At 39.1% G+C, this 144,179-nt stretch overlaps 1 protein-coding gene and 1 pseudogene across 2 annotated transcripts; both read right to left on the bottom strand.

The window, feature by feature from the left end:
• Positions 1–13,560: 13,560 nt before the first annotated feature.
• LOC104682231 (heterogeneous nuclear ribonucleoprotein H-like) lies at positions 13,561–15,048 on the bottom strand. The gene is given in 2 exon segments (XM_030925717.1): positions 13,561–14,362; positions 14,364–15,048. Coding segments are annotated over 2 exon segments (1,287 nt in total). The 5' UTR covers positions 14,990–15,048; the 3' UTR covers positions 13,561–13,701.
• A 15,682-nt stretch (positions 15,049–30,730) lies between these two features.
• Positions 30,731–143,580, bottom strand: LOC104682232 (annotated as a pseudogene). The gene is made up of 5 exons (XR_004055707.1): positions 143,476–143,580; positions 132,231–133,692; positions 117,695–117,847; positions 60,569–60,623; positions 30,731–30,830 (listed from the first exon to the last, which is right to left on the bottom strand). The product of XR_004055707.1 is annotated as an aspartate aminotransferase, mitochondrial-like (transcript).
• Positions 143,581–144,179: the final 599 nt, after the last annotated feature.

The following is a 144,179-nucleotide window of genomic DNA, read 5'->3' as shown; positions in this document are numbered from 1 at the left end:
GGGAGGAGGGAGCTGTCGGCCTTCCAGCCCTCTGCCATTCTCCCTGAGTTTCCACAGGGTTTAGAAGTTGCCTGAGGCCTCCGGGCACAATATTAGGTCAGAGGAGAATTCACATGTTTACTTTTATCCCCACTGACATCAAATATAAAGGAAAAGTCAAAGAGCTGCAGCAATAGACTATGAGCTAAAACTGCAAAAAAATAAATGAATAAAATAAAAATAAAAAGTACGTTTGCACCACAGGAAGAAAGATTTGCATTAGGTACTCGGGAGGCTGAGGCGGGAGAATGGCCTAAACCCGGGAGGCGGAGCTTGCAGTGAGCTGAGATCCGGCCACTACTGCACTCCAGCCTGGGCGACAGAGCGAGACTCCGTCTCAAAAAAAAAAAAAAAAAGAAGAAGAAAAAAATGCTCGAGTGAACCAACACCAAAGAAGGTTGTGGGGGCTCCATTATAGAGCGATTTTAAGGAAGAAGAAGTTGAGACTGCAATCAGTCTCAATTTAGGCACTTAAAAGCAGGGGGCTAGTCTGGATGACTTTTGACATCTCCTCTCCTTAGTATTCTATTTTTAGGAGCCATCAGTCAATGCCTCACAGAAAAACATGAAACGCTCATATCTAGAGTCCTCACAGTTCACCGTAAAATTTGTCTAAGTTGTCAAAAATACATCATGGAGTGTGTTGAAACTAATGCTTTAAACCGGCAAAATAGTAGTTTGTATTTACGGCAACAATGTTTCTATCAATATAAAATTCTTACACTCTAGCCCCTACATATGCCAGTTATAATCATGGAAACATAGATTGCCTTTAAAGTAAAAAATGTAAATATATTTCTGTATTTGATATATACACATGTATATATACTTTCCATATTATCTCATATATACATAAAAATATATACATATATAGTATATTATAAAATATAGACATATATTACTTAAAAACATATACAAATATATACTTTCCATATATTATATTTCATTAATTGTCAACCAGAGATCACAGTAGAAAATAAAAGGAGGCATGGTTGCAAAGCATCCCTCATTCCATAATCTTCACAACAGTTCCTGAAAGGTGCCGTTTTAGCAAAGCAGCTGTTACAGTCCTGCTGCTCCAGCCCTCTGAATATCCACCACTGGGTCCTGTTACAGAGTCTTGGGGTGATTCCAAGAGTTTGTATTTCGAGTGAATATAGAGTTTATGGCACACCAAAGAGGGGTATTTCTCCCTCTCCTTGTAGATGAAGGGGTGCCCAAACTATCCCCACTGTGTAAGCAACAGATCATTTGCTTCTTGCCTGAAAATTGTGAGTCACAGAACTGGCAGAGCACATGCTCCAATCTAGATGCATCGGGGAGAGAGGGCAGGGTTCGGGGAAGTTGGAGAGCAGAGAGCAAATGCTAAGAGAGTGCTTAATTTAGGCAAAGAAAACCTAGAAAAGGCAGAGAGGCTCAAAGTCCTCAAAAGTAGCTCCCAAGAGAGCTGAATAATCTAAGACCCCAGGAGCAAGGGGCTTGGCCTCTCAGTGTTAGAAAAGTAAACCCCACCCAGGAGAGAGGAGACAAACATCTCATCACCAGTGAAACTGGGCTGATCACACAGAGGCAGAGCAAATGTAGCCAGCCCAGAAGAGAACAGGCACTCACTGTACTGAGGCACAAATACATTTATTTTTGTTTTTCTCCCCTCTTCATCCCAATCAAATGGCTGTGACAAAGAAGAGAATTCCACATCACCGCCTTCCAACAGCTGTCAGCAGGATCCACAAATCTGACCTCTGCAGAGAAAGGATGAAAGCTTTGAGTTTAAAGTTTTTAAAGGAATGAATGTAAATGTTCATGGCCAAGATACACTGTATTTATTTATTTATTTTTACTTAATTGTTTTGAGACGTAGTTCACTCTTGTCGCCAGGTTGGAGTGCAGTGGTGCAATCATGGCTCACTGCAACCTCCTCTTCCCGGGTTCAAGCAATTCTCATGCCTCAGCCTCCCGAGTAGCTGGGATTACAGGCGCCCACCACCATGACTGGCTAATTTTTGTATTTTCAGTAGAGATGGGTTTTTGCCATGTTGGCCAGCCTGGTTTCGAACTCCTGACCTGAGGTGATCCATCCACCTTGGCCTCCCAAAGTGCCAGGATTACAGGTGTGAGCCACCGTGCCGGGCCTATACACTGTTTTTATAACTAAGAGTGACTGAAAAGTCAAGAAACTACACAGGGATATCTGAGAAGCACATTATCAAAGGCAAAAAGGGTTTCAACATAATGTGAGCAGATACGATGACCTCAACTGAGCAACCCCCAACCCTCTCCCCATCCATGATGAACAAGAAGAAGCATCATTAAAGAATGACTGTTTTCACCACCATTTATTCCTGACAGCAAGAGAAAGCCTGGGCCCTGGCCACCTAATTCAATAGATTAGCCTATTGTGCTTACTTTAACAGGTGGTATGGACTGAATGTGTGTGTCTTTCCAAAAGGCCTGTGTTGAAGCTCTCCCCTCAATGTGATTTGGAAGTGGGGCCTTCGGAAAGGAATTCATTTCAGATGAGCTCATAGGGTGGGGCCACCATGATGGGATTAATGTTCATGTAAGAAGAAGAAAAAACTAGAGTTTGCTCTCTCTGCCTCACATGAGGACACAGTGAGAATGTGGCCGGTCATCTAAAGCCACAAAGAGTGCCCTCACCAAAAACTGACCATGTTGGTGCCTTGATCTCCGACTTCCCAGTCTCTAAAACTTGTGAGAAATCAATTTCTGCGGGTTAAGCCACCCAGCCTGTGGCTATTTTGTTAAAACAGCCTGAACTCACTAAGACAACAGGTCAACAGTTATTTACTTTTGCGAAGCGCGTGCTACATAAATCAACAATTTGTTCCTCCCATTAACCCAGCCGTTGAACTCCTACCTGGGAACTCAAGGTGCCAGGTAAATAAGATAAACAGAGTCTAGCGCTGCAAGCACACTTTTTCTGCTTTCCTTCCCTCCTCAGTACTAGCTAAATCTTTTGTTAGTAGACTTTCTCCATGAGCTTCTATCAATTGTTTTTCCTTTTTTTCTCCTCACAATTAGGCAAGTAACTGCTCCTTAGAATCACAAAGCACTACAGATTTACAGCTTCCTCTATGATGAAGGTCAGAAGGATCTCTGCGTCTGACACCCAGTAAGCTGAACTTTCTGCACAGGCTTCAATCCTTGGCCACTGCAAGATCCTTTTCTACAGGTTCTTTAGACGTTGTTCTCAGTTTGGTTTATGTTTATAGGAACTTGTCTTGCCTTTGTTTATACATTTAACATTTTTACTTTCCTCAAACTTCCTCAAGTCTTCCAGAGTCTCCTTACCTCTATAGGTTACCTTCCCCATTGTTTCCTGTAGATTCCAACACTTGCTTTTTTGTTTTCTTTGGAGCTGAAATTTTGAGTGAATTATACTTGACATTTAACGTATGCACACAGTGAATATTCAGATTTCAAAGAATGCCTAGGAACAGACTACTCTGCCGTCTATTGTTTAGACAGGCACACATTCCCCATTATCTTCATTTCTCGTAGTCAGCTGACTTGTCACTGGGTCACGGAATGAGTGCTTCTTTGCTGGGGCAAAGGGAGGCTCACCAACCCATTTATCTATTCAAATTGGCACTCAATCACAACATGGTCTTTGTTCTCTAGGAAAATATAAGCTAAATTCAGCCTCTCTAAAGGCTGGAAGTAATGAGATTGGGCTGCTTCACATTATTTTACAAAGAAAGTCAGGTGAGGGATGAACTCATAAATCCATGGACCCTTGGAGACGAGTTTGGCAGGATGTAGAGCATGTTCCTAAGGGAAACCGAAGGTGCACTAAGCGAGAAGGGCAGGAGGGTGGTAAGCCGAGAGGAAAACAAAACCACTCCCAGGGAAAGGAGAAACTAAAGTTATATCCCTTCCTCACAAAACCAACAGGTATTTAGGGAAGCAGATCAAGAACTCAAATTAAATGGATGACTATCGGCCAATACGGCCTTAATAGACCTTCACGTTGAATAAATTTTAGACAGGTTTCTCCCTGACTATGGGACCTAACCCTTCTTTTTCTTAGATAATTTACTTTAGGAAACTTATAATTGCAAATTCTTTCTCTGTCTCTGAAATCTTCTCCCAGTCTCGTGTCAGAACGTCTTTCTCAAGGACCTGGGAAAGAGCCTTTTGAAATGTAAACATCAAGAAAGATAGCTTCCCTATCTCTACTATTAGCCTACTCTAGTTTTAGTTCAATGGCACGACATGAAATCAATCAAAAAGACAGAAAAAAGCAGGAGAAGGAAAAGAGGGGGAAAAGCAGGTTCCATGAGGACTGGGTCTTTGTCTTATGACCAATGACAATGTGATCACTGACAAAGGCTAGAAAGATACTTGGAACACACTAGGTACACCCAAATAATGAAAGAAATAAAGTGAAGAAGAAAGGAAAAGAAAGAAAGGCAGAGAGGAGGAAGGAGAAAAGAGTGAAAGGGAGAGAGAAGGACGGAGAGGCAAAGGGAGGGAGGGTGTGGGGGAGGGATAGAGGGACTGAGAAAATAAGGGAAGAACAAAAAGAATCAGAGACTGTTTAGAGACCAGTTTCCCAAAGTTGGGGATTACACTGTATTTCTTGAAAGGCTTTTGAACAGGTTATGACATTTACCCCATAAGTATGCTGTCAGGTTTTCTAGCATCTCTATCACTTTATCCCAAGAGGTGGGAATGAAAAGCCATATTTACACTGAATTTGTATTGCAAACGTCATCACCTTTGCTTCCTCTTAGCACATTAAATTCTTTATCTTTAAAGCTTAACAATTGTTCCTTCTTCATGCTAAAGACAGAGTGAGTGCTGGTCTTTCTGTTGCATAGCTTTTGACAGGTCAGTCCAGGGTAAATCCAAGTAGCATAAACAAGGGTGTCTATGGAAATACTTATCAAGTCAAGAAAATACGAGATAAAATTGCCTGTGCAAGTACTGGGCATCTGAATAAACATGAGTCTTGACTATCCTTCTGAGATGTATGCAAGGATCATTTTAGATGTTGCTACTTGACTGGCTACCAAAGCGGTGATTCATAGTGTGATACGAGTCCGTGAGCCTTAAAGCACCTTTCTGTTAGTGTAGTGAAGAAAAGATGGTTCTAGAATTCAGGATGATTTCAAAGGCCTGAAAGCAAGTTTGCATGATATCCATAAAGCATAGCAGGAGGTTCCCCAGGGAATATCAGTTGGTATGACTTTTCAGAGTCAGTGCACAACTGAATTCTGCGTGGAAGCGTGTTGCTGTGAGCATAGAATCAGATGTACGTTGATGTGAAGTGCAAAGTATCAGCTCACCCACCAAAAGACCTAGTTACCACCCCACTTATTCAGCACAGTTGTAGCTTATGCAAAAATCTTACAAAGTCATCCAAGCATGTTTACCCTCCAAAATAGGCCTGACAGCAAAGTCAAAGGTTAAAATGATGGGAAGGATGTGGATTTCAATGCACTGAGATAATATAATTTTTTAAAAAATGACCTGTGCACAGGAGTAGACATACTTTTTAGGTGGCACTCAACTATGGAAGTAGTATTCAACTTGGAAGTAGTTTCCCTTAGGCAAACACAATGTGATCTACATAATTCTACCTATTCTTATTTCAGAAAACAGAGGGACCTCAGGGCAAGGAGCCACCAAAAATGAAGACACTCCCTAGGTATCTGAGAGCTGGCAATCAAAAGCTGATGGAGAATGCTTCAGTATTTCAACTATACACAAGAACTGATGAAGACACCATAAAGCGCAACTTGGAGCAACTGCAGACCATGAAATCAAATATTTTCTACAAATAACAATAAAGAAATGAAATATAGCATGCAGAAGGGGTAGGAACATAAAACTGCATGTACAGAGAATCCATGGATCATGCAGAAACAATATCAGAGACAAAAGTGGAACTCCTGCAGTCCCAGCTACTCAGAAGGCTGACGCAGGAGGATCGCTTTAGCCCAGAAGTTTGAGCCTGCAGCGAGCTATGTTCATACCACTGCACTCCAGCCTGGGTGACAGAGTAAAACTCTGTCTCTAAAAAAGAAAAAAAAGTAGAACCCATAGGAAGCAGGACAAAGGAATAAAGGAATTCCCATATTATTATTTGTTGTTGTTGTTAAAAATATATTGAGTGAATGAAAGCAGACACACAGAAGCGTATACTGATTGATTCCATTTATATGAATTTCATAAATCAACAAAGTCAATCTATGGTTATAGAACTGAGAAAGTGTTTAGGTGTGGGAAGTGGCAGGAAGTGGCAGGAAAAGGGCATAAGACAGCTTATATGGTGATAAATTCTCTCCCTGTCTTCACTGGATGTGGTTTCTTGGGTGCATATATGCATGTAAAAACCATAGAGCTGTACACTTAAGATCTATGCCTTTGTAAAGAAATGGGGATACCTGATTTTGGTGGATCCTATGACCACTATCAGCCTTTGGTTAGGCTCAAATGTCCTTATAGAATAATGTCTGCTGAGACATGTTCCTAACCAGTGACGCATACATTTCACTCCTGCTTCCTAGGAATTAAACAAAATGAAGTCATCCTTGAACATTTACTCTTGTCAGCCTCATTTGGTACTTAACACATTGTGAGTCTCCATAAATATTAAACAGGCACTCCCAGCTATAGCATTAAGTTAGATTCAAAAGCACATCAGGGAATGAAGAGTGCTCGCTAGGCACTGGTATTAGAATACCACTGGTATGTTAAACAAAGCTTATATTTAAGACATGTTTTGCAAAGTACTTTGGAAAATAGAGAGTCAATTTTCTGCTCAGCTGTTTAAACACATCAAACTACACACAAACACACAGGAAGAGCCACCATTTCTAAAGCTTATTAGTACACGATCATCTCTCAATAACTCTGGCCTCTGGGTACTGTTCATAAATCTCAGGGGATAGAAAAAGAATTCCAGCTTTCCAGTTTCATAGGCTTTAATTCTCCATCTGTTGCTTGATTAATGGAGTAGGTTTGGCACCACTCTGCCCTGCAGTCAAAGGTAAAGCACACTAATGATGACCAATAGGTAGAGGAGGAAAATTCAGAAGAGGAGAGTTCAGGATACTTAGATGAAGAGCTGAACATCATCCATCTCTTTTAACTCAAAGTAAGACTGCAGAGAGAAAAAAGATTTTGATTTCTCTCTCTGTTCACAGCTGAGAACTCATAGAAACTTTCTGGCTTTGATCCTTCATCTCGTACATTTGAGGAAAGAAAAATGAGACTTTGGAACGTGTATATCATGTAGGAATGTGGGGCACGTGTGTATGTGTATGTATGCAAGCAGGCATGTGTGTGGGTCTAGGGGAGCTGGGGAAATACTCCCCTGTGTGTGTGTGGCTGGTTCTGAGCTATCCAGGGACTTTCACTGCTGCTCTCCTTCTCTGCTTCATTCATTCTTAGTTGCTTGCTTTTGAGCTAACATCCTCAGTGACTACAATAAAAATAACCCAAAGTGACAGCTCGAGACCAGCAAGAAAGCTGGTCTGTGCCCATAAAAACAATTTATATTTCAGGCAAACTTGTCCCAGGGTACTTTTTGTCAGTTTTCTTTGTTCAAATCCCTGTTATTTTTGCTTGCAACCACTCATGTCGTAACCATATTTTAAAAATGAAATCTAAGATGAAATGTGTTTGGTGGGGGTGGGAAGAAGGAAAAGGATGTTAGGAGTAAAAGGAGCTTGACAAATGAAGCTTGAATTTTTTTTTCAGTCTGTCAGAGCTTGCCCCTGCTGCTGATGTGGAGTATAATGTGTTGGCTGGTGGCTCTGTCTATTTTACCTATGTAAGTCTCTTAGATTGAATATCCGATGACCAACACATGGTGAGCAAGCTGAGTCTACACTGGGTTGTAGCTTTTCTTGCTGTGGCTGTAGCCAGGAAAATTTTATCTCCATGGTATAGAGAACCTTTCTCTAGGGTTGTTCCAAGAAAGATGGCCAGTAAGCAGCAATCCTACTGATATATTTAGAATTAGTGCACCATTAAGGAGACGCACCTTCACTAAGCTTGGGGCAAGACCATTTCCAGGGCCGCCACATCCTAATTCACATGTAGTGTAACTGCCCAGTGGGTTCACCCTACCTGCTGCCTAGGCAGAGCTAATTTCTCAAGCTAGGGGAATTGCAATAGAGAAAGAATAATTCACACAGAGCAGACTGTGTGGGAGACCAAAGTTTTATTAGTACTCAAATTATTTGAGTAATTATTTCGTTGTTACTCAAATTATTTGAGTAATTATTTCGTTGTTACTCAAATTATTTGAGTAATTATTTCGTTGTTACTCAAATTATTACCCGAGCATTTGGGGATCAGAGCTTTTAAGGACAACTTGGTGTGTAGGGGAAGCCAGTGAGCCTGCTGGGCTGATTGGTCAAGTCCGAGATGAAATCATAGAAAGGTGAAGCTGTCTTCTTCTGCTGAGTCAGTTCCTGGGTGGGAGCCACAAGATCAGATGAGCCAGTTTATCAATCTGGGTGGTGCCAGCTGATCCATCAAGTTCAGGGTCTGCAAAATATCTCAAGCACTGATCTTAGCAGCAGTTTCAGGAGGGTTAGAATCTTGTAGCCTCCAGCTACATGACTCCTAAACCATAATTTCTAATCTTGTGGCTAATTTGTCAATCTTACAAAGGCATGCTGGTCTCCAGGCAAGGTTTGTTTTGGCAAAGGGTTATCTTTTTTTTAAACTATAAACTAAGTTCCTCCTAAAGTTAGTTCACCCTACACCCAAGAATGAACAAGAACAGTTTGGAGGTTATAAGCAAGATGGCCGGGTGCGGTGGCTCATGCCTGTAATCCCAGCACTTTGGGAGACCAAGGCGGGTGGATCACTTGAGGTCAGGAGTTCAAGACCAGCCTGGCCAACATGATGAAACCCCCTCTCTACTAATAATACAAAAATTAGCTGGGCGTGGTGTCGCATGCCTGTAATCCCAGCTACTCGGTAGGCTGAGGCAAGAGAATCACTGGAACCTGGGAGGCGGAGTTTGCAGTGAGCCGAGATAGAGCCACAGCACTCCAGCCTGGGCGACAGAGGAAGACTCTGTATAAAAACAAAAACAAAAACAAAAACAAAAAAATAAAACAGAAGCAAGATGGAGCTGGTTAGATCAGATCTCTTTCACCGTCTCAGTTATAATTTGCAATGGTGGTTTCCGTAGCTTGATGACAAAGAAGATGAGGAAGGGAAATTATGTTAGTTTAGGTGCCAAATGGAGACGTGAAGCCATCCCAATGGACACTGATGTATTTATCTTTAGAAAATGAAGGGCAACAATGCACTAAGGAGATGAAATCCTAGCAAGCCATCCTGCTTCCAGTGAAATAAGTGTTTGTTTTTCCCCTTTGCCCTGGAGCAAAATGTGTATCAGTTCAGTTTGAATGGGCTATTTAACATTCACCTGTCTCTCCACCACAAATGTTAAGGACAGCATGTGAAAGGGGGATGGGAAGAGGAAGCAGTGGCATCCAGATATATTTAAGCCTACATAAAGTCAGTTTTCTAATCAGTAGTATTCTTCAAATTATCTATAATTGAGAAAGTTATTCCTTGCAAATCTTTTTTTATTGGTACAAATATGCTATGGATTAAAAAATATTTCCTAAGATCTAACTCCATATACAAAAAAGATAAATATGAAGGTATTAACTTATATTAGCTTGATTAGCATTTTCCTTTTCCCTCAAAATGGAATTTTTTTAAAAAGTCGTGGTTTAGGTTGTGTGTGGGGGCTCATGCCTATAATCCCAGCACTTTGGGAGGCTGAGGTAGGCAGATCACTTGAGGTCAGGAGTTCCAGACCAGTCCCTGGTCAATATGGTGAAACCCTGTCTCTACTAAAAATACAAAACTTAGCCCAGCATGGTGGCAGGCACCTGTAATTCCAGCTACTCAGGAGGCTGAAGCAGGAGAATCCCTGGAACTCCAGAGACAGAGGTTTTAGTGAGCTGAGATTGAGCCACTGCACTCCAGCTTGGGCAACAGAGAGAGATTCCATCTCAAAAAAATAAAATAAAATAATAAATAAATAAAACTTCATGGTTTAAAATAGTTTTACCTTTAAGAGTAATCCCCTAACTTACTTAGGCAAGCTCTGTGCTAAGAGCTGTGTGAAGAAAACTTGATAGATCCACCTCTTTAGGAACATGTAATTTTACAAAGACACATTGAGTCCGATATAAAAATGATAAAAACAAAAGCACAAACTTTAAAGGTATAGGTGTATCGGGTCATTTAGTGAACAGGCAACAGGCCTACACACCTAAACAGAAGGCATCAGCATATTGTACAGTAATAAAATAACTGATATCCAAAAGGTCAATTTTGACTCTTCAAGGAAATACTGAATTATTATGTTCAGGATATTTTGTTTAAGAAAGTAGAGACACGCATCATCATTTACAATAGAAAAATTTCATCACTGCAGAAAATGCTTCACCTAAGACTTTAATTTTTCAATGTTATAACATACATGTAAAAAACTGATTATATGCAGGAAAAATGTACATGTATATTTAATTGCTTAAGTTTGGTGGGCCAGTGAGATGATTATAGCCATTAGGTATATCTCAAATCCACTGCTGACACCCTGTAGGCCTAACAAGTAAATGATCACCTGATTCTAATGCTTTGATGACTCCCTGCAGAGGAGGAAAACTACACAGATATAATAGTTAAGGTTTGATTTGCAAGTCTGAGAACTAAAAAGATGTCATTATCAACTGCTTTGAGTAATAGCAGTTGATAAGATTAATAGAGGCAAACAGAATATATTTAATAGGACATAGTCAGTATTCAGAAATAAGGGATGGCGGGGGGAGAGGGATCTCCTAGGCTTCTCTCTGGAGCAATCACGTGCATTTACTGGTAAGTAGCACCTTGAGGGAGGGAGAGCAGATTCCTGGCCAGGGCATGCTGGGGCACACAGTGGTGGGAGGGCATATGTTTCTTTTCAGATTTACTCAGTTTGTAATATTCTAGGAGTTATTAAGAAATTATTTTAGGCAGATAAAGAGGCAAAGGAGTCCTTGGGAAGTTTTTGTTTCTTTTAAAGCAGCCCCAGAAACGATTCTTGTGTAGAGGAAAGCCCAGGCTCTTAGAGCAGGGCAGGCAACCTTTGATATGCAAATACAAGCCATTAGAAACTGGCTCCACCCAAACATGGCGATTCCAGCCTTCTTCCTTGCCCACACATGTGCCTGGCAACATGGCTTCCCCCACATGTCTCCGCCTGTGTAGAACATCGTGGCGCCCTGTATTTGCATATTAAAAGGCTAGGGTGGGAGGGCCAGTTTTTTCATGGGCTACCTAAAGGATACGCCTGGGACACCACCTCCTCCAGCCTCCTCATATAAGCAGCCACTTTTCTTCTGAACATGGGGTTTCCTCTCTAGGCTTTAGAGCCCCCCTCACACTGTCTCTGTATGGGGAACTTCTTCCTTCTTTCTCGCCTATTAAACTCTGCTCCTTAAAACCACTCCACATGTGCCCCTGTGGTTGTACCCAGTTCGACACAAGACTATGGACCCAGGTGTTCCTCGACTCATCGGAGACAGGATGTGTCATTTATGCAGACTTCACACATCCAGGGTGAGGTGTAAAGTCAGGAGCATCAGGAACTCAGAAGATAGATCTTGGCTGAAGATATACATTGAAGGATAATTATCACAGTATTGGCAGGGTAAGGGTAGACAGAAAGGAGAGGGAGTCCAGAAAGAAGACAGAGCATCATCATTTAAAGGTCCAACAGAGGATGCCAGTTATTTTGCCAAACAGTAAGAAGGAAGAGTAAAAAATAAATTTAGTATTTTGTCTCTGCTGATAAGATTTATACTATTCAATAACTAAAAAACATTCCCACTCTACCGCTTTAGAAGGAAATGCAATGTAATGCAAATTTGAGTACAAAATACTAGAAAACATGAAGATACAGTAATCTGAGAAGATTTGGGAGAAAGCTAAAATTTGACGTATGTGATGCAAGTGACTTAATGGAGGAAAAGTGGAGGAAAATCTAGAAGAGCAGAATGCCATGGCAAAGATCCAGTTCAACATCTTCATTTTAAAAACTTTTCTAACTCCCTATATTGTTCACCACAGGACTCTATATAAAATTCCCTAAAATACTTATCACATTTATTAAACTTGTTGATATGTCTGTCTCTCTTACTTTATGTGAGTTCCGTAGGCCATGAATCTTCTCTTGTACAACTCTAGGTCCTTCATTTAAAAGACAGTAAATCGCAGATGGTCAAGGCTCATGTATAGCCAGTATTCAGTAAATGTCAGCAGAGCAAAGATTGTATAAGTTAGCCTACATACTGGATTAATTACAGCTGAGCATCTGACAAACAAATAATTGCTATGAGAAGGTGGTCGATCAGCTGAGGGGTTTAAATGAGAGTGCTTTTATGTGTTTTGGCATACACAAACACAAGTTTCAGTGTTAGGCAGGGCAAGAATTACTCCTAGTTTATAGATAAAGAAACAGATGTGGATGTGGATGCTACCAAATCCACAAGTGAGTAAGTAGTAGAATCAGGCAGAACATTATCCAAGCTCTTCTGACTTTGAATTGGATCAAGCTAAGGATAGCAGGCTTTGTGAACATTGATAAGAGGTCCCAGAACTGGAAACATTCACAGTTGTCAACGCATGAAAAAAAGATAGAGAAAAAGAAAAAAAAAACCTCCTGCAGTATTAGGTATGAGAAGAAGGGCTTACACTGAAAAATGTGCAGTGTACATTGCTTGGTATGGACAAAGAGAGAACAGCTGAAACTCTCTCCTGGACTATATAATCACCAAGGAAATACAACATATTTGTTTGCTTCCCTAATTATTATTATTTTTTTTTTTGCAGTTTTTAAAAGGATTTATTTGACGAATTTCACTTAGCGCAATATACCTAAAAGGAAATCACAATACAATGAAAGATTTAAATCAAGGCCTCAGAATTTCATACAAACAACCAAGACCAAAATCCTGAAGTACTGGTATTGCGTCGCAAAATTTTCCCATTAACTTAAAAAAAAGAAAAGAAAAGAAAAAAAAGCTTAAACTTACGTGCCTTACAGGTTATTAAATGAAACTAGAATTAACGAACATGCCAAAATGTTTCACTTTTAATTGTAGACACAGGTCCTATATTGAGTTTTACAAAAAAATAAAGGCATGTCTTTCAACATGCATCCAGTGTTCAATGTAACGTGGCAAAGGGCAACATTTAACATAATTCAACTGCTTTTACCTAAATACGCTTACTGCTTAAGTACATCCTATAACTAACTTGAGAAAAGCTGGAACTTAAGTTTAACAGTTATAGTTTACTCAGCTTCACTGTTACATCCTAGATTGAGTATTGTATTCAAAAATACTGAGCCTTAAGTCTTCATAACAATCCTGATTTCCACTTAGAGTAAGCATAAATCACAAGCTTGTATTGCAGAAACTGTTAAACTGAAGTTTTTTTTCTTAAAAAAAAAAAAAAAGTTGACCAGGAGTCAGTGATCAGGCTAGATCAATTGCATTCCCCATCCACCACTCATACTGGACATGCTAGACATCCCTCCCATTCCGTTCACGCCCATAGATGCACGGCTTCCACTACTGTAGTAGCTGCTGTTCATTGCTCCTTGGTTACCTATGCAATGTTTGATTGAAAATCACTGGAGTTTTCCTGTAAAACTTGGTCATATCCACTCATGCTGCTCAGGCCACCATAGCCGCCTCCATAACCACCACTCAGCTGCTGGCTGGCTGGGCCACCGTAACTGGACTGGTTTGACAAGCCCATGCCTCCCATCATTTGGCTACCATAAGCACCACTGCTTGCTCCTGCTGTAGCATTCAAGAAGAGTTCTACATATCTGTGTTGCATATTTGCTTTGTCTTTTGACATAGCTGCCACGGCATCTTCATGAGTTGTAAACTCGACATCTGCTTCACCAGTTACTCTGCCATCAGGACCAATTTCAGTGTGTACTCTCACAGGATTGAGTGGTGAAAAAAAATTATAAATATCATTTTCAGTAGCTCTGTAAGGTAATCCACGCATGTGTACACAGTGTCCTGTTGTGCTCTGGAAAGTAGAGCCACCATCCCCGTATCTGTGATCAGACATTCCTGAAAAACAGTAATGGAGGTCTCTTCCAAATCTATCTGACCCAAATCCATAGCCATCATTATAGCCATTGTAATTGTCACAGCCTCCATAGCCTCCACCATAAGCACCGCGCCTCATCCTCTCAAAGCCAGCTCCTCTGCCAATGCTGTTACACCCTCTGCCAGCCCCAGGTCTGTCAGGGACCTGGCCGCTGCATGGTCATAAGCTTTCGTGGTGGATCATAATGAGTTCTAACTTCAGCTCTACTGCTCTTAAAGATCTCAATATACCCGTGCCCTATTCTTTCCTTGTGTTTCTTTAGAGCCTTTTCAGCTATTTCCTGTGAAGCAAACTGCACGAAGGCCTCCCCTGTACTCCTCCCCTGTAAGTCCACCAGCAATGTTATCCCATTTGGCACGATTTCCAACCCTGAGAAGAACTGAACAATTTCTTCCTTGCTACATCCAAAGGGAAGTCCTCTAAGCCGTACAAAGCCATCATTGGCCGTGTCAGGACTATTTGGACCAGTATGCTTCAACACCCAATCCATTTCAACGTTGTTTGACTTGAATACTTCAACATATCTGTGTCCCATAGTTTCTCTGTCTTTTTTCAGGGTCAATTTGACTTCATCTTCTGTTTCAAGTTCAACAAAAGCCTCGCCACTTGGTCTGCCTTCTCTGGTGTAGATGAAATGAACACCTTGAGCCCCATTTTGAATTTTGCAGTCAGAAAAAAACCTCTGCACTTCATCGGCCGAGCAAGACCAGGGCAAGCCCCGGACCTTCACCACGAATCCCTCTCCACCTTGGGTGCCCAACATCATCGTCTCTTACGCGGTCTGGCGTGGAAACATACCAGAAACCCGACTTCTGCGTGGCTAAGATGAAATCTGCTTCCCTAATTATTATATGGAGATATTCCCATGCAGCCCAACTTTCCTTGAGAAGTACATGCAGGCATACCTCATCTTATTGTGCTTCACTTTACTTCACTTCTCAGATATTGTGCTTTTTACAATTAAATTGAATTGACAGTTTGTGGCAACACTGTGTTGGGCAAGTCCATCAGCGCCGTTTTCCCAACAGCATGTACTCGCTTTGAGTCTCTGTGTCACACTTCATTAATTCTCACGACATTTCAGACTTGGTCATTATTATTATGTCTGTGACCAATGATCTTTGATGTTACTGTTTGGGTGAGGGAGAAGGGACAAGATGGAGGAAGGTGAACAAGAAGGCACAATCCATGTTGCTTCCGGGTTCTTCCTCACCAACTCCCCCCCCCCCCCCCCCCCCCCCCCGCGGGAAAATGCAGCCCGCGCCCGGGAAGATGCAGATCAACTGAGCAGGCGCCCTGTGACCTCAATCTGAGGAAACCGAAACTTACCCGGTCACGCCTACGGAGACGCCCCTATCACGCCCTTATCCCACCCACTGCCCTCCCGCTTCCAGTACCAATGCATAAAAGTCCGCTGCCGGGCAGGAGCCGGGGTGACTTCTTTGGCCCCAGCATTGGTGGACTGGGGAACCTCACCCGAGAGCGCCGGCGCGACTTCCCTGGCCCCCCACACCTGAGGACCAGAGAATCTGCCCGAGTGTGTGCATATTTGCAATAAAGGGCTGCTGCTTTCTTATGTACTTTGGCCTCATGTTTAATTACTTAGCTCTCCTAAATTAAGTTACCTTAAATTAAATTAAGACAGTTACTATTATAATTGTTTTGGAATGTCACAAACCTTGTCCATACAAGATGGTAAACTTAATCAATAAGTGTGTGTGTTCTGACTGCTCTGCCGACCAGCCATTTCCTCATTTCTCTCCTCCTCCTTGGACCTCCCTATTCCCTGAGACACAATCATATTAAAACTAGGCCAATTAGTAGGCCTACAATGGCAAAACAGCCTGATTGCCATATGGAGAATGCTTTAGTGGTCTGGATAGACAATAAAACAAGCCACAACATCCTTTTAAATTGAAGCCCAATCTAGAGCAATGTTCTCAATATCTTCAGTTCTATAAAGGCTGAAAGGGGTGAGGAAGCTGCCAGAAAATAATGCGAAGCTAACAAAGGTTGTTTTATGAGGATGAAGGAGAGAAGTCATCTTTATAACATAAAAGTACAAGGTGAAGCAGCAAGTGCTGATGTAAAAGATGCAGCAAGTTATCCCCAGAAGATCTAACTGAGATCACCGATTAAGGTGACTATACTTAACAGATTTTCAGGGTAGGCAAAACAACCTTATATTGGAAGAAGATGCCATCTAGAACTTTCACAGCTAAAGAGAAATCAATGCCTGGTTTCTAAATTTCAAAGGACAGGCTGACTAGTTAGGGGATAATGTGGCTGGTGACTTTAATTTGAAGCCAGTGCTCTCTTAACATTTCAAAAATTCTAAGGTTCTTAAGAATGATGCTAAATCTACTTTGCCTATGCTTTATAAAGGGAACAACTACGTCTAGATGACAACACATCTGTTTACACAATGATTTACTGAAAATTTTATGCCCACTATTGAGATCTACTATTTAGAAGAAAAGATTCCTTTCAAAACATTACTACTCATTAACAATGTAACTGGCCAGGAGCTCTGATGGAGATGTATAGGGAGATTAATGTTGTATTCATGCCTGCTAACACAACATCTATTCTTCAGCCATTTGATCAAGGAGTGATTTCAACTTTCAAGTTTTATTGATTAAGAAACACATTTTGTAAGACTATAGCTGCCATAGGGAGTAATTCCTCTGATGGATATGGGCAAAGTAAATAGAAAACCATCTGGAGAGGATTTACCATTTTACATTCCATTAAGAACATTCACGATTCATAGGAGGAGGTAGCAGTATCTTAAGATGGGAATGCCTCCTAATGAAGACGCTATGAACATTGTTAAGATAACTAATTATTTTCAAATATTGCATAAATTAAGTTAATAAAGCAGTGGCAGGGTTGAGAGTATTGACTCCAATTTTGAAAGAGGTTCTACTATGGGCAAGATGTATCAAACAGCATCACATGCTGTTTTCTGTAGAAGATTTTCTATGGAAAATAAGAGTCAAGCAATGTGGCAAACTTCACTGTTGTCTTATTTTAAGAAATTGCCACAGCAACGCCAAACTTTAGCAACTACCGCCAATCAGTCAGCAGCCATCAACGTCTTGCCATTGAGGTGGCAAGATCTTCCACCAACAGAAAGATTACAACTAGCTGAAGGCTCAGATGATTATTAGCATTTTTTAGCAATAACATATTTTTTAATTGAGGTACATATATCGTATGTGGACACTTAATAAAGTATCATGTAAACATAACTTTTATATGTAATAGGAAACCAAAAATGTGTGACTCACTTTATTGCAATATTCACTTTATTGCAATGGTCTGGAACTGAATGTGCAATGTCTCCAAAGTATATCTACATTGAGATCTTACTGTGAATATGATGCTATGATTCTTACCACAAAAAAGAGAGGACACAGCTCTGATGAACAGTAGTTATATCAAAACACATACACATAACTATGTTGCAAAGTAAAATAGAGTAAATTCTTAAAAAAATAGAAAAGTACCATAGGATTTTGAAGAAAAGAGAGCATACCAAGTTGTAGAGAATGAAAAATGGTTTCATATAGGTAGGTGACAGTTAAAAGAAACTTTTAGAAATTATCTCTTAACTGTATATGATGTGTGATATATTTTCTAAGGTACTTTTTTTTTTCACTTAGTTTGTCTATTAACTAATAGAGAATAAGGGCCATAGTAGAAATGGGATAAGAATAAGTTAACTCATGAAGGGAAAAGGCACAGGCATGATGATGCAAGTTGTCCAGCTTCTTGGAATGCCGAGGGCATATAGAACAGTATTGGTAACTAAGACTACAACCTTAAAGTGCAATCCACAGTATTATAAGCTTTGACTGTCAACGTGAAGAACTGGTAGGTGACTGCAAATTATGGAAGTCATTCAAGTAGGAAAATGATGTTTTCAATTATTTTGTTGCATTGAATTGACTCCAGGATTTTTCAACTTAAAGAAACTGGAAGTTCAATGATAGCAAATAGAATGTTCTTTGAATTTGGAAATTAAGTTTTTTGTATAGGGAAAATGATATAAATGTAGACTATACATGGGGGTACCAATGACAATTTCTGGATTGGCAACTGGAGATGATTTCTAGGCATCCACCATAAGTAGATAATAAAACTGAGCAAATCCATCCCTATGGAGTAAAGGAGAAAGCAGGAAGTGTGTAAATAATCACAAGACACATGTTGCCACTGAGTTTTATACTTTACAAAATATCTCATATATTTTATAGTGTTGGACCCTCACAATTGTGAGGCAGACAGGAAAAACAGTCTTATTCCTATTTCAGAGATAAGAAATAGGATTAACATAGGTGGCCTCTTCAATGTAACAAAAATAAATGCAATACAGTTAATTTTAAAAAAAAAAAAGGTCATCTGGATTCAAATTCAAGACACCCAATAGAAAAATATAATGTTCAATTAATAGATGAAAAGTATATACTCAATAAATATTTTTGAAATAATGAATGAAGGAAGGAATAATAAGAGTTATAATGAAGTAACAAAGCAAGCCGGATTAAAAGGAATTAGGGAGGGAATAACGATCACTACTATTAATAGATAACATCACTGAGTGCTTATTCTATGCTAAACCCTGTTTTAGAAGCTTTACATGTAAGTTGTTTTTGTTTTTGTTTTTACCTTCACAACAACCCTATGAGCTCAGCTATGGTTATTTTCCCTTTTCACAGCTAAAGAGACTGAGGTACACAAAGTAATTTATGGAAGGTGTCCTGCTAGTAAGTGGTGAGGCTGTTACACAGGCATCCTGTCCACAAAACTTAATAACCCTGCAGCTGGCTTTTATTTGCATGAAAACATGTGTAGACAGATAAAAAACATGTTAAAGATAGAGAAATACATGGATAAATGGGTAGATGATGTGATGGTTAATTTCATGTGTCAATAGACTGTGCTACGGAGTGTCCAGATTAAACATCATTTCTGGGTGTGTCTGTGAGGGTGTTCCTGGTTGAGATCAGCATTTTAATTGGTGACATTCTTAATGTAGGTGGTCATCACCCAATTCACTGAGAACCTGAATAGAATAAAAAGCTGAAGAAGGAAGGATTTGTGTTCTTTCTGCCTGACTGCCTGAGTGGGGACATCTGTTTCTCCTGCCCTCGAACTGGCATTTACACCATCAGCTCTCCTGGTTCTCAGGCCTTCAGATTCTGACTGAAACAACACCACCAGCTTTCCTGGGTCTCCAGCTTGCAGAGGACAGGTCATGAGACTTCTCAGCCTCTATAATCATGGGAATAAATTCTTCACAATAAATTAATATATCTGTCTGTCTCTCTCTCTCTCTCTCTCTCTCTCTCTCTCTCTCTCTCTCTCTCTCTCTCTCTCTTATTGGTTTGGTTTCTCTAGAGAATCTTGCTTAATACTGATGGGTGGATGGATGAATGGATGGATGAATGGATGGACAAAGGAATAAATGAATGAATAAATAGTAGATGGGTGGATGAATAGATGGATAGATCAATGGATGGAAGGATTGATAAAAGGAGAAACAGAGGGATTATGAGACAGCAAGAGAGAGGGGCAGATAGTAGAGTGCCTGGTACTGAAAACTGTGATGCAGTGCTCTTGTCTGTTGCACAGAATCCTTCATATGTATTTTTCAAAGCACGGTATCATAGGCACTTGAATTAATTCTAATTCTTCATTACATACCATTTAATTTGTTTCTGATTCATACTAATACTCTCCACATCCTATTTCTCATTTAAAATATAGGTTTTTTTATTTGAGGAATATTAAATTTCTTTCAAAAAGAGAAATTTTAATTGAAAAGAAAGGGAAAAATTGATGAGGTTTTATGAAACATCAATTCAGGCTTTTATTTCTAAAATCTCTACAGATTTAGTAAAATCTTGACTAAAAGCTGTTAAATGTAGTCTTGTCAAAGGCTACTAAAATGACTTTATGTCTCACTTTATAACTTTTTTTTTCTAACAGTGATGTGGTACAAAACATTTAGCTTCATAGATCAAGATCTGAGAGTTACAATCACCTCCCTTTAAGTGTAACCAAAATAGTTCAGAATGGAAACGTGTTCATCTAAGAGAGGAAGTCAAATGACATTTCAAATACACACACACACACACACACACACAGTCCAGTTTCCAAAGCAACTTAATGTTATATCGCTATTTCTCTCAGGGTGCATTTGATCAATCATTTGCATCTATTCTAGATGAAAAGGGACAGTTAGGAGGCAACATAATACATTGGGTTAAAAATAATCAAATTCCCTTGTACTTACATAACCTGCTGATTCCAAGGAGCTTTAAGTACCTTATAGATATTATCTCATTAATCCCTACAACATCAGTATGAGATGGATGGCAAATAGTATGCTCTACTAGGTGCAGAAGAGATAGAGACAATGATTACGATAATACATTGTGTTTGTAGAACATCTTGTCCTGAGATGTTCAGAACATTTCAGATGCTATCAAATGAATTGCTTGATCTTCCTAAGGGACTGATACTGGGCAAATATCAGCTTCTTTCATATTAATGTGGAAAACTAAAGTATACACAGTGACATTCAATTTTACTGGTGGTGACACTGTTCAAAGGACATTTTTTCTTCTAACTATCTACTTGATGTTCTGAAAACTTGACCATTATTGTTTTTGCTTGATATTGAAAGTAGACAGTTGATTGATAGACAAAAGAGAGATGGTAGGTAGGTAAGTAGGGTAAGAGAGAAAGAGAGAGATGATAGACAGATAGCAAACTTCAAATTTCAGTCCTGGCCTAAACATGGTGATAGTTATCATCTCATAGTGCCATGCCTACAGACTCAGAGCTGCTAATGAAAGAAAAGACAGAGTCCCTACATTTAACACATTTTCTGAAATTCTAATGGACTTAATTTATAAAACCTAATCCAAAACCATTTTGAAGTAGGCGTAGGAGATGATAGAAATAGCAATGAATTTAAACTTTCAAATAATGTTCCTATCATAAAATAAATTTTTGAATACTAAAAAGGCCTAAGGCTCAAAGTACTGCAATGATTTTATTTAAGGGGACATATAATTTTTTGAATGACTGCATGGGCTTCCTGGTGTAATAATTAAAGTTGGATTAAAAGCAACCTTTTACCACAACCTGTTGGATTTTGCTGTTAACTCTACACTGCTTTCACCAAATGAAGCTGATAAAAAGTAACTGTTGTCCTATAGCACAAAGAGACCTTGATAAGTAAGAGTTTGGTGCTTTGATGAAACATACAGCTGACCCCGTGACTGAGTAGAGAGGAGTAAAATCAGATGAGAGTAGTGGGACCTCTCAGGAACCAGGTTATAAAGGGCTTTGGAGGCCTTGAAAGGAAATGTATATATTTTTAAGTACAATGGAAACAATTGGAGGGCTTTGCGTAGAGCTTTGATGTGATCTGATTTGCATTTAAAAATCACTCCTAATGCTTTGAGGACTTGAATTGCAGGAACTCAAGACTGGCAACAGGGAGACCAGTCCAGAGGCTGTTGCAGTAGTCAGAAATGAGAGAACCTCTAGAAGATTTTAACCTGGAGATTAAAGAGAATTTAAAATTTTATGCAACTGCCTGATTTTATTAACCTGGAGATCTCATTCTCTAACTATGGTAGACCCCAGTGGTCATAAATTAAATGACATAACATTTAATTTGCTACAATTGCAAATATTTTTAAGAAGCCACAAGAAAAAGTTGTAAACATCAACTTTGTTATAATGGCTAGAGAAATAAAAAAAGTTGAGTTTCTTCCTTTCTTATTATTTCCGTTCTTTGCTGAAACAGTTGAAACCTGCTTCAGTGTGATTTGCTTCGTGCACAACACAAAATCAATCATAACCAAAAACTTGCAACAGTAGCTGATTTATCTTAACTTCCCTGGACCATAACAAAAGCAAAAACACATCAAAAATAGATAAATGACAAGAAAGAAATAGGCAATACCCAATTATAAGTTATTTCCTTGCTTTATCAAATAAAGATAGAACCATTGAGCCTGTTGTTTTAGTGTTCACATCATTTATTGTGCTTTTCTCATTAGCTATTGGTTAATTTTAGAATTTGAATTTGAGAATGAAAAGCATTTCTGCTTTATGCTCACTATTCTTTACCAATAGAGGTATACACAAGAAATCAGAAAGCTATTGTTATATTTTTGACACTGAAGCCAGCTTTCTAGCCTAGACCAAGTTATCTGTTAGCCTGTACACGGTTCATACCACACCCCCAACCCTCAACTTAACTAACCTTTAAAGCAACTAAGTTATCTCTAGTAGAACATGTTGTAACCATAAGTGTGTTGAAATGTATGTAATAGCCTGTACACGGTTCATACCACAGCCCCAACCCTCAACTTAATTAACCTTTAAAGCAACTAAGTTATCTCCAGTAGAACATGTTGTACATAAGTGTGTTGAAATGCATGTAATTAATGTCATTATTTCATTATAGTATTATTTTCCATTTTATTACAGACAGTAGTTAGTATATTTAAAGCAAAATTAAGAAGAATGTCTTAGTCTTCTTAGAAGTTAGAAATTCTAATGATCTAAAGTTAGAAAAGTTAAAACATGACTAAATAAAATAGAAAAGTTCTGTTATAGTACAAGTGTCAAAGTAAAGTTTGCTAAAATAAATAAATAACATGGCTTAAAATCTGTAGTATCAATTGCAACATCCCGCATAGCATCAGATTTGCGAAGTACAAGTTTAATATTTAAAGTATCATATATTAAAATAAAGCCACATTTATTTGATTATCAAAAAGGTAATCCAAAGTACTTTAATTTAAAGAAAGGAGTGCTCCTATTTTCAAATACATTTCTGTGCACCATTAATTTTCTAACTGTATAACCCTAGTGTATCACAGATGTAATCCCTCAAGACAGAGCAGGTCCTTTCCTAGAACTGCAGAGGAAGAGTTTACAATGCTCTGTATTAAAAGCTACAGAATAATGCAAGGGAAGAGGGAGGGGTTTTTAAAAAAACACATGAACATCACCCTTCTTTCCTTAATGTATTTTCCCGTGCTGCTGAACAATCTATTACTCAGCATTAGGAAGGCTTTGCCTCAGCAGGAGGTGTCAAGTGGTTTATGGATTTGAATGTCGAGGCAATCTGTAAGCAGTTAGGGGAAAAAAAACTACAACTCTAGATTGGTTAATGCTTTCTCTCTGGCTTGCCAAATATGCATTTTATTTACAATCTAATGAATTATTTACTTTGGTTGAAATAATCCATTCTTATTAAGGCACATCTGGTGATAATTATGAAATGTGTAAACAATGAAAACATGTATTTTCCAACCAGTAAGCAGAAATTCATCAATATTGGTAGCAGCCAAGTTGAAACTGCATCCCCTCTCTTTATCCATAATTGGAATACCTAAAACACATCTTATTATCATGACACACAATTAATATACAGAAGAAAGGGTCTCTTAATAGTCATATTTAACTCACCATTCTTATTAAAATCTAATTAAAGCTTCCCCAATGGAGAACTGTCTGGATTTAGTGAGTAGGTTTATATAACCATTGAACTCTCATTATTACTAATGGGCTAAACAAAATATTTTGGAGATATCAGATGATTTAAGCTTATATCTAGACACCAATTATATATTATGTATAAAATTTCTTTAAAAGGAAAAAGTGACAAATAGTTTTACAGAGAAAAGTATAATTATTTCCTATACAAAGCTTTTATTATTTTGGTAATATATTTTTTCCATTGGTCTTGAGTATAATTTTTTAAGCTACGAGAGACTAGCACTGAGACATTGAAGGAATAGCAGGAGCAAAACATCTATTTTCCCCTAAAGAGTAAAATAAAAAAATTTAAGTGGATCTTATATTTTTTGTTATAGCCTGATGTTGATTTATACCAGGAACAAATTTAAGTTTTTTAATCAACCATCAGAGCATAAATCAGTTGTCCTTTTTATGTTCCCATGGGACCTACACTTATTAATGCTAGCAGCAAATGTTAATATTGTATGCTTACTATGTGCCTTGCCCTGTGCCAGGAGCTAAAAACCAAAACAGCAAAACCAGATGAGGGTTCTGTCCTGCTGCAACTGAGGGTCTAAAGGCATTGCTGTTACTAATCCCTAGTAGGTATTCTGAGGGTTTCAGCTACCTGCTTACAATAGTATGGGGGTTACCTCATACCAGAAGACTTTGCTGGGTAGTCAGTATGACTATGTCCCCTCCTTGGCACACCTTGCTTTATTCATCCTTGTTTCTGAAGCTCAAACAAAATGCAGAGCTTGTCGTGGAGGAATGAACCTAGTTGGGTTCAAACGTGGTCTTCACTATGTCAGTTTCCTCAGTACAGGAGCCAGTGGTGACCACCACTTACCCCTTGGTGTGCTCAAGCCCTCTGCTCAGAGTTCTATTAGAGCACTGGTCCAACTGTGCTGCAATCATCAGGTCATATCAATATTTAATTCTTAAGGAGGTGTGAGGTCACATGCCCCAAGAGTGATAAACCAGAAACCCTGAAGTTCTGCATTGTGAGAGATTTGTGTTAGTTTGGTTTGTTTTCAAAAGAAAGCATGACTTTTCAAAGTTGGAAAATCATTGATATATATAGAGAGAAGAATATACACAGAGGAACATATATATATAGAGAGAGAGAGAGCAGAGAGAGAGGAATATATAAATACATATATATATATGGAATTACATGTAGGAATATATACCTATAGGAAAATATATATATATTCTTTATATATATAATACATATATGTGTGTATATATATGTCTTCTTTTCTCCTTTCACTAGTTGGTTTATGAATACCTCTCAGCCCCCTAGCCAGCATCTTCTTCAACTCCTCTTCTCCAGACCTAGCATCTTGCCTCACACATCAACTGGCTCTGTACATCCATCCATCTGCCTCTCTGCCTATCTTTACTCTTCTAAGTCATAACGTTTCACAGGAATGTGGCAGGAACCCTACTGCTAACTGTTCAGACTCCTTGTCTCTCATCTCAGTGGAGATCATAAGGCTTATTTCAATGTATCTCTAGCAATTGTCTACCCAACAGCAATTTCTCTGCATTTCTAAAATGTAAAAGATGTCCGTACTGCTACTACTGATGCAGTATTCCAGGAGAATGTGGACTTTTGCAGACATAAGGTACCCTTACTATCTACCACATATTTGATTATTTTTTCCTTTCTCTTGGGAAAAAATGATTAAAATTATATTGTTCTCAAGTGACACTACGATGTTTATGAATCTTTGCAGAACAACAAATTTCATTCTATCATGACATCATACAAACATGGAAATTTGAGAAGTTCCCCCAAAGTCTGATAAAGTTTTGTCAACCTTTTTTTTTTTTTTTTTTCTGAGACAAGGTCTCGCTCTGTTGTCCAGGCTGGAGTACAGTGGCCCAGTCTCACTGCCTCACTGTAACCTCTGCCTCATGGGGTCAAGCTATTCTTGTGCCTCCCACTGCCAAGTATCTGGAATTACAGGTACACGCAACACACCCGGATAATTTTTTGTATTTTTAGTAGAGAGAGGGTTTCGCCATGTTGGCCAGACTTTCTATCAACCTTTTGTTTAATGTTATAACCAGCAAACAAGGGCCTATAAGCCTGGTGGCAATGAAGTGATGGAGTTATGATTTGACATATTCAGGCTAATCATTTCAGTCCAGAGACTGCATAATAAATGGGTTGAAATTGATTTATTCTTTGGAACAGATGCTACTTTTTGAAATACCATATTTATCACTGAAAAAGCTGTGAGGTGAGAGTCTCCAAAAATTTTATTTTATAAAGCAAGGGCTAAAACTATGTAAACAAAAAGCAGAGTCCACCATGGTGCTATCTGGTTTTTTGTTTGTTTGTTTGTTTGTTTCTTGGCACAATACTGCTTTTAAGTAGAGATGAAGGCAGTAATGTAACCTTCGACTTGTCTTCAGGGCTTGGTTATGCTGAAACTTCTGCATTGTTTTTATTTTAAAATAATTTAAAATTAGGCCTGACTCAGGGAAAGAAGTCCCTCTAAATTGAGCAATCATTTTTCCATAAGTTTCTTTGGTCAAATTTCAAGAACAGTGGGAAGAGAATTAAATGCCTGTAAACTCAATATTTTTCCCACTTGTTCTATTCCTAGGGTTCATTACTTATTTCAATCATTTAACAAATATTTAGGCATTAACTAATCCTGTGTGCATCTAGAGATTCAAGGATCAATAGGACACGCACTCTTCCTGCCTCATGGAACTTAGAGTCCAGTGGAGCAAACAGAAAAAGTGGCAAGAAATAACAAAAAGAGGTTGAGAAATGTCATACTTAGTGCAACTTCAGTTCTTAATTCAGAAAAGTAAACCAGGTTTCTTTAACAAGTCTTCATTTTCACCAGTTTAGTTGACTGGGTCATTTTCTCCCAGGAATACAATATCCCATTAATTCTTCAAAAATACCTTCATTGATGCTTTAAAAAAGAGGACTGAGAAATGTAAAAACTTTGAAAAGTCATTTATGCGTTATATTGTGGGGAGTGGAGATTGAGGGGAGCAGTGGTCAGGAGAAAACCTCCGGGGAGCTCTTGAAACGGTTGCAGTTAATGTGAAACTATAAAGACACCTCTAATAGGATTCCCGACCCCAAGGACTGACAGGGTAGCTCACCTGAATACTTAGGGCTCTCTTTCCCTCTATTTAATGCAGGAGAATTCAGGGTAAGCACATTTCTGAGGGACGAATGGAGATTAGTTATTCTGTACCCTCCCCAGCAATTTTCCTTCTAGCCAAGTAAGTTTCTAGCTAAAGGGAAGAATCCTGCATTTGGTTTCCCAAAAGACTTTTGTGACAAATGACAGCTATATTAACCTGGTGGATAGGTGTGCTGAAATAGAGAATTATTGCATCTACATTGCATTGGATTCTGATTTCATTCACCCTGGGTAACTCCAGGGCTGCTTTCTTTGAAATTTTTGTGAGTAAATTGCATCAGGAGAAGACTTTTTTTCCCCCTGATTAAGTAGTCTATGGCTAGTCTTGATTAACTGCTATGGTAGATGCCTTCTTTCCAAATTATAGGGAGAGAATGAGCTAAATTGTATTTCAAGGTAAAGAAGACATATTAAAAATAACCCTTCCCTACAGAAAATACAGCACGGATCACAGGAATCCTCCCATCAAAGAAGCATTTGCCTAAGAAACTTTCAGGTCATGCACATTTTCTCCACTAGTGTCCATAATGATATTCAATCTAGCACATTCAGAGATTTCTGAGAATCCTTGCTTTCAGTATCTACGTGATTATGTATAAATTAATTGATGGAATTGCTTTGTTATAAGCTGTCAGTCTTTATAAAATATAGTATGTCTGATCAATATTAGATTTCTATTGATAGAATGATGTTAACTTTAGGAAGGTATATCCTCTACCTCTCCTCCAGGAGTTTTCAAAGTTATTTCGACTGCTTCAAAGTCATCAGATATGTAGTTCAGTGTCACACCATTGCTTAAGACTGATGTGCCTTTCTTCATACTCAGATCTGCAAATGCACCACGCTACAAATGGCAGCGTGGGACATACGTGTTTATATCATACTATTGTATTTTGTTCCAATTATAAAATAAATATAAATATTGTCAAATATTTATAATTTATAAACATGTATTAAAATAATCCAGCCAGGCACGGGGGCTCACACCTGTAATCCCAGCACTTTGGGAGGCCGAGACGGGTGGATCACGAGGTCAGGAGATCGAGACCATCCTGGCTAACATGGTGAAACACCATCTCTACTAAAAATACAAAAATTAGCCAGGCGCGGTGGCGGGCACCTGTAGTCCCAGCTACATAGGAGGCTGAGGCAGGAGAATAGCGTGAACCCGGGAGGCAGAGCTTGCAGTGAGTAGAGATCGCGCCACTGCACTCAAGCCTGGGTGACAGAGACTCCATCTTAAAAAAAAAAATCATCATCATCATCATCCAGCCAATATCAATGCTTTAAGTTAACTCTATAATCTTCAGATATCAAAATAGAATCTTTGTGCTGTCTATCCCAAATAATTGTTCCAACTTTTTATTCTCTCTGTAAAACCATAGCTAGAAGAACATGGCTCAACTATTAAGTGGAACAGGAAAGAGGGAAAGAACATGGGCATGGTTTGGCATGCTTGACGGACTGAGATATGTATTCTTATAGGCCAGTGGTTTATGGACAAAAATACTTTTGAAATAATTTTGGAGTAGGATGGGAAATTTGCATTCTTCTGACAGCAAGATCTCAGGTAACTTTGGGTGTTCATCCAGAGTTAAGCATGTGAAATACCTTGTAGAGATGCATCAAGTAAAACCTAGATATTTCATTCAGGTTGCCTATAAATAAGCTGGTCAGAGCTAGCACAAAGTTTTAGTAGCCATTGACCTACCTTTTTCACGAAACTTCAGCACTTGACTCCTAAAAATGTTAAAAGCCCATCTAATTATATAATACTGGTGTATCTGGTATCACATATATATTTTTATAGTTCTGTTTGGAAACAACTGGAATGTGATTTCTCATCAGAAGAAACTTTATAGGGGTGAATTGCAGGCTGTTCCTTAACTGCACACTTTAGAAGGGGCCAACAATTCTGCCTACCTAAGGAGTAACTCCAACACTATTCCTTACTATTGATATTGTTAGGCTTTGTGTCCCCACCCAAATCTCATCATGAATTATTATCCCCATAATCCCCACGTGTCTAGGGAGAGACCTGGTGGGAGGTGATTGAATCATGGGGTGGTTTCCTCCATGCTATTCTTACGATAGTGAGTTCTCATAAGATCGATGGTTTTATAAGAGGCTACTGCCCCTTTGCCCCTCACTCTCCTCTCTCCTGCCACCATATGAAGAAGGTTATTGTTTCCCCTTTGCCCTCCGCCATATTGTAAGTTTCCTGAGGCCTTCCCCAGTCATGTGGAACTGTGAGCCAATTAAAGCACTTTCCTTTATAAATGACCCAGTCTCAGGTATTTCTTTATAGCAGTGTGCACAGACTAATACAATTATAAAGAAACAAAGCCATAGTTCTCCAGTTTCTTATATTCTAAACAAAATATATTTTAAAAATGTATCATGTTACTATAAAGCACCTGTATTTCCTCACTTTATCTTTTGAAATCAAAACATTAGTGCTATGTAGGAGAAAAGCAACTTGTAAAGCTGCAAAATAATGCAAAAATGTTTTGTTACTTGCCTGATTTACATACAATTTAGGCAATTTACCCAAGTGATTAAAATGATTGTTTTCGACTCTAGGGGAAATATTGGTACCTTAAACCAAAATATAGAAACTTTATCATTAAATTAACCGTTTCATATCAGGATTGCATTTAATTTAAAATTAGTGGTCAACAGTATTCAGACCATCTTTGCAACAAATTTTCTAGCACCTAATCTATATTTGATTTATTCTATTTCTTTTAGTTCTATTTCATTTCAAAAGCCCATCCAATTCACCTACACACAAAACACCTAAAATTAACCACCAAGGGAAGCTCTCTTTCTATAATATCTTTAATTCCCTCTTTGCTCCTAAAAAACAAACAGTATGGGAGAAAAAAACTGAACTAAATCATATAACAAAACTATAAATGCTTGTCTCTTGAAGGCACTGCCTCGGCGCCTGATTCTCAAAAAATAAAAAATAAATAAATACTTATGCAGCCGTGATGGGAGTTTCCAGGGTATCTTTTATGCATGAGAAGAAATGTTCAGTGCACTAGGCTCAAAAACAAAAGATAAATTGAGGATTCATAGGAAAGTATAACCATTTAAAATCTAGGATAGGGAGTGAGAGGAGAGATGGGGGCTGCATGAAAGAGGAGTGAAAATTACACCTGGCAGTCAAAAATGCATTATCCTGAAACAGAGTGCATGAACTCTGTGTTGTAATGTCCTGTGTCCCTCTCTGCCCTGCTGGCGCCTACATCTCTGGCATGTGGACACAGTAAGCTACATTTATCACCCAGGAGAGCAAAAGGCACGAGCCTCAACTCTTCATCCATCAGACCCAGAACAGAGTGCATATTGGGAGATGGGTCAGGTCTCTCACAAATGAGCCAGTGAAATCAAGATTCTGGTGCTACCATAAAAGAAGTATTGGAAGTGAGGCAGAAGATCTTTATTTCTTCTAAAGGCACCATAATGGGAGCTATAGCAAATCTCTTTCAAGTAATGAGTTCCACGGCCAAGAAATAGCTTGTCAAGGCCAGAGATGAACTGTGGCCACTGCAGACCAGAGCCTTGAGTTCTGAGATCAGGATTTTTTCAATTTGGAAGCCATATGCAGGATTGTTCATTCCATCATCCAGAAATGTGAGGAAGTTTTAGGATTGATTACAATCCAGGTAGAACAGGACAAATATTGAAACACTGAGTGTGAGAACTGAAGGGGCCGTTAAAGTACCTCTTTATTTTTCAAATCGAATAACTCCATTGAAGCCCAGATAAGTAGTGACTTGTTGTGCATCCATTCAGCACCAGAAATGTGGCACAGCCAGTGGAGGTCATCAGAAAGCTGTGAGGTCACTTGAACAGGAGCTGTCAGTAAAGAGAATAGGGTCCTTTTGCTCAGTTGTCCAAATATGCGGTAGGAATAATTAGACTATAAATTCCTAAAAATGGGAATAAAACTATAACGTTATACTGGAAGAGACTGGTATTCACATATGTATCTTTTTGACCATATTCATACATAACAGCAGAAACACCATTATTAAGGTCAATCCTCTTGAATTTCCAAAGTAGGGGCTGCCTACGACATAGTTCCACTTGAAGGACATTAACAGATACATGTGCCAAAAATATCTGCTCCACCTGGTAGCCAAGTGACTCTAACATCAGCATGAGATCTACTCTTTCACATTAACAAATAATCTATGGAATTTCTGTATTAAAATGCAGTTGTATTATCTCAGAGGAATAGCAGATAATCTGATTAGCACCCAATATCACCTTCACTTGGATTCATTTATAAAGCTAGCAAGCTGTCACCCAGCAGAACCAGGGCTCTCAGGGAATGGATTTAAGACAGAGGTTTTGACAAAAACAAAGCCCTCAGAAAAGTTCCTAGCCACAGAGCATCCCATGCAGTGCCTGTGGGGGGCACTGAGTCACTCACAATCTGAGGCTGAGCTCCCACTTAACCATTTAGCAGCCATCTAACTCCACGTTGACTTACTGAGATTCACTTTTCTCTGTTAGTTAAAGTCAGTAAATCACAACTCACAATATTTGTGAGAGAATTTAATACAACAAGAAGTAACTGATCCAAAGTCACAAGAGAATGAGTGGAAATTTCAAGGCACATTTACTAATGTCTATTTGCCTATTGGGTCATAATTTGGTACTGAGAAGAACTCAAAGCAAAAACAAAAGCAAAATGAACTCTGCTTCCATTTCCTTCTCAATTTCTCCAACGTGGCTCAATGTGGTTTACATTAGAACTCTGCCACTGGAAAATGACCTGTGCTTTGTCAAAGTTAAATGTAAGAACAGCTGACCACCTCCCACCCTCCCTCTTTCCCAAAACCTGGAGCAAAGAGTTTTCCTTCAGTAAATGAAGACTACTCTTTAATGAATATTTAAAATGTGAACTTGAGCTGGAGAAGCCTCTCTTTCCAAAGGTTTTCCAAAAGAAAAGCAGTTTCAAAAATATCCAGAAGTATAGTCAGTTTTCACTATTTTTTGAATATCCTAAAATGTAGAACATGTTTCTCTGTGGGTTGATCAGGGAATGTTTGAGAATGGTTTGAGAGCCCTCAATCTGCCCTCTAGGTTTTGACATTTCTTTCCCCACAATTATTAATAATCCAAAAGTGCAGGAGATGATGGAGACATTTTGTGTCATTTCACACACACACACACACACACACACAAATGCGAGAAGTAGAGCACAGGAACAGTTAACTGACTTGAGAGAATATGGAAGAGGAATGCAGGGATATTTGATCACAAAGAAACAGCCCAATTTACCTCTGAAGTCACTTAAAGCATAAGCATTCTGGATTCCCTGGGAATAGGTGTTGTCACTTATTTCATTCACTATCAGTGTTCTGTCTACATGATCAACAGAGTCACTTCAATGAACCAGCTGATAATCAGGTTTCTGGAAGCAGTCTGGTTGTGAAAACGTTCATAGCAGGTCATGCTCTGTTCATACACGTTAAGGCATCTTTGCTATTAATCCCAGATAGACAAGGTTTTATTATAGAAACAACACATATACATTTTGATAGACATAATTACTCACATGCAAAGTTTTAGCAAAATGAGGCACAGAACAATTTCTCCTAACTCTCGAATAGGAAGATGACTGTGGAGGAAGGTAGATTATTCGTTCTTTAAGAAAATGTGTAGGCATGAATGATTTGCCAATTATTCCACTTCATTGTATTTAAATAGTATTCAGTTCTTTCAAAATTTAATTTTGAATATTTACTGAGACTAAGAATGCTCAGAACTTTAAATTCTAGGATATAGCTAGTCCCATCCCCACCAGATGTTAAGAGCTGACAATTTTAAGTCTCAGTTTATTTACAATGTTTTCTTACATTTGAGAAACATTTATTAATGTGGTTAATAAAGCCAACACCAGGTAGGTGACAATATCTATCTTACTGGCTCAATCTCTCAAACCATATTTTCAGCTCTTTTATTTTAAAATGGTGTCTGCATTTAGAGAAACTTTTCTGAAAGTTCAATCCAGCATCAACTGGTGTGATTTCAGAACCCAAAGAAGTAAAAGAAAAAAAAGCAACTCTCAGTACAATGTACAAAAATAGTAATTCCTATTTAAATGGCACCTTCTACGTAAGAAATTATCTGAACAGAGGTTTGAAAATAAACTTAATCTGTAATCATTCAGAAATAGTTAACTCTTTCAAAGATATGCAGTTGTAATTGTAATAGTTTGAGCATTCATTTAAATTCACAATTGGTCCTATTTTCCTTCTTTGCAATTTGACTTGTTTTAAGGGAAAATAATCCATTTTTTTATCTGTCCCTTATGGGAAATGAAATCATTCATTTTAGTTATTTATGAATTCACATTCTGGACCTTTTCTCCATAGAGTAGACAATCTTTTACAAGTAATATTTTCCAATTTTAATCAACTATAACTTCTAACAATGCTCTGAGTAACTGTGTCTGTACCTTATTTTTTATTCAGCCTTCCACTTTTTGTATTCTGTGCAACCTGGAAAATGGAAATAGGAAAGTCAGAGGAATTCTGCACTTGGAATCCTAAGAGGCAGAGCAGAGCAGCAAATCTGAGATGCACCCAAACCAGGAAGGAGAGAAGAGGATGAGATAGGCTGGTAGGAAGGCAGCAAGGCCTGATCACAAGATAAACATTGGTGACAAGTGTCCTTAATACTATAGACTGATCTGACTAACACAAACACTTGTCCAGCTACCATGTGGGGTACAGGAGGGAAAAGTACCCATGATGATCTTTACAAATGAATTCATTGCATCCATTTAGAAACAGAAAACCTCGGGCTAGGCGCAGTGGTTCACGCCTGTAATCCCAGCACTTTGGGAGGCCGAGGCGGGTGATCAACTGAGGTCAGGAGTTCAAGACTAGCCTAGCCAACATGGTGAAACCCCATCTCTACTAAAAAAATACAAAAATTAGCTGGGCATGGTGGCACATGCCTGTAATCCCAGCTGCTCGGGAGGCTAAGGCAGGAGAATCCCTTGAACCTGGGAGCGGGAGGTTGCAGTAAGCTGGGATCGTGTCATTGCACTCCAGCCTGGGTGACAAGACCGAAACACCATCTCAGGAAAAAAAAAAAAAAAAAAAAAAAGAAATAGAAAACCTAGATTTTCTTGAGAATAAGATAAAGCAGAATTTCATTCCCTGTTGTTTAAATCTCCTTCTTTCTTTCATGCAAAATACCTGGCAAAGCACCTTTTACACTTCGAGTTATTTTCTTTTTCTCTCCCCTCTTTGTTCAATTGGCATTTAAGGAACATTTAGCATGTGCTTGGCACTGAGCCTGATGAATATAAAAATGAATAAGACGGCCGGGCGCGGTGGCTCAAGCCTGTAATCCCAGCACTTTGGGAGGCTGAGACAGGCGGATCACGAGGTCAGGAGATCGAGACCATCCTGGCTAACACGGTGAAACCCCGTCTCTACTAAAAAATACAAAAATCTAGCCGGGTGAGGTGGCGGGCGCCTGTAGTCCCAGCTACTCGGGAGGCTGAGGCAGGAGAATGGCGTAAACCCGGGAGGCGGAGCTTGCAGTGAGCTGAGATCTGGCCACTGCACTCCAGCCCGGGCGACAGAGCGAGACTCCATCTCAAAAAAAAAAAAAAAAAAAAAAAAAATGAATAAGACATAGTCTTTGCTCTTGAGAGGTTTTGCCTATAAAGAAAGATGAGCATTTAAATAGATGATTTGCATGTACCATGAAGTCCTGGTGTGGACTTACCCAGATATGTGAAAAGTCTTCAGAGAGAGATAGTATGTTGTATGGAAAAGCAATGTAGAAAAAGTATTCCAGGAAGATAGAAGAGAAAAATTCTAGACATCCTAAAGATACAGCACGATATGTGCAAAAAAATACTCACAAACTGATTGGCACGTCTTAAACAGGATATTCAAAAATACAGGTAACACATCAACTCTAACCCCCACATAACACCCAACCCCCCAGGGATATTGACCAGTACTGTCCATCCTTATTATTACCAAGCATATTTAAGTCAAATCCACCCTCGTCACCACGGATACCCTCCTCCATACTTGATCTCTCATCCACCATCCTCCGAGAAATCAATATCCTGCACAAGTACCCTACCCCCCTTACTCCAGGCCCACAAACACTTGGGTTGAGAGTCATGAAGACAGAGGGGAAGGAAGGGGGTGAAAACCACTAGAGGGTTTTCTGGAGAGTAGAGGCCAGCGAGGCCAGGGCTTCCTGTTCCACTAACATGAACCCACTCCATCCAACACCAGAGTCTCTGTTCTCAACCACTAAACTCTTTTAGATGGATATAATTAGAATACCAAGTGTTAATTTCTGAGATAGAGGAAACAAAGTTCTTTGTGCTCACTTAGGGAAGAAGTACTCGGCACAGCATTGGCTGGTCAGTGGTGAGTTTCTGAAGGAGGTGCCTACTCAAGTGAGATTTGAAGTACAGTTAGAACTAGACAGGTGAGAAGGAAAAGTGGAGAGAAGAGATGCATTCTCTGCTTCAGATTCAAGAGAGAGAACACTTTTCTAGGAACCAGGAAAGGTCAAAGATCAAGGTAGGGAGAGAGAAGGATTAAGCAGGGATTGGATCATGGACCCCTTGGAAATCACACAAAGGAGTTCAGATTTTATCCTAAAAGCAATGGTAAACCAATGAAATTGTTTAAGCTACATAAAAACACCAACAAGTTTGCATTGTAGAGAGATTACTCTGGCTATGTTTTAAGGAATTAGCTGAGAGAAGTACAACTGTGGGCAAGAAAAATAAGGTTATTTCAGCAGTATAGAGGAGAGATGATGGAGACCTAAACTATGTTAGGAACAGTGAGGCTGGAGAGGTGAGTCACTGTCAGAGATGAAAAAACAGAATTTAATGAAATGTACATTAGATTTGAAAAAGAAAGAAAATGAAGCTGTAAACTTTTAAATTCATTCAACAAATATTTAATGAGCATCTACTACATGCTCTCCAAGCTTCTAGGGCCTAAAAATAAAAATGGTGAAGAAGTTAGGCAAAATTCCTGTTATTACGTAGTTTATGTCCTAGTGGAAGATGGGCTTGGTGAGAAGCAGATACTAACTGCATAAACAAATCAGTGAATTAGATTATTTCAGAAGGTAGCCAGGGCTAGCAATAAAACGAGCAGTACAATGACGTAATAAATAGCTGGAAAGGATTGCAAAGCCTCCTTAGATTGGTAGGTCAGGCATATGTTTCTGAAAACAGGACATTTGAGTCAAGATTTGAATGGTGTGAAAGAGTCATGCAAGTGTCTAGAAAAGAGTGTTCGGGGGTCAATAAAACCTTATGCCAAGTCCCTGAGATCAGAAAAAGCATAAACTATTCAAGAGTAGGAACAAAGGTAAATGAGAAGAGTAAACAAGTGGGAAGGGAGAGTGAGTAGGCAGAAGCCAGAGCCATGTGATTTTTAGGTCCTAGTGTTGTAATCTAATTTTAATGAGCAGCAATTTGAGGATTTTAAGCAAGGAAATGATATAAGTTGATATCTTCTTTTCAAAAAATCTCTTTAGCCTCTCTATGCATTTTACTGGGGGAATGGGGAATAAGAGTAGAATCAGGACGTCAAATCAAGGGATCACTACAGTAATCCAGGTAAAAACAAATGACTTCGCGTAGAAGCAGGAGACATGATGAGAAGTGGTTTGGTTTAGAATTCAGGAGACACAACGCTGATAGGATGGGCTGATAGAATGAGTATGAGAAGTAAGAACAAAAGATATCAAGCTGGACTCCTCTGTTTTGAGCCAGAGACATGGGAGGATGGTACCATTAACCAAGATGGGAAGGAGTAATGGCAGAGTAGCATTAAAGAATACCAAAATAGTAAGTATGATTTTGCCCACCAAGAGGTATTAAGCAGGGAGTTACATATGAAAGAGTTCCAGGCTACAGGCAGGGTTTTTGGAGCTATCAGCACTTAGATATTATTTAGAACCATAGGGACAAGAGGGAATTGCCCAGGGAATTACTGTCTCTAAAGTAAAAAGAAGACTGGGTATGGGTCTGTGTATGCTGACTTGGGCAAGTGGGTGGATGATAATGTTAACTCTACCACAGGAAACACATGAACAGAAAGAAAAGTGAGATTGGGAACAAAGTAGGGAGCTCAATTTGGGCCATGTCTATTTGGAATTCTGGTCATAGGCACAGCTGCATTTCAGCAAAGATATGTGCACTATAGATAATTCAGATCTGTGAGCGTGTAAATGGCAGTTGCACAATAGCCTGTGTGTGTGCAGTCTGAGAAGGCGTTCAGGCCGTCAGCCTGCACGTATTTACAGGTGGGCTGCAATGAGGACCAGTCACTTGAAGGACAGGGACGTGGACTAGGGACCAAGAAAGAATGAGAAACTGTTACTAGTTCTATGAGGAGGAAATCAGACTATGCTGTCCTAATTAATGAGACACGAGAACATCTTAAAAAGGAACACAGTATAGTGGAATGGAGATTATACTGTGGAAAAGAATAAGTAACCAAATTTGGTGACTTCTGCAATGTGTAGCTGTGGAGAGGACACTCTGTGTAGTGTGTGGAGGAGATTACATAAGAGTGACTTCAAAGATATGGAGACCTAAGAGACTTTTGCAATATCCAGGAATGAGTCCACGTGGCTCAAGCTAAAACCATGGTAACAGTGTGGAGATGGGAAATGCGTCCAAGAAACACTCAGGAAGTAAAAGCAGCAGGTCCTATTCATTGCCTGGATGTGGGACAGGGAGAGATTAGCAGTCTGGAAAGATAAGTTGTTATTTTCTTGACATAGGGAACTGGGTAAATGTCAGCACCACTGATTGGGAACACAGAGGCTGTGAGAAGAGCAGAAGGCAAGTAAAGATCCCAGAATAGGGACAAGGAAATATTGACTGCAGCTGTGGATGTGTGAGTATGAGGTTTGCTTATTCAAATATATCAACCTGGTAGCAAGATGGACATGCGGATATATAGCATGGCAGAGAGTCAGGGTCAGAGACATAATATAGAGAATCATCTGCATATACTGAGTAATTAAACCATGAGGATAGTGGAAATGCTTAGAGAGGCTCCTTTTACAGCAGAGAAAGGTTTCCAAAATCTTTGTATAAAATATAATGAATGAATTAGATTTTTGTACTCAAATAAGTCAGCCTTCTTGTTCCCTGTGGGCTTATAAGAGGCTTGGAAGTCATCACTCTATCCCAACAAGTAAAATGCTTAACAAACAAAAAAATTAACAACCTTCTTAGATTTGTCAGAAAAGTGAGGTCACAAGGCAAGCCACAAGTCCCAAAATTTGAGACTGACAAGCAGATATAGAGAATCATAGCTTACCAGAGCAGAAACCCACGCACGAAACCACCGTGGACACCAAACCCAAATTGTAACTGACAAATTGCTGGAGGCTTGGTGTGGACAAGTCTGAGAGTCAAAAACTCCAGGGGAGCCCAAATATAGAAGCGGCGGGGTTGGGGGGCAGTGGGGGCTGTTCGCAGTTTTGTAAATTTTACCTGTGGGAGCTCCTCTAGGTTCTTACAATGAACATCCAAGAAAAGCCTACTCATGCTTCTGGCAGGGAGAGGCGAAAGAGAATCGTTTCAAAATATTCCAGAGCATTCTGTTCTTCTTAACAAGGCCTGCCCGCAAGAGAAACTATTTCACCCAACCTTAAACTATGGAAGTTTCAACCAGACTCTAACTGACCTGGGAGGTGGGAAGTACCCAACTCTACCTCCTGCTGCTGGAAAAGGGGAAAAAATAATTCCAGCCCACCCAAGCCAACCTGTCCCACCTAAGGTGGTGGGAGTGGAAGGGGACTGAGAAGTACTTGTGAAGTTCACAGCCCGTGGTACAAGTGGAGAAGTAATTATAAGACTATAGAAAGTTCCATCCCCAACACTCACCCACGTGCTCCTTCCCACCACATCGTGAAAAGCTTATGTGGTTCTTTTACCCCATCCATCATGTTAGTTTTCAACACAACAACAAAAAAATCACAAGGTATACTAAAAGGCAAACCAACCAACCAACAAGCAAACCCTGAAGCTGGAAACCATCATTCTCAGCAAACTCACACAGGAACAGAAAACCAAACACTGCATGCTCTCACTCATAAGTGGGAGATGAACAATGAGAACACACGGACACAGGGAGGGGAACATCACACACCAGGGCCCTTCGAGGGGTGGGGGGCTAAGGGAGGGAGAGCATTAGGAGAAATACCTAATGTAGATGACTGGTTGATGGGTGCAGCAAACCACCATAGCATGTGTATACCTGTGTAACAAACCTGCATGTTCTGCACATGTATCCCAGAACTTAAAGTATAATAATAATAATAATAATAATAAACTATCCTAAAGAGACAGTGCAAGCATCAGGACTAGAATCTCATAAGGCAGGGATGTTGGAATTATGAGATTGTGAATTTAAAACAATTAGGATTAATATGCTAGAGATTCTAATGGAAAAGTAGACAACATGCAGGAACAGATGGGGACTATAAACAGAGAGATGGAAATTCCAAAAAAAAAAAAAAAATCAAGAAGGAATGCTAGAACACAAAAACGCTGTCAGAGACAGACGGAAAAGCCTCTTTTCTTCAAAACCTCTTCAGGATTAATTGAGTTGTATCAGTTGGGGTGGTAGATGAAGGCATCCACAGCAAGCCTGTTAAGCAAAGTCTGGTCCTTCTGACTAGGACAGAAAGCTCTGCACTGGAGCTCCTCCAGTCCCTGCACCGCCTGCTGCGTGCCTTCATTAGGCTCTGCTACCTGGAAAACTGATGGGAGGGAGGCATTGAGTACAAGAGCTCTGCTCAATGAAGCATTTCATAACTGCTGCTTGCACACTGTCCAGGCATATTACACCATCAATTGTGCGAGCTCCCACTTATTGCCACTAATTGCTGCAGAGAAAACGATGCTGACCATGGCAGAGCAGCTACTAAACCAAGGAAGGTAAAACCAGGAGCCCTTAATGGCTTATTGGGACCGTCGGGAAATTCTGTGAAGAGAATCAATTTCCCTGTAAGTATCAGCCTGCTAACAGCAAAAGGCACTCGGGTTTTTAATAGTAAATAAAGGCCTCCTGAGGACGAATCGTTAATTCCTCACTGAAACTTGCCCTTTACAGTAAGTTATTTATCATAAGCCACTGCTCATCCTCACGCACACACTTCTTGGCTTACAGATGAATTTCCAAAGCTGGACACCCTATAAGAAATGTCAGTGATTTAAAGATATTCTCCATTCCTTGCTTATCGGTAGTAAATGCCCTTATGAGAGTGTCCACAAAACACCCAAGACAAGACTTTGTTCTCTTTTGTTGTTGTTTTTTATTGTTATTATCTTTTAAGTGGACATTTTTGTATGACTTTTATCACAAAAGGGATTCCTGAAAATAGAAATGAACTTTGTGATCAGTGACTTTGCTCTGTGTGACTGGAATTTCTGGGAAAGAGAAAAGGGTTTTAAGGCATCAAGTTTTATGTTACTTGTTAGCGCAACATTTCCATTCATCTAATGGCCCTTGATATTTTGCAGAGAGGCACTCTTTTGAGAATCTGCTGAAAGCCCCAGAATCTCTCCTGAGAAAACGTGCAGAGGCACACGCACACATGCTTGCGTGAAAAATCACCCTGGTTACCATCGATGGTTTCTCTAGAAATTCAGTGACTTCAGATAAAGGCTCCCAGCTATGAGGAGTGAATTGGGTGCTCGCTTTTTCACAAGTGGTGTCTTTAGTAGATGGCTCTTTCCATCCCATGGTAAGAAATTCATTCCTGCCACTCCCCAAAAGATTATGGAAACATTTTACAAGGCACTTAACTCATGGATTCCTTCCGCCGGTAGCCATGAAGGGGAGTATGGTTGATATATTTTGTTATCTGATGTATCTTTCTACACTATGTTCCTTTAACTTCTCAGAACATTCCTGCCCCTTCAGTTCAACGGACATCTGAAACCCACCTGGGAGCTGGTCCAGGAAATGATGAACTCTGATTTCCACGCCCCCTTCCTGTGAACTTGTCTCCAATTTAGTCTCTCAAGATCCCTCTCTTGTGAGTTAGTTTCTCCCTAGCGCTACTTCTCAGATTGGCCAGTGACACAGAATGGCACAAGTACACATCCAGGCTGCCTTTTGTCCAACTCAGATTCCAGGACCACTGAAACCAGCTGAGGCAAGCCTAAGATTGACCACACCAGAGGAACCAGACTGCCGTTCACAAGGGACTCGTAAAAAGACCTTCTCCCTACTTACAACTTTGAAAAAAAAGAAAGTAAAACACATCAACAGCTGCCTTGTGGCCACTGTATGTAGAAAACCTCAAGTGTGGCTCTAAGAAAAAGAATAGCCAAGAAAGATAAAGATGTTTTTCCTTCCAACTTTTTAGAAAGAGCCTAAATCAGGAGCTAATCCCCCATCTTGCTTTCCCTCCTCACTTCTTTGGAGACAGCCTAGAGAAAGGGAACCTTGCTCTGCTTTGGAGGCCTCATTAGACATCATTAAATTCCCTTATAAGACAGTGAGTTGCAAGTCTGGCTTGCTTAAGGGTATGTGGGATGATTATATAACAAGCAAAAAAAAAAAAAAAATGCATTTTTCATATTAAGAGCAAAGCTTACACATCTGAACATAGTTTTACAGTTAGTCCTAGTGAAAAGACATAAAGATATCTGAGATAAGGAAAGTTTGCACCCCACAGGAAGAAATTTCTTCTGGTCACTATAGGTTCAGATGCTGAGGCATGAAAGAGAGAGAGGGAGACATGAGGTTAGACTTTACTCTCCTCTCTTCCCTCTGAACTGAATCTCAGAAGAGAGACTGCAATAAAGACTTCCAGAAACATTTGAGGATGAGTGGAGATCCTAGATAGGAAGCTTCTTTCTTACTTCCCTGGACACAACCTGGAAGATCCCTTGTCTCCTGGAAGACCTGGAAAACCCATGTCTCCCAGGGGCCCCGTGGTCAGCACAGCATCAAAGAACATATATCTGAGATGGTTCCATATGATGTTACCAGATGTCCCAGACAGAATGTGTACTACTGCAAATGGTGTTCACTGGTCACCAAATATAAGGACAAAAGGACTTCACTGTAAAAGGCCCAAACCAGCTGCACCAACCTGGGCAAGATGCAGGCTGAATTCACACAGGAGGCTTGGTCTTTGACCAATATGAGAAAACCAGTTATGAATTATGACAGCTGTAGTCACTTAAGCAGCCCCCTCCCTCAGGCCCCCTCTACCTATCAATCCACATCATCATATTCTGTAGATTTCCCTTTGCATCTGGGTGCAATGTGGGAGAAAGAGGAAGAGCAACTAAAATACTGAGTAATTAACTCAAGCTGACACATTTTAATTCAAGAGAGACTGAGACATCCTTGGTGGACAAAGCCAGACATTTTCAGCCAGAATAGGGGTGAACAAGATGAAATGAGTTACAAGAAATATAGTTATGTATTTGTATAACAGTTGTACAAATCAGTAAATTTTGAGTCCAATTTACTCACAATGTTAAAAACAGAAGATAGAGCAGATACAGCATTGTGGAGTTTCTTAGAGAAAGTGTTACATACATGCAAATGTATGTAAATGTCTTCAATACTTTAACTCACATAAACTCATTCAATAAACTTTATCCACCTTTAACATTACTGTAGAATAGTGCCGGTTTGATGGCTAAAATTCTTATGCTGCCACATAAAAATAGCACACCTATTTGCTATAATCTTTATAAGGTATCGAATTTGTTTAAAGATATCTGTGAGTTCTCATTTTCTGAAGGGAATGAATAAGGCTGAGATTGTACTACCATAGTAACCACATAATGCTTAAATATTCCAGAATTTTCACGTGGCATTGGGGGAGGTGTTCAAAATTACTAGACCTCAAGTAAGTTCTATGATTCTTTTAGACTAAATATATAGCTTTCCATTATGCAATTTGTATGTGTACTTTCTGAAGAAGCAAAAAGTTGGGAATAGTGTGATAAAATAATTCTGTTAAAAAAAGAAACATTCTGAAAAACATACAAATTGACTTGCTAATATGTGAAGCTGAACTAAAAGCATCCCCTTTAGTTTTCAGCAGGAGATCCACTCCTTATTAACAGTGGTTCAATACAATAAACACACACACACACTTAAACCTCCCCTCTCAACCTAGGTCCAAGTCTGCTAGATAAATTCTCAGCATTTTCATTACTCTAGTCCCCCACAGCATGTGTTAAAACATGTCTCTACTTAAATACAGCATTCTACTTTCTAGTGTCTGGAAAGATGTAGGCATCTTAATGCTTTCCAATTCTTCTCCATTAATGAATACTTTAATGGAAACTTAGGAAAGGTCAATTCAATCTTTCTTTGCCCACAGAAGCCCTGCTGGTGGGAGTTGGTCAGGTGTTCTGCGATGTATGCTGGTTATGTCTGGCTCTCTCATTTGGGGATGACTGTTGGGGCACCAGGTTGATCAAATCTCTCACATCTCTGTTTGTTGGGTTGCCACAACACCTTGGTATTCAACCTAGAAGGAATACTGGTCACTTAAGCTACATCTTACAACCACATTTCACTGGTCATAAGCTTTCACTGCATATTTACACACACACAGTCTGACTACATAAAATACTGTTATGGTTTTAAAAATTCATAATGGGAGTTGTTTCTTGGGATGGTCACACTGTTATCTTTGGACATTCCATTCTCTAAACAAATTAGCTTTCTTTATAATTAATCTGTGCTATGGTGGACATATTTGTCTAATACTTCTATTCTAAAAAAGCTTTCTTAATCCAGGCATCAACTATAACTTATTTTGGCCACTAGATAATCTTGAACAAAATTAACTCAGTGCTGACTAAAACTTTGAAATTAACCTAAAATAAAAGTTAATTATCTTTCAGAGTTTTTTTAAATTACTAAGATAGCTTGTGGCTTGTTCTTTCCATGAAATACTAATATTTCACATTGAGTTTTTTCTTCTTTTTGAAATGATTAATAAGTCCCCACATTTTTCTAGCAGTTTTGTCTGCAATCTATCTTGTGAGTCCAAAACTTAATGATTTTCAAAAACAAGTGAACCCTACAAAAACAGAAATGTTCTAATAGGTATTGCTAACCTAACTTTGAGGGCATATCATTAGAGAGGCATATGATTATGTCTGTATAACAACAAAAACCTAGAGACTGCATTAATTTTCTTCTGATGCTGTAAATTACCACAAACTTAGTGGCTTAGAGCAACACAGTTTTGATAATGCACAGTTCAGGCCAGATGTGGTGGCTCATGCCTGTAATCCCCACACTTTGGGAGACCGAGGCAGGCAGATCACCTGAGGTCAGGAGTTTGAGACCAGCCCGGCCAACATGTTGAAACCCTGTCTTCACTAAAAATTCCAAAAAATTATCTGGGTGTGGTGGTAGGCACCTGTAATCCCAGCTACTCAGGAGGCTGAGGCAGGAGAATCACTTGAACCTTGGAGGCAGAGATTGCAGTGAGCTGAAATCATACCATTGCACTCCAGCCTGAGTGACAAGAGCAAAACTCCGTCTCAAAAAAAAAAAATTAATCATTAATAATGTATAGTTCTGTAAATTACATGTCTGATACAGGTCTCACTGGGCAAAAAACAAGGTTTCAGTAACACTGCATTCTCTTGTGGAAGTTCCAGGGGAAAGTGCATTTTCCTGCTTTTTCCAGCTTCTAGAGGCTGCCCATATTCCTTGGCTCATGGCCCCCTTTTTTCATCTTCTATGTCGGTTCTCTCATAGCTTCAATCCCCCTCTAATTCTGAAGTCTCTCTCTTCCACTGTTAAAAACACTTATGATTACATTGGGTCCACCCGGTTAAGCTGGGCTACTCTTCCTATTTTAAATTCTCCTAATTAACAACCTTAATTCCATCTTCTTAATGCCCCATTCTCCCTTGTCATGTAAAGTAGCATATTCACAGGTTCCAGAGATTAGGATGTGAACATCTTTAGGGGTCGTTATTCTGCCTACCTCAGAAAGTAAAACAAATAAGGCAATTGGCAACAAAACCTAATTCTACAGAGCATAAATAATTCACCAACTCTAGTCAACTTCCTTTATAAGAATCTCTTTATGTGACAGAAAAAAAATAAAGCAAGGTAGATATTAATAGAAGGCCAGTTTCTTCTTTTCCAATCAGCACTGGCCTCAAGAAGCCAAAGACAGCATAAAAAGAATTTGATAAAGAGGCAAATCTTCTTTGTATAATTAGCAAGCACTGTATGTAATTCACAAAGAGGAGAAATTTGTGGTGTTTCAGGAAACAATATTCTTAGCTTTTAAATTCACCTGTATTTGCAAAATTTCTCCAAATTTCTGGCATGTTTGAATGAAGAATTATCTCTGTGTGTGTGTATATATACACACACACACACATATACACACACATAATATGTATATTGATGGTGTGTATATATATATACACCATATATACACATATATATGTATATATATACACCATCAATACTTTTCAGATACTAGGCCATCTACTATATAAGGAAATCAAGGCTGCTAGCTAGGTATCAACAGGTATTTAGTGTCATCTTGGTGCTTTATTAATCTTATGTTTACCTCTTACAATCCATCCAGATTTGGCAAGCAAATGGAGGGAATCATATTTAAACAAAATAAGGACAAGTAGATCATTTTTAAATAAAGGACTAAATTATATTATAACCACATAACCCAAGGCCAGTTTATTTCTTCCACTCCAATTTTCCGGGTTGGTTTCATAATGCTGACGTCACTGTTGACTCTTACAGCTTTAACTCCCATTCTCTTCCCCTTCCCCTCATGGCACCCACTTTGCTTGGTAGGTTTGATCCTTTAAAATATGCAATGATTTTATTTCCATTAATGATAATGAATTGTGGTTTATATTCTGTTTTTCACTTTTAAAATTGAACACTATTTTAAAAGTTCATCTATATTGCAGTATGTTCATATAACCCATTGTTTCTGAGTGATTGGCATTATTGTATAGCATGCATCCGTCTCATTTTACTTATTCATTCTCCTAGTTTTCAACACTAAGTTGCTTTCAACTACTCTCTACTACATGGAGAAGGTTCCTGTGATTATGTACAAGGAGTGGAACAGGGCGGAGGTGGCCATGCTGTAAGACGCAGATTTTGTTTCACCAAGTCTTGCGTATCATGCTCCATGAGGGCTGCTCTGAGATGTGCTCCCACCAGCAGGGCATGGGGGTCCCTACAACACTCTTTCATGCTTATATTTGGTCTCCAGAGACTCATCAAGCACCAGAGTCCCATTTAGAAGTGGTGGGGATAAGTGCCTCTTTGACTGGATCACTTTGCTATTTGCTTGCGCCAAGAGGCTCACAATCCTCTGGTAAATACAATTCCAACAGCATTGGACCCTCATTCCTCACTTAACCTGGATCCACCAGGCCAGGCAAGAAGGAGATGCTAGGCCAGCCACTCCACTGCATCCATCTATCCCTCTGCAAGTAAAAGAGAATCTACACTCTTTTTCAACAACTTTTTTTAAAGCCTATTCAATTTCATAACATTTTATAACCTAGTCTCCATACCCAGGCAGACAACATTCTCTTCTTCCAGTGATGAAATGAAAGGCCCATGCTGATTTATACATGTATCCACATTGTTGGGGAAAATGTTGAGCCACCCCAACTCGCCACTCACCAGTGCACATAGACAGTAGCATCTGAGCTGCAGCTCAGCCAGCAAAATGCCATTTCTTATGCTAGTTCCCATACAACTATGAATATAGGAGAAAATTTCATTCCAAGACCTTTATAGCTCAATAATGTACATCCCATTTTAGCTTAGAAACTGTGAAATGATCATGTTTTCAAGATCGTAAGATTAATCAGCCTTAAATATGCCATAAATATTTTGAGCTAGCTTCTCATTTTCACATTAATCATGAAGTGAGAATATTCTCATTTAAAGTATGCATAAAATGCTGAAGTACATTGTTTCATATGCGTGAGTATCATACCAAAGCATTCTGGGAAAAGTTGCACTTCTGAAAAATAAACATCTCAGAATGATCAGAATTGGATAAGAGAACTCTTCTAAGGACAATAGTTCCAGTACATACAAGAGAGTTGAGTTATCATATTTAATAACTTATAGTTTATGACTTTTTTTTTTTTTACCACATACACAGTCTTTTTGTTTCTTTACCATTCTTGCAAGGTAGATACTATCATTATCTCAACTTCGGGTGACTTGCATATGGTCATTGGGCCTGTGAATGATGGAGTTGAGACTGAAACATTAACCAACAAATTTTCCCCCCTTTCTTTCATTTTTTTTCTACAACCATTATCTTTTAAGTAAAAGAGAATTCATGCTCTTTTTCAACAGCAATCTTTTTTAACAACCTATTCAATTTCACAGCTTTTGAGTGTATGCCTTATGTATATATGTCCTTACTTTTTACTTCTCCATCTATTAGCAGGTAGCTTAAGAAATTATTTGGTTCTTTCTGGATATCAAATCTCAAAACCCAAAATACACCTTAGCGATTTATTTTATGCTTTGTTATTTTTTTCTTTATTCATCCATACTTAAAACAGCATAAATTTATTATCTCATAGTTTTTATAGGTTAAAAGTGTGGTGGGCTCAGTTGGGTCTCTGCTTAAAGTTTCACAGGCCAAAAATCAGAGTATCTATAGGCCTCTTTCTTTTTCAGGCTCCAGGGAAGGATTCTTTTTTTTTTTTTCTTTTTAATCATTCAGGCTGATTATCAGCAGAATTTGGTTCCTTGTGGTGCTATGTCTGAGGTTCCCATCGCCTTGCTGTCTGACAGCTGAGGGCCACTCTCCACTTCCCCAGTACACCCAGCTGATGCCTCCCCTTCCTCCCCTGCAAAGCCAGCAACACTGCGTCTCTCCGTGTCTTTCTTCCCTGGTCATATCTCTCTCCGTGAACTCTCCTACCTCCCTTTTCCATTCTTGAGAAAATGAAGCCATGTGATTATATCAGACCCATCCATATAATAAAGAATAATCTCCCCAGGGTCAGATGATTAGCAATCTTAATTCCATCTGCAAAGTCTCTCTTGCCATATCACATAACATAACCACAGCAGTAACACCAAAATCCTGTTGACCACATGGATGTGCCAGGCTCTGCTCTAAGCAGTAGGATCAAGAAGTCAACAAAACAAAGCCCTTGTCCTCAAGGAGCATTCATTTTAGTTGGGGAGATGGAGAGGAAACTACTTAGATGGTCTCCACCATGTAGGGAAAAGTACTCTAAAGAAAATCAGGCTGGGTGTGGTGGCTCACACCTGTAATCCCAGTACTTTGGGAGGCCAAGGCTGGTGGATCACCTGAGGTCAGGTGTCCAAGACTGGCCTGGCCAACATGGTGAAACCCCGTCTCAACTAAAAACACAAAAATTAGCCAGGCATGGTGGCAGGTGCCTGTAATCCCAGCTACTTGGGAGGCTGAGGCAAGAGAATCACTTGAACCAGGGAGCTGATGTCACACTATTGCACTTCAGCCTGGGTGAGAGAGTGAGACTCTGTCTCAAAATGAATAAATAAATAAATAAATAAATAAAATCAAAGCAGAGCGTAAAGAGGAGGAGGAATGCAAGGTAATTCCAATTGGATAGTCAGAGAAGGTCTCTCTGATACATGAGCAGAGAGACAGGAAGTGGGAATGTGGGAAAAGCAGCAGCAGCGTGCTTGTCTGTGGGCCACACATCCTGAGTCAGGGGAACAGCAGTTACAAGGGCTCCGAGGTGGGAGCAGTCTGTGTGTGTTTAAAGAAAAACAAGGTCAGTATCATTGAAACAGCATGAAAGAGGGCGAGAGGGAGGATGGAGGCTTTGGGTCATGATGTGAGGGTCACCGTAAGGTCTTTGGTTATATTCTCAGTAAGACGGGAAGCTATTGGAAGGTTGGGAAGAAAGGATCCACATGCCATAACATGTTCAAAAGGATTCCCTCAAGATTCTTGGAAGTTGTTTCTAGGAAGTTAAAAGGACACCTTCCAGACCTGTGGCCACTTCCTGCCATCCTGCACCCATCCATCCTGATAGAGAAAGGACTGGTTATAAACAGCAGATCTACACTGGACGGCTGTGCCTTTCCTATTGCTTGCTTTATTGATTTTGTCTTCGTTTACCATTTAATATTTATTTGACAGTGATTTTTCAAGATTAAAATACACACACATGCACATTGTTTTTTTTCCAGGGGAAGACTCTTGAACTTGCCTGACCCAAAGATATGATGCACGCTTCAGACAATGCTGGACTGATTTGTTCAATTAAACAAGTGCACCACGAAAATGTTGCATCTAAAAAGAGTAAACTGCCAGGATTTCTCTGCTGTATCTAACCACAGACCGAGAGCGCCAAAGTCGCTCTCCTAAGGATTTCATCAGGCTATACCTAGTACCCGTTTCCTACAGATTACAGGCATGACTTCATTTGAATGTAATCTCACCTAGCATCCCTTTGTCCTTAATTATGTGAATAAGGCACAGCAGTGGGATTTGAGGAATGAAAGTAAAGATAACCTTGTTTAGAGGCTGCTGCTCTGAATGTATTCTCGCTAAAGATCTGGTTCCTTGATTTTCAGGAGATTAAGAATTGAATTGTTTGCTAAAAAGTATTTCAGACTTGATTTGGAATTTCAGTTTTTGATTGGAGGCAGAGTGCACACAGAGGAAGAACATTTGGAGGCTGTTAAAAGCAGTGTCGTTGAAAAGAAACTGTTCCCTGCAAAAGTTCTATTATGAGGAGTTGCCTGTGGCGGTTCTGGGTGTTTTCACTGGGGAGCTTACTGTCTCCATTCACTGGTTATGGGCTGTGCCCCACACATACTCTTTGATTCATTTGGATAGGGTCATTTATTGCAAGTTTATTCAAGTCATTCCAGGCGCACAACCAACATTATCTTCAAAAAACAATAAGTGGTGGTTGAGCTTTATATAGTAAGAAAACACAGAGAGTAAAATAGAAGCTGACAAACATCAGAAAAGATTCTGCTAGAAATGAAGTACTAAGTATGCCATGGCCAAGGGTTAGAAAATAACCACAGAAGCACCAAACCCGCGGCTGAATAAAAAATAGGCCCCCCAAAATGAGAAAAACAGTGAAGGAAAAAAACCCGGAGTAGAACTAAAGCAGCTCTGCATTTTCACATGCCAAAAAAAAATCTCATTAGAAAAGAAATTGCAAACCAACAGTCAGATTGTTATGGACTGTGAAGAAATACACAGAAACTTGAGAAAGGGCTGTCAACTATTCTACAAGCTGTAACACAGCAAAACCAGGGTGTGATGTAAATAACATTTCCATAATAAGGTGCTTGACTTTTTACTTCTCACTTGTGTCCACTGACCTGAACTCAGGATTTATCATCAACTTTAAAACATTTTAAACTAAGACAATATTATTCTTTGGTGAATTAAATTCAAATAATAGTAGGTAGACAGAAAGACTACAGCACAATTCTGGACTTTTTTTTTTTTTTTTTTTTCTTTTTTGGTGGGGAGAAAAAGAGGTAATGAGAAAGCAGCCCAGATCTTTCTCACGAATCAGTTTTCCATTTCCTTCCTCATTCCCAGAATGCCACTACTTCCCTCACTTATGTAACCTGCACACCCGACTGCCTTCTCCACAGCTAATAATAGCATCCTGGATTCTGTTATCTGTTTGATCTGCTCATCTGCAAACTGCTTCTCTGACAGCAATCTTGTTTTGTTTTCCCAGGGAAAGCCCAATAGCACTGACATTTGGAGAGGCAATCTGAAGAATTTCAGTGGAGGAAATGAATATTTCTCATCCAAATCAGGCAATGCTCTAAAACAAAGCAAACTTTAAGGAGTTTAATTCCTAAAAAGGGTAGAGGTGGTTGACAGAAGGAAAACCAATGGTTTACATTGTGTGTGTGTCTGCGTGTGTGTGTGTGTTATTTAATGGCTTGTGTTTAACTCTCAGATAAATTCCTTTTTAGTAAATTCATATAGGTATTCCTCTCTAAACAATGTACAACTGATCTTAACAATGAAAGTTTAGGATTTCTGATAATTCATAGGTATAAAATAGGAATTCTCTGAGTGTGACACAGCAGGACTCCAAAGACAGCTTTGCAAAGGAGAATCACTCCTCGCCAACCCCAACTTCGGAACTGTAATTATGTATTTGAGTTGTTTAAAAGTGGTGCAACTCTTTACTTCTGAAACAAGTTGTGAGCCTCTGACATATGATATCTGCGTCCACATATGCACTCATAATTTAAAACATTTTAAATAAAGAAAATATTATTCTTTGGTGAATCGAATTCAAATAATAGTAGACAGACAGAAAGACTATAGCTCATAATTGAGGTGCCCACATCTGTCACAATTTCCTAGGGTTGTCCTAACAAAGTGCCACTAACTGGGTGGCTTAAAATAACAGAAATGTGGGCCGGGCGCGGTGGCTCAAGCCTGTAATCCCAGCACTTTGGGAGGCCGAGACGGGCGGATCACGAGGTCAGGAGATCGAGACCATCCTGGCTAACACGGTGAAACCCCGTCTCTACTAAAAAATGCAAAAAAACTAGCCGGGCGAGGTGGCGGCGCCTGTAGTCCCAGCTACTCGGGAGGCTGAGGCAGGAGAATGGCGTGAACCCGGGAGGCGGAGCTTGCAGTGAGCTGAGATCCAGCCACTGCACTCCAGCCAAGGAGACAGAGCGAGACTCCGTCTCAAAAAAAAAATAATAATAATAACAGAAATGTGTTCTCTCACAGTTCTGGAGGCTGGAAGTCACAAACGAAGGTGCTGGCAGGGCCATGCTCCATCCGAAGGCTCTAGAGAAAGATCCTTCTTTGCCTCTTCCAGCATCTGGTGGTTGCCGGCAGTGCTTGCTGTCCCCTGGACTGTGGCTGCCTCACTCCAGTTTCCTCCTCCGCATCACATGGGGCTCTTGTTGTGTCTGTGTGTCCAGACTGCCCTATCCTCTCCCTTAGAAAGATACCAGTCGCTAATTAAGATTCATGAGAATCCAATAGGATTGCATTTTAACTTGATTACATCTATAAAGACCCTATCTCCAAATAAAGTAACATTATAGGTTCCACGCAGACATGGATTTGGGGAGGGGTGCAGGTGGACACTATGCAACCCAATGCAATGGCAAATCAAGTGAGCACCAAACAGCACCACTACCCTTCATCCTCATACCTTACATAAATTTTGATCAAGCCAGCGTGTCCTTCAGTCCAGCATGCCCTACACCTGTGTCCTGGACCACCTCTCAGGCTGCGTTACTTCCCTTCCTGAGGCACAACAGGTCCTAGAATCTAAGGACTTGCGTCACACACAAGCCAGGCTCCTAAGCTCCCACCTTGTAATTTCCTTCTTCATGTTGTCTCTTCTGACAGCCCCACCATCTACTCTGTGTTCCAAAGACTATTACTTAATTTCCACCAATTTCAGCCTTCACAGCTGATAGGGTTTGGCTCTGTGTCCACACCCAAATCTCACCTTGAATTGTAATAATACGCAGGTGTCAAGGGTGGGACCAGGTGAAGATATTTGAATGATGGGGGTGGTTTGCCCCATGCTGTTCTCACGATAGTGAGTGAGTTCTCATGAGATCTGATGGTCTTTTAAGGGGCTTCTCCCTTTGCTTTCATTCTCTCTTCTGCTGCCCTGTGGAAAGGTGCCATCTGCCATGATTGTAAGTTTCCTGAGGAGTCCCAGGCCGTGTGGAACTGTGAGTCCATTAAACCTCTTTCCTTTATAAACTACCCAGTTTCAAGTATTTCTTCATGGCCACATGAGAACGAAGTAATACAGCAAGCCAAGATTTTTCCAGTGTGGAAAACCCTCATCTGTACTTGGAAGGCAGATACCTAAACAAGTCCTGTATCATACATGCACAATCAGCAAGGACGAAAACACATTTTTAACTAGCATTACTACAGTTAAAGCCTATGGAACTGCCTACCTCCTAAAACACCATCCTCCTGGGATATAGCAGGTGGAGGCACAACTGCCACATTCTTCCCTGAGGCCACTCCAGAAGGGGTAGTCTGGGGTAAGCACCTGGTTGGAGCTGGGCCATTAGATGCAAGCCCTGTTGATTATTCAAACTTGAATGAAGTCCTCCACGTCCCTCCCTCCCCATGCCCACCCTCAGAAGAATTGTAAGATGTCAGCAGTCTTTGGTTATGTGGGAAACCAATCTACAGTGAAAGAAAATAGGCCAGGCACAGTGGCTCATGCCTTTAATCCCAGCACTTTGGGAAGCCGAGGCAGGCCTGGAGGTCAGGAGTGCCAGAATAACCTGGCCAAGATGGTGAAACTCATCTCTACTAAAAATACAAAAAATTGGCAGGCATGGTGGTGGCAGCCTGTAATCCCAACTACTCAGGAGACCGAGGCAGGAGAATCACTTGTACCCAGGAGGTTGGAGGCTGCAGTGAGCCGAGAGCCTACCATTGCACTCCAGCCTGGGCAACAGAGTGAGATTCTGTCTCAAAATAAAAAAGAAAAGAACGCTGAGACAAAGCAAAGTGGAACAAATGGAGAAAGCCTCCTGCCAACATTGAAGGGCCTGAGCTGCATCGCGACAGAGATGTCAGTCCCTGTTCCTGGATTGTGTCAGCAAATTCCTCCCTTTATGCCAAAACCATGTACATTTGTGTTTCAGTCGCCAACACCCGCAGGGGTACTCACTGGCATATATACAGCCTTAACAAAATGTTCAAGCTGAAAAGAAGGAAGTCGGATGTCATTATGGGTTAAACTGTGCCAGCCTCCCAAAAAACGTATGCCGGAATCATAATGTCCGGAGCCTTAGGATATTACCTCATTTTGGAGATAGGGTTTTCATAAATCTGTTCATGTTTAAAGGAGGTCATTAGGGTGGGCCCTAATCCAATATGACTGGTGTCCTTATAAAAAGGGGTAATTTGGACAAAGACACAGACACACCAAGAGAACACATTGTGAAAAGACACAAGGGCAAGACAGTCACAGACAAACCAGAGACAGGCCTGAACACGCGGTTCCCCACAGTCATCAGAAGGAACCGATACTTCTGATGCCTTGATTTCGGACTTCCGGCTTCCAGAACCGTGAGACAATAAACTTTGGTTGTTCAAGCCTCCCAACTTGTACTTTATTACAGCAGCTCAAGCAAACTAATGCAGACATTATCTATTAACTCCTTCATGACTAGTACGGAAACAGGCCCAGAGAGCTTAGCCTGATTGTTTCAATTCCTGTTTTAAGAGCTAGAATCAGAATACAGACCTCATAATTTATAACTCGATGTTGATTTTCATAATTGTATCCTAATTCATAGTCTAAGAGTTTTCCTGAAAACTTCACATGTACACTTTTGTTTTGGGAAAATATTACAATGATAATAAATCTGACAAGTAAATAAATTGTGAGAAAGAAAATGACACAACTTGGACCCCCATATTTTATAACAGCTGTCATAATATCCAGATCAGATCTTTTGGTTAAACATTCTCATTTAAAACCAATTTAGATAAATAATGATGAGTCATTTCACAAAGAAACAGCTTGGCAGCGAAATAAACAAGATTGACTAAAAGGTAGGTATGCAGAACACGTCAGACCTCATGCTGGGCTTGAGAGTTTTCCTACCATTGCTCCAGAAAGAAAAGCATTTTCTTCCCTAGCTAGGGAAGCAGAGAAGTCATATTTTCTCAATAAAGAAAAACAAATCTTGATCAGTTCAAGAAAATTTGTTTATATAAATCCTGGACATAATTATGAAAATGTGATTTACCTGCTGTTTTCTTGCTAAGAACTTTTTTCCCTCCCCAAATAACATTCACCAGCTGTAGACAACTTCCTTGATTTCAGGCTATTCTTGTTTGCCAGGGTTTCCATATATGAATGCCCCAAAAGTGACGAATTTACCTTGGTGATTTTGAGTGATATTTTTCTTACAGTATCACAGGATGCTTGATATATTTATACTGAAATAATCTTCCATAAATTAAGAGTCTAGTATGGTACAATAGAAATTTAAAATATTTTTGTCTGAAACCCCTCTGATGTTTAATACCTTAAAAACTGTATTTCTCAACCAATATTTATTATGCATGTATACTTTTTAAAAAACACTATAATAAATGTTATTCAAGTATTTACTATTTTATATGAAGCTGGTTTCATCTAGGGTAAAGTTCTACTTTAACCTTTAGGAAAAGGGAAAACAGTGAATGTTTTCAGCCAGAAAAGAGCAATAATAGATCTGGATTTTGAAAGATTAAGTTATAAACCATGAAAATGACATGTTGAAAGACCTTTTTTGTTGTTGTATGAAATGGGAAAATCAGGAAGAGTTTCCAAGGCATGTGTGATTTAAGCTGCTCCTAAAGAAGTAAGTAGGATTTTTACTATGGAGTATGTAAGGAAAAAACATCACTGGCTCTAGAAATAGGCCTGTGCAAGACAAACAAAGTAGAAGAGGCAAGATGCTCACTGAGGACACTCCATGTCTGTGACTGGAGGTCAGAGTAGAAAGATAGAAAGGAACTAGTTTCTGGGAGCCTATCTGTGGCCTTGTCACAGCTGGGGTTTTATTCTGTAGGTGACTTTAATGAGGAGTCACTTATGACTTACATTTTAAAAGCATCATTCTGGCCTCAGGGCGGAAGATGAATTAGAGAAGAGTAAGTCTGGAAGTAGAGTCTTTCTCTCAGCTCTTAAAACTCAAAATTTATATAGGACTCTATACTCCCACTCAAAGCTGACTGCTCTTCTCCATCCACCTCTGGTCTGGGTCCTTGTTGTAATTCATTATATTTCAATGCAATAGATTCCTCCCCAAACTATATGTCCTCTCCTGTCTGTCTCTTACATTGGCCAGTGTAGCACACAGCCAGAAATGTTAGCAGATGGTTTAAAATCCTCCACTGGCACCTCATCTCCTATGGAACCAGTTCCATCCTCTGAGACTGCTCTGAGACTGCCCTCTTATATGTACATATACATATAAGGCGGTTTACCAACTTCCTTCACTTTTTATGTAAATAAATGCAACAATTATTTATATTGAGCTAAAATTTACATTTTACTTAAAACTGGCATTATTCTCTTATTATAAAACGAAATAAAAATACTTTCTACTGCATCAAGTAATGGAAAATAAAGGACACCCTTGAACCCAGGGGACAAAGAATCAAGCTAGAAAAATTAGAGACTTTTTTCAATTTGGGGAAGATAATTGACTTCTTCCATGTTTCTTTATTTCAAATAGTGCAAGAATGTGAGCCATCTTGGCATTATCCAATCCCCATTTCTGACGACAGTTCTGGAGCCATCTTCACATAGCACATTGCCTTCCACAATTCAACCACCTATAGCAGACTTGTTCTCTGGTTTGCCTGCTTGTTGCACCAAATCCCTAACGAGTGATGCTACCACATTTCTAGTACTTTGCTAGTAATCACCGCCATCTCCTCATCTATAAATTAAGCATCATAGGCTATCCCTTATTCCACTGAAATATTGTGGGAAACCATTACATAAATGCTGTTTGAGCCCTTCATGGACAGATGCTATATATAAGAAAAAATTATTGGCTTTGTATTTCAAATCTGAACTACATGACATACTAGCAATACAGAAGCAGGCACTTTCCTCTGACATAAATGGATGATTTATCATTTCTCTCCTGCAGCTGCCCAATTCACTTCCTTTCAATTTTTCTATGTAGATTTAGCTTTTCCTATCTGAATGATCTCTGTCAATGGGTAATTTAAATTTCTCGACAGATGTCATGTAAGCCAAGCGTGAATACTTTTTAGGTACAAGTCAAATTTGCAGCATAGCGTATGGAAGTCAAGGTTTCCATTATAATCTAAAATGATAAAGAAATGAATACCGTATTTTTAAAATAAATGGTAGCATGTAGTTCCAACGTTTAGTCATGAATATTATTCAAGTTGTTTAAAAAGAAACTCTTTTAGTAACACATATCAATTGATGAACATATTATTTCCATCTTTTAACCTGCAAGTTCTCACATTTTTGTAGCAGGGCTTCTGCATAATAGAACAACACAGGAACCTATGAGTTAGGTAAGCTGCAAAGAAAAATCTAAGCGAGATGCCTCCCCCTTTTCATTGGTCTGTGAATATCAACACAAGTTGATAGTTGAAATTTAAATCCATGGCCAACCACCTCTGTTAGTTGTCCTTTACCTATAGACTAAAGCTCCATTTCATAGGATGTATGAAAGGTCTTTCACAATAGCATCTCCCCTACCTCCCCAAGTTTATCTACCATATCTCCTTCCTATGCAACATGAACGTCTCAATCTTTCTCAAACAAGCAATTATTGAGCAAGGTGGTTCAATAATCTCGAATGTCATTGCCCCCACTTCTGTTTACCAGGAAACTCATATTAATATTTGTCAACTGAATTCATCAATTACAGCACAAATATCAACCCCTCTGTGAAGATTGTCCTGAATTTCTTATACAGAGCTGATGAATCCCTCTTCTCTGTTCCCACAGACCTTTTTCAAACTTTTATTTCAATTAGTCCATTATGTAGAAAAATATTTACTTACCTATCTTTTAATGCATAAGGTAAGTAAAATGTATTGGGAAAAAAATGCTTTCCTTAGCTATGTATTTTTTTGGAAATGTGTTTGGCACACAGTAAGTAATATATTATTGATTGATTGGGTAACTGAAAAGGTAGAACAGATGGATGATAATGATTATTCTTTTGATTGGCAGAATGGCAGAACTTTACGAGATTTAAAACACACAGAAATTGTAAACAAAAGGGACCTAATTATTCTCCAATGTGCTAAGCACATAATACATAAAATTGAGTAAACAATCACTGAGCACATATTATGTATAAAGCCTTGAACTAAGAATGAGAACCACAAAGATAAAAGCATAATGTCTCCAAATTTATGGAATACACAGACTACTGAAGGTACATAGAATGCATTAAAGTAAGTTTTGTATTCATTTTGGCTTATCGTCCGTGGTATATAGGGTAAAAGAGAATGTTCTTGAAAATGACATGCACAGACAATTAAAAACGGGCCTGCACTCCAAGCAGTCTTCTCAACATTTAACTTTCAAACCGCTTTTTCTTTTTCTAGTTAATTTGTTTCACAAAATGAGTGTTTTCAATTTAACCTCTTTCTGCCTTTACCAATTCTACAAAATAAACAAGTTCATGTGAAATGGCTACAATGAAGCTAGGATGAAGAAGCAATTGGAAAGATTGCAATTGTCCATGAACTAAGTAAATATCACATAAGGCAAAATGTAAAATAAGAATAATATTATAATGGATATTTTCAGATTTCCTTTTCTCATATCTAACCAGGTCAACTTTAAAGGTTTGCAAACCTCAGCAGAAGATTCCTGAATAGGAAACATGGACAATTAAATGGATTTTTAATATTTATTCAAACCTATTTTTATTTTAATAATAAGAGGTTTCAGTTCTAACTTCAGAGGAATAACTGCAAAAGTATGGAACTTGTTCAGGAGAACACAGTGAAGCATTAGGGCATCCCTGCAGCTCTTGGTACCCAAGGCACTTAGGTACGATTTTTTAAAAATCAATCCCCATAACCCCAATTTTTAAAATGCAACTTCTAACGTTAAATCACATTAAAACGAATACAATTTTAAAATTAGCAAATCAGTCACTTAAGAGGAAAGACAGACACATCAAGTAGCTTGCATAATTTTATTTTTCAACTAGGTGTTAATTTTAGTATTAGAATTCCAGAAAGACAAAGTAAAATGAAAACTACATTGCAATGTATTCCTCCTACCTGATTAAAAGAAACAGGAGTCTTTTAGTTTTTTGTCTTTCTTGGAAAGTAAATTACATTCCCAGAATAAGATACTCTTGAAGAAATTAAAAAATGTATTGCATGAATTCTGTAATGAGAGACAATAGACTCATAATAGACAATATCTTCCATTGAAGTTTTATAAAAGATCCAAACCAAACAATAAAAAAAGTATTTTTACAATTGATCCTGTGTAAAAGCCAGCCTACTCAAGTTCTCCACTCTTCATTTCAGGGGCAATAGTTAAAATATTTAACAACAGAATGGCAGATGCCTCAGTATTGGTGCAGAGTTCCAGAAGAATCTTGCTGTGTCAGGGTTATTTCTCTTATTTGCTAGATTGTGGGAATCTCCCGGGATCCTGAGGGAAGGTCTTTGACTGGAAGGGAGTTACTTAGGAGGTTGAATGCAGTGATTATTTATCAACTGGCGTAGAAGTATTTTAATATTTTAACAATAAGTATGGCCATGCCTATACACGCAGCTGTGTATGTAAGTCTAGAGTGGGATATGAAATACTACCTGTGACCAGAAGAGCAAATAAATCATAAATTCAGAGAATTTCTCCCAGCACTCCACCCCCAATAATTTTAAGGTGATGGCTGACTGTGATTTTCATTTCAGTGCTCCCAAGTAAATCAAAGGCAGCTGCCAGTCATGTTGAACACCCCCACCAAGACTGTAGTTGTGAAGCTTTAAATAAAATAACATTTTGCAGTAGGTAAAGGTTTTTCAACTTCCTTTTCAGTTTATGTTAAGAGCAGTTCAAGATTCTGACCTGGAGGTGACAGGTGACAGGTGGCAGGTGATGGTGTCGCAGACTAAAAATTTATATCTTTTTCATTCACCTCATTTGGGTCAAATAAGCCAAGCTGATGAATAGCTAGGTGCTTTCTACATTGCACAAGCAGCTCAGGAATCTTGCAAAGATCACTCTTCCAGAGAATCACCTTTTCTATTTAAATCTTTATAAAGTCAGACTACATTGAACATAAGTGACTTGGGTTGTTCATTTGCAAAACAATTAGACAGACACCATCATTTGATTTAATCTGACACTTTACATTAGTATCATGCAGTGACATTGGACGTCATTGATAGCAACTTTAGAAAAAGAAAAAAAACCCAGAAGAAGGAAAAGATTTCTTACTGGAGTAACCTAGTTCTACCTTGAGAGCTCAGCATGTAAAACTGAAATCAACCTCCCTCCTCCCAAAATTAGCTCAGTTACAAAAACCCAAACTTCCTCATTCCTAGCACGTTCGGGGCCCTCTACATGAGAATAAAATTTAGAAAAGAGAGTAATCCACAAGAGAAATTCAGCCCTATTATTTAAGGAGTTTGGATGAGAATAACAATGCAGAAACACACATTGAGAAACATGGGTTACTAATGACAACCATCCCACATAGCAGGTAGAAGTTTGAACAGAGATTGGGTCCATTGGGCTGGCTTCCAAGGACTTGATAAAGGGGTTACTTCCTTGGTTATCTTACCATGACCTGGGGCTGATTGCAGGCAAACTCTGTGAAAACAGGCACACTATGCATACACACATCTCTGGACAGAACAGAAATAAACCAGGTTTTTCAGGATGAAACCAGGCTGATGATTCATTAAGCTACAAGGAGACATCAGACCACCATTTGGACTGAGACATGGGCATTGGAAAGGACTTGGCCACTGAGATTTTAGCCTTCAGTGTCAATTTCACTTACCAGTAGTGTGACCTTGGTGCAGTACCTCACGTCTCTGAAAGCCTCAGGGTTTGATCTGCAAGATAAGGATAATAAAATTACCTCATGTCAGTATTGTGAGAAATTAACAAGTGATACATGCAAAATGTTTACCACAGGGTTAAGCCACAAAGCACATGTTCAAAACCTGAGAAAGCAGGTATTAAGGAAAGCAGAACTATAGAAAGTATATTATTATACCTGTAATATAGCAGTGACAAGGGACCCTAAATAGTGAGATGAAGGAGCAAAAATTAAGGATAAATTATCATTTATTTCTGATGTTATTTTGGACACCTAACATATTATTTGGTTTCAAAACTGGTTACTTGGCAGGGCATGGGGAGGAAGGTTACTCTTTCATTGATCTATAACTGGGATGTATGTAGTTAAGATTAAAAAAAATTTCTAGACCATGTAACAAACCTGCACGTGTACCTCCGAATCTAAAATAAAAGTTGAAAAAATTTTTCCTGAAATCAAAAGTGCTTAATGTCTGAAATATTTTCCTTACCTGATTAGAGACAATGAGGTTTAAGTAATTCTATGAATATTATAATTTCGACAATCTAATGCAGTGGACTGATAAAAATCCTAAATCAAGAGTAGTTATTTGGAGAGATCTCCTGAGTGCTTAACACTACACTAGGGGCTGAGAGATGTAAAGATGAAAAGTCTGTAAGCAACATGAAAATACAGCTGGACATGCTTTGATCACTACTCAATCACTCAATCGCAAGCATTAATTTGATCATTAAGATGCATCTTATAAACATTTGTGGAAAGAATGAGCCAGTCTCAGAATTCCCATACTAAGAAGGGAAGGAGATGAATGAATAAATTATTAAGGGCAGCTCTGAGCAATCCTATATCTCGGTGAATAGCTCCTTGTTCATAGAGGCTGAGCGAGAGTCTATGTTGGTCAGCATGTCTAACTGAGGGGCCAAGAAGGGGCCTAATAATGCCCAGTTAGATTTTATAGAAAAAAAACAGTAGTCTCTTACAATATCTTATAAAATAGCTGCTATTGTCCTTTTTCTTGTGAAAAATATAATTACTGTAATTGTTTTAAGAAAGTATGTTCATTGCAGAAAATTTTAAAAATATAGAAAATAATAAAGGAATTAAAATCACTTATAATGCAATCATCTAGAAATGATCCTTATGAAGAAGGTTTTAGTATAATTACTTCAACTGTATGAATGATAATTGGAACAGAGGGAAGATTCAAGAAGGAGAGGCCATATGAGAAACTATCATCACCATCTAATTGCAAGGTAGCTCAGTCTACTTGTGCTGCGGTAACAAAATATCATAGACTGGGTAAATTATAATGAACCAAAATATATTTGCTCATGGTTCTGGAGGCTGAGAAGCCCAAGATCAAGGAAATAGTGTCTAGGAAGGATTTTCTTTCTGTGTTATCTCACAGTAGAGGGACAAAAGAGAGTGAGACAGAGAAGAACCAAACTCTCCCTTTTATAATGTATACATTACTGCAATAACAAACACAGTCCCCCTGATAATGATATTAATCCATTCATGCCTAAACACCTCCCATTAGGCCCCAGCTCCCAACAATGTCGTACTGGGCACTACGTTTTCAATGCATGGTTTTGGGGCAACACATTTAAACCATAGCACGAGGTAGTAAGTATCAGACTCACTGTAAAAGGATTGAGGAAAGGAGGATAAGAGGACCAATTTAAGAGATAGAGAGAGAGATAGATTTAAGACATATATGGATGGATTTAAGATATACATGTATGTATATATTTTCCTTTTTAAGTAAAAAAAATTATCATTGAGATATGCTTAATGTATCTCATTAAACATATTGTAATGATAATTAGTTCAAAAGATTAGCCATGTAACGCTACTAGTATAATTAAGGGATAAATATTTAAGAATATGAATTAAGATAAGAGTAATCATCTTCAGGGATTTCTTTTATTTAATTGTGAAAGAAAAGCCAACATCTATTTTAGAGACTTGGAACCGAAATGTGAGTGAGAAGTTCAGATGAGGGGAAACGATACGGGGAGCACTGGGGTATCAGTGGTAGCACATGACCAGGAAATCAATGAGTTACCGAGAAGCTGAGTGCTGAAGGCAGGGTGAAGGGGGAACACACTTTTACAAGTTATCCTCAGCTAGAAAACCAGGACAAGGCAAATGAAAAACTAGAGGCAGGAAATTAAAATAGTTTAAGTGTGGAGGCAACAATTTCATGTTTTAGCAAGAAGATTTCAAGGATGAATGTTGTTGGTAAGATAGTTATTTACATGCTTTTGATTGAAAATATTCTACAACTCACTGTGAGTGGTGTCAATGTATTAGTAATTAATGGAAAGGATGGATGGTTAGGAAAAGAAAACAATGAATATATTCCATAAGTTCATCAGATCAAAAAGTGCTTTCATTGAAATTAATTCAGAGCAAAAAGGTATTGAATTTGGAGTTAGACTTCCTAGGTTAGAAGCCTGGTCATTCTACTGATGCGATGCAGGATTCTAGACAGTTTATTTATTCTCTCTATGCTTTGGTTTTCTTCTAAAAATCAGGAAAAATTAGAGAACCATGTCACAAATGTAGATGTGAGGATTAAATAAGTATCTATAAAACACTATGTGGCTGACACATAGTGACTGCTATGTAATTGTTTGGCAGTATCATCATCATCATCATTATAATCATTATTATTAAATGATTAGTAAGACTTTATTAGAGATCAAGAACTCAAATTTAATACAACAAATATTTTCTGAGCATTTTATAAATGCAATTACTAAGAAGAGTGATTGGGATATATTAAGACTTGTGTTTGTCCTCAATTCATTTTTTTTTTTAATTTAATCAGTTTGGCAACACGCTTTTACTGAGTGTCTAGATATGCCAGGTGTTCTACCTGGCAGAGCGTGGAGACAATAACACAGTATGATTAGTGCCCTGACAGAGGCACACACAGGTGCTATAGGACCACAGAATAGTGACCTTTTAGTCAGGAAGATGTCTGTGAACTCTTCCTGAAGGACATGAGGAAATCAGATGAGAGAGATACAGGACTGCAGGCTGGCCATTCAGCCATTACATTCAACCAGCTAGGTTCTGATCTGTGGATGACCATGCCATGCAGAGGTTAAGTATTGTGACTGTCATTCCTGGAGAAGTACAATCTGGAAGGCTAATCTGAGGTATGTGTATAAGTGAGGAGCAAGAGGAATATCTCAGAAGGCTTTGGGGAAGAGGTAGTTCTTACGATGTGTCTTAGTTCCTTTAGAGTTGCTATAACAGAATGCCTGAGACTGGGTAGTTTATAAGGAAAACAAGTTTATTTAACTTATGATTGTGGTGACTGGAAAGTTCAAGACTGGCTACCTGCATCCGGTAAGGGCCTCACCTCCAAAAGCAGAAGGGAGCAATGTGTGCCAAGAGATTACATGATGAGAGATGGGTGGGTTCCTATGGGCACGTGGAAGTGGAACCACGTGGAGGAAGTGGAGGATGGTGCTGTCAGAATCTTTTTTTTTTTTTTTTTTTTTTTTTTTTTTTTTTTTTTTGAGACGGAGTCTCGCTCTGTCGCCCAGGCTGGAGTGCAGTGGCCGGATCTCAGCTCACTGCAAGCTCCGCCTCCCGGGTTCACGCCATTCTCCTGCCTCAGCCTCCCGAGTAGCTGGGACTACAGGCGCCCGCCAGGTCGCCCGGCTAGTTTTTTGTATTTTTAGTAGAGACGGGGTTTCACCGTGTTAGCCAGGATGGTCTTGATCTCCTGACCTCGTGATCCGCCCGTCTCGGCCTCCCAAAGTGCTGGGATTACAGGCTTGAGCCACCGCGCCCGGCCCAGAATCTTTTTAACAACCAGCTCTCAAGTAACAAATACAGCAAGAACTCCCTCACCTTTGACAGAGGGCATTAATCTATTCATAATGAATCCACCCACATGACCCAAATACCTCCCACCAGGCCCCACCTTCTAACATTGCCACCTTGGGGACCAAATTGGAACATGAGGTTTGAAGAGGACAAACATCCAAATCATAGCACATGGACCCTGAATGATAATGTATAAGCATATAGAAATGTGAAAGGAAAGAGCATTCTTAAAAAAAATAAAATAGGATGAGCCAAAGGACGAGATTGGGGTGAGTGAGAAGAAAAGCATATAGAGTATGTATTGAGGTACTGCTGCTATGTGAATTTATTAGCAGAGAAAGGGGTACAGTGTGATTTTTTTTTTTTAAAAAGACTGGGCATTTTCAGAGGGTCTGGTGTTATAGGACGGCCATTTTTGGATTAAGTAGTCTGATTTGATTCTGAAATTTACGAGTCTTGAATATTCCTAAAAAAGAAGTGCATTATCAGAAGATAATTCCAAGTTCATTATGAAGGAGTTAGTGGAAGTAGAGTGGCATATATGGCTACAGCTATAACCCAGATGAAAAGAGAAGAGATAAACTAGGGCAGTTGCTTAGGAAGACCAAGAAGAGGTAATCGCTCTCACCACTTCTATTCAACATAGTACTAAAAATCCTCGCCAGAGAAACCAGGCGAGGAAAAGAAAGGCATCCAAATTGGAAAAGAGGAAGTCAAGTTATTCCTATTCACTGAAGATATAATCTTACATCTGGAAAAACTAAAGTCTCCACCAAAAATCTCTAGATTTGATAAATGAATTCAGCAGGATGCAAAATCGGTGTACAAAAATTAGTATTGATTCTACATACCAATTACAATCTAGCTGTGAAACAAGTCAGGAAGACAATCCTGTTTACAATAGCTACAAACAATAATGAAATATCTAGGCATAGATTTAACCAAGAAGGTAAAATATTTCTACAAGGAAAAATAGAAAATACTGATGCAAGAAATCAGAGATAACACAAACAAATGGAAAAACATCTCATGCTCATGGATTGGAAGAATTAATATTGCTATTATTAAAATGACAATCCTGCTCAAGGCAATCTACAGAGTTAATGTAATTTCTATCAGAATACCAACATCATTTTTCACAGAATTAGAAAAACAATCATAATATTCCTACAAAACCAGAAAAGAGCCCAAATTGCCAAATCAATACTAAACACAAAGAACGAACCTGAAGGCATCACATTACCTGATTTCATATTATACTACAGGCCAATAGTAACCAAAACAATATGGTACTGGTCTAAAAATAGACACATAGATTAGTGGAACAAAATAGATAACCCAGAAATAAAGCCACATTTTTTACAGCCAACTGATATTTGACAAAATAGACAAGAACATACACTAGAGAAAGGACAACCTTTTCCATAAATACTTGTGGGAAAATTGGATCATCATATGCAGAAAAGTGAAACTGAACCTCTATCTTTCACTGTATATGAAAATCAACTTAAGATGAATCAAAGATGTAAACATAAGACTTAGAAAATACTAGAAGAAAACCTAGGAAAAACTCTTCTGGACGTTGGTCTAGGCAAAGAGTTCATAACTAAGACCCCCAAAGCACCAGCAACAAAAACAAAAATAGACAAATGAGACTTAAACTAAAAAGCTTCTGCACAGCAAAAGAAATAATCAGTAGAGTGAATAGACAATCTACAGAATGGGAGAAAATATTTGCAAACTATTCATCTGACAGAGGATTCATATGTAGAAATTACAAGAAGCTCAAACAACTCAACAAAAAATCAAACAAATAATCCCATTAAAAAGTGAGCAAAAGACATTAATAGACATTTCTAAAAAGAAGACATAAAAATGGCCAACAGACATGAAAAATGCTCAACATCACTAATTATTAGAGAAGTTCAAAGTAAAACTACGGTATCGTCTTAACACCACTCAGAATGGCTATTATTGAAAAGATAAAGCATAACAAATATTGGTGAGTTTGTGGAGAAAAGGGAACTCTTATATACTGTTCCTGGGAATGTAAATTAGTACAACCTCTATGGAAAACAGCGTGGTGATCTCTCGAAAACTAAAAACAGAAGTACCATTCTATCCAGCAATCCCATTATTGGGTGTCTACGCACAGGAAAAGAAATCATTGTATCAAAAAGATACCTGTGCCCGTATGTTTATTGCAGCACAATTCACAATAGCAAAGATATAGAATCAACCTTAGTGTTTATCAACAAATGACTGGATAAAGAAAATGTGGCATATATACCTAATGGGGTACTATTCAGCCATAAAAAGAATGAAACCATGATTTTTGCAGCACAATGGATGGAATTAGAGGCCATTATCTTAAGTGAAGCAAGTCAGACACAGAAAGACAAATACCATATGTTCTTACTTATAAGTGGGAGCTAAATAATGAACACACAAAGGTGTAGACTGTCAAATGATAGACAATGAAGACTCAAAAAGGTAAGGGGGCCGAGGGGGGTGAATGATGAGAGGTTTTGGGGTACAGTGTATGTTATTTGGGTGATGGATACTCTAAAAGCCCTGACTTCACCACTACACAATCTACGAATGTAACAAAACTACACACATATCTCATAAATTTATACAAATTTAAAAAAGAAGAGGTGATCAGCAATGTCATGCCAAATGTTTAGTGATTTGCTTTGTTTAAAATAATCACACACAGCTATTCAAAGTAATTTTTGTGTATAACATAAATGTTCCGTGTACCATTTTTAAACTGGAGGAGAATAGATGATTCATTGCCTTAGAGAATATTGCTTTCTTTATAATATACTTTTAAAGTAAAATAAAAAATTTTTAAAGTTTACCAAATTTTTGAGCACATGTCTATGAGTAATCTTAAAGTCTAACACACTCCTAGCAATTTAGAAGAAAGTTTCTGTGGAAACACATTTTCCAGTACTCTATAATCATCTACAGTCTGCTTTGTACCATGCACAGAAATATTTAAGTGTGTTGATGATATTCATTTTCACTTGCAATCTGGTTTAACTGGCAACTGGCAAAACCAGTTAAAATTAAGAAGATGGATATTTTGAGCTAAACTACAAACAATTCTGCTGGAAATAGAACGTGATAACTAAATTGCTATCATTCATGCCTTGCTCTCTAGACTCTGGCTAATGGCGGATTAAAGAGGCTACAAGTTTCCTACATTGAACATAACAAAACAGACCAATAAACTGGCTCTCCTTGAGCATCTGAAATTTTCTCCAGACATCTCACACACGCAAAAAGAAAGTCAGTGCCAGAACAAATATTCTACTCAACAATTTCAACAACTAATATGTTAAGCAGGAATTTCTCTCTAAACACTACAGACTTAAAAAAAAATACCCTAGTTTAAGTGCAGGTTTAATCCACCACTGTGTGCATACCACACAGGGATAAGTAGATCATTAATCTGAACCAGCTTTACCAGTTAATTGAAATATTTGGTGTGTCACTCAAGTGTTTCTCTAAACTTAACTATGATTCGGACTTAGAATCTCTTTAAACTAACAACAACAACAACAAAAAGCCATCTTAGAGAGAGGATGGAGGAAGAGCATCTGTTCTGCAAAACACCCCACAGCAATTGGTTTGGTTTCTCTGCTAATTATGCTCCACATCAGGCTGGGAGATTTAACAGGTAAGCTTTTATTATTTACTCTGATCTCTTTGTTGGAAGATGCCCCCTCTGGTGGCCATAAATCTATTTTTAAAGAAAAATAATTAATTATAAGTGCATCTCAAAAATTGATGGTGAGGGGAAGAAATCAAAATACTTTGGACCCAAAGCTTTTTTTGCTTTTTTGTGGAGTTGGCTGTTCATTCTCTCTAAACTTTTAGTTACTTTGTACACATGGACAAGAAGCATCATTGTCAACTTTAATATCTATCTAACAGACTGCATGAGAATACCCAAAAGCAAAAGCAAAATTGTGTCCCAAGACTCTAATAAGAGAAAGATGCCACAGAGAAAAGAAGATCTGAGCAGATCAGTCTTTGAGGTAGAACAATCCAGATTTTCGCTTTCTTGCCAACTGCCAAAGAATTTCGAGAAAACCCATCTCACCACTGCAAGAGGAGACCATAGAGGTCTTTGGAAAAACTCATGGGAGAGGTACTTCTCCTCCCATTCCTTCACTATAAGGAATCATATAATAGTAATTTTCAATTAAAACAAAATGTGAAAAAGCATTGTTGACAAATTTTACGTCACTATGGCAAAAGGTCTACAATAACCGAAGTTCAAGCAGTTATGATACCTTCTTTAGTAAAAGCACCAGTGTCTATTTCATCTCATTGTTTTAGTCCCTATAATATTAAACCTAGTGAAACACAATATGCAATTAATTAGATATAACTATGATTAAATATTTGTAAATTAACAAATATGCTAAGTGAAAAAATCAAGCTAGTCTCCAACCTAAACTTCACAAAGCTCTCAGAATTTCTATTTAATCACTTCTAAATGATTCTCCACCAGAATCAGCCAGCTTCAGCCTTTAACTCAGTCAGTCCATCAGCTTGGAATGACCTCCTTCCTTCTGGTCTTCCTCTCAGTTCCAATCAGTGCTCACTGAAAATCCCATCTCCCCTAAGAATTCTGTACCCACAGGAAGCTACATCTTTCCCTGAATTCTAATGGAGTCACATGTATTGTCTTTTGTCATTTACCTATTTGTAAGTGATTCGTAGCTCTTCAGCTAAACTGTGCAGTCTTAAAAATCAGGATATATGATTTTTTTTTGTATACTTGCCCAAAAGTGATATTCATTGAATAATGCTGTACAAGTCAATGAGTAAGTATATTTAAAGAAAAACAAATCAATCATCAAACAAAACATATTAAGATCCTACTTTGTATGAAGTGTAATCCTATGGACAAAGGATGACATATGTACACACACACACACACACACACACACACACACACACCAGGGTCTTGATCAAGTAAGTTTATTTTATACTTAGGAAAATAAGACCTAAACTGGTGCAAGACAGGCAATGATGTATAGATAATAAGTATAAAATGGGCAATTAAAACTTATTAGCATAATTTTTAATTTATATATGTATATAATTTATGTACATTTGAGTATTGTTTGGGTGAGGGAGAAGGGACAAAATGGAGGAAGGTGAACAAGATGGAGCAGTACCTGTTGTTTCCGGGTTCTTCATCACCCACTTACCCACGTGCGGGAAAATGCAACCCGCACCCGGGAAAATGCAGATCAACTGAGCAGGCGCCACATGACCTCAATCTGAGGAAACCGAAACTTACCCGGCCATGCCTACGGAGACGCCTCTATCACGCCCTTATCCCGCCCACTGCCCTCCCCCTTCCAGTACCAATGCATAAAAGTCAGCAGCCAGCAGGAGCCGGTGTGACTTCTTCAGCCCCTCTTACTTGTGGACCGGAGAACCTCACCCCAGAGCACCGGGGCGACTTCACTGGCCCCATACCTGAGGACCGGAGAACTTCGCCAGAGAGTGTGTGCATATTTGCAATAAAAGACTGCCACTTTCTTACGTACTTTGGCCTCATGTTTAACTACTTAGCTCTCCTAAATTAAGTTATATTAAAGTAAACTAAGACAAGTATAAGTGGAACGTTGAAAGCAGATGGAGCCAGCATTCCAGGCAGAATGTATCAACCTGTAAAGCTTTATCCCACAAAACACAAACACAGTGTCGGGGTAATCCAAGTGTTTGGAGTCATGTCCTTTAAAAATCTTGGTTAATTTTATCGGCACTCATACAAAAAAAGTTATAATGATTTTATATCTATATAATGTGTATATTTTTAAGATAGAGACATTAAAAATAATTAAAATTAATCTCTTCATAGCACTTATTTGGGAAAATAGGCACAACCTTATTATAAAACAAAAGAGCAGGTACTACCTCAAGCAAGTTAAATACTGTTTGCCTTTGTAGACTGTGTGTATAGTTACATTATACAACATTTATTATTGAGGATTTTGAGAAAGACTCTTAGCCTAACTGACCTCAGTTTCATAATATTACATAATTGTGCATGTTCTTCATCTGTAAAATAAGAGCATTAAACAAACTGATGGCCAAGTTTCCTTTAAGCTTGCTTTATTTGCCCAAAACAAATACCAGGGACACCCCCTGACTAGAATGAAATGCCTCCTAGATGTTCACACCAAGTAATTACTTTTATATAATGCATTCAGCCTGGAGAACTCAAGGATCTCTGAGATTCTACTCTATCTTATTATTAGAAAATCTCCATAAGATGAGTGTTATTATCACCACTCTTCAAGAAGTTAAATGAAGGCTTAGAGAAACGAAGTTGCTTGTTTATGGAAGGTCGAAGAAAAGAAAAGCAGGCAGAGCCAAGAATACACCTGACATCATCAATCGTTTCTTTTGCCATACCCTAAAAGCATCTCAAGAACAGATTGACAGTAAATATCACTTCTCTGGGTTTAGAAAACAAATGTATGGAAACATGGAGGCAAAGACTGGATCTGCTCACTGGAAAGGCAGAGAACTGTTCTCTAGTTGGACCAAGTGATCTGTACTGTTAGATGCACTTGAGTGAACCAGTGGGGTAAAAGGTTTTAAGTGTCTCAAAAGAGAGAACTGTTTCTACTGCCTTCCTTGAAAGGTATGGATTCTGCACACTTCACTGGGTCCAAGACACTCTCTTTCAGGACTACTCCTCTGAGAATTCCAAGCTTGGAATGTAACTTACACATCAATTATTGTTCTGTCAATTTTACAGGTAAGAAAATAGCACAAGGCATAGAAAATTCACAGATTTTGAAGCCACCCGAAATGAACTTTGAAATAGAGATCTGCCAACTTTTTTACTTGTGAAATCTGGAATATGATGGGTAACCTCTCCACCCTTCCTTATCTGCAAAGCAGAGATAACAGTACATTACTCCTATGAGTGTTTTGGGCATTAGATTATTATGCAAAGAACCTATCATGGTGGGATCACTTACTTGCTGTCTAATTATTGCTAACCTGGAAGGCTTTGGGGATGGTAATTTAACTAAGTCACAAAGTTCCATAGGGAAAGTGTTCAGGGCTTTGTCTAGTTGTCTCATTTCCCTATAAAACAGAGCCTCTACAGAAGAACCACAGTTAGCATTTTGTTAATAATTCTAAAAAAGCACTAAGGTTTGTCTTTAGCCACTGGATTTATTAGCATGAGCAAGGACTAGGCGCCTGAGGCAAATCACTACGGGGAATAAATTAGGCACAGTGAAGAATGAAACTCATTGTTATGCAAACACAGGTTAAAAATGCAGTTGTGTGAATTTTGTTTGGCTTTGTTTTAATGAAGGAGTGAAGTTTGTGTGTTTTAGCACGCTCGGTAGAAGGGGCCCATTTCCACCCCAGGACTCATTTCCTTGGAAGGCCGGTGGTAAACCTAAGGCAGCTGGTAAGTTTAGCATTTTTTGTTGTCGGTGAAAGTATGTAAGAAACAAGGGCAAGAATTTTCATTGGACTGTCAAAGCAAAGATTGCAATAATTTTGTAAAATTTTGCAATAAAATGATAACTCTGTGAAGTGAAGGCAATGTTCATTAGCTCGGTAATGGCAATCCTCTCACAATGTCTGCAAGTGTCATAGCATCATCACATAGTACAGTGTAGATATATACAATGTTTGTCAATTATACCAAAATAAAGCTGGAAAAAAAAGAAAGGAAAGAAACATGAAAAGAAAGTGACAATTGACATATATGTTGTGTAGCATCAAATAAAACTGTATGTGAACTAACACCATGTTTGTAGAAACAGGAACTCAACAGTTAATGTCAATCTTATGAAATAAATATTCTTAAGATGTTTATATAGGAGTACAGTTTATGCAATTGATATGTTCTTAAAACACGAGCAAACATAACATAATTTTACAAATTAAAACTTTTTGTCATGCTAGCAGGAAAAATATTTGAAAGGATATTCTCTGGTCAATATTTCTATAAAAGTTACTTATCTCATTTTAATATTAATTCTGTAGGTTGTAAACTGGTTCATTCTGAGAGCCACTTTTTGTTAATGAATTCTTACCAAAAAGCAAATTCCTTTAGGGCTTAAAAAAGTTGCAGCGCACAGAATCACACAGGCAAGGAAGACTTTAAGGCTGTTGCAGTAATGGGAAGGACACCAGAGCTCAGTCTCGAACTCCACTGGGAAAAAATGGCTGGAGAGCTTTTAAGAGCTAAGACTGGGGATGGGGAGGAGGGATTTTAGGGCATCTGTTTGCTTATTGACCTTACCCCATGGAAAAGTAAATTTTCTCCTATCTTCAGGACAGGAGGCAGTTTTACAGCTTGGAAAATGTTAGGCCCCTATCCTCCCACAGAAACTGGGAGATAGGGATGCTATCTTTTTTGATGATTTCTTTTCAAAGAGATGACTCCCAGATCTCTGAGAAAGACAGTCCTGAGTTGCAAAACTAGCAAGAGGTTTTTTTTTTTTTTTAAGACAGAGTCTGGCTCTGTCTCCCAGGCTGGAGTGCGGTGGCGCCATCTCGGCTCACTGCAAGCTCCGCCTCCCGGGTTCACACCATTCTCCTGCCTCAGCCTCTGGAGTAGCTGGGACTACAGGCGCCCGCCACCACGTCCGGCTAATTTTTTGTATTTTTAGTAGAGACGGGGTTTCACCGTGTTAGCCAGGATGGTCTCGATCTCCTGACCTCTTGATCCTCCCTCCTCGGCCTCCCAAAGTGCTGGGATGACAGGCGTGAGCCACCACGGCCGGCTGGCGAGAGGCTTTCAATAAGATTTGCAACTCAAAGACGTAGAGGAAGAATTTAAAATTGCAATTTTTTAAAAGTAAACACTTGTTTTTAAAAAGGAAGGCGAGGATTCTAGAGGCATGAAGAACGGTCTAAAGTTTAGAAAAGCTGAGAGGAACATTGAGGCCTCCTTGAGCAGACTCGTCATAAAGGAGTTTTAACGAGAGAACCTGGGCTCCCCCACACTTCAGAATGTTCTATAATATCTCAGTACATAAAATGTGTCTTTGGGTTCTCATTCCACTATCCCCTCTGACACCCTCATGTTCCACCTCCTAGCTTACCCCCATAGGCAGCCTCCCCACACACAAATGCACCTGCAAATCATTCCTACCTCATTTTCCTTCTTCTTTGCAAAGTCCTCAGGCTGCAAAACCTAATTTTGTTCCTCAGTGAGGCTTCCTTGCCTCATGCACCTCACCTGTGTTCTCAGTGGGTTGCCTGATGCCATAAACTCTGTGTTCATGCCCTAATGGAAGGCTCATGGTAGATTATTGTGTCATCCTTCTAAGGATGCCTGCATATGTACAGTGGATATTTGGGAACACAATAGCTAACTCACTAGACAGGCCCTCTAGAAATTAGTGTTAATGAAATGTGAACAAGGCGGACAATTTGGGTTGAAGATAAGGTAGAGATGAGTGTAGTCTTCAGAGCCTCCCCTAAATTTCAGCACAGGGCCTTCCCTTTCCCTGCTGTATTCTTTCAAAACCAATGGTGGCACTAAAGCATCCCAGATAGCTGACGACAAATGGGTGCAACACCACAGCCCTGCATGGAGAAAGGTAGGAGGAGGGAGAAGGGCGTGTAGAAGCTCTCAGAAAGTTTTCAGGCTTTTTACCTCTTTATGTATATGTTCTTTTATGATCATCACAACACTCACTATCTTTATGCACAAGCTCATTTTCAAAAACACATGAAATAGGCCAGGAGCGATGGCTCATGCCTGAAATCCCAGCACTTTGGGAGACCGAGGCACGTGGATCATCTGAGGTCAGGAGTTCGAGACCAGCCTGGCCAACATGGCAAAACTCCATCTCTACTAAAAATACAAAAATTAGCTGGGTGTGGTGGCATGCGCCTGTAATCTCGGCTACTCCAGAGGCTAAGGCAGGAAGGAGAATCACCTGAACCCGGGAGGTGGAGGTTGAAGTGAACCAAGATTGCGGACTTGCACTCTGGCCTGGGTGATAGAGGGAGATTCCATCTCAAAAACAACAACAACAAACAAACAAACAAACAAAAACCCATAAAATACATGAGTATTTTTATGAATAAGTATCAAAGGAGATATCAGAAAGTTCCAGTATTGACATAGAGTGTAAATGTCATCAATCAAACCAGAATCCTCCTGACTCATAGCACACCCAGAATGTCCACTTAGTCCCATTCAGCAATCCTCTGGTTAAGGAGTTGGAATAAGAAATTGAGGCACCCGTCTCCTCCCCCAAAGTAGAATTCAGAAAACATCCCTAAATGTATAGGCAGGGAGAACCTCTTTGGCAAGTTTGCGCTGTAGAACCCTGAAAGTTATATTTTCTTTCATTTTTATGTGCTTCCCATAAATTTCATGAATCTCTGCTTAAGATTTTGTAATTATTTGTGAACATACCAATAGAAATGGATATTTGAGAGAATTACAAGTTTCAATGTGCTTTAGAAAGTCTACAGAGTCAGCCTCCAAAGAAACATTATGGAAAAGAGCAGCCTCTTTGTATCCATGACTGGGTGGGCTCCCAGCAGCAAAGATCAAGGTTATTGATCTCTTCTCTATACATCTGCCCTACACATTTGGGTCTACTGCTGAAGTTGAGGATTACTGGCCATCTTTTCCCTACAGGTGAAACAAGGGCTTTCGGGTAATATAGCACAAATACAGCACTTACACTTTTCCCTGGAACTGGGAAGACAGCAGAAAGCATGTCTCCTCACTCTCATGGGCAGTGTAACTAACTTAGAGGTCTAAGCCTGTGGGTCTCCTAAGTCCTGTAAGTGCTTACGTTCCATTATGTGCAAACTACCTGGGGAAGGGTGCAGGGGGTAGGAACTTGGAGGGCACAAATTTTGAACTTGAAAGAAATAGTCAAATCAAGGAAAATAATTAAATAATTTATAGCTCTTTTCCAGGATAAATATGCAACTACTCTTCTTGGGGTAATAATGATAATAATCTCTTTTTCTGCTTTTTACTCAGACGTAAGCATTGTGCTACATTATCTGCTAGGTTTTTATTTTAAATTGGAAAGCTAAGTATCATTTTCACTGGAAAACTAAGTAAATTGGTAAGGCAGTAAGTGGCAGAGTGAGGTGTGGTTCCCTGGTCCCTCTGACTATAGCCCACGCTTCTGCTGTCTCTGCCTCTGCTCTTATAGTATCTACCAGAGTAGGGAGTAGTTAATTCTAGAATACTGTGCAAGAGTGGAAAGACCAGGAGTTTGAGTGTCAGAATAACATGGCTTTCTTTGAATGCAAACTCTGCAATATACTCAATGTATAACCTTAGAAAAGTTGTCTAACACCTCTTACTGTCAGTTTCCAACCTATAAAATATAAGAAATAGTCATGATAGCTCTCAGTAGAAGGCTCAGGATATAGTTATAGGTTCACAGTAACTATTCTTTTCCTCCCTGGAGTATGGGAGGTGGGAGAACTATTGTTTTCTTAACAAGGAATTGAGAAAAACTCAGTAAAATTGCTGGCATCTCAGTAGGGGGAATTAATGTGCCCAGATGAAAAACCAAAAGTCATTGATTATGAAGTAAAATAGAAAATATTCTTTCTGGAAAGAGAGATCAATGACTAGAGAAAGACACCCAGGTTAGAGCAGGTTGAAGATAGGCAAGATTTGTAATAAATATCTATAAAACAATGAAGAAAGAGGGGAAATAAAAGAATTAATAGCCAGTCTGATAAAATGCTTCTCAATCCATAAGTATAGAATCTTGCTCCTCAAGATCAACAAAATCATACCACTAAATTGTATTATATTATTGTCTTCTATTCTCAATAAAAATAAACACCAGAAATAGCATTTATCTTTGAGAAAAATGCATATGCTAATCTTAAGTCCACATATTTTATTCCAATGGAAATATGAATATTTTCCTGGTTAATCTGCCTTAACATCCTATGATAGATGTTCCCATTGTTCTTCAGGAACAAACAAGGTAGGATTTTTTTTTTTTAAACAATGTGCAAAATGGAAACGTTTGAAAAATAGTTTCTTAAATCACAGTGTGTAGTCGCTAATGGGCTATGACAAGCTATTTTTCCAGTCTTCCAATTTCAATCCATATTTCTGAATAGCTTTGTGAGATTTTGCATTAGTTTCACAGATTTCCCCAAATGATTATGCCACAGTAATAGAATAAGGAGCATCTGCGGCAGGCTGATTGTATCACACAGTGTTTACTGAGAATGAAGGACTGTCACATGCATGCTGATCGGAGAAATAAGCTTGAAGATTACTATTATTAAACAACCAACTGTTAAAAGATCCACACAACATATTAAGGGGAAATACAGAATAAATTGGTTTTGTTGCTTAAGCCAAATATTTTGGAATTCATCCACAATAAGCTCTGACTTTTTCTCACCATGGTCCTTGATTTTGTGATAAGTTTGCATACATTATTCTTCCCGGAGGTGCATTTAGTTTAATTAAATTTTACTATTAAAAAGTATTAAAGCCAGCTTCTCATAATCCTTAGGAAACCTGGCGTGGAAACACATTGCTTCCCTAACACTTTCCTGGGGGAGCTTGGACGACTTGACTCGGGCAGATTTAGAGACCCGAAAGCCATCCAGAGAGGGCAGGGACCCAGCCATCCACCACCTGGTTCTACTCCCACCCTAAGGTTTGCCTCCTCCAGGCAGCATCATACGGTAACAGGGTTAGAGGTTAAGATATTTGTGTTCTACTTTGGAATCTACCAGCTGACTTAGTCTTTTCATATTCTGTTTTAAAATACTATGATTACGTCTTTTCCTTACTATTCTATAAACAAGAATTCACATTTGAAGCACCAAAAATGACAGGGTATCAGGGAGCTTATTTTCCATTTTGAGCTGCACTCAGAAACTTCTGGTCTCCTTAGGCTCTCCCCCGGTGTTGGCTGAGAACCTACCGGGTGCCATATATTAGGCTGGAATCTGGGCGTACAGAGGTGAGTAAGGTCAAGTCCTCTCCGCCAGGAGATTTACAGTCTCATCCTGAACATGCCCTGCCTTAATCCCTATCTCACACTGACAGCTGGTCTTGAAGGAGGAAGAGTTGCAAGTTCTGCTAGTCATTCTGAAGGGAGGAAATGGAAAAACACGGTATGCCACAATAAGGCAACCATCTTGACAAAATAAATGTGAAAGTATGCAAACTATATATTTGAAGGTAGTTTGCCATCTATTTTTTCTCACATAGTCTTTCCTCTGATGGATTACTGAGTGCTTATTTGATCCATGATTGTCAATCATCCATCCTTGCAATACTTAACAAAACAGAGACCCACTCTGTTCTCAGAAAGCACTGCACAGAGATTCTAAAGCACTAATCAGATATAGAAAAACACCCCAGTCACCCTGCATTGGAAACAGAGAAGTGCTTTCTGAGCCATACTGCCTGCTGCGAGGTCATTAGCAGTGCGTCCATCCACAGCAAAGTGTTTTGCCACAGGTAATAATGGCTTAGTTTTTCCTAATGTTTTCCAAGTATAGCATGAATGAACCAGTCAGTGTTTCTATCAGGCCAAAGCAAAGGCTCTTCTGTTGTTGTTTATTTTATTCTACATTTCTTACTTAGCAGCAGAGATCTTTTTAAACTTCTAAATAACTCGTGCAAAAAAAAAAATTATCTAAAATATGGACACAGATACAGGTAAATGTCTAGACAACGCTAAGTCACTTCCAAAAAGAAGGTCCCCAAGTCCTCTGTGCCGGTAACTTTGTAGGTCACCATTAAAAAATCTCAAGCATTTTTTTCTTCAAAAAATGTCCCATTTATACCCCCAAAGTCTTTCCAATTTACCTTTCTATGCTACCATTCCTCTATAGTACTGTCAGTCTAGTATAACCCAGTTAGCTGGTTACATTGTTCAAACTATTTTACTATCATCCAGTTGTAGAGACAGAAACAGACAGGCTTATACTCCAGCTGAACCGAATGTGCAATATCAGCTTAAGGTATGTTCCTGTTCCAAGCCTCAGTTTTCTCAGTAAAATGCAACTAATAAGCAGATATTCTTTGCAGAGTGAGGAGAGGTTAGGTTATGCTACTATAACAAACAATCCTTCACTCAGTGGCTTTACACAATAAAATTTTATTTCTTATTCATGCAAAGTCTTCTGTGGGACCAGAAGGCCTCTCAGGGATCCAAGATACCTAATAATTTTGACTCTACTATCTCAACACAAAGCTTCCTTTTAGATGTCCAGGAGAAGATGGAGTAGAACCGGTGCGTCCAATCTTCTGGCTTCCATGGGCCATATTGGAAGAAGAAGAATTGTCTTGGGCCACACGTAAAATACACTAACACTAACGATAGCTGATGAGCTAGAAAAAAAAAAAAAAAAAAAAAAAAGAATCGCAAAAAAAAAAAAAAACAAAAAAAAACCCTCATAATGATTTAAGAAAATTTACAATTTTGTGTTGGGCTGCATTCAAAGCTACCTGGGCCACATGCGGCCCACAGGCCAAGGGTTGGACAGCTTGGAGTGGAGGGTCTTGCATTGGCAATTAATTGAGTAATTTAGCCTGAAGGTGGTGCACATCAATCCCCTTCCATGTCCAATGGCTAGAACAAAATAAATGGCTACATCCAACCACAGGGAGTCTAGGAACTGCAGTCTTCCATGTGCCAGGAAAAAAACAAGATATTTCTGAACATTAGTAATAGTTATATCTACCAGAGTTATTGTTAAGATTAATGAAGTTACAGATAAAAAACTTCCCAGCATACCCAGTATACTTTCAAAACTGGTAGACGCTGAATACATAGAAGGCATGATCGTGATGATGATGATGAGGCCAATGATGACAGTGAATAGATGACTCAATATGTAAATAAGCAAATTATGAGTGTTTCATTTAATTACTCAAATATTCACATGCTTTATCACATGAAACACAAATTTGTTGTTAGTTCCAGTTGTAAGCCTTCTGACCAAAGCTGTCCTGATCAGTAAGAATCATGGTCTTTTCCACTTAATTTCTCCAACCTTTCACACCGTCTTGCATTACAGGAGGTTCCTAACATGACAAGCTATCATACTCTTTCATTAATGGGAACCCTCTTGAGGTCTGTTTCCTGTACACTGACCCCAATTAAACAACTTTGTATTGGTGTCCCTGTTTCAAGACCCTGTTAGCCTACTTGCTAATGTTAGTCTCTTAAATTACTCATCAGAGTACCTCCCATGGCATCAAATACATTTTTCTCAAATCCTAAATGAAATTATTACTCTTCTACAAACCCATTTCACACATCTACAGCAGTGATTTTTCAAATGTGGGGGTAAGAGAGATTGATGTGTTGTAACATGTTCTAGAAAAGCTTTAGGCAGAGCTTTCTCCCCCTCCACATAGATAGGAAAAGAAATAAAAGTTAGTTTTTAATCCCCTGAATGGGGAAAATAGCATTAGATGTATTATGTTTCTTTCTTTTTCTCCAGGTTCCATCCTCCATTGTATAAATACTTTGCAGTCTTTGCCAAGGCTCTACTCTATATGTTTTTACACAGAGGGATAGGTGAAAAAAATATATATAATCAAAGTATGTATCGGGGCCAATTGTACACTTGTTCAGGGTTGGTTCCTCAGTGACAGTGTCTACTACACACCTAACACTATCAGATTGTGGGTGTGACTTTCTTGCCCTCCATCCTAGGGGCTGTATATGTAAGCACAGATAAGGAGTTGTTTCTCAATTCTTGTTTGTTTCACCCTTTATTTTCTTATCACCTCACATTTGTTCATCTGGTTCTAATTTATTCATCCTGGGAGACAACTCAGGACTTCAGTGACCAAGGAATGGGAATATAAAGTCCTTGGCTCCAAAACAGCAGTAGCAGTTATGGTTAAACTAGCATAGTTGCCTACTTCTCTGACTTGAGTTTTCATCTTTCCTTCTCTCTGTGCACCCACCTGAGGAGGGTGAATGGACCACCGTCAGCTTATCATGCTAACCCATGATATTCATGTGTTTCATTTCTTTCTTTTATGATTTCTCCTTATCTCTCATTTTTCAGGCACCCCAAGCCATCTTTAGATTCCTTTATAGATTTAAGCAAGTTCTTAGCATGCTGGCAATTTTCCAGGAAAATCTTACCCTTCCTTCAACTTTAACAAAGTGGGTATGTCGCTTCTTCAATTTGTAGAGTTGGATCATTATCCAGAAATCAGAAATCCCCATTTTTTTTCTTAAGGCTAGTGGTCTCTCAACCTGGGTCTGAGGCTCTGCTACAAGTAATAGAAACCTGGATGTATAATTCTGTGCCTTTACCTTCATCAGTAGCACACCAATTGTAGATTTTTAGAGGTTGCTTGCCTGCCTTGTCTCAGCTCCCCTGCTTGTGCTCATTCTCTCCATAGTTACAGCAGGATAACTGGTGAAGCCACCTTCAGTGGCCTGAGCCTGTTCTGGAGAACCCTGCTCATGGAGATGTAGAGCCAGCCGATTGTCATCCCCATGGCCTTGGATATTATGGATAGGTCTCAGGTGGTAGGGCCTTACTGAACTTTAATCCTCCCTCCAGAAGGTGGATTTCAATCCTCTAACTCTACTCTCTAAAATACATTGACCACATACATGCCTCTTCTTCTGCCAAATTAACACAAACATGAGAATCCAAAGTCCTTTTGTATCTCCAGTGTCACTCAGGCTGCAGTATATCTCTGTGCTTGGGCAAGCCTGGTTTCTATTCTCTAAACCCTCCACTGCCATGTCTCCGGGAACACATATGCAGAGGATTTTTTTCCATTCATTTTCACCAGTCAAAAATGCAGTAGGCAAAAGCCAATGCTTCCTCCATGCCCATCTATCCCAGTGCCTTCAGGTATACAGCCATCATCACTCCAGCTCTGAAGCTTGAAGGACTTCAGAGATTTCCCTTCAGTTTTTGTCTTTCCTCGACACCATGCTGATTCACCAGGATTTATCACCTTTATGGGAAGTACAAAACATAGGTCACAGTCCTCCTCCTTACTCCTTCACACTCTCTCTCCTCCACATGTCCCCAGTGTTCGGTAGCACAGGGCCTCTACCAAGCATTCTATTACTTTTCTTTTTTTCTGACCCAGAGTATGAGCCCGGAACAATTGAGGTTAGGCACTTCTAATCCAGGTTCATTTGCAATGAATCTGTCTTCACCTCCACCAAAGACTATGATTTTCAGTGATGACTCAGGGATCTGAGCTCTTTTCTCCATGGGGCTCCACCATTTTGAATTTCTTCTCTTTCTGCCATGCAGAGATGAGAAAATGAGGTTGAGGACTTGGAAAAATATTTTATGGGCCAGGCCTGGAATTGGTGCACATCAGTTATACCCTATCTCTTAGCCTAAACATCACTGTCTGTAAACAGCAATCTGCTCACTAGCTTCCAAGATTTTTTCTTCATGTGTCACCCTCCAAGGTAACCAGGAGCCTTCATCTCTTCTGTGATCACATAAACAATGCGGGTGGCAAGTCTGCGACCTGAGCCACAATCAGGAACACAAAGAATGAAACAAAGTTGTGTTTTCTTTTCCTTTTCTTATTCTGCTTGCTCCTCTAATCCCAATTTTTCCTGCATCATTTTTCTGCTCCTTGACTCGCTGGAAGCATCATGACCATACTTGGGTCAGTGTGTTCTCATTCCAGAGACACACACGTGGGATGCAGCCTGTGGGTTAATTATCAGAACACTGACAAGGCAGCATTGATTCAAATGACAAATTAGTGTTATTTATATATCGGGGTAGCAGAGGCATTTTGCAAGTGTCATCATAGAACCCAGAAACTCCAGATGACAATGGAGGAAGGGGGTATGAATGACAGAAAGAGGAATGGGCAGAGGGAGAGGGCGTCTTTGAACATTTGTTATTGGAACGAGAAGCTTCTGGGTGGTGACAAAATAGATCTAAGTTTGTAAAGGTGGAAGTCAGTGAAACAGCCAGGAGCAGGTATGGAGTAAAGACGTGATTGCCAGGAAAGCCAGAGGGTAGGCACATTCACAGCCAACCTACGTCCAGACTTCTAGGCATAGCACATGTGCCCAGGTTTATGGAAACATGCTGGGAGAAGCTAATCTCAAGAGCAAGGGAATTCGGAGGCTAAGCAGAGGTGAGCAATGGATCACTGGAGAAAATATACACAACAGTTCTGAATTGAAGGGTAACCTGAAAATGCTGAGGTGCTGTAGCATTAAATAAACCTTCTAAAGTTCAGCTGCCAATCAGGGCTTCAGTTTGTAGAAGTAGAAATCTCAAAGGCTAACTCTGTTGACAAATTGCTAGTATTCCCTTCCTTCCCTTAAGCCAGAATGTCATTGGAAACAATGTTACATGCATTCCTACAAACAGTAGCACCTAGGTATGGCCAATTGCAGGGCATGAGAAAGCACAGGGATGAAAGCCTTTCTAATTATATCTCTTCATTTTCACTCATACTGCTATTTCTCCTAATTTGGTTGATGTAAAAGTAACTGTGAGCTATTGGAAATTGTGATGCCTCTCTCGCCTACTAACCAGGTTCTCCCTGTGTCATTTCAGAGATATTTATCATACTGTTGATATTATTGGATCAGCTGTGGCCTCTTTAAGAAAATGAGTTGAGCAACTGCGTGGATCATAATTTCATTTTAATGCAAATGTTGGGGGATAAGCACACCATTACCATGCTATCCCTTACCATGACCATAGTGTAAATGTAAGGCATCATTTCTTTGAATACATGTATTCTACACACACATACACTCACACACCTCCCCCAAAGAAAAAGAAATAACACATAATATTTATACAATTTTAGAGGGGTTTTTAAATTCTTAATGATCAATTTCACTAGATAACATTCTTTTTTTTTTTTTTTTTTTTTCGAGATGGAATCTCACTCTGTCACCCAGGCTGGAGTGCAGTGGTACAATCAGTTCACTGTAACCTCTGTTTCCCAGGTTCAAGGGATCCTCCTGCCTCAGCCTCCCTAGTAGCTGGGACTACAGGTGTGTGTCACCAAGACCGGTTAATTTTTGTATTTTTAGTAGAGATGAGGTTTCACCATGTTAGCCAGGCTGGTCTCAAACTCCTGACCTCAGGTGATCCACCCACCTCAGCCTCCCAAAGTGCTGGGATTACAGCTGTGAGACACTGCACTCGGGCTAGAAAATATTTTTTATATGCACAGTGATACCTCAGGGAAGCTACATGGCAGGTAGAAGCAGAAAAATAAAAAACTTTTTTTTCTGACTCTTGCTCTGAGGTCTTAGAGCATCCAAAGGGTTTGTGGAGGAGGTAAAGGGAGGGGATCTGGGGGGCGGGTGCTGCAGTAGTAAAGAAGGAGACCAAGAACAGCACGCTGGAGATGCAGGGGGAGAGTGAGGGGTATTACGCCCCCCAACCCCCACCACCGAGAATAGAACGATTCCACAGGGCCTGGAGGAGGAAGGGTAGACAGGCCTCTGGGTCCCAGGAGGCAGCCTGGGCCAGATTTCCTGGCTGTGTTCATCAGGAGAAATGGACATAAGGTGAGTGTCCAGACAGACAGGTCCCTGGGCAGCCTCAAAGAAAATTCTGTTTGTCCCGGGAAAGTGAAGAAGCAGCAGAGAACTGCCACTCCTAAAGGAGGCTCCCAAGCATAACACTTTCTAATTTCCCGAAGAGGTTTTGCCCCTTCAAGGTAGGCAGAGTCCTTGCTACTTCTCTCCCAGCAAAATAAAACAAAATCTGCTGTACAATAAACCCCAGTGAGGGAACCCAATCACTCCTCTTCTATGACATCCCCTGTCATTGTCAAAATCTGAACCAAAGCTGCTGAAGTGCCAGCATGTGAAGGCAAGAATGATCATTGATTAAGGTGCAGATTGTGTTCTCAGGAGGAGAATCTTCTTTCTATGGATGCTTACAGTTCAGACACACAAATGAACACTCCCTTTTCTCTGCCTCAAAATTAAGCTGAAGTCTGCCTTCCTCTGTAATACATATTATGTCTATATTTCTTTATACAACTGTCTAGAGGAAATAGAAAGCAGAGAAGATGAAGACTTCGGGAACCCACTTATTATCCAAGGAGGATGAGGAAGACTCCAAGTGGTTATCCCATACCTACTCCCCACAATATGCATCTAGAAGGTTCTTTCTCAGAAGAGCCTGCCACCTGCCACTCACAGTGGAAACTTCACTAGGAACTTTGCTACCCATTCTGGGTGGTATTAGGCAATGTGTTCCTATGTAGGTACCACCTACATCTATAGGTCTTTGCAAAAGACTCAACACTATAAGAATAGAATCTTTCTTTCTGTCAAGAAATAAAAACTACACCAGATTCCATTGTAACGTAGGCAAGTCATGGATTGGCGTAAGAAATACATTTTTAAATAACCATATACATATGTAAATATTTGCCTATTTGAAAACCTCACAACACTTTCTGTGCCTGTAATTGTGATGCTGTCTATGTCCACAGATCATTCTACATTTTTTGAGGCTAAAATTAACATCACCACTGACTCTAGTATCCAAGCAACACCAAAAGAGTAGTTATAGATAAACACAGCATGGACAATAACTCAAAAAGAACAAATTAGGAATCTCCCCTTGGTGTAGAGTAGGTATTTTTGTCTTAAAACATACAATGCTGGTTATCAGCCATGGAGGTTAAAATTAAAAATTCAAACACATTTGGCAGGAGTTCCTGAACTGAGAAGAGAGAAAGTAGGGGGAGTATAATATTCTACAAGAAAATGACTAAAATAAAGACATACATTTTTAAGAAATGTATGAAAGAAACCAAGCCCTTGGACAGAATATAAAATCAAAATCAAACACATTTTAGACCCAGTTTATTGAAACTGGAGAGTGCTGAAGACAACGAGAAAACAACCAGGATGAGAAGTGCCCCGAAAGGAAGATAATCAAGAGGCTTTTCATTAGTAACAAGAGAGACTGTGAATAAGAAATGCTATCCTCAGGCTACTTAGGAAAAAATAATTGTCTACCCATACTCATTTGAACTTTCAGTTCAACAGTGGAATCAAGAAATCTACACACAAATGAAGACTAAGAGACTACTATTTGAGAAAGACAGGAATTGATGAGGACAGAGGAATTAGTAGCAACATGGAGCAGAGAAAATGGCACACACACGTGGACAAATGCATACACTACAATTTTAAGTTTCTGTTTGTGTTTTATATCTTCTGATTCAGGAAGCTAGAAATAGAATGTGACCAAGAGGGTATGTCAATAAGAAAAAAAAGTCCAATAAGAAGGAACTAAGAGCTGCTTCGGGTGTTAGGAATTATGAGAACTAATCCGCTACAGAGCATGCTTGTCCTGCCTGCCAAACATAAGTTGATCACTGGCTCACTGATATGGTGTGGATCTGTGTCCCCATTCAAATCTCGCATTCAATTGTAATCTCCAATGTTGGAGGTTGGGCTTAATAGGAAGTGACTGGATCATGGGGTCAGAGTTTTCATAAATGGCTTAGCAACGTCCCTCGTTGATACTGTATAGTGAGTGAGTTCTCGTGAGAGCTGGTAGTTAAAACATGTGTGGCGTCTGCCCACTCTCTCTCTTTCTCCTGCTCCGACCATGTAAGACAAGCCTGCTTCCCCTTTGCCCTCCATCGTGATTGTAAGTTTCCTGAGGTCTCCCTAGAAGCGGAAGCTATTATACTTCTTATAGCCTGCAGAACCATAAGCCAATTAAATCTCTTTTCTTTATAAGTTACCCAGTCTCAGGTATTTCTTTATAGCGATGAAAGAAAGGCCTAATATACCTACCTATCCTGATTTTTAGCATTTTGGTCATTTCTGGTATTTGGGTATGTATCTTCAGTTCTTTATTTAAATTGCCATTATATTTTACCCCTTATACTTACGTTCCCAATATAAAACAGGGGACTTGTAACCACAGAGTACGTATTGCTGGAAGCTGACATTCTAAATATCTACTTATAATGAATCCAAAAAGTTGCTATGAAACTCTAGGGAAAGGTAGGAGATTAAAATGCTAAGTTCTATTATTGTTTTTTAGCCCTTGAGTATCAGTTAATATATCTTACCTCACTAGATCATGGGAAACAATGCTGAATGAGCATAGCAAAGGGAGAATAACTGATAGACCTTTAGCCTTCTCTCATGAAAGCATTTCGTCCAGTTGCTGCTGAGGACTTTGTGCTTGTGTATGTTTATGGGGCAAGTGAGGATGAATTTCAAATGTTTCTGATATGAACAGCAGTCACTGGGGTATCAGAACACAGGATGATGTTGTCGGTTTGTGAAACTGACTAGTTGTCAGGACTTGGGAAGGCACATGTTCTAGTGTGGAGTTACACTGAGCACTTCAGGAAATGTCTGGGGAATCTATTTTCCACTATAAAAATACGACTGGAAAAATGTTAAGTAGTAGCCCAAAAGAATCAGCCACATTCAAGCAGCCATGTTCATTTGTGGGCTACAACCTACCATGTGGAAAACTCTGGCTGTACAGTCACATTATACTCAAGATGGATTTCCATTTGAGTAACTGATGCTGTAAATTTGGTGTTGCTCTTCTGTGAGGCTGCTGCAAGGAAATGAAGATGCCATAGAAAAATGTAGTGAGTTACACAGTGTTCCCCAAAAACTTCTTCTAGAAGAAGCTTTCCTCCCAGAGCCTCAGAATGTGACCCGATTTAAAAAAGAAGGTCTTATTAAATGTAATCTGTTAAGGTGAAGTCATAGTGGATTAGGGTGGGATGTAATTCAGTGACTGGTGTCCTTATAAGAAGGAAACTTGGACACGTACACATACATAGAGGGAAGACAATGTGAAAGCAGACACACAGAGAAAATACCATGTGACAATGGGGGCAGGGATTGGAGTGATATGGCCACAAACCAAAGAAAGCTAAAAATTGCCAGCAACCACCGGAAGCTAGCAACATTTTTTCCGAAAAGCCCTCAGAGCATGCGCCTGTCAACAACTCCATTTTCTGCTGTTTTAAGCCACCCAGCTTCTGGAACTCTGTGACATCAACTCAAGGAAACCAATACAGAGGGCATTGTTCCTATATGAGCACTGTTATCTTTACCCTAAGTAGGGTGTCCCATTCTTGTCCCTCGATGCTGAGTTAATGATTACTGCTCAGGTTCATTTCATTCTGAAAATACAGCTTCTCAGTCCCCTGCCCTGAACGGAGGCAATCGTGAAAAGGGGTTATCAAATACAAACCCACCATGAGATTCAACTTCGAATGGAGATAAACAGCACTTTGCAACAGTAGATGTGGGGTTGCTCAGATCATCTGCAAAGATGTCCAGCTTTGTGCTCCTGAGGGTCCAAGGGCCTTTCAAACCATCTGGAATTTTCACAGGAGGTTTTTGCGGAGGAATCCTAGAAAGGTCTCTTGAAAGCAAGCACCCTGTTTTCTCCATAAAATAAGTGAGGATACAAACACACTCTATTGCAAACAGAACAATCACAACACTCTTCACCAGCACCCTTCCATGGGACATTCATTCATGGCTCTCCCACCCAAAAAGCCCCGAATCTGAACATAGCAGGCGACTGCTTGATGTGACAAAACAGGAAGCCATATATGGGCACACAGGTGCACGAGTCTCTCAAGTGCTGATTTTCAAATGCTGTAAATCCCAGGAGAAATACACAGCTATAACTGCACAGGAGGCAATTTGCCAGAGAAAAAAAGAGAACATTTATTTTTGATTTCAAGTGAAAAGAGAAAATCAATTCATTCAAAGACTTTATGAGTCATTTCAGTTATTTGCACTCACTTGCCTAGGGATGTGGGTAAAAGTAGGGTAAATTGGGCTTCCACAAATAACCAGTGAAGAAGATGGGCTGATTTCACAATCCTGGCCCTGACTGCTTCAACTTGTACTGGGAAGCCCCCTGAGGAAAAGCAAAGCCCAGCACCGGGACAGTCCTGAGATTGTGGTGAACACACAAGCCCTCCTGTGACATTCTTTCTTCACACTTCCAAGAAGTTTCATGTAGTGGAGAGCTCCAATTGACTTTTTGTGTATTTAATTAAATGAAATACCATGCTTGAGTAGCTTTGAGGGGGTGTTAAAGAATCACACAGAGCAAACTACTTTGGTCTACACCTAATTACCTTATCTATTACACAAGGCTTTCTATAAGACAAAAGGATCCTGTCATAACCACCATCTCCCCTGAAGAAAAAAATATATTTAACTGAAAACTAGAACTTCTGGAAGTTAGCCAGCCAGCTTTCTTGTAAAAATAATTGGATATTAAGTCTTTCTTTAAAAATATATGTACTATGTCAAAGTAGGGGTGCATTATAAATAGAGACTGCTACTAATTCAGTTGCAAACTGTAACTAGCTTTCACTTTATATTAACACCCAGAGCAATACGGAACATCTTACAGCTTTGCACAACTTTGAATTTATTTGTGTTCCGAAAAAGCTGTATGTATGTTAACAAGGAACCACAGAACACACCTTTTTTGTGCCGTTTGACTGGCAGACTTTGCTGTGTAGAACATATCAAGTATTCAGGAAAGGGCAACTCACAACTTGAAGGATGCAAACATTACAAAATCCACCACCTGCAACAAGAAACAAGGATCCCAGTACCTAATAAACCAAGGGACTGGTTTTTATTCTCCCCGATGGTCAAGACCAAGTCTTTGCACTCAGTTCTGAGTTCCTACCATTACACGTTAAATCCTCTGTGAAATCCTACTACAGGAAAAAGACAAGGTAAACCAAATGAATTCAGGTGACCAGCTAGCAAAGAAGATTTTTATTTTCAGGAGTGAGATCATTTTAAAGCTTAAGAGCAACTCTCTCACTGTTGATGCCTCCTCCATCTCTGGGTCCATCCCTGCCTCAGCAGCACCTTGCATCTTACCACTGAAACCTGTACTTAGTTCTCAGCAGGTTTTAAATGTCTGCTGACCTCTCTGATTCTCCTACGAGGCTATGAGTTTCTACGACTGTGCCTTATTCATCTTTTCACCCGTCACCACCTCACCCAATGTTTGGCACAAGCTCAGTGATTAATAAATAGGACTTTTAAATAAATGTTTAAAATCACAGATTTAGAGAGTACACATGTATGAAATGTGACCATATTTAGGGACCACAGAATACACAAGTAAAACATTAAAAGTAATGTTTCCAGGGATATAGCATTTAATATATTATAAGGAATATCTACTTTTTAAATTACAATATTTGTACCTCTTCAGACAGTAAAAGTAAACGAATGATTGGTGATAAGAAGAAGAAGATCAACAGTGGAACAGAGACAGGATATCTTCTCCTCCTACTGATTTGAATAATATCCCTCTATATTCTCTCTCCTCAAACAGCCCACTTTCCTTCTATTCCTGGGATGGCCGAGGTTCTTTCTCCCTCAGGTCTTTCTCCTTCCTTACATTGCACGAAACTTCAATGGTCCTTGTCACTTGGCTTAGTGCCTTGACCCTACCAAATATTTTTGTCAAGTTTAAGCCAACAGCACACGTAACTTCAGAAAGAGGCTTAGGGTCATCTAAACCAGGCTAGGTGCAAATAGGGGACATGTCTAAGGCTGTTCAGGTTCAGGCTTTAAATGAGCACCGATTCACACGGAAGAATAGGGGACTTTTACACTCCCGGGGTTACTCACTTTCGTTGTGTTTTGCAGCATTCACTAAAAATAATAATTTATTTTCTTTCTTCACTTGCAGGATGAAAAGCATCTGGTCCCACCCCTGGATATGATCAACCTTCATATATGGTGTATTATACATGGTGAGTAACCATTTCAAATTCTTTCTTTAAAGTAACAAACCTAAGAAAACAATTAACCCTATTTATAGAGTTTGTCATAATTTGTTTCCCAAATTAGAATGTTACTTATGACTAGGTCATGAACTCACTTCAAATTTTCTACTTCTCTTTCAAGATGGAGAGCCACTGATTGAATACAGAACTGGTATGTGATCTATGCCAATGAAAAAAGAATTATCCTCCTTATCGTTGCATTCTGCACTCTGGGTTACACTTCTAACTGCCATGATTTTTATAATAACAGAACTCACTCCTGGGTCTTCATTTACTGCTGTACCTCTGAACACTGTTAGGCTTATGAAGAGCTTACAAAGGCACTAGGAACTAAGAGTTTTAAAATCTGAATATTGACATAGCAGAAGGCTTCAGATTAGATGGATAGTTTCAACTTTTATATTTCTAGCATTATCTTTAAAGAACAATGTTGGTCAATAATACATAATAAATCTTTAATTTTGTTGTTGGTTAGTTGTCGCCACCTTGCTCTCCACTCTCTTGTCCCTTATCTCAGTAGCCATCTCCGCGACCTGCAGAGATGAAAAGGGAAAGTAGGAGGTGGAAACTGGTCAGCAGCCTTCTGGTTTATCAGTCATACCTGCAAAGGTCAAATGTGCAAAGCGTCAGAAGACAGTGGTTAGAGTGAGATTCTACACGCTCTCAATGAAGAATAAAGGTAAGTTCAATATTTCATGAAACAAAAAAGGTTTTTTAATTTATTATAAAGGAATGTTTCTGTGGCTACTTTTTTATTAGTATTCAATATGAGGACTTGAAATAATATTACTTCTGATAATAGAGTGCTTAAAATTTTACTTTTTTTTTGCAATCTAAAAGCTCCCTCTTCTGACCATGTGGAGTAATTCTTTATAGGCTCTTTTTTTAAATGTTCTTTATTTTTTTTATTTTGTATATATTCTACTTTAAAAACCTTCATAAGTCTTAATAGTAAGAACAAGCAAATCTGAAATTATAAAAAAGACACCTCGTGCTCAAACCTTGGACTGAAAACATAGCAGTTACAAGTTTTGCATTATTGTTTTCCTCCAAAGTTACAGTAAGTTGTATTTCTAAGAGAGTAAGAATCCCTTGTCTTGAGTAGTAATTATAAGCTGCTTTTTGTGGCAAATATTGTGTTATTGAATCACCAGTGGTGGGGCAGACTCTTTGGTTTTTACAAAATTGTATATAATATAAATCAAATACAGAAAATCTTGAAAATATACAAATAGATTTAATTCACGGCACATTAATTCAGCTATTAGCATCTTTAAAAATACATCTTTCGTGGCTGCATAATATTCTACGATAAACATATATTACAACTTTTGTAAATAATCACATATACTTGTATCCAGTTATAATGATGGAAATATCGTTACACTACATAACTTTATAAAGTCCGTTGCAGAAGCATTATGCAGACTTACAATTCTGTAGACTGTACATGAGTTCTCGCCATGTCCTCCAGAATTCTTAGCATTTTAAATATTTACCAAATTTATTAATTTTAAAAATGCTATTTAAAGTTTTATTGGAGTCATATAAAAATGTTATTCCTCTAGTTATTTTGGCCATTCTTCTTATTATTGTACTTCTTTGTAAATTAACTTTGTGTTCATTAAACATTTTTCTAAGAACGCATTCAAGATTTCTTTGGGAATTTCAGTAGTCCCTCATGTGTTCATTAAATATTTTATTATTGTGTTCTTTAACTCTAACTTATTACGTTTTGTGATACAAAGGAGATTTGAATATGTCATATAGTCAAATCCACATTCCTGAATGGATATATTTATTCCCATATTATATTCATTAATTTTTGGTATGATTGTTTATAGTTGGTGTTGTAATTCATCTAGAATTAATTTTGTTGTATACTGTAAATATATAAATAGCATTATATTTTCCTAATAGTTAATTCTCAACAACATTTAATAAATAAATTCATATTTATTCAATTGATTTTAATACCAACTGGATTATACACTATAAACTTCTGTGCATGTACCTATTTCTGGTTTTACTATTTTCATTTATTCTCCATCTAGTCAGCTATATTAAGCATTTTAACAGTATAGTTAAGTCGCTTTTTATTATCCCTGTTTTTCAAAATATTTTTGCTGTTTCGCACATTGATAATTTTACATTTCAGAACAATTGTGCCAAGTTTTTAAAAACTTCTATGATTTCTAAGTTTTTTGTTGGAATTGCATTAAATTTGGGAAAAATTGATATTCACACAATCCTGAGTCTTTACATCTAAGAGTAAGGACTAAATCTTCATTTCTTCATATCACTTTATCAAGTTTTATGTTATTATGCATAAAGATTCTTATGTATATAGGCACTTGCTTCTTAAGTCTATTTGAGTCATCTTATATTATTATCTGTAAACTCTATCCTTAGTAAACTCTTTTAACTAGTATATAGGAAAGTTTTATTCATTTCTTAATTTTTTTTTATCAGGACCATTATAGAGCTCTGTGAGAATTCTTCAGGCATTTTTCCCATTTTATTGTTGAAATTCCAAATGTTCATAGGGAAAATGGAAATTTTTGTTGCCTTTCATAACATTTCCCATGTTTCATAAATTTTTCCAGATACTCATTGATCTCTTTTTATTTGAAGGCTTGTGTATTTCTTCAGCTCATAAAAGTCCTTATTTCATATCTTCAAATAATTCCATTTTTTTAGTCTTTTATTCAGAAACATTGATTATGTATATATTGAAACTCCAAATCTGTTCTATCCGCTAGTTCTCTCTGATCTGTTTCTTTTCTCCACCCACTTTCTTTGTGTTCTGTTAGGATCCTCAAGTGAGTTTTCTAGCCAGTAAGTAAAAATTCTGCAGTGTTTGTTCTGTTCTTTAATGACGAAATGCAGTTGTAAATTCCAAAATTGCATTTTTAATTTTCTTAAACTATTTCACTTCATTCAGATTCCTTTTGGCATGTTTTTAGTTTTCAGATAGCTTCTGTTTTACCTCAGTCTCATAGGATTCCGTGTCATCTTTCACGTCTTCTATTAAAAAAAAATAACTCCTCTTGTCTTATATTTTAGTGAGATCATAAAGCAGGTATTGCCCAAATATAATTTATCTTCTGTAATAAATCTCTTCAAAACTAGTTCCTTCCCTGGATGTTGAATACTATGTCCCTCTCCTTATTTTGAGCTGCAAAAATCTTTTCACAGGCCTCCTGTTGGCTGTTTTCTATTTACACATCCTTGAGAAAGGAGAGGTCTCTCCTAGCCTCGTGCTTGCCTGTAAATAGAGTAGGAGGATTATCCTTGTGTCTCCTCACTATCCATCTGCTTGCTGTTAGAAATCGTCTCTCAAATTTTAAGCTCAAAAGGGGATTTTTTTTTGTCATCCTTACTGTTTTAATTTAAAATTGCTTTGCCCTTTTAGTAAAGCCAGCAGCCTAAAAGAAATAGGGAAGAATCGTAACCATGATCAGTCAAGGCCAATCTCTGTGTGGCTCAGAGGTCAGTTTTCTGTATCCAGATTTGTTTGTCCTGGTCTCTATGACAGGTACACAGATTGAAGCTTCTTGGAGTCTGCTTGCCTAGAAAGAAATTCTTTTTTTTTTTTTTTTTTTTTTTTTTCTGAGATGAAATCTTGCTCCATCCCCCAGGCTGGAGTACAGTGCAGCTCACTGCAAGCTCCACCTCCCGGGTTCAAGCAGCTCTCCTGCCTCAGCCTCCCAAGTATCTGGGATTACAGACACCTGCCAACACACCTGGTTTATTTTTGTATTTTTAGTAGAGATGGGATTTTGCCATGTTGCCCAGGGTGGTCTTGAACCCCTGACTTCAGGTGATCTGCCCCCCTCAGCCTCCCAAAGGGGATTACAGGTGTGAGTTTGGCCCAGAAAGAAATTTTGCTTTACCAAGGGAAGGCTCGCTGCTTAGGGGGATGCCTGGCTCAGCACCAGCTCTCTGCCTGGTTCAGCCATGCTGGAAGCTCTGGACATCCTGGATGATCTGCCCTGGGCTGATCCTTACTCCCCAGCAGCAGAAGTGATTCTGAGGGTGTTGTGCTCTCGGCCCACTGTCGACCCTCACCCCTCCCTTCACCACTCCAAATAAGGGAATATCCATGGGGTGCTGCCAGCACTTGCTTTCCTTAGTTTCCAAGTTTGTATCACCTTCTCAGAAGGGAACCTTGTGAAAGTCTTCATCGGTGTTTTTGTTCAATTATCCCCCAATTGCTCTCTTCCAGCAGAAATTATTTGCACTCTCTCTCAGATGATAGACTCTTTTCCCTAGTTTTCAGTAATAACATTTCTTTTAGTTTGCTGTCATTTTGGCCATTTCACAGGAGATCTAGGAGGAGATAAATGAAATGCCTGGACTCCATCAAGTTTCATCTTACCAAAATGCCATTCACTCAACTCTTCTCCCACAGACCCCAGGTATAGCAAGGGATTTGCATTCCCCTGATCCAGAATCCCTTCAGTGGGAAACTATTTCCCCTTTTTTCGCAATGAAGAGTACTTTTCTATTTCTCATATTTTGTGTGCACCTCTTTCCAATTAAACTGTAAGTTCTCTGAGTAAAGGTGGGGTGACCAATGCCTCCTGGTTTTCCTAGAACCTCTCATGTTTTGAAACCAAAAATCTCCTGTACCAGAAATCTTGTAAACAGGGACGGGTGACTATGCTGCTCAAGGTCAACATATGCTCTATCTTTAAGCCCTTCCCCAGCTCTAATCATTTAAAACTGTCTTGCCTATAGCAGAAGTTAATGACACATATATTAAATGAGTCACTTTTCCCCATGGCTACAACCCCCTATGACTACAAGCACATATTAATAGGGTAGGATTGGCTGGGTGCAGTGGCTCATGCCTGTTATCCCAGCAGTTTGGGAGGCCGAGGTGGGTGGATCATTTGAGGTCAGAAGTTTGAGACCAACCTGGCCAAGGTGGTGAAACCCCATCTCTACTAAAAATACAAAAATTAGCCAGGCTTGGTGGTACACACCTGTAATCCCAACTACTCGGGAGGCTGAGGCAGGAGACTTGCTTGAACCCGGAGGCAGAGCTTGCAGTGAGCCGAGATCGCACCACTGCACTCCAGCCTGGCGACAGAGCAACACTCCGTCTCAAAAAAATAAATAAATCAAATAAATATAAAAATAGGGTAGGATTAGCCTGCAACTGCTAGCCAGAGCAGCTAAGTGAACTAACTGGCAGTCAGGTATATTCATGTGGGGAAGTCGTGAACTTCTTGTAATAAATAAAGTAGCCTGGTTGATTATCTCTAGACACTTACACATTTTTTAAAAAGTCCTCATCGCTGGAGTGGTTTCAGGCATACTTACTAATAGTAAAGTATGGGAGGAATGATTCCTTTAAGGCTAATATTTTTATAGACTTCCTATGATGCCATTCAGTAGATATGCAAAATATATTTTCCAAAAGCATTGGTGCCTCAGGCTGTCCTCCACGGCCATTTAAAACATTATAATGAATTGCTTACTGGATGTGTGATAATACACTAAATGTGCTTTGAGACATGTCCTCTGTCCTAAAGAAGATTTTGTTCAGAAGGAGTGGTTAAGAGCTGTGACTGTTTACTGCTTCCCCACAGCCAACTCAAAATCACCCCAAGTACATCCTTAATGAAATGTATTCTGAGCAGCTTCTCATTTCTTAAATATTTTAAATGACTTTCCCTCTTTAAATAGGCAGAACAAGTCTTGCTCTCGGCATAATCACTGCACGCAAGCCACAGAGAGTTCACTTGAGAGGAGAACATTCACTGGGCCCGTGGTGAAGATCCACCCCAGTATTATTCACACCTCACCTCTGTTGGAGGGGTCAAAGACCAGGGGAAAGGAAAACAGCCCATCATCCTTAATTTGAAGAATCAGATTTGTCAGCAAATGTTGTTTGTTTGTTTGTTTGTTTGAGATGGAGTCTTGCTCTGTCACTCAGACTAGAGTGCAATAGCGCTATCTCGGCTCACTGCAACCTCCACCTCCTGGGTTCAAGCGATTCTCCTGCCTCACCCTCCTGAGTAGTTGGGACTACAGGCACCCACCACCACGCCCAGCTAATTTTTTGTATTTTTAGTAGAGAAGGGGTTTTACCATGTTGGCCAGGATGGTCTCGATCTTCTGACCTCATGATCCACCCGCCTCAGCCTCCCAAAGTGCTAGGATTACAGGCATGAGCCGCCATGCCTGCCTGGCCTAGTCAGCAAATGTTTTACAAACCATAACAATATTCAGGAGACAAACTCATGAAAGCAGCCATGCAGTTGCTGTTGAAAAGAACGTGAAACTAGAGAAGGCACCCAGTAAGCACCAAGGAGAAATGAGGAGAAACAAAACCTGTGAGAAAAGCCAAAGGAGGTGACATGGGTGAAATTATCCTAAGGGAAATGTTGGTTTTTCAAACATATTTAAGTTTCCTAAGGGCAGAAATTGTGCCTTATGAACTAATCCATTTTTATTCTCATACCTCAGTGCACCCAGTGCATAGAAGTGGTTTTGTGTGGAAATAAGAGATCAAGTTAAATAAATACCACTATCAGGGCAGATAGTCTCTACTTAAATAATTTTAAAAGCACTTTCAATATAGCACAGATTATACAAGCTTTTTCTCTGGAAAACTATGTAGGTGTGTGTTTACATCCTTAACAGGACTTGGAAATTAATCACATATTGATTATGGAGTGACTAATTAATCATTGAACCAAACTTCCCACAACTATGTCATCTGCCTTCAGATATGTCTAAATATAGCAACACGGGGGCCGAGTGTGGTGAAATGAAGAAGCAGATTTTATGTTAGCACAGGAGCTTTGCAGACCAATGGTCTGATTTGAACCCCAGGTCTGTCACTTTCCAGCTGAGTAGCCTTGAACATTACTTGACCTCTGTAAACCTCAGTTTCCTGATTTGCAAAATGAGGATAATAATAACTCCCTGGCACAAGGATAGCTTTATGGACATGGGACCTGTACCATCGCACAGAAGGGCCCACACTTGATCTGAAGTTCTGCTGTACTTCTCCTGAAATTTTTAATAACGATTATCTCTGAACTTGTGTTTTGCACACGAAGTCCAACGAAACAATGGAGCATCCATGTGGGCAGAGAGAGACCCTTGCTGCCCCGTGTGCACACTGTGTGGGCAATGCTCCATGAGCACAGATCTCAGGTGAACACACGGTGTTTGGGAGTTTAGAGAGATCCAAAGGAAAGAAAAGGAAAGCATATATTATGTCTATCAGTAAGCAGGGGACAGACAGCCCAGAGAGGTCACACCTTCTATTTGAACCAGAACTTGCTTTCAATTCAGAAACAGGCAATGATGTTCCAAGAAACATGAAAAATCAGGGAACGCTATCATGTTATTTGTCACTCATTTATTTCCCTGTATTAGTCACCCACTTAGTTGACAATGACCACGTAGTAGAAAAGGGAAAGACAGGGCAGCACATACCTCCTTTTCTTGTCAGTCCTGCCTTATTCATAAATAAGTCAATGGCAGAAAGTGTTGGTAAATGCTAATCAAGACGTGAATTAAAGATAGTTGAGTTAGTTTTGTGCTGCATTTCCACTGGTCTGGTAAGAAAGAAATACATACACCTGTGTAAGCTATGAAACATAAATGGTGTCGCGTCAATGATTCCACATACAAGTTAAATGCTCTAATATTTGCATTTAAAACTGGCATCATACAACATAAAGACGAACGATACAATTCAGGCAGATCATTTACATTTTTAGTTTTTTACTTATAACATCGAAAAGCAAATAAAAAATACCATGACACATAAAGAGAGACTGCAGAGAAAAGGAAGAAGCTTCATATTTCAGTACCATTATCACATCACTTTCTGAATACTTGAGCAAGGGGCCCCACATTTTCATTCTGCACCAAGTCCTGCAAGTGATCACTAGTGGCACATACTGATCAATTGAAAAAAGCATGTATTTTTCTCACATAAACCCTTTCGGGTAACATTTCCTCAATTTGCCTGATCATAAACATCACCATTAGCACTACTGATAGTAGCACAGATTACAGAAACTCTTTTCTGGAGAACCAATATTGTAGGTGCGTGTCTGCACGCTTAACAGGAGCACCAGGAGAATTTTATTATCAAGTAAGTTCAGAAAATGCCTCGTTAGAAGAATGAGGTTGTGAGAGATGATATCACAACTTTCTATTATTTGATTCTTAGAATTTTATTCTGTGCTTGGCAACTATTCTAATTTGCCTCTAGTATCTATTGTATCTATGATATTTTCATATTCTACTAAAAAGCTCACTTAATGCTTTCTGCTTCCAAACACTTAGTGATATCGCCTATAAACTTTTCCATCTAGGTTTAATGATAGCTTCAAAATTGGCCTCTTCCTGCCTATTGAAACATATGCCTCTATTCTCCCAAATGCACGTTTCCATCCATGTCTTTGAGCCCACTATTTGCCCCTTAAGTATTTTCCCCTCTGCCTATTGTGTGCCTGTCTGGAAACAGGCACTGATATGGTTTGGCTGTGTCCCCACCCAAATCTCATCTTGAATTACCACAGGTTGTAAGAGGGACCTGGTGGGAGGCAATTGAATCATGAGGGCAGGTCTTTCCCATGCTGTTCTCGTGATAGTGAATAAGTCTCATGACATCTGATGGTTTTATAAGGTGAAGTTTCCCTGCACAAGCTCTCTCTTTTTCCCTGCTGCCATCCATATAAGTCGTGACTTGCTCATTCTTGCCTTCTACCGTAATTGTGAGGCCTCTCTAGCCACGTGGAACTGTAAGTACACTAAACCTGTCTTTCTTTTGTAAATCACACAGTCCTGGGTATGTCTTTATCAGCGATCTGAAAATGGACTAACACAGGCACAATCTAGGATAATTCATTTCCTGCCTTTCCCCTACTCCTTACTTCTGTAAATGACATTTCTCAGGCTATTTTGACAAGTTGCTTTCCCTTGGGTTTAGCCAACAGAGAGCCTACAGAGCAGTGGAGGAAAAAAAGCCATCATGTGTGTTTGCGCTGTCTCTGTATTAGTCCGTTTTCACACTGCTATATACTACCTGAGACTGGATAGTTTATAAAGGAAAGAGGCTTAATTGACTCACAGTTCAGCATGGTTAGGGAGGCCTCAGGAAACTTATGATCATGGCAGAAGGCAAAGTAGAAGCAAGCACCTTCTTCACAAGGTGGTGGCAGACAGAGAGGAGTGAGCATGGGAAACTGCCCTTTGTAAAACCATTGGATCTAATGAGACTTACCCACTATCACAAGAACAGCATGGGGAAAACCGTCCCCATGATCCAATCACCTCCCACCAGGTCCCTCTCTCTGTATCTGGGGATTGCAATTCGGATTACAATTCAAGATGAGATTTGAGTAGGGACACAGGACCAAACCATATCCGTCTCTATCTCTGGAAATACCTGTATCTTCATGTCTCCTACTTCTTCCTGACAGTCTATCCTTCTGTGATCATAGCTCACCACAGGTAGCTCTGTCTCCTTGGCTCTGGTAACCCCATATTCCCCTTGTGCCCCAGCCCTAAGGTTGGTCCTGTTTTCTGTTGATGCTGACTTTTGGTCACCTTCCTGTCCCTTTTTTTTTTTTTTAATCTGTTTAACTTTTTCAAGACTTTTGCAGCTAATCTTCCCTATTAAATATCACCTCTCATTATACCTGGCAAAGGCTTTGTTCTCATGATGAGGTCCTCCACCACTGCAATCTTCAAAATGCAAGTTTTCCAAAAATTATGTAACACATAGTTTTTGAGTATCTTAGGAGGGCATGACACTGAAGATACCATAATGAAGAAGACATAGTCCTGTTGTCCTCAAGGAACTTACAGTCTCATGGGAGGCAGACAAATCCATGTATGATTACAATATGGTATTTTGGACAAACACATCTGCTTTGGAAGCACACCACATGGACATGAGTCCTGGCTCTACCACTTACTGACTCTGTGGAGGTGGATAAGGCAGGCACCCTTCAAGAAGGATTTTGTGCATTGAACTAAAGAGCTAGATTGGGAGGTACTCTTTGTACACGTAGGAAATATTTAGGAAGATTGCCCAAGCAAGAGCACTGAGATGCATGAAGAATTCCTGATCAGTTTCAGAGCCACTCTTTAGAACTGTACTTCCATATTTCAGGATGGTGGGAAAAGAAATAAGGAGATGGAAGCAGAAGAATTATTTGGCCAGTAAGGTCATCTGGAATTACTGGTCAACTAGAGAGGGAAAAGAAAGAGTTGAGAAAAATCACAAATTTCTGGTTATTTAGGAAGTCTTTCATGACTCTTCTAGAGCTGCCTGATTTGCTTCTCTCTGAATTTCTATTGAGTAATGGTTAGTACCAGACAGTAACTCATTTCCTTATCTCTAATTCTGTTATGTATTCATCAGTGACTTCCCTCCACCCAGATCGAGAAATGGAGACTTAAAGGCAAAAGCAGTGGTGTATTTTTCTATACCCAAGAGTGTTCCCTATAATATTTCATATATAAAGGTATTTAACAGATTTCTTTGATGAATCTATGTTTTTAAAATATATTTCAAAAGTGTTATATCACTATAAGCTAGATTAAGTAACAATGTCAAGAATTCAATAAGGTAACTCTAAATTTTTAGCTTTCCAAAATATCAACTTACTAAATATTAATTATTAAATGGAATAAAAATGCAACTTACTTTTGAGTTTGATCTTCTATGGTTTCAGTTTAGTTTTACTAACCATCTTTAGTAATAAAGAGTTGCTAATGGCATGATGATTCGAATTCAGAGAACCAATTTGATTGGATTTTCTGATTAAGTAGATTAATGTTAACTATGCAATATGATGCATAATTATCTATCAAACCCCATTTTTTAGCTCTGTTTTAATGGAGGGCTAACTGCATGATTAGAAAATGAAAAATACAGTTTTTCAGGATTCATTTACTGTAAGTTGACTGAAATTGAGTGGAATAAAACCCAAGTCTATTTGCCTTACAGATGCTATTTCCATGTGTATAATAATTATTTCCTAATATTGATTTGAGAAACTGTAATTTGCTTTCACATTTAATCAATGGAGAACAATATTTGGATCAGAATTCTTTTTGAGTAATATCATAATTGCCACATTATAGACCCTCTCTTTCCCTTTTCTTGCCAGCAATATGAGGTTTCTCTTTCCTACTAAACTGTTCAGCCTGTTTGGAATTCATGTGACATTTTACATGGAAAGAAGTGTGAAATGCCACTTTCCATACTGCTACCTTATAAATTATTCATCCCTGCTGTTTATCAGGCAGCTTCTGCTTACAGATAAGAAGTCACCTCTCGTTTGCTGCACACATCATCGGGGCCTGAACAATCAAAAAGGGTGTGTAGCCTGCTAACAGAGCAAGGGGAAAATCCAAGCAAGAATCATTTGGAATGAGACTCTTCCATCCTGAAACAAGCCCCACCAATCTTCTTTGACATGCAGTGATAATATTTAGCTTGCTAAAGTGCACAGCTGAAAGAAAGATGCACACTCTCAATAGATGACAGACAACAGAGGGTAAACTTTCCCAATCCTGAAGGGTAGCTTTAGTGAATCAGAGGTCAAATGAGCAGCTGTTGTTACCCTTTCAAGCAACCTTAGAAATTTCCAAAGCTACAACTATCAAGAAATTCTCTATTTGTTTTTTCAATTTTTGGAAAATATGACAGTGATCCTATCCACATTATCTAATTATCCATATTGTTTTTCCTGTGTGGAAAACAATTTTCCCACTGTGGTCAGGTTTTGATATGACATATATTTTGATCTAGAATATCCATTTTTTTAACCAACTTAACATAAATCTATAGGTAAAAATATAACAGCATCTTTATGCACTTGAAAGCATAATGGATTACAATGAAGCCTATGAGAGGAACAGCTAAATTTATTATGACTTTAAGTGATTGTTAGTGATAAAAATACCACTGAACTAACTAGAACATTTTTGGGCCAGCTCAGTCTTCCCCATAGAGAAACTTTCTTCACTGCTCTTAATTCAATCCTAACTTTGCATGCAGTATAGGATTCGAGTTTATAAATCTCATTCTACATTTTACCAATCCACAAAATGCATATATTAAGAACATACTCTGTGTGTAACAGTATGTTAAATGAAATACTATGGACAACTGCAAAGAAACCTAAGACACACAGTGGAGGGCCTTCTTGACCCCCTCAGTTTAAGAAAGGCAATTCCCGACCAGGTGCGTTGGCTCACGCCTGTAATCCCAGCACTTTGGGTGGCCAAGACAGGTGGATCACGAGGTCAGCAGTTCGAGACTGGCCTGACCAACATGGTGAAACCCCGTCTCTACTAAAAATACAAAAAAATTAGCTGGGTGTGGTGGTGGGAGCCTGTAACCCCAGTGACCTGGGAGGCTGAGGCAGGAAAATCGCTTTAAACCATAAGGCAGAGGTTGCAGTGAGCCCAGATTGCACAACTGCACTCTAGCCTGGGCAATAAGAGCAAAACTCCATCTAAAAAAAAAAAAAGAAAGGCAATTCCCACTTATAGATTAAAACAGCTTCCTCATTAGCTAATGGCAGTCTGCACCAAAAGTCAAACTTCCACTCTTTAAAGCTAGAGTTGTCCCAATGTCTTCCTTTATGAGACTGCATGCTGCCTGGGCAGATAAAAATGACACATACAGCCAGGCATGGTTGCTCACACCTGTAATCCCAGCACTTTGGGAGGCTGAGGTGGGTGGATCACTTGAGGCCAGGAGTTCGAGACCAGCCTGGCTAACATGGTGAAACTCCATCTCTACTAAAAATACAAAAAATTAGCCGGGTGTGGTGGCAGGCGCCTGTAGTCCCAGCTACTCAGGAAGCTGAGGCAGGAGAATGGTGTGAACCCTGGAGGCAGAGTTTGCAGTCAGCCGAGATCGCACCACTGCACTCCAGCCTGGGTGACATAGTGAGACTCTGTCTCAAAAAAAAAAAAAAAAAAAAAAAAGAAGAAGGTATTATGTTACCAGAGTCAACTCTCCTTGAATGCACATCCACAATTTTTTCATAGAGCACTCGTCACTAATATTCCACACTATATGTGGTTGATGACATCATTTAGCACTGATTCTTCACACCTCCCTGTTCTCATACTCTTTTCCAAACAACTGCCCAGCCACATACCTGCTTTGATGGACCTGATGCTAGAAGAGATGAAGCCTTGAAGAGTTGTGCTTGGGTATTATTCTCTTGCACATCTACAAGCATCATGAGAAGACTGGCTCCTATCAGGTGAAAGATATATGTGGCTGAGTTTCATCAGCCAAGTTTAGCCTAGACCATCTAAGCCTCAGCTGCCTAAGTGAGCACAGCCAAAATGAGCAGAGCCCTCCAGGCAAGCCCAGTTTGGATGGACGAACCCTGCAGAAGCATGAGAAATGCATGTTTACTGTTGTTTGCCACTGACATTTTGTGGTTGTTTATTGCAGAGCAAAAATTTATTGATAAACCATGAAAGATATTCAAATGATGCTATTCACTGACTTTTATAATATGGAGTAAAATATCCAAAAGTATGAAGGCTAACAAAAGAGGTCAGCACATTGTTTTTTAATTTTTTTTAACTTTTATTTCAAGTTCAAGTTTGTTACCTAGGTAAACTTGTATCATGGGGGTTTGTCATACAGACTATTTCATCACCCAGTTTTGATGCCTACATTTTATGTACTCACTGCATACAGCTTAATGAAGTGGGGTCTTATGGGGATAGAAAGGATAAAAAACCTCACCCCTGTTCTCAGGAAGCTTAAAACTGAGTTGATACTATATGCCATATACATGAGAAAAGAGACAGGAAAATTCACTCAGCTATTTCAATGTAGAAATTGCCTTTCTTGGATCACTGCATATGAAACACTGCCAGGCAGATTAAGAGAAAAGGGAACTAGCTTCAAGGTGTGAGAACACAAGACATCTGGATGAGGAGAGAGTGTTTTTGTGGGTGCTTCCACTAACAGCCTGCACGCAAACCATGGCGCTTCAGGGACTCTGGCCACCCCAGACTCCCATTTCTTCAGCGAAAAGAGAAGCCCAGCATGGGGATCCTCCCGACAGGAACTTTTGCTGGGGAACAAAGTGCATGTCTAAGAAAATGGGCTTTTCTTCTTAGGTAATGACATTCGAGTCACATTCAAATTGCTAAATACAAATCATAACAAATCAAGGTTACCATCAAGCAGGTTTATAATTGTCACTTTAAAAAAGCTGCTCTAAATCGATTCCCTTTGAGCATTATAATGAGAACGAGGAATTTAGGAAGAGCTCTAACAGGTGCTAAAAATTAGGATCCACTTATGCTCCACGAGAAGAGAAGTGACAGCAACTTGGACAGAAGGGCATTAAAAGGGGCCCATGCTCCTTTTCTCAGAGTTCCCATGTGCAGGTCAACACCACTTGGTTCTTTACCAAGGCCAAGACTTGCCAGACAGGGCTAGTGCGTAAAGTTCCTGGCGTGACTGTTAGTGCTGTCATGTACTTTTTCTCTTGGCTGTTTGTCTCAAAGTTAGTAGCACGTACAGTGTATTGAAGACTATAGATTTTAAATGCATATTGCCTAGGTAAAGACCAGACGGTATGAGAACTTAGGAAGAAACACTGTTCCCGGAAATCAGAAGTGTCAGGCACACTAATAGAATTATAGCCAGCGGGAACAATGGGGTATCACGGTGAGGTTTCTCAAGAGCCAGCCTTAAGTGGACCAGGAAATCCATTAGGGGAAAGCAAGGGGAAGCTGCAAAGACAGTGGTGGGAGAGCTCCTCCGTAGCTCCTGTCTGGGGTGAGGAATGTCTGCATTTTTACCACTTCTTTGGCTAAACATTCTAAAGGTCACTTTAAAAATATTTATTAAAGGGGAGGGGAGTAAAAAATTAAAAAGAAAATTAAAGCAGGATGATAAAGGGAAGGTGAATGGCTAAAAAGACTAAAGGTAAGTTTAAGGACAAGGTAAGGGAAAATTTAATGGAGTAAAATGTTTAATACAATTTAAAAACCCAATAATATTAAAAAGTTAAACTTTAACAATCAAATCAAGCGTGAATTGGAAAGTTCTAAATGTTTTATCTGGAATTATTTTCAAATGTTTTAGAAACAAGAATTTTAAAAGAAGAAAGATTAAAATGAAAGAAAACAGAAGCAAGAAGACTAAAGAATGAATAGATGAAGTGAACTGAAATGGAAACAGAAAATAAGTATAAAAGAATCAGCATTTAGAAAGAGAGCAGAAAGTTCTAAAACTGTGTTGAGAAACTAATAAAACAAAACGGAGCATTAAAGAAACAAGATAATACAGTCAGCGTGGGGGAGAAAGAGGGAACAAGACTGGAAAGGGGGATAGGTTGAGGATAGATACAGAATTCACACTGTCAGCAGGCCAGTTATGCGAATTCCTGGTTAAACTTTGTGCAATCCATTTCTATCTCTGCCACTGTAGCTGCCCAAAGGATTCTCCTTGCCTGCTGCCCGGATAGAGCCTATTTATCTAGACAGGGGAATTGCAACAGAGAAAGAATGCATTTCACACAGAGCCAGCTAAATGAGAAACTGGGGTTTTGTTACTCAAATTAGTCTCCCAGAAAATGTGGAGACTGAGGTTTTTTAGGGATAATTTGGCAGGAGTGGGGAGTGTTGATTGATTGGGCCATGGATGAAATCATTGGGGCTGTTGGTGGGTTCTTTCTGTTGTCTTCTATCCCTGTTCTGTTGTCTTCTGTTCCTGGTTGAGCCAGATTACCAGTTTAGGTGGTGCCATCTGGTGCATCAGAATGGCAGTGTCTGAAAAAAATGTCTCGAGCACCAATTTACAATGGTAAATGGTGATGTTATCCCTAGGAGCAATTGGAGAAGTTAGGAATCTTGTGACCTTTGGCTGTATGACTCCTAAACCATAATTTCTAATCTCGTGGCCAATTTGTTAGTCTTACAAAGGCAATCTGGTCCCCAGGCAAAAAGGGGTTTTATTTTAGGAAAGGACTTTCATCACATTTGTTTCAAAGTTAAAGTATAAACTAAATTTCTCCCAAAGTTAGTTTGGCCTACTCTCAGGAAGGAACAAAGGCAGCTTGGAGGTGAGAAGCAACATGGAGTCAGTTAGGTCAGATCTCTTTCACGGTCATCATTTTCTCACCGTTTTAATTTTTGCAAAGGCAGTTTCACTACTCACAGACATATTCCTCTTAAAACCTCAGGACCAAAATTAAAAGAGGCCACTTTTCCCTCCACCTTCATCATAGCCATGCTGTTTTTTTATTTGTTTGTTTTTGGGTTTTTTTCCCCAGCTTGCCCAGAGAAGAGGCTTGCCAAACCATGTGGTCGTGTCCACCCAGAGGAGGCAGCTTTCTCCACTGCGTAGAAGGGCGTTATCTGGGCTAGCTGTCGCCCCAGATGTTGTTTTAAATTGTTCACATCATTTCACATAATATTTTCACAGTTTGGGCTTTTCAAAATTGAACTTCTTAAGTACTTAACTACTCAAATTCTTTTAATCCAATATTTAAACGAATACCCGAAATAATCAAGAAATGAAATCAAACAAGTATGCTAAACAAAAACCATTTGAGTTTCACAATAAATAGTTATTTTATGTGCAGCAAACAAACCCAGGGAATTACTAATATTGGTATCTTTTGAGAACATATTTTCCCTTTGTGACTTTGGTTTATGCAAATAACTATATCTTATGAGCTCATATCCTGAAGTTACAACTTGATGCCTGAGGGTTGATTCTTGCATTCCTTTTAATCTTCCTCCAGTCTGACCTGGTACTTATATAGTTTAATCCTTGCATTAATATTTTAATATAGATTTGATTTGTATTGAAATGAGCAAGAAGATTCACTGGAATCTATCTAAAGAGATTACTTGTGTGATTTCATTTTGCTACATTAGTAGTCTGTGATAGATATACTCTATTTGCAGAGTACATCTACCTTCAAATCAAGTGTCTTGCCAAAAGGCAATATGACAGTTAAGCTTGAAGTTCATAAAAAACAGCTATTTGGTTCAGGAAAAAATAAAACAACTCACAACTTTTCACTAAAACCAAGCCTGCTCTTCTTTTCCAGATGGATTATATTGGATAAATGTGTTTATCCCTATTTTCAATACTTAAACACACAGACACACACAGATAATTTGTATCTTGAGACCAATTTCTTTTATCTGTCCAATAAAAAAATTGGACTAGATACTGTCTTTTGTTTTTAAAAAATAAAAATAGTTTCCTTTTCCTTTTATTAATAATTCATGGTTATGACAGAAAAGAAAGAGATTTAAAATAAGTGAAGGTCATTCTGGATTTACCAATAAAAAATATTGTTAATATCTTCATACATAGTCTAAGAGACATGTTTTGTATATGTATAAATACACAATTATATCTTTTAAATAATTTTATACTACATGTTGTTTGATAACATCTTTCACTTATCACTGTATTGTTTATATCAGAGATTATCTTTTAATTTAATACACCATAAATTATAAACCTAGCTCCAATTAATGTACTTAAAATTATTTTCTAGTTTCTGCTTTATGAGTAATTCTATGATAATCATCCTTTTATAGATACCTGAACATTTATTCAATTATTTTTAGAATCACTGCCTGCAAGTAGAATTTGTTTTTAAAAGTATGCATATTCTAAATTTAGGTATGTATGAATTTTGAATCATTTGATAAAGTTTTTAAAAAATCTCTTGGGTTTTGATTGAGGTCTCATTGAATTTGTAGTGTAGGTTAATGATCATTCATTATTAATTTGTTTCACAGATATGTATCAAGTTCCTACTATGAACCAGATTAACTGCTAGAGCAGTGGAAAAAAAAAGTCTTCCCTATGGAACATCTGCATAAAAGAGTCAAAACCATGGGGGACCCATAGCCATGGGCTCCCTAAACGTTTGCTGAAAAATCACTGGCATGGGGCAGATTGGTTCATAGGATAAAAGACATACAAACTTACTTAACATGTATACACAGGAGCCTTCAGGATGAACAGGCAACCCAAAAATAAGATATGATAGGTTATATACCATCCTGAGGCCACAGTAAAGAATGCAGACTCAGAACATGGCCAAAAGCAAGTTATGTTGGTAAATCAGGTTTAGTGGCAAGACGGGGAGAAAAAAAGAAGCTTGGCTGGCAAGGGGAGCCTTGCTATGTAGATGAAGCCTCCCTGAGAGAGAATAGATGGCAAATGTTTCTTTTCAGACTATTAAAGATCTCAGACTCACGAAGATGTCAGACTCTCAATCCCTCCTGGGTCCTGAAAGGTAAGAAACCTACCTGGGGCGGGGGGTGGGGGAGGTTGGCTAGTTGGTTACATTAATGAAGATTCTCTACAGGTGCAAATTTTCCCCACAACAAATAGCTTTGCAAGGCCACTTCTGTTTGCTGGCCAAGCAGTATCCATTTCAAAGTATGTCAAAGAAATAAATTTTGGGGTGAAATATTTTAATTTACTTCAAAGTCAGCAAACAAATAGATAAACAACACAAAGTCAGGGTGTGGAGAGGGTGCTAGATGATAAGAGCTCTCAAGGTAAAGCAAAGAAAGGAGCCAAAGAGTGATGGGGTAATATTGTATATAACATTATTGGAAAGGCTTCTTATATCAATACCGAATCATGAAACTGTCTTTGCAAAAATTATAACAGAAAATTATGACAGTGAAAATGATCTGACCTAACCAACTCCATCTTGCTCCTCACCTCCAAGCTGTCCTTGTTCATTCCAGGGTATAGGACTTTGGGAGGAAGTTAGTTTATAGCTTAACTTTGAAAGAAAGATAACAGCCTTTTCCTGAAATAAACTCTCTTCTTGCCTGGCGACCAGACTGCGTTTGTAGTCACAATGTAGTCACAAGATTAGAAATTATGGCTAGTCATGCAGCTAGAGGCCACAAGGTTCTAAACCTTCTGGTTGCTCCTCAGGATAACATCACTACCATAAAACCTAAGAGGGACGCTGGAAATATTTTCCAGACCCTGCACTAGATGGATCAACTGGTGCCACACAGTTCAATAAAATGGCTCATCTGGTCATGTGACCCTCATCTAAGAACTGACTCAGTGCAAAAACACTGCTTCAGCTCCCTATGATTTAATCTCCTACTCAACCAATCAATTCTCCCCACCCCATGGTCCCCTACTGTAACCACCCAAGGGGTTCACCTTGCCTGCTGCCTAGACAGAGCCAACTCATCAAGACAGGGGAATTGCAATAAAGAGTAATTCACACAGAGCCAGCTGTGTGGGAGACGGGAGTTTTATTCTTGCTCAAATCAGTCTCCCTGAGCATTCAGGGATCAGAGTTTTTAAGGATAATTTGGTGGGTGAAGGAAGACCAGTGAGTTGAGACTGCTGGCTGGTTGGGTCAGAGATGGAACCATAGGGAATTGAAGCTGTCCCTTGTGCTGAGTCAGTTCTTGGGTGGGGGCCACAAGATGAGATGAGTCAGTTTATCGATCTGGGTGATGCCAGATGATCCATCAAGGGCAGGATTTGCAAAATATCTCAAGCACTAATCTTAGGAGCAGTTTATGGAGGGTCAGAATCTTGTAGCCGCCAGCTGCATGACTCCTAAACCATAATTTCTAATCCTGTGACTAATGTTGGTCTAGTCCTCAGGCAAGAAGAAGGTCTGCTTTGGGAAAAGGCTGTTACCATCTTTGTTTAAAGTATAAACTAAGTTGCTCCCAAAATTAGTTCAGCCTATGCGCGGGAATGAACAAAGACAGCTTGGAGGTTAGACGCAAGATGAAGTCAGTTAAGTTAGATCTCTTTCACTGTCTCGCTCATAATTTTGCAAAGGCAGTTTCGCTACCAGTCAAATTATCCTCAAAAAACTCCAGTCTCTGAATCCTGGGGGAGATTGATTTGAGTAATAACTCTGTCTCCCACATGGCATGGCCAGCCTCCTGTCGATTAAACTCTTTCTCTACTGCAATAATGTGGATTACTTTTGTTTGTACAGCATGCAGGAAAAAACTTTCAAAAGGTTACAACCAGAGACCTGAAGGAAGCAAGGAAGAAAGCCACATGGTTGTCAAAGAGAAGAGGAAAGGAGAACACTAAGCTGGATGACGTTCTCTGTTTCTTTGAAAACAGAGAAGATGACAAGTTAGGGAGAGATCAGAGGTCATACTGTGAAGCATCTTTGGATAAACGGCAGGGACTTTGGAATTTCTTTTTGAATGTGAACATAATCCATTGAAAGGTGTCATGCAGGGAAGTGGCAAAACACTTAAAATTTTTCATCTTTTCTTTCTGAAGTAGAGTTGACTCTCCATTTATTTGTCTTCTTTGATATCTCTCAGTAGAATGTTGCAGTTTTAGTATTCTCCTATTAAACATTTGTTTAACTTTCTTGCTCTTCTAAATCATAATTTATTTTCATAATTAGTGTCTCCGAAATGCCCGTTTCTGACTAGGTCTGCTACTCACCACACAAAAAGCCAATCACTGAGACACAAGTATTGACAGGTAAGAAGGCTTTAATCAGGTGCTGCAGCCTAGTTAATGAGAGATTAGTCTCAAATCCACCTCCCTGATGGACTAAAATCTGTGGATTATGTAGTAGAGAAGAAATGTAACTATATCTGAGAAAATAGGAATCAGGGAGGGATAAGCAAGAGGAGTTGGTCAACAAGACACAGGTGGTCAGTTAGGCCACCATGATGGGTGAGGGGTCTGGCATCCCATTGTCTAGATGCGGTGATCTCAGTGATCTCGTGAGTTTTAGCTCCTTGATACTATCTGGGAGGCCTGAGGGTTGGTTTCCTAAGAAACGAACTCAGGTAAGAGAGAAATGTCACTTTCTTAAGTTTCATGACTAGGAAGGTCAATTTCTATGTTTATTCAAAAAAAACCCATAAACATCAGTTCTGTGGGACAATTGGGTCGGTTTCATCAGCATTTTAGCAAAAAACATCTTATAGGTCCCTTCAGTAGTTAATTCTCAGGTTCTGTGAACACTGTGTTGTACCAATGATTCATAAGTAAGTCTCTGCAGATCCATTCAAGAACATAAGTTTCTAGGGAGCTAGGGAGAACGGTCTGGGATTACCTTTACATCTGGTCTGCTCTAGTCACCTCAGAAGAGACAGAGGGACAGATTCGAGCACATTAAAATCAGATGAGCTGTACCTTCCTCTTAATTTTGCTATGGATCTAAAACTGCTCTAAAATAAATAGTCTTTTAAAAAATCAGATGAGTGATTTCTAGGAAAACTGTGACCTCATCCAACAAACTCTTACAGTTCTCTGGCTCTGGTGGACTCTGGTTCTCAGGCCCTTAGATCTTTCCTAAATTAAATACCTTAGATCAGCATCCCCCAAAATATATGTGGAAGCTCAGATCCTAAAGGTCTGGATTCTAATGTACAACAAAATTTGAGAATAACTATTCAAGACTAACCTTTGATCTCCTACTTTTTTTTGGAAGATCCAGGATTCCCTATCACTGTACTAACAGTAATCAGGACAGGCCTTGGAAAGCAAGTAATCTGATTGGAGTTGCTCAACATGAAATTGCCATGAAGTTAAGTTTCCAATTCAGAGAAAAACAGATGAAGAGAAATTCAGTATCAAATTTTATTTAGGCCTTCATTTATGTGAAAAAAGATATATGTATTTGTGATCTAACAATTTTATTTGTATCCTTATAATTTTCTAGGAAACACTCTGGGTAAAATTTAGAAAATGGTACAGATAGACCCAGAGCATATTGGAAAGGCTATACCATGAGGTGATGCTTTGAAGGATAAGACCTTCTCAAGATGTAGAGAATAGCTTACTTTAATGAAACAAGAATGAGTTAGTATGGGAGAAGTCCTGGGTTCAAAGCTCTAGTCACTTAACTTGATAAAACTTTAGTTTACTCAGCTGTAAAATGGAGAAATAGCAGATATGTCTTTTATAAGATTTTTGTGAAAATCAAATATGAAAATGTATGTTAAAGTAATCAATCAAGGGATAAAAACATACAAACTACCAATCCACTTACATTTCTAGAAAGTATATATCATTGGTTCATGTGTTAAGAGAGAGCACTCCTTCTCCAAATACATCCTTGGGATAAAGTTTGCCAGACACTCAGGCCTTGGGTGAAAGAAACTCTAGAGCTGAAACTCTTCCGAGTAATTTATAACCATAAAGCAAACATCCGCAAAGACTGAAATCTGTTTGAAATGTAGGCTACATTTATTTTTTCACACACTACTATTGTCATATAAAAATAACATAAAAATAGTGAAAAGTAAAATTAAGAAGTCATTGGGAAATGCCCAATTGCCCTTTTCATACTTGAAGTATAGAACTCCTAGGATGTTCACAATCTACAATATGAAGCTACTAGTCTTGTAACACTTGCAAAAGACCACAGAGAAGGTACAGAGACTAGATGAAATAGGAAACCCAGTATTTGTATTTTATTCAACTTGTAGTTATCGCCAAGCTGATCACATACTATGTGTAACGTGCTATGTTAGGCACAGCAAGGAATACAGGGAAGCATTAACCATCAAAGAGCTTACAATGAGGGTGGGAAAACAAAACACACACCTGTGAATATTTAACTAAAACTATGACAGATGAAACAGCAGCCATATCAAAAGATATGAAAATAAAAGCAACAATTAATATGACTCAATATGTAACAACTACAGAAAAATACCCCTCTGGTTTCTTAAAAGGATGACATTTAAGTGTCATTTATTAAAGGATAATTTTCAAAAATCAGGTAAAATCATGAGTCTCACATAGATATAAAATGAATACGTGTTAAAGATTGTTTTAAACTCATTATTAACGTGGAAAACAGTAAGCTGGTACAATCAGTTTTAAAAATAAGTTAAAGGAGCAGAAAGTTATGTGTAGAAAAGGAAAGTTGAAATGCATTTACAAATAGAGAGAAATCTGTTGTTTTTCCTGGAGGGAGGGAAGTCAACTGAACTACCAAACAGAATTATTTTGCATGTCTATAGAAAAGAATTATTGCATCTTGCTATCAGTTATCTACAACTTACACAGTTGTAAAATGGATCAAATGCAATGCCAAGAGTCCCCATAGAATCAGAATCAGATAATGCAGAAGGGTGTGCTCAGAGCACTTAGTTTTCCACTGAAGCACACAAATTTCCCTACAAGGTTCAATCTAAATCTAAACTATCATTTCCTTACATGTAGTTTCCAAATGTGACATTTGTTATGAAGATATTACTAATATGAGAAGATTTATCAACATTTATTACACATTTTCACTATGCAAAGTATTTTAAATGACTTTAATTAAAAATTAACAAAGTAAAGCAATATATTTGTATCACAATATGATACAGTATAATATGAACTATATTAATTGAAATCACATATTACTGTAACTGCCCAATAGGTTCACCCTGACCGCTACCTAGACACAGCTGATTTATTAAGACAGGGGGATTGCAATAGAGAAAGTGTAATTCATGCAGAGCTAGCTGTGTGGGAGACTGAAGTTTTATTATTACTCAAATCAGTCTCCCCAAGCATTTGGGCATTAGAGGATTTAAGGATAATTTGGTGGGTGAGGGAAAGCCAGTGAGTCAAGAGTGCTGGCTGGTTGGGTCAGAGGTGAAACTATAGGGAACTGAAGCTGTCCTCTTGTGCTGAGTCAGTTCTTGGGTGGGCGCCACAAGATCAGATGAGCCAGTTTATGATATGGGTGGTGCCAGCTGATCCATCAATGGCAGCGTCTCCAAAATATCTCAAGCATTGATCTTAGGAGCAGTTTAGGGAGCGTCAGAATCTTGTAGCCTCCAGCTGCATGACTCCTAAGCCATAATTTCTAATCTTGTGGCTAATTTGTTAGTCCTACAAAAGCAGTCTAGTTCCCAGGCAAGTAGGAAGTTTGTTTTGGGAAAGGCCTGTTATCGTTTTTGTTTTTATAAACTATAAACTAAGTTCCTCCCAAAGATAGTTCAGCCTACACCCAGGAATGAACAGGACAATTTGGAGGTTAGAAGCAAGATGAAGTTGGTTAGGTCAGATCAGTTTCAATGTCTCAGTTACAATTTTGCAATGGCGGTTTCAATATGAAATTGAATATAAAACATTAACTTGTTATGTAAAAAATTTGAGACACCTGTAAAATAATGCTCTGACACCCATCAATGGCTCTCCCAAAAAACCAAAATGTTGATCTCAATAAAGTGTCATTCAGTAAAATGTCAAGATCAATTAAATTACTTGGGTTATATTATTTTGAAATTAACACAAGTGAAAATATATCCTTTCAGAAAATTCCTTTTTAGCAGCTTTAAGGAGCTTCTCTTTAAATTTTGTTTTCTGGCAAAATATACTACACCATTGATTTTATGCTTGTTCCTTAAAATAAATATGACTTCATCCAATGTTGGGGACCTTATAGTCATTCAAATCATTTTTTTCCTCCCAAAATACCCATGGTGTGACATTCCTAAAGTAGAGATTGTATGTCCTACTGAGTCATATTTCTAGCTAGTCACCTTGTCCCCTGCTTCTCTTTTTGTCTTTTAATTACAAGACTAGGATCTACTAAATATAATATTTGGCTGCTTTTACGTCCTGTAGGGGTAATAGGTGATTTATAGGATGACACTGATATGGGTTGGCTGACTCATAGCTACCTAGCATTCAGATTAATGCATTGGACTTTTCTCTGGACTGTGAGTCCTAAAATTTGGTAGGATTGATGGCTTTATGTGCAACTCTTGTGAGTTTTAGAATATTTTTTCCTCTTAATTTCCCCTAGATTTGAAGCCATGTCCTAAGAAGGCATTAAATTCCAAATTTAATTATAAACTCAAGAATGGCAGAAGTGCTTCTCTATTAGAAGGTTAAGTAATAAAATAGTTAAGATCTAAAATTATATCATGCCATAAAGAATACATGTTTTACCTTCATTCTTTCCTCCACACGTATAACCAACTTTATCTCTACAGAAAAGGGTAGCCGCAGTCAAACCAGAAACACAATGGGCAGAGCCTTCACTTGCTTTGAAAGCTTGACAAGTACAGAGCTTGTTCCTATCTACAAAATACCAGGAACATACATTACTGGAAAAGCATCAGTGCCCCTCCAATAAATAACAAAAGAAGTGGGAAAGGTGACATGCATAACTTCTGTTTCATGAATTATCTATGTATGGTGATAAGATAAAGCAGTGTGGTATAGCAGACAGATGCAAGCATGGGAGTCAAGTTCACCTTGATTTTGATTTCAGCTCTACTGTTCGTCTGCTCTCCAATCCTTTGAGCCTCAGTTTGTTCATGTGTAAAACTAAATATAATCATGGCTACTTTATAATGCATTGCAATAAAAATAACATAAATTTTAATAATTGAAATATGAGCACAAAGTCATAGAGGGTTTCTCCAGTGGTTCTTTTTTTTTTTTTTAATTTATTTTTGGAGTCTCCCTTTGTTGCCCAAGCTGGAATGCAGTGGCACGATCTCACTTGCTGCAACCTCCACCTCCCAGGTTCAAGCGATTCTCCTGCCTCAGCCTCCCAAGTAGGTGGCAATACAGGCGCCCACCACTACAACTGGCTAATTTTTTGTATTTTTAGTAGAGAAGGGGTTTTGCCATGTTTCCCAGGCTGGTTTTGAACTCCTGAGCTCAGGCAATCTGCCCACCTTGGCCTCCCAAAGTGCTGGGATTACAGGCGTAAGCCACCACAGCCGGCCTCCACTGGTTCTTTAATTCTTCATCTAAAGTAGATTCAGGAGTCAGAGAGAATATAGAGCTCATCGTATCCAGCTCAAGCACTGCCCATACTGATCCATGGGCTTGGATTGACCTTCAGGCTGACCTAGACCCTTCTCCTTTCTCATCACTCTCAGAAGCAGTGGCTGCTCCTTGCAATGAATATTCACCCATGGTGGGGAAGAGCAATAATAACCCAGAGTCACATCTGGTATAGAGAAAACTGCATTCACTTTGGAGTCAGCAAGACCCAAATTTAAATTCTGTCTCCTTTACTGTCTCTGTGATCATGTTGAGTCTTTGCTTTTTTATCCTATATAAAAAAAAAAAAATAGCTTCCTTTAGAGACTTTTGTAAAAGTTAAATTCCATACGTGCTGTAAGCATTCTAGGCATGGGGTATATTTTCATAACCCTTTCGCTTCCTGCCAGACACTGCCAATTGTTTCCTAACAGCTGCCAACTATTACTTTAAAAACATGCCTATTTTGACAAAATCAAGTTCTACCAAGAAATAATGAGGCAGAGTGACAACAGGCTGAAAGAAGAGAAGCAGGAGATCTGGCCTTTGCCCTCGGCTACTGGGAGGTGATCTTCAGGTCCCTCGAGTGCCCTGCCTGATGAGAATGTATTTTCTGGGGCTTTGTCTTTCAGGAAGTCCAAGAATGTGATTTGTGATGAAGACTTAGAGCAAGGTCATATCAGTTCTGACCTCCAAAGAAACTGATAATTAAAGATATTAGCTCAAACTCCAGGAAAGCTAGGGACTGAAGTTTAGCCACACAGGTAGTATGTTATCGACCTGAATAAAATTTTGGATATCAAAGGCTTGGGTGAGTTTTCACGGTTGGTGATTGTCTGTGTATATCATCACACACTGTGGCCAGGAGGAGGGAAGGCCACTCTTAAAGCCACAGGGAGAGGGCAACCAGAGCTCTACATTGAGCCCATCCTGGACTCTGCCCTATGCCTCTCCTCTTTCCTTGGCTGATGTTAATTTGTATCTGAGCTGTAATAAACTTTAACTACGAGTATAGGAGCTGTCAGTGAGTTATATGAGTCTTTGTAGAAAATTATCAAACCTGAGGTGTTTACGGGAAACCCTTCAAACTTCCATTTGGTGTCAGCAGTGAGATTCGTCTTAAGGGAACTGTTCCCTCTAGCTTCACGGTTGTTCTCAATTTCTCACCTTTCCAAAGAGAGGAAAAACGTCAAAAGAGCAAGGAAGTTTTAAAGGGATGCATGGAGATAGAAAAACAAAAAAAGATAGAAAAGGAAAAGGACAAATCAACTAATAGAAAAGATAGGTAGAAAAAGGATAAATGAATTTTTCTGAAAAGTTATGTGAAGACTAATAACGGATTGCAAGACAGCAGGACTGAAGAGGTAATTTCGGATAGTAAACTGGGTTAGATACATAAGAATGTATTAGCAAGTTGCTAAAAAGTAGTCTCTAGGATCATACCCCCAGAGATTTTGATTCAGTAGGTTCAGAATTGAGCTCAAAGACTCTGTAATTGTTTTAAAGCACCATGGGTGATTCTGCCATGTTTGGGAATGACTAGTATATGGGAAAACCACAGACGACTTTAAATGTCAAGCTAAAGTGAATAAACTTTTGGTGGTTGAAATATTTTTCTTTGTACTCTTACCTAACTGGGAATTTCACCGCAGCACCATTGATGTCATCTGTGATATCGTGAGGGTGGAAGCGTCAACTTTGCAGCCGACAGACCACAGATTGGGCAGTCCCCAGGATCTCCTTATTGGTTCCACAGCGTTCTCTGCCAAAGATCCGTAGTGATCTGTCAGGAAATATTGACAATCTCATCAAAAGTGATATTCTCACAGTGTTTAGTGATTGTTACTTTCTTCTGTCTCTTGGCAGATCCTTGAGGGCTTTGATAATCAGGGCAGAGGCAGAAGTTACCCGTTTCCTCTAGGCCTGTCTGTTCTGAATGGTCAGGTTCCCTATAATCTTTAGACCCTTCCAGTCTCCAGTTACTTTGATGATGTCATCACCAACTTTTTTTGGAGACAGATCCAGAGGACCAATTTCAGGACTTTGGCAGATGTGGCATGTGTTTTCCACCAGTACACCTCAGGTATACAACTCTGATCTTCTTGGGGTTGAACTGAGGCAGAATAATAGAGGATGTTGGTATGGGATGAACCTGGATGTTGGACAAATAAAGAAAGTTGCACCTTGGCTTTCTTCAAGCCAAAAACTGGAAGCTGGACAAGTTTTTCTAAGTGCTTGTCCCATAGATTATTTCTTCTAAGTTTTTTCATTTTATATACAAGAACAGAATTGTTTATTAAAAATTAACTTATGATGTCTAAGTATGCCACATTTAGCAATGCAGAAAGAATGTCCTTCAATTCCAGACCACTTGAGGAGGCACAGAAGGTATGCTTCAAGCTCTGAATACTTGCTTTAGCATTGTTCTCATTCTTCCTAGAGAGGGCATCTCTACCAATACAAATTTAGTTGATCTAAAGTAGAAACCAGGGCAGTCCTACATGACATAGCAAAGCTCTTAAGTTTAGAGTGATCAGTTTTCCCATTTCAATGGGATCTCAACTGTAGGATCTCCCAATAGCTAAGTACCCACAGTCTGGCAGTCCCATCTTGTCAATGAATGACTCATAGTCTCACAGTGTTGCAATACCTGCCTCATTCTTCAAAATTACATTTTACAGCCTAGTGGCAGTTGCAATTTTGAAAAGAAATGTATTAAACTTTATCACACTAAACTTGTATGACTTCAGAAAGTATTGTAAGGATTAATGGATTTTAGGCATTACTTTTTAAGACTCTGTAAAGTATACCAACTGTAAGCTATGGGAAGGAGGAGTAAGAGCCTTAGAGCAGAGCTTGGCAAACTTTGGTGGAAAGGGAAAAATAGTAAATATTTTAGACTTTGTGGGCCATTCACAGTCTCTGTCACAACTACTAAACTCTGCCATCATGCAAAAGCAGCTACAGGCAATATGTAAACTTTATTTACAAAAACAGTTGTCAGGATGGATTTGGTACTAAAGCCAGAGCTGCCTGACCCCTGGCTTATAGAAATGAGGAAAATAGAAAAGTGTGAGAGAATCAGTAGACTCAATGGACAAATTATTAGAATTGGTAAGAGATTTTAGTAAGCCTGCCAGATATTGAATCAATTACAAGAATAATAGTATTTCTACACGATAGCAATAACAATAAGAGACTGCAACTAAAAATAAGATACTATTTACATTAGTAACAAAAATTATAGAGAATCTGGGAATTAACCAAGAGTGCACAATACTACTGTGGGGAAAAGTATGAAACTCTCATACAGGATACAGTGATTGATCTCTCTAAAAAGAGAAGTAGGCCTCCTTAAATTTTCCCTAAGTTTTTCTGTAAATGTGATGGAATTCTGGGATAGTCCAAATAATGGATTCCCAAAGATGCCCACATGCTAATCCCCACAACCTGTGAATATGTGAATATGTCATCTTCTATGACAAAAAAAAAGAAAAAGATCTGCAAATGTGATTAAGATGATCAATGTTGAGATAAGGAGACTATACTGTAGTATCCAAGTGGGTATATTTAATCATGAGGACATTTAAAAGCAGAGGGCCTTTCCCAGCTGTGGTCAGAGGGACATATGACAATGTCACTGGCTCTTAAGATGGAACAAGAAGGTCATAAGCTTAAGATATCCTCTAAAAGCTGAAAAAGGCAAGGAAATAGATTCTCCTTTAAATCTTCCAGAAGAGAACACAGCCCTGCAGGTGACTTACTTTTTATGCAAGTGAGATCATGTGGGATTTCTGACTTACAGAACTGTAAAACAATACGTTTCTGTTAAGTTTGTGGTAATTTATCATAGCAACAATAGGAAACTAAAACAGATTTTATTTATTTATTTTTTTTTTTGAGACAGAGTCTCGCTCTGTCACCCAGGCTGGAGTGCAGTGGTGTGATCTCAGCTCACTGCAAGCTCTGCCTCCCAGGTTCACACCATTCTCCTGCCTCAGCCTCCTGAGTAGCTGGGATTACAGGTGGTCACCACCACACCTGGCTAATTTTTTGTATTTTTAGTAGAGATGGGGTTTCACCATGTTAACCAGGATGGTCTCAATCTCCTGACCTCATGATCTACCCGCCTCGGCCTCCCAAAGTGCTGGGATTACAGGCATGAGCCACCGTGCCCGGCCACTAATACAGATCTTTATCAAAGTTCCAGTTGAAATGTTTTGAGAATTTTGTAAACTTAGTCTAAAATCTATAATGGCCACAAAAAATTAATTCAGCTTTGAAAAAGAAGAGTGAAGAGAAGGAGTCATTCATTAACCGTATTAACATAGTATAAAGCCATAGTAATTACTGTATGAGATGTATGTAAAAACAAATAGCCCAATAAAATAGAGTACTCAGAAATATACTCATTTATGTATAAATGTAGATAATATTTGATAAAGGTGTTCCACAAATCATCGGGAAAGCACAAATTTTTATTTTTATTTATTTTTTATTTTTTTATTTTTTTTATTATACTTTAAGTTCTAGGGTACATGTGCATAATGTGCAGGTTTGTTACATATGTATACTTGTGCCATGTTGGTGTGCTGCACCCATCAACTCGTCAGCACCCATCAATTCATCATTTATATCAGGTATAAATCCCAATGCAATCCCTCCCCCCTCCCCCCTCCCCATGATAGGCCCCCATGTGTGATGTTCCCCTTCCCGAGTCCAAGTGATCTCATTGTTCAGTTCCCACCTATGAGTGAGAACATGCGGTGTTTGGTTTTCCGTTCTTGTGATAGTTTGCTAAGAATGATAGTTTCCAGCTGCATCCATGTCCCTACAAAGGACGCAAACTCATCCTTTTTTATGGCTGCATAGTATTCCATGGTGTATATGTGCCACATTTTCTTAATCCAGTCTGTCACAGATGGACATTTGGGTTGATTCCAAGTCTTTGCTATTGTGAATAGTGCCGCAATAAACATACGTGTGCATGTGTCTTTATAGCAGGATGATTTATAATCCTTTGGGTATATACCCAGTAGTGGGATGGCTGGGTCATGTGGTACATCTAGTTCTAGATTCTTGAGGAATCGCCATACTGTTTTCCATAATGGTTGAACTAGTTTACAATCCCACCAACAGTGTAAAAGTGTACCTATTTCTCCACATCCTCTCCAGCACCTGTTGTTTCCTGACTTTTTAATGATTGCCATTCTAACTGGTGTGAGATGGTATCTCATTGTGGTTTTGATTTGCATTTCTCTGATGGCCAGTGATGATGAGCATTTTTTCATGTGTCTGTTGGCTGTATGAATGTCTTCTTTTGAGAAATATCTGTTCATATCCTTTGCCCACTTTTTGATGGGGTTGTTTGTTTTTTTCTTGTAAATTTGTTTGAGTTCTTTGTAGATTCTGGATATTAGCCCTTTGTCAGATGAGTAGATTGCAAAAATTTTCTCCCATTCTGTAGGTTGCCTGTTCACTCTGATGGTAGTTTCTTTTGCTGTGCAGAAGCTCTTTAGTTTAATTAGATCCCATTTGTCAATTTTGGTTTTTGCTGCCATTGCTTTTGGTGTTTTAGACATGAAGTCCTTGCCCATGCCTATGTCCTGAATGGTACTACCTAGGTTTTCTTCTAGGGTTTTTATGGTATTAGGTCTAACATTTAAGTCTCTAATCCATCTTGAATTAATTTTCGTATAAGGAGTAAGGAAAGGATCCAGTTTCAGTTTTCTACTTATGGCTAGCCAAATTTCCCAGCACCATTTATTAAATAGGGAATCCTTTCCCCATTTCTTGTTTCTCTCAGGTTTGTCAAAGATCAGATGGCTGTAGATGTGTGGTATTATTTCTGAGGACTCTGTTCTGTTCCATTGGTCTATGTCTCTGTTTTGGTACCAGTACCATGCTGTTTTGGTTACTGTAGCCTTGTAGTATAGTTTGAAGTCAGGTAGCGTGATGCCTCCAGCTTTGTTCTTATGACTTAGGATTGTCTTGGCAATGCGGGCTCTTTTTTGGTTCCATGTGAACTTTAAAGCAGTTTTTTCCAATTCTGTGAAGAAACTCATTGGTAGCTTGATGAGGATGGCATTGAATCTATAAATAACCTTGGGCAGTATGGCCATTTTCACGATATTGATTCTTCCTATCCATGAGCATGGTATGTTCTTCCATTTGTTTGTGTCCTCTTTTATTTCACTGAGCAGTGGTTTGTAGTTCTCCTTGAAGAGGTCCTTGACATCTCTTGTAAGTTGGATTCCTAGGTATTTTATTCTCTTTGAAGCAATTGTGAATGGAAGTTCATTCATGATTTGGCTCTCTGTTTGTCTGTTACTGGTGTATAAGAATGCTTGTGATTTTTGCACATTAATTTTGTATCCTGAGACTTTGCTGAAGTTGCTTATCAGCTTAAGGAGATTTTGGGCTGAGACAATGCGGTTTTCTAAATATACAATCATGTCATCTGCAAACAGGGACAATTTGACCTCTTCTTTTCCTAACTGGATACACTTTATTTCTTTCTCTTGCCTGATTGCCCTAGCCAGAACTTCCAACACTATGTTGAATAGGAGTGGTGAGAGAGGGCATCCCTGTCTTGTGCCAGTTTTCAAAGGGAATTTTTCCAGTTTTTGCCCATTCAGTATGATATTAGCTGTGGGTTTGTCATAAATAGCTCTTATTATTTTGAGGTACGTTCCATCAATACCGAATTTATTGAGGGTTTTTAGCATGAAGGGCTGTTGAATTTTGTCAAAAGCCTTTTCTGCCTCTATTGAGATAATCATGTGGTTCTTGTCTTTGGTTCTGTTTATATGCTGGATTACGTTTATTGATTTGCGAATGTTGAACCAGCCTTGCATCCCAGGGATGAAGCCCACTTGATCATGGTGGATAAGCTTTTTGATGTGCTGCTGAATCCGGTTTGCCAGTATTTTATTGAGGATTTTTGCATCGATGTTCATCAGGGATATTGGTCTAAAATTCTCTTTTTTTGTTGTGTCTCTGCCAGGCTTTGGTATCAGGATGATGTTGGCCTCATAAAATGAGTTAGGGAGGATTCCCTCTTTTTCAATTGATTGGAATAGTTTCAGAAGGAATGGTACCAGCTCCTCCTTGTACCTCTGGTAGAATTCAGCTGTGAATCCATCTGGTCCTGGACTTTTTTTGGTTGGTAGGCTATTAATTATTGCCTCAATTTCAGAGCCTGCTATTGGTCTATTTAGGGATTCAACTTCTTCCTGGTTTAGTCTTGGAAGAGTGTAAGTGTCCAGGAAATTATCCATTCCTTCTAGATTTTCTATTTGATTTGCGTAGAGGTGTTTATAGTATTCTCTGATGGTAGTTTGTATTTCTGTGGGGTCCGTGGTGATATCCCCTTTATCATTTTTTATTGCGTCTATTTGATTCTTCTCTCTTTTCTTCTTTATTAGTCTTGCTAGCGGTCTGTCAATTTTGTTGATCTTTTCAAAAAACCAACTCTTGGATTCATTGATTTTTTGGAGGGTTTTTTGTGTCTCTATCTCCTTCAGTTCTGCTCTGATCTTAGTTATTTCTTGCCTTCTGCTAGCTTTTGAATGTGTTTGCTCTTGCTTCTCCAGTTCTTTTAGTTGTGATGTTAGAGTGTCAATTTTAGATCTTTCCAGCTTTCTCTTGTGGGTATTTAGTGCTATAAATTTCCCTCTACACGCTGCTTTAAATGTGTCCCAGAGATTCTGGTATGTTGTATCTTTGTTCTCATTGGTTTCAAAGAACATCTTTATTTCTGCCTTCATTTCATTATGTACCCAGTAGTCATTCAGGAGCAGGTTGTTCAGTTTCCATGTAGTTGAGCGGTTTTGATTGAGTTTCTTAGTCCTGAGTTCTAGTTTGATTGCACTGTGGTCTGAGAGACAGTTTGTTATAATTTCTGTTCTTGTACATTTGCTGAGGAGTGCTTTACTTCCAATTATGTGGTCAATTTTGGAATAAGTGCGATGTGGTGCTGAGAAGAATGTATATTCTGTTGATTTGGTGTGGAGAGTTCCATAGATATCTATTAGGTCCACTTGGTGCAGAGATGAGTTCAATTCCTGGATATCCTTGTTAACTTTCTGTCTCGTTGATCTGTCTAATGTTGACAGTGGAGTGTTGAAGTCTCCCATTATTATTGTATGGGAGTCTAAGTCTCTTTTTAAGTCTCTAAGGACTTGCTTTATGAATTTGGGTGCTCCTGTATTGGGTGCATATATATTTAGGATAGTTAGCTCTTCCTGTTGAATTGATCCCTTTACCATTATGTAATGGCCTTCTTTGTCTCTTTTGATCTTTGATGGTTTAAAGTCTATTTTATCAGAGACTAGGATTTCAACCCCTGCTTTTTTTTGTTCTCCATTTGCTTGGTAGATCTTCCTCCATCCCTTTATTTTGAGCCTCTGTATGTCTCTGCATGTGAGATGGGTCTCCTGAATACAGCAGACTGATGGGTCTTGACTCTTTATCCAGTTTGCCAGTCTGTGTCTTTTAATTGGAGCATTTAGTCCATTAACATTTAAGGTTAATATTGTTATGTGTGAACTTGATCCTGCCATTATGATATTAACTGGTTATTTTGCTCGTTAGTTGATGTAGTTTCTTCCTAGCCTCGATGGTCTTTACATTTTGGCATGTTTTTGCAATGGCTGGTACCGGTTGTTCCTTTCCATGTTTAGGGTTTCCTTCAGGATCTCTTGTAAGGCAGGTCTGGTGGTGACAAAATCTCTAAGCATTTGCTTATCTGTAAAGGATTTTATTTCTCCTTCACTTATGAAACTTAGTTTGGCTGGATATGAAATTCTGGGTTTAAAATTCTTTAAGAACGTTGAATATTGGCCCCCACTCTCTTCTGGCTTATAGAGTTTCTGCTGAGAGGTCTGCTGTTAGTCTGATGGGCTTCCCTTTGTGGGTAACCCGACCTTTCTCTCTGGCTGCCCTTAAGATTTTTTCCTTCATTTCAACTTTGGTGAATCTGGCAATTATGTGTCTTGGAGTTGCTCTTCTCGAGGAGTATCTTTGTGGTGTTCTCTGTATTTCCTGAATTTGAATGTTGGCCTGCCCTACTAGGTTGGGGAAGTTCTCCTGGATGATATCCTGAAGAGTGTTTTCCAACTTGGTTCCATTTTCCCCCTCACTTTCAGGCACCCCAATCAGACGTAGATTTGGTCTTTTTACCTAATCCCATACTTCTTGCAGGCTTTGTTCATTTCTTTTTCTTCTTTTTTCTTTTGGTTTCTCTTCTCGCTTCATTTCATTCATTTGATCCTCAATCGCTGATACTCTTTCTTCCAGTTGATCGAGTCGGTTACTGAAGCTTGTGGATTTGTCACGTATTTCTCATGTCATGGTTTTCATCTCTGTCATTTTGTTTATGACCTTCTCTACATTAATTATTCTAGCTATCAATTCTTCCACTCTTTTTTCAAGATTTTTAGTTTCTTTGCGCTGGGTACGTAATTCCTCCTTTAGCTCTGAGAAGTTTGATGGACTGAAGCCTTCTTCTCTTATTTCGTCAGTCATTCTCTGACCAGCTTTGATCCGTTGCTGGCGATGAGCTGCGCTCCTTTGCAGGGGGAGATGCGCTCTTATTTCTTGAATTTCCAGCTTTTCTGCCCTGCTTCTTCCCCATCTTCGTGGTTTTATCTGCCTCTGGTCTTTGATGATGGTGACGTACTGATGGGGTTTTGGTATAGGTATTCTTCCTGTTTGATAGTTTTCCTTCTAATAGTCAGGACCCTCAGCTGTAGGTCTGTTGGAGATTGCTTGAGGTCCACTCCAGACCCTGTTTGCCTGGGTATCAGCAGCAGAGGTTGCAGAAGATAGAATATTGCTGAACAGCGAGTGTACCTGTCTGATTCTTACTTTGGAAGCTTCCTCTCAGGGGTGTACTCCACCCTGTGAGGTGTGGGGTGTCAGACTGCCCCTAGTGGGGGATGTCTCCCAGTTAGGCTACTCAGGGGTCAGAGACCCACTTGAGCAGGCAGTCTGTCCGTTCTCAGATCTCAACCTCCATGTTGGGAGATCCACTGCTCTCTTCAATGCTGTCAGACAGAGTCGTTCGCATCTGCACAGGCCTCTGCTGATTCCCCTTTTGTTGTTTAGCTGTGCCCTGTCCCCAGAGGTGGAGTCTACAGAGACAGGCAGGTTTCCTTGAGCTGCTGTGAGCTCCACCCAGTTTGAGCTTCCCAGCAGCTTTGTTTACCTACTTAAGCCTCAGCAATGGCGGGCACCCCTCCCCCAGCCTCTCTGCTGCCGTTTTGGTTAGATCGCAGACTGCTGTGCTAGCAATAAGGGAGGCTCCGTGGCCACGGGACCCTCCTGGCCAGGTGTGGGTATAATCTCCTGGTGTGCCCATTTGCTTAAAGCGCAGTATTGGGGTGGGAATTACCCAATTTTCCAGGTGTTGTGTGTCTCAGTTCTCCTGGCTAGGAAAAGGGATTCCCTTCCCCCTTGCGCTTCCCAGGTGAGGCAATGCCTCGCCCTGCTTCAGCTCTCGCTGGTCAGGCTGCAGCAGCTGACCAGCACCAATTGTCCGGCACTCCCCAGTGAGACTACCCCAGTACCTCAGTTGAAAATGCAGAAATCACCGGTCTTCTGTGTTGCTCGCGCTGGGAGTTGGAGACTGGAGCTGTTCCTATTTGGCCATCTTGCTCCGCCCCAAATCACAAATTTTTAAATATATATATATTTGCACCCTGTACCTGCCTACCACAACCAGCGACTGCATGCACCATCAGGAGGCCTGAGAACAGGTCCGCCCAGCCCAGCTCTGGCCCTCCCAGTACCTAAGCATGCCATCCAGGTTTCTGGGGACTGCCCAACTCAGTCCACAACCATTGGCACCTGAACTCTTCTACTGGGATCTGAAGTCAGGCCCAACCAACCTACCACTACCTACACAGCTGGAAGGCACCCACATACAGGCCTGGGGATTCACCCACCCCACCCATCACAGCCATTGCCAACACCAGCATGAACCACTTGGGTCCCAGAAGGTTGGCCAACTATTGCTACCACCATTGCCCGTACCACACACACTACGCAAGGGCTAAGAACCTAACCCCTCATCCAGCCCACCACTGTCATTTCCAGCACCCAAGCAAGCTACATGAAGGCCCAAGAATTGGCCTGCCTGAACCCACTAACACCAGTGCCAGCATATGCCACTCTGAAGCCCAAGGACAGGAATACTCAGCCCACTGCTGCCATGACTGGAGCCTGAAGACTGACCCATGTAGCATCTCAGGGCTCAGCAAAACTTCACCACAGTATCCACTAACAACCACACCCTAAGCCACCGAGGAAATCACAGACATCACTGATGCTATTTACAGTCGAAGAAATCATACAGAGACTACACTACTACATATACCGAGAAACAAAGCCAAAGCACCCTACACAATCAACACTATACATACAGCTTCAGGAAGAAGTCCTCCCCCTTTGAAAGCAAATTCAAAAAGTTGGAAGAAGTGACTGTTATACCAGATGTGCAAATATCAACATAAAGACACAGGAAACATGAACAAACAAGGAAATATGATATTTCCAAAGGAACATAATAATTTTCCAGCAATATATCTTGATTTTAAAATGATATTTAAGAAATTACAGAAAAAAAGGAATTTAAGGAATTTAAAAAATTTGAAATATTAAAGAAGCTCAGTGAGATACAAAAGAATTATGAAAAACAATAAAAAGAATTCAGAGAAACAGAACAATGAATGAGAAATTTACCAAAGAGATAGATATCATAAAAAAGAACCAAACAGAAATTCTGGAACTGAAGAATTAATTGAATGCATACAAAATATGTTCAAAAGCTTCAACAATAGACTAGATCAAGCAGAAGAAAGAATCTCAGAACTTGAAGACAGGTCTTTTAATGTAAGCCAGTTAGACAAAAATAAAGAAAAAAGAGGCCAGGCATGGTGGCTCACACCTGTAATCTCAACACTTTGGGAGGCCAAGGCAGGTGGATCACCTGAGGTCAGGAGTTCAAGACCAGCCTGACCAACATGGAGAAACCCTATCTCTACTAAAAATACAAAATTAGCTGGGTGTGGTGGAGCATGCCTCTAATCCCAGCTACTTGGGTGGCTGAGGCAGGTGAATCCCTTGAACCTGGGAGGCAGAGGTTGCAGTGAGCTGAGATTGAACCACTGCACTCCAGCCTGGGCAACAAGAGCAAAACTCCATCTCAAAAAAAAGAACAAAAAATTTCTTTAAAATGAGCAAAGCTTACCTGACAGATGGGACACCATAAAATGACTGAATATTCAAATATTTGGTATCCCAGAAGGTAAAGAAAAAACGAATTGATTACAAAACCTACTTAAAGATATAATAGATGAAAACTTTCTGTCTAGTAAGAGATTTACACATCCACAAATAGGAGGCTCAGAAATCCCCAAGCAGATACAATTAAAAAGCTCTTCACAACATGTTATAGTCATATTGTCAGAAGTCACAGACAAACAAATAATTCTAAAAACGTCAATAGAAAAGTGTCTAGTCACTTATAAGAGAATTCTCATCACACTAAGAGTGGATTTCTCAGCAGAAACCTTACAGGCCAGAAAGAATGGGATAATACATTTAAAGTCCTGAAAGAAAAAAACTGCTAGCCATGGATATTATAGCAACAACATTATTCTTCATACATGAAAGAGAACTGACATCTTTGCCAAACAAACAAGCTGAGGGAATTCATCGCCACTAAATTGGCACTACAAAAACTCTTTAGTCCTATGCCTGGAAGCAAAATAATAATATGTACCATCATTAAAATATATATATATAAACCACTGCTGGAGCAAACACACAAACAAAGAAGAGATAAAACACAAATATTACCATGACAAAAAAACCACCAAACAACAACAACAAACAATAAGAGAGAAAGAAACAAAAAATAAGTACAGAACCAGAAATCAGTTAATAAAATGAGAGGAATATGCCCTCACATATCAATAATAACCTTGAATGTAAATAAATTAAGCCTGCCACTGAAAAGCTACAGCCTGGCTGAATGAATTTCAAAAATGACCCAACTATATGTTACCTACAAGAATCTTATCTTACCTGTAAAGACACATATAGACTGAAAGTAAGGGAATGTAATGTAATATTCCATGCAAACAGAAACCAAAAGTAAGCAGGAGTAGCTATACCTATATCAGATAAAACAGACTTAGACCAAGTGGACGTAACAGACATTTAAAGAACATTTCGTACAACCACTACAGAATACACATTCTTCTCATCAGCACACAGAACAGTGTCCAGAATAGATCATATGTTAGGACACAAAACAAGTCTCAACAAATATTTAAAAATAGAAATCATGTCACTTATCTTTTCAAACCATAATCAACAAAACGAGAAGTCACTAACAAAAGAAACTTTGGAAACTTTACAAATACATGGAAATTAAATAACATGTCCTGGGAGAAATTAAGGATGAAATTTAAAAATTAAATAACCTGCTCAAGAAAGAAATGAAGAAAGAAATTTTTAAAAAATTTCGTGTAACAAATCAAAATAAAAACACAACATACCAAAACCTGTGGGATACAGCAAAAACAGTGCTAAGAGGAATGTTAAAGCAATAAACACCTACATCCAAAAAGTAGAATTTTTTTTTTTTTAAATCTAACCATGCACCTAAGAAACCATGCACCTAAGAAACCATGCACCTAAGAAACCATGCACCTAAGAAACCATGCACCTAAGAAACCATGCACCTAAGAAACTAGAAAAGCAAGAGCAAACCAAAACCAACATTAGTAGAAGGAATAAAATAAAGATCAGAACAGAATTAAACAAAATAGAGACAAAATAATACAAAGGGTGAACAAAAATGTTTGTATTTTGAAAAGATAACATCAATAAACCACTTGCTGGAGTCATCAAGAACTCTTATACACTGTTAGTGAAAATGTAAATTAGTATAGCCACTATGGAAAACAGTGTGGAACTTCTCAAAACTCTAAAAATAAAACTACCATACAATCCAGCCATTTCACTACTGGGTATTTATCCTAAAGAAAAGGAATCAGTATAACAAAGAGATACAAGCACTCCAATGTTTATTGCAGCACTATTCACAATAACATATATATGAAACAAAACCAAATGTCCAGCAATGGATGGATGAAGAAAATGTGGTGTGTATATATAAACATACATATATATACAATGGAATACCATTCAGACTTAAGAAGAATAAAATCATGTCATCTGCAGCAACATGGATGGAACTGGAAGTCATTATGTTAAGTATTAAGTTTAGAAAGCTAGGCATAGAAAGACAAATACTCATGTCCTCACTCACATGTGGGAACTAAAAAAGTTGATTTCATGGAGTTAGAGAGTAGAACGATAGATACCAGAGGCTGGGAAGAGTATGTGAGTGGGAGAGGGGATGAAGAGAGGTTGGTTAATGGGTGCAAACATACAGTTAGATAGAAGATATAACTCCTAATGTTTGACAGTGAACTAGAATGACTAGAAATGACAATAATATACAGCATATAACAAAGTAGCTACAAGAGAGGACTTGAAATGTTCCCAAGTGATAGAAATGATAAGTATTCAAGATGATGGATATCCCAATTACCCTGACTTGATCATTACACTTTTTATGCATGTAACAAAATATCACATTACTCCATAAATAAGTAAAATATTAGGGATCAATAAAAAATAATGTATTTGAAAAACTAACTTCTTTAAAAAATAAAACTGAATCCCTACATTACACATATAAAAAATTGATTAAAAACTAAATGTGTAAGAGGAGAAAAACTTTATATTAAAGTTAATAGAAATACAGGATTTATATGCATATATATACATATTTATAAAGCATGACTTGGTAAAACTTCAAAAGTAAAAATAATAAGGCATATGCATGATAAATTTGGTTGTATCAAAATTAAAGATTTCTATTCAAAGACATATAGTATGGATGGTTCTTATAGCGAAAAAAATGAGAGAAGATTCTTATATGTCTTGGCAAAAAATTGAATAATATTCAGAAAATACCATGTATAAACGTATAGACATTGTTAATTGATAGGAAAATGACAGTAACTGCAATAGAAAAATGGGCAAAGGGTCTGAATGAGAAACTCCGAACTTAGGAAGTATGGTCAGCTCTCTGTATCTATGGGTTTTGTTTTGTATTTTTTTTTTTATGGTGGGGGGGGTCTACAGTAATTTTATTGTAACAGAGAAACCAGGCCTCAATAAGTCTACATGGTTAGAGCAGATGGTGGTTCTTTCCAGTGGGTGAAGGCTGAACCCAGCTAGCAGCACACAAAGCCTAGAATATCCTCTTTCCTGGTACCACCCTGCGCCACTGGACTCACGGTGTGAGATGAGTGGCTGTATACCACATTCAACAAAGGGAGGAGGTCCAACTGGGCAGAGACAACATCCCAACCGGAGAAACTTACACAATCATTCAAGAGGATGCCTAGATAAAGTACAGTTTCCTACTCTCCACTATTCTTTGCTGAGAAAGGTGAGGGTATGGCATCAGCAGAAAATTATGTTCTTCATTCTTAAATAAATCTCGATAGGATGGAGTTGATGGTCAGTCAAGCAGTAGAATGGGATGAAAATCTGCAGTAGTTAAAAATGTTTGTACGTAAGGAAAAGAACAGCAATGACAAGGGAGAGAAAGAGAGCCTTCTCTTTTTCTTACATAAGATAGGAAACTGCATTATTTTCCTTGCTGAGGTGGCAGCAGCCCCATTGGTTTTCATAAAACATCATTTCTGCAGTGCGGCCTGTTGATAAAGTTGCTCCAAGATGGGAGGACAGACACAAGGCCGACTGTTCATGACAGAACTAGGTCTTCTCTCAAAGTCTCTAACCTGTGCTATTTCTCACAAGGAACCTGACACTTCAGTTAAAGCTTCTGAAATATTGCAATGGCATAATTGACAGGTTTTTTGGTGCGATGACTTTCTTGCACATGTAAACTCTTTGAAAAAAGTTGGAGATAAAAGGACAGGGGAGAGAGTTTGGTTTAATGTTCCAGACGCCAGCCACGGATGCCTCTGCCCTGTGTCACTACATGTTCTTTTCTTAGAAACATTCAAATGCTGAGTGTTACACACTGTGGTTGAAAGAAATGATTCACTCACCACCATCCACCTTCTCTCATCGTCTGTGTGAAGCTCTCAATAGCAGAGGCTGAAGACAGAAAGGTTGTCTCTGTTTCCTTGCACCAGGGACATCACTTGGTGACCTGGTGAATGCCATGGGCAAGGTAGCCTATGTTGCTGGAGGTGACTCCTGCCACAGAGATGCAGCCGTCCTTGGTCATGTAGATGGAGAACTCCTTGGTCAGTCACTCCACCTGTTCAGGCTTTAACCCTGTGAAACAGAACATGCCAATTTGGTCAGTGATGTGTTGCCAGTTGTGGGTGGAACCCTCCTTCTTGAGGTCAGAGACCAGTTGAGTCCACATGCCAATGATGTCATCGGCCATGCCTTTTACTTCTTGCAACCACTGTTTTCGCAAATCTGGGGTGTCCAGAATGGCAGCAGCAATCCGGGCCCCATTGAGGGGAGGGTTGGAATACATGGGATGGATCAAGATCTTCAACTGTGACTCTACCCTTTTGGCTTCATCTGCATCTTTGCAGACCATAGTGAAGGCTCCTACACGCTCACCATATAAGCCCATGTTCTTGGCATATGATTGGCAGAGACAAACATTAATGCCCTGTTTGATGAAGGGGCACACAGCCCAGGCATCCTTATCACCATCACCACTGGCAAAGCCTTGGTAGGCCATGTCAAAGAACGCAAAAAGATTCCTTTTCTTCGCCACTGTTTCTATTTCCTTCCACCGTTCCGGACGCGGGTCCACTCCCGTGGGATTGTGGGCGCAGGCACGCAGAAGAAGAACACTCTGCTCTGGTATTTTTGAAATATCCTCCACAGCGCCTGTGAAGTCAAAACCGCAAGTCTTGGGGTCATAATACCGATAACCTCGTAGCTGCATGCCAGCATCCCTGAAGACGGATGTGTGGTTTTCCCACCTTGGTGTGGGCGGAAAGACATCTCGGCTGAACTTAAATAATCTCTGCAGGAAAACTGGCTCCGATCCTTAAGGCTCCAGCTCCAGAAATGGTCTGCACAGTGACAAACCAGCCACTCTTCAAGACTTCGCTGTTCTCACCCAGCGCTAGTTTTGCAGATGCCTTGCAAAATTCAGCCAGTCCCTCAACGGGCAGGTATTCTTGTCCACATTTTTTGCGGCAATCTGGGCCTCTGCCTTGCGGACGCTAGGCAGCACGTAAGGCTTTCCGTTATCATCCCGGTAGGCACCAACTCCCAGATTCATCTTTTTGCTATTGGTGTCCCTCTTAAAGGCTTCAGTGACACCCAGAATGGGATCTGGAGGTCCCATTTCTACACGGGTCCACCAGGAGCTGGCTCTGGCAGAGGCCGCGGCAGCGAGGCCCGGGTGGAAGGCGGCGACGATCCCGGAGAGGATGCGGCCGGAGTGCAGCAGAGCCATGGTGGACGGTAGGAGGGCAGTGGGACGCCGCAGGACGCAGCAGAGGGCGAGCGGACAGACACACAGGGAGCCGGCTCCTGTTTATGGGTTTTATATTAGTGGATTCAACCAACTGAGGATGCAAAATATTCACATATAAAAATGAATGGTTGTGTCTGTACTAAACATGCACAGACTTTTCTTCTTGTCATCATTCCCTAAACAATACAGTATAATCAATATTTACATAGAGTTTACATTGTCTTAGGTATTATATGTAATCTAGGGATAATTTAAATCATATGGGAGCATGTGCATATGCTATATGCAAATACTACACCATTTTATATCAGGGACTTGAGCATCTGATGGATCCAATCTCCCATGGACACCAAAAGACTAACTGTACATGAATACATAAAGAGACGCTCAAACTTACTAGAAATCAGAGACATGCAAATCAAAGCAAAGCAACATCACTTGACACCTATTGGATTAACAAAAGTTGGAAAGATGGATAACTGATGGGGTGTGGAGACCTGGAATTGTAAACTGCAGCAGACCCTGTGGAGAGCATCTGGTACATTTAACTAAATTTTGTATAATCCCACCTGCAGTGTGATTCAGCAGTTCCACTACTAGTTAGATATGCCAATAAATTTCTGATGCAGACTTTTTTTTTTTTTTTTTTTTGAGACAGAGTCTCACTCTGTTGCCAGGCTGGAGTGTGGTGGCATGATCTAGGCTCATTGCAACCTCCGACTCCCTGGTTCAAGCTATTTTCCTGCCTCAGCCTCCCGAGTAGCTGGGATTACAGGCAGGTGCCAACATGCCCGGCTAATTTTTTTTGTATTTTAGTAGAGACGGGGTTTCACCATGTTGGCCAGGATGGTGTTGATCTCCTGACTTCGTGACCCGCCTGCCTCGGCCTCCTAAAGTGCTGGGGTTACAGGCGTGAGCCACCGCGCCTGGCTCTCATGCAGACTTCTAAGAGGACAAGTGTAACATTTATTACAGCATTATTTGGGTAAGTCTGGCGTTGAAGGTGAGGTTTGGCAAGTTCATTGCAAGGAGAATGGATAGATAAAGGTTGATGGATGCCCTTCATATGATACTAAAGAGTAAAAGGAAGCAACGGACTAGATGTACATAGAGTCACATGGATGAATCTTATAAACATAATGCCAAGTAACAATATTTTTAAAAACATATTATCTTATATGTAAACTAATAGCATTTACGTAAGTTGAAAATGTACACACATAAAAAAAATGCCTTTTCCAAAAGCACTTATAAACAAAAAGACATGAGAATAGATGCTTATGTTGAGAAGGAAGAATACAAAATGGGTACTGGTGATTAAATGGAATGAATTAAAAGTATTGATTGAATGAATGAAGAGCAGGGATTTTACTGGATGAATGATGATTCAGGTTCCATTAACGTACCTTCTGCATTTGAGCACAGAAAATAGGAACAGAAAATTTGAATGGCAAGCAAGGAATTATGTGAACTCTTCCTCCAAAATTTACATCATATAAGTTGAAAAATGGGTGAAGCATAAGCCGGGAGCATTTTTGCAATGCTTAAAGTCCTAATTCATAATTTTGAATTGTGTTTTTCTTAAATGGCTCCTTAAATGTAAGATTGTATTTTAGCAAAGTCAATAATGTTTTCATATTCCTATCGATGTGATCTACAAAGGCAAAAACAATTTTTAAAGATTAATTTCTAATCTTACTTTAATTCCTAAACTAGATTTTCAGTGGATATGTCTTTCCATGACATTAATTGCTACAAGAGAATATAGACATTTCCCCATAAATAAATAAATCAAAAATTATTCTTGACCTCAGATATTTTTACAGACTTTTTACCAGTTTGTTCTATTTTATATAAATTCACTTCTTACACAAATTTGTACATAAAAGAAAAAATAAGAAATTCTCTGTGTTTGACACTGATCCCTTCTGGTTGATTTTTTTATTTCTTGAAGGAACTAGCAGTGGTGCCTTGCAATCATAGCTCACTGCAGCCTCAAATTCCTGGGCTCAAGCCATCCTCCTACTTCAGCCTCCTAAATATCTGGGACTACAGGTGTGTACCACCATACCTGACATATATATATACATATATACACACACACACACACACACATATATGTATATGCATATTTGTACAGACAAGATTTGGCTATGTTGTCTGGGCTCATCTCAAATTCCTGGCATCAAGCAAACCCCCCACCTCAGCTTCCCAAATTGCTGAGATTAGAGGTACCAGCCACAACTCTTGGCTTTGAGCACACTTCTTTATTTAAAGGTAATCTTTCTCTTGAAAATATTTGATTTCAAACAAGTCAATTTCCTGATTTTTTTTTCCAGGAATTTATTTTTCAGTTTCATTTATGTTTAATGCTGTTTTAAAAATTCTAGTTATTTTCAGCTATTCTTATGAAAGATGAATAGCCACAGGGGTTCACCAAAAAGAAATGGAATGACTTTTATCAAAGATAATCACATTCATTAAAATTGGAGATACTGGTTTTACAAAGGATGATGACTTCAGTCCTTAAACATGACTATTTTTAATACTGAGATTTAGGCATTAGAATATAGGGAAAAAACATTTGTCAAAGAGTTTTGAAACTGCAATAATTCTGCTTTCTTCAATGAATATCTTGACAGAATCCTCTGGGAACAAAATGTCTAAGAGCACAGATTCTATGACAAGGACAAATTCTCACACATTCTCTGATTATTCTAACAAAATAATCACAGAGAGAAGAAAAAGAAAGAAATATCTATTTCTTCCAAGCAGTTCAGATCTATCTTCCATGATGCTGACTACCATTGTGGGGAGGGGCCAGAGTGAGGTTGTTTAATCAAGTTTGATAATGAAGCAGTTGTCACTACCTAAAGTGTAAAATAATATATAAAATATTAGAATTCAGATTCTAAAGGTAAATCAAATATGCATTGTCTGATTATATAATGAGACCTTTTCCCTCCCTCTTTCTCTCCCTACCTGCCCCTTTTCCTTTCTTCCTTTTCTTTATAACACTTGCAGAATGATACCATAGGGAAAGACCAAAATATTATCCCTAGATGTATGTGAACATATTGTATGACTGTGAGGAAGTCACCAACCTTCATGGATTTAAAGAACACAGTTTTGGTATATAGTGAAATGACAAAATTGGACTAAAATTTCTTCTAAATAGGCAATGGGTACTTTTGTCACCCTTTGGAATCTGAAATACAAAATAAAAAGGAGGAAGACTTAGCCAAAGCAATCAGGCAAGAGAAAGAAATAAAAGGCATTCAAATAGAAAAAAAAAAAAAAAAACAAAGGAATCCAAATTATTTCTATTCAGAGACGATATTATTCTATACCTAGAAAACCCCAAAGACTCTGCCAAAAGTCTCCTGGATCTAAACTTCAGTAAAGTTTCAGGATACAAAATCAATGAACAAAAATCAGTAGTATTTCTATATACCAATAACATTCAAGCTGAGAATAAAATCAAGAATGCAATAGCATTAAAAGAGCTGCAAAAAAAAAGAAAAAAAGAAAAACCTAGGAATACATCTAACCAAGGAGGTGAAACATCTCTACAACTTTTTTAGCTCCCACATGTGAGTGAGAACGTGAGTCATTTTCTTTCTATGCCTGGCTTCTTAAACTTAATACTTAACATAATGACTTCTAGTTCCATCCATTTTGCTGCAGATGACATGATTTTATTTTTCTTATGTCTGAATAGTATTCCATTGTGTGTGTGTATATATGTGTGTGTGTGTGTGTGTGTGTGTGTGTGTATACACACCACATTTTCTTCATCCATCCATTGCTGAACATTTAGTTTGGTTTCATATTCTTCACGCATGAAGGGGAACTGACATCTTTGCCAAACAAACAAGCTGAGGGAATTCATCGCCACAAAATTGGCACTACAAAAACTCTTTAGTCCTATGACTGGAAGCAAAAGAATAATATGTACCATCATTAAAAATATATATATATAAACCACTGCTGGAGCAAACACACAAACAAAGAAGAGATAAAACACAAATATTACCATGACAAAAAAAAAATACACCAAACAACAATGACAAACAATAAGAGAGAAAGAAACCAAAAATAAGTATAGAACCAGAAATCAATTAATAAAGTGAAAGGAATATGCCCTCACATATAAATAATAACCTTGAATGTAAATGAATTAAAAAGTCAAAAAACAATAGATACTGGTGAGACTGCAGAGAAAAAGGGAAAAAGGAAGGCTTATACACCATTGATGGAAATGTAAATTAGTTTAGCCATTGTGGAAAGCAGTTTAGAGATTTCTCACAGGAGTTAGAACTATTATTCAAACCAGAAATCCCATTATTGGGTATATGTTTAAAAGAAAATAAATTTTCTGCCATAAAGACAAACATGCACCTGTATGTTCATTGCAGCACTATTCACAATAGCAAAGACATGGAATCAACCTAGGTGCCCATCAGTGGTGGATTGGATAAAGAAAATGTGGTGTGTATATATCATGGAATACTACACATCCATAAAAAAGAATGAGACCATATCTTTTGCAGTAACTTGGATGCAGCTGAAGACCATTATCCTAAGCAAATTAACAGAGGAACAGAAAACCAAATACCACATGTTCTTACTTATAAGTGGGAGCTAAACATTGTGTACTCATAGACATAAAGATAGCAGCAATAGTCACTGAACTACTAGATGGGGAAGAGAGGGCTGAAAAACAATCTACTGGGTACTATGCTCAGTCCCTGGGCATAAAATCAATTGTACTCCAAATCTCAGCATCACACAATACACTCATGTAATGACTCTGCACATGTACACCTAAAATCTAAAATAAGTTGAAATTATTTTTAAAAATTTAAATTAAAATAATAAAATAAAATAAAAATAATTATTTTCACTTCTACTTCCTCCATTAACTTTTTGTATTTAAGAACTGATTGCTTATGGTCAGGCATGGTAGCTCACACCTGTGATCCCAGCACTTTTGGGAGGCCAAGGTGGGTGGATCACCTAAGGTCAAGAATTCAAGACCACCCTGGCCAACATGGTGAAACACTGTCCCTACTAAAAATACAAAAGTTACCCAGGCATGGTGGCACGTGCCTGTGATTCCAGCTACTAAGGAGGCTGAGGCAGGAGAATTGCTTGAACCCGGGAGGTGGAGTTTGCAGTGAGCTGAGATTGCATCACCATACTCCATCCTGGGCAAGAGAATGAGACTCCATCTCACAAAAAAAAAAAAAAAAAAAAAAAAAAAGAACTGATTGTTTCTTATCTTTAGTGTGATCCGAATGTTAAGAGGGAAATTCTCGGCCGGGCGCGGTGGCTCAAGCCTGTAATCCCAGCACTTTGGGAGGCCGAGACGGACGGATCACGAGGTCAGGAGATCGAGACCATCCTGGCTAACATGGTGAAACCCCGTCTCTACTAAAAACTACAAAAACAAGGTGGCGGCGCCTGTAGTCCCAGCTACCCGGGAGGCTGAGGCAGGAGAATGGCGTGAACCCGGGAGGCGGAGCTTGCAGTGAGCTGAGATCCGGCCACAGCACTCCAGCTTGGGTGACAGAGCGAGACTCCGTCTCAAAAAAAAAAAAAAAGAGGGAAATTCTCCATCACCATTCCTGAAACAAAAGAATAACTCTCTAAAATAAAGTTCTAGTCATTTGGCTGATGCCAATTGGTGAAATTTTACGGCAAGAAGATTTTACTGGCACTCTTTAACACTTACTGCACACTGTATACTCTACGAAATTAAAACTAGGGAAACTGAGTTCAACTGGACAAAAGGAAAACAAAGTCCAAGTCATTTGACTTAGAGATAACAGGATGAATCCTGACATTAAAAACTTCATTAACAGCTCACACTATCACATGCTTGTGTGTATACAACACTAAGGAAAATAAATTGGAACGGGAATACGTAACAAGGGGTATGGCCACTTGGGACTCTGAGGACAAAACAGCATCATGCTAATAAGAGTGCTCTTGGGCCGGGCGCAGTGGCTCACGCCTGTAATTCCAGCACTTTTGGGAGGCTGAGGCGGCTGGATCACGAGGTCAGGAGATCGAGACCATCCTGGCTACGGTGAAACCCCGTCTCTACTAAAAATACAAAAAAAAAAAAAAAAAAAAATTAGCCGGGCGTGGTGGCGGGAGCCTGTAGTCCCAGCTACTCAGGAGGCTGAGGCAGGAGAATAGTGTAAACCTGGCAGGCGGAGCTTGCGGTGAGCTGAGATTGCACCACTGCACTCTAGCCTGGGTGACAGAGTGAGACTCCGTCTCAAAAAAAAAAAAAAAAAAAAAAAAAAGAGTGCTCTTGTTGGAAAAGAGCTGCTTGACCTGTGTGGGGGCTGAATACTGTAAGTGTATGAGGGTTCACAGGCCTCTCCCTATAGTCACCTATGATTGAACAAGCAATGGTTGGTGTTCGGCATCTTCCATACATTTATATCATCTTCCCTTTACAAAAAAATATATGAAAGGTACATGCAAAGATTTTTAAAGATTGAAGTCTCTTACATGTTGTGAGTAAAGTCTTAATTTTGGTTTCAACTATGCCTCTCTCAATATCACAGCTTGAAAACTAGACCATATACATTCCAGTTCGTAGGTATTACACATGGCATGAATTCTTTGAAAACGGATAATGTATTTAAAATGGTGACATCAAAGCAAACGACTTTCAGAGAGTGGCTTTAAGTAGCACCTTTTCTCCCAACAACCCCATATACTTGCTCATCTGGTCCCACCCTACTCCAACAATTAAATGCCAAACAAAGTTTTTTGATCCCAAAGTGTCTTCCAAACTCCCAACTCATTACTATGGCACTTTAATGCTTTATATACATGGTGGGGAAATTTTAAATGTTTAGAACTCCCATTGCAGAGAGGAGAGGAAGGATGCCCTCCTCTGCATTTGGTTAAAGCTAACTCTTTTACTACACTGAGCTTCAACATTTGATCATGGGCTTATGTATTAGTCCATTCTCACACTGCTATAAAGAACTGCCTGAGACTGTGTAATTTATAAAGGAAAGAGGTTTAATTGACTCACAGTTCCACAGGGATGGAGAGGTCTCAGGAAATTGACAATAATGGTGGAAGGGGAAGCAAACACATCCTATTTCACAAGACGGCAGGAAGGAGAAGTGCCGAGTAAAGTGGGGAAAGCCCCTTATAAAACCGTCAGATCTCATGAGAACTCACTATTGTGAGAACAGCATGAGGGTAACCGCCCCCATGATTCAATCACCTCCCACCGGGTCTCTCTCAACATGTGGGGATTATCAATTCAAGATGAGATCTGGGTGGGGACACAGTCAAACCATATCAGCTTATATTATTTTGTTTCCTGTGTTTTCTCTTTACCCTTTTCCCACTTGTATGAATTTTTGGTTCTTCCCCACCAGGACTAAAACTGTGCTCTACAAACTGTAAATACTCAACCTTATAAACATTAATGATGACACAGAAAAGAGAGGTGTCGAGTGAATAATTGGATGCTGAGGGTTAACCATTTAGTGAGTTGAAAACATTGACCATTGGCCACTCCATAACAAAGTATTTCCTTAAAGCTTATTTTATTAGTGAGGGAGGCTATATGCATTATGTTATTTTCTTATCTCAAGGCCTATCTTTATTCCAAAACATTCAGTGTTAAAACTATATCAATGCTATAGTTCAAATCTCAACACTACAAGATGTTGACTTTGGGGAAATCACTTAATTGGCTCCTCACCTGTCAAAGGAGATAAGGCTAGTCACCTCCTTGCAGTATTATTGCAAGAATTTTGTGAGATGATATTTCTCTAGCAGTGTTCTTAACTAGGTAAAACTTGAAATTTGAATAAATGTGGCATGTACAGTTAAGTATTTATTATAGGCAAGGATTTACTCCAGAGAGAGAAGAGCTGAAGAATACCATGGGAAATAAATTTGAATTGTTTCATGATGGTAGATCCCAGATTCCACAGTAACGGATGAGAAGAGACAGAGACGTAAGACAAATTTGAAGTTTTTCTGCAGGACAACAGGGAAGGAAATTTGACACAAGAAATCTGGGGGAAAGGGTGCTAAAAATGTGTAAACTAGAAGAGTTATCTCAGAACTTTTGGGATCCACCAGTTCCGCTGCAGTGTCACTTTCAATAAATGAAACAGTGTGCAACAGAGGGGTGGACGCTTTCCTCACCAGTGGAACCAGAGTGAGTAGCTATGAGAACAGGATCATGAGAGCCTGGGAAACAGCGCCTAAGAATTCTCATAGATAATAGAAGAAACCTTGAAAGTGAACCTGCGTCCCCATAGGCACATGAGATAGAAAAGGCATATATAGCAAGGTAACTTCATTTGTATGTTCACAGTCAGTGCAGGACTGAATGAATACAGGTCTCAAATGAAAAACACTAAGCACAAACCCTGGTGCATAGTAGGTCCTCAATAATAAATGTTTGTTCTCTTTCCCTTGAAAGACAGACCTCTTAATTAAGACATCCTCGAAAGAGATTTCTCAACTTTTTCATTAGCATCCTCTGCATACCTTCACTCTCATTACCTTCAGCACTATGATTAGCTTCAAAAAGAATTCTTCATGTAAAGAGTCTGTAATTAGGATACCAGGGAGAGCTCAGCACCTGAAAAGGACTGCAGCGCCTGCCTATTGTCTCAGTTGCTTTTTTATCTCTCTAGGCCTGCAATATCAAAAGCGCCCAGTACAAATTAAAGATGCAAAAACCTGGCTGGTCTCAAAGTTGGTTCATTTCCCGTTAGAAATACTGGCTGTGCAGTTTTCTTGAAATTAGAACTTCAGAACAGCACATCCAGTAATTAGTGCATGATTTTCTTTTCACTTGAATGTTTTCTGCTTTTTTTTTTTTCTTTTACTATTGCAGCAATTGGGTATTTGAGAGAGAAAAATAATGTCTCAGCGCATGCTTCATTTCCCAAAGTAGGCGGCAGAGTCCAGATTCTTGATGAAAGCTTCAACCTTTTAATTCAGATGAACTGAAGCTAAATTTATTTTGTTGGAAAGTTTGAAGTGGTCTGTGAGGGAGTTCAACAGTTCAGGCTTACTGTAATTAACTGTCAAATAAGAGTCTGGGACTAAGCAGAGAAATGCAAGTGGGTCAGCATCAGAAGGGTTTAAATTCTGATGAAATTTTATGAGAAGAATGGCCTTTCGTGGAAACATTCATCCGAGTCAATAGTTCACTGTATAAGCAGCAGCAAGTGTGAGTGGTTATCAAAAACACAGCTTGAACTCCCATTAGGCTTCCCGTGCCCTCCCTTTCTGGTTATCACTGATGATCCTTTACTAGAAACATTAATTCGGGGTTTCTGGTAACCTTGCCTCTGATAAACTCTTCTACTGGAGCTTGTCTGCATAAACAGAGCAGGACTTTGAGGCTGTGGAAGTCTGAGGGGAATACCTAGAACACTCCTATTGCTATTGTGCTAACACATAGACTGCATTGAATGGCAAAAGGCATAAGAAAAATGTCCTTAGCCGAATACAGTGGCTGACACCTGTAATCCCAGCACTTTGGGAGGCCTAGGAGGGCACATCACTTGAGGACAGGAGTTCAAGACCAGACTGGCCAATATAATGAAACCTATCTCTACTAAAAGTACAAAAAATTAGCCAGGTATGGTGGCATGTGCCTGCAATCCCAGCTACGTAAGAGGCTGAGGCACAAGAATTGCTTGAACCAGAGGGGTAGAGGTTGCATTGAGCCAAGATTGCACCACTGCACTCCAACCTGGATGAAGGAGTGAGACTCTATCTCAAAAAAAAAAAAAGAAAAGAAAAAGAAAAATGCCCTATATAATTACCTATGTGGTTACCTTCCCGTGTCTTCATGTAAGTCCAGATTCCATTTAGTGTTGCTTTCCTCCTGCTTGGAGGCCTTCCATTCGCATTTCTTGTACTGTAGGTCAGCTGGTGATAACTATTTCAGTTTTTGTATGTCTGAAAAACCTTAAACACGATATGGAAATAACAGACCAACAACACTGAGCAGAAAATATTAGAATTTAATGTAGGCAAATCTAATTTGCAATGTTTCCAAGATCAAACCCTTTCATTTAGAACCTTCATATGTAAAGAAAGCCATTTTGGGAGAAAGTAAATGGCATGACCTTTGTGACAATTTTCATAAAAATCCATTTTTAGGTCTCCATTGAGCTAACATAAAACAAGTCTGCTTTTGACCCATATACTGCATTAATAACATCCAAAAAAGGCTCCATCTCTGAAGTAGTTTTCCGGGGTAAAAGAATGTATAAGCAAAAGGAGACAACCTTTCAAAGAACTCTAGATATGAAACAGGAAAAAACTGATGTATTTACCTGAAGCAGGCTTGTAATACGATGACCCCAAATCCACAGAAATCAACTCGGCCTCATGTCACCTTCCCAATGAACCTGCAGGACTGAGCTTTCAGTTTTCTTAAACACACTCACATGCACATGTACATATGTGTGCGCACACACACACACACACACACACACAACACACACAGGCAGAATAATGTTAA

The sequence above is a fragment of the Rhinopithecus roxellana genome, chromosome 21 (genome assembly GCF_007565055.1).
Source record: "Rhinopithecus roxellana isolate Shanxi Qingling chromosome 21, ASM756505v1, whole genome shotgun sequence".
In the NCBI taxonomy this organism is placed as follows: Eukaryota; Metazoa; Chordata; class Mammalia; order Primates; family Cercopithecidae; genus Rhinopithecus; species Rhinopithecus roxellana.
Note: the sequence above shows the minus strand (reverse complement) of the source record. Positions and strands in the feature narration are given on the sequence as shown.